Source organism: Triticum aestivum, chromosome 3A (genome assembly GCF_018294505.1).
Source record: "Triticum aestivum cultivar Chinese Spring chromosome 3A, IWGSC CS RefSeq v2.1, whole genome shotgun sequence".
NCBI lineage: Eukaryota > Viridiplantae > Streptophyta > Magnoliopsida > Poales > Poaceae > Triticum > Triticum aestivum.
The window spans coordinates 424,588,009-424,732,187 of NC_057800.1; positions in this window are offsets into that span (position 1 = coordinate 424,588,009).

Here is a 144,179-nt window from a genome sequence, read left to right on the forward strand (position 1 = left end):
CTGCCTCGTGGCCTCCTTGTAGATCCCCTAACATGCACTCCGAGTCTTCTGGGCTTCTTTCCTTCCAAAAATGAGTTCCGTGAAGTTTCAGGTCAATTGGACTCCGTTTGGTTTTCCTTTTCTGTGATATTCTAAAACAAGGTAAAAACATAAACTGGCACTGGGCTCTGGGTTAATCGGTTAGTCCCAAAAGTGATATAAAAGTGTATAATAAAGCCCATAAACATCTGAAACAGTAGATAATATAGCATGGAGCAATAAAAAAATTATAGATACGTTGGAGACGTATCAGCATCCCCAAGCTTAATTCCTTCTCGTCCGCGAGTAGGTAAATGATAAAAACAAAATTTTTGATGCGGAGTGCTACTTGGCATAATTTCAATTTAATTCTTCTTAATTGTGGTATGAATATTCAGATCCGAAAGATTCAAGATAAAATTTCATATTGACAAAAATATAATAATACTTCAAGCATGTTAACTAAGCAATTACGTCCTCTCAAAATAACATGGCTAAAGAAAGTTCATCCCTACAAAATCATATAGTTTAGTCATGCTCCATTTTCATCACACAAGAATGCTCTCATCACGCACAACCCCGATGACAAGCCAAGCAATTGTTTCATACTTTAGTAATCTCAAACCTATAAACTTTCACGCAATATATGAGCGCGAGCCATGGACATAGCACTATGGGAGGAATAGAATATAATGAGGGGGGTTATGTGGAGAAGACAAAAAAGGACAAAGTCTCATATCAACGAGGCTAATCAATGGGCTGTGGAGATGCCCACCGATTGATGTTAATGCAAGGAGTAGGGATTGCCATGCAACGGATGCACTAAAGCTATAAATGTATGAAATCTCAACAAAAGAAACTAAGTGGGTGTGCATCCAACTTGCTTGCTCACGAAGACCTACGGCACTTGAGGAGGCCCATTGTTGGAATATACAAGCCAAGTTCTATAATGAAAATTCCCACTAGTATATGAAAGTGACAAAACAAAACTCTCTATCATGAAGATTATGGTGCTACTTTGAAGCACAAGTGTGGCAAAGGATAGTAGCATTGTCCCTTCTCTCTTTTTCTCTCATTTTTTTGGGCCTTCTCTTTTTTATGGCCTTTCTCCTTTTTTTATTCCTCACTTGGGACAATGCTCTAGAAAATGATGATCATCACACTTCTATTTATTTACAACTCAATGATTACAACTCGATATTAGAACAAAGTATGACTCTATATGAATGCCTCCGGCGGTGTACCGGGATTGCGATGAATCAAGAGTGACATGTATGAAAGAATTATGAATGGTGGCTTTGCCACAAATACTATGTCAACTACAAGATCATGCTAAGCAATATGACAATGATGAATGTGTCATGATAAACGGAATTGTGGAAAGTTGCATGGCAATATATCTCGGAATGGCTATGGAAATGCCATAATAGGTAGGTATGGTGGCAGTTTTGAGGAAGATATAAGGAGGTTTATATGTGGTAGAGCGTATCATATTACGGGGTTTGGATGCACCGGCGAAGTTTGCACCAACTCTCAATGTGAGAAAGGGCAATGCACGATACCGAAGAGGCTAGCAATGATGGAAGGGTAAGAGTGCGTATAATCCATGGACTCAACATTGGTCATAAAGAACTCACATACTTATTGCAAAAATCTACAAGTCATCAAAAACCTCGGCACTACGTGCATGCTCCTAGGGGGATAGATTGGTAGGAAAAGACCATCGCTCGTCCCCGACCGCCACTCATAAGGAGGACATTCAAATAACACCTCATGTTTCAAATTTGTTACACAAAGTTTACCATACGTGCATGCTACAGGACTTGCAAACTTCAACACAAGCATTTCTCAATTTCACAACTACTCAACTAGCACAACTTTGACATTATTACCTCCATATCTCAAAACAATCATCAAGCATGAAAGTTCTCTTAGTATTCAGTACTCTATATGAAAGTTTTTACTATTCTTGGATGCCTAGCATATTAGGATTATTTAAGCAAATTACCATGCTATTTAAGACTCTAAAAATAATATAAGTGAAGCATGAGAGTTCATCTATTTCTATAAAATAAAACCACCACCGTGCTCTAAAAGGATATAAGTGAAGCACTAGAGCAAATGACAAACTACTCTGAAAGATATAAGTGAAGATCAATGAGTAGTCGAATAATTATGCAACTATGTGAAGACTCTCTAACATTTAATAATTTCAGATCTTGGTATTTTAGTCAAACATCAAGAAAAATGAAAGAGAAAATAAAATGACGCTCCAAGGAAAACACATATCATGTGGCGAATAAAAATATTGCTCCAAGTAAAGTTACCGATGGAAGTAGACGAAAGAGGGGATGCCTTCCGGGGCATCACCAAGCTTAGGCTTTTGGTTGTACTTGAATATTAACTTGGGTTTGCTTGGGCATCCCCAATATTAGGCTCTTGCCACTCCTTATTCCATAGTACATCGAATCCTTACCCAAAACTTGAAAACTTCACAACACAAAACTTACAGAAAACTCGTAAGCTCCGTTAGTATAAGAAAATAAATCACCACTTCAAGGTACTGTAATGAACTAATTATTTATTTATATTGGTGTTAAACCTACTGTATTACAACTTCTCTATGGTTTATAAACTCTTTTACTAGCCATAGATTCATCAAAATAAGTAAACAATACATGGAAAACAGAATCTGTCAAAAACAGAACAGTCTGTAGTAATCTGGATCAAACGTATACTTATGCAACTCAAAAAATTCTCAAATAAATTCCTGGACCTGACTAATTTATATATTAATCATCTTCAAAAATAATTAACTAAATATCACTCTCTGAATAAAAATGGCAGCAATTCTCGTGAGCACTAAAGTTTCTGTTTTTTACAGCATGATCAACAAGACTTTCCCAAAGTCTTCCCAAAGGTTCTACTTGGCACAAACACTAATTAAAAGCATAAAACCACATCTAAATAGAGGCTAGATGAATTATTTATTACTAATCAGGAACAAAAAGCAAGGAACAAAAATAAAGTTGGGTTGCCTCCCAACAAGCGCTATCGTTTAACGCCCCTAGCTAGGCATGATGATTTCAATGATGCTCACATAAAAGATAAGAATTGAAACATAAAGAGAGCATCATGAAGAATATGACTAGCACATTTAAGTCTAACCCTCTTCCTATGCATAGGGATTTTGTGAGAAAAAAACTTATGGGAACAATAAACAACTTGCATAGGAAGGTAAAACAAGCATAACTTCAAAACTTTAAGCACATAGAGAGGAAACTTGATATTATTGCAATTCCTACAAGCATATGTTCCTCCCTCATAATAATTTTCAGAAGCATCATGAATGAATTCAACAATATAACTAGCACCTAAAACATTCTTTTCATGATCTATAAGCCTAGAAATTTTATTACTCTCCACACAAGCAAAATTCTTCTCATTAATAGTAGTGGGAGCAAACTCAACAAAGTAACTATCATGTGAGGCATAATCCAATTGAAAACTAAAATCATGATGACAAGTTTCATGGATATCATTATTCTTTATAGCATACAAGTCATCACAGTAATCATCATAGATAGCAACTTTGTTCTCATAATCAATTGGAACCTCTTCTGAAATAGTGGATTCATCACAAAATAAATTCATGACCTCTCCAATTCCACTTTCATCAATATAATTATCATAAATAGGAGGCATGCTTTCATCATAATAAATTTGCTCATCAAAACTTGGGGGACAAAAAATATCATCTTCATCAAACATAGCTTCCCCAAGCTTGTGGCTTTGCATATCATTAGCATCATGGATATTCAAGGAATTCATACTAACAACATTGCAATCATGCTCATCATTCAAAGATTTAGTGCCAAACATTTTAATGCATTCTTCTTCTAACACTTTGGCACAATTTTCCTTTCCATCATACTCACGAAAGATATTAAAAAGATGAAGCGTATGAGACAAACTCAATTCCATTTTTTGTAGTTTTCCTTTATAAACTAAACTAGTGATAAAACAAGAAACTAAAAGACTCGATTGCAAGATCTAAATATATACCTTTAAGCGCTAACTTCCCCAGCAACGGCGCCAGAAAAGAGCTTGATGTCTACTACACAACCTTCTTCTTGTAGACGTTGTTGGGCCTCCAAGTGCAGAGGTTTGTAGGACAGTAGCAAATTTCCCTCAAGTGAATGACCTAAGGTTTATCAATCCATAGGAGGCGTAGGATGAAGATGGTCTCTCTCAAGCAACCCTGCAACCAAATAACAAAGAGTCTCTTGTGTCCCCAACACACCCAATACAATGGTAAATTGTATAGGTGCACTAGTTTGGCGAAGAGATGGTGATACAAGGGGTATATGGATGGTAGATAAAGGTTTTTGTAATCTGAAAATATATAAACAGCAAGGTAACTAGTGATAAAAGTGAGCATAAACGATATTGCAATGCGTTGAAACAAGGCCTAGGGTTCATACTTTCACTAGTGCAAGTCCTCTCAACAATAATAACATCATTGGATCACATAACTATCCCTCAACATGCAACAAAGAGTCACTCCAAAGTCACTAATAGTGGAGAATGAATGAAGAGATTATGGTAGGGTACGAAACCACCTCAAAGTTATTCTTTCCAATCAATCCGTTGGGCTATTCCTATAGGTGTCACAAACAGCCCTAGAGTTCGTACTAGAATAGCACCTTAAGACACAAATCAACCAAAACCCTAATGTCACCTAGATACTCCAATGTCACCTCAAGTATCCGTGGGTATGATTATACGATATGCATCACACAATCTCAGATTCATCTATTCAACCAACACATAGAACCTCAAAGAGTACCCCAAAGTTCCTACCGGAGAATCACGACGAAAACGTGTGCCAACCCCTATGCATAGGTTCATGGGTGGAACCCGCAAGTTGATCACCAAAACATATATCAATTGAATCACGTGGTATCCCATTGTCATCACAGATACGCACGGTAAGACATACATCAAGTGTTCTCAAATCTTTAAAGACTCAGTCTGATAAGATAACTTCAAAGGGGAAACTCAATCCATTACAAAAGAGTAGAGGGGGAAGAAAACATCATAGGATCCAAATATAATATCAAAGCTCACAATACATCAAGATCGTATCACCTCAAGAACACGAGATAGAGAGAGATCAAACACATAGCTACTGGTACATACACTCAGCCCCGAGGGAGAACTACTCCCTCCTCGTCATGGAGAGCACCGGGATGATGAAGATGGCCACCGGAGAGGGATTGCCCCCTCCAGCAGGGTGCCGAAATGGGTCTAGATTGGTTTTCGGTGGCTACGGAGGCTTCTGGCGGCGGAACTCCCGATCTATTGTGCTCCCCAGTAGTTTTAGGGTATATGGAGATATATAGGCGGAAGAAGTACGTCAAGGGGGCCATGAGGGGCCCACGAGGGTGGAGGGCGCACCCAGGGGGGTGGGCGTGCCCGCTGCCTCGTGGCCTCCTCGTAGATCCCCTAACGTGCACTCTAAGTCTTCTGGGCTTCTTTCCTTCCAAAAATGAGTTCCGTGAACTTTCAGGTTAATTGGACTCCGTTTGGTTTTCCTTTTCTGCGATATTCTAAAACAAGGTAAAAACAGAAACTGGCACTGGGCTCTGGGTTAATAAGTTAGTCCCAAAAATGATATAGAAGTGTATAATAAGCCCATAAACATACAAAACAGTAGATAATATAGAATGGAGCAATCAAAAATTATAGATACGTTGGAGACGTATCACCAGGCGGGCGCCAGCGAGCGCATCGTCCTTGTTTCCTCTTTGGTGCTAAGGAGGTCAGTGCAGGCGAAGAGTGCCGAGGCATCAGGCAAAGGTTGCTATATTGGTGCAACGAGACCAAGACCAGTAGGACGGCAGGATGGAGGTCATTGTGGAGCCCAAGACGCCGTCACCACCAGAGCCTTTCGGAGGCGAAGACCACTTTTGTTAGGATAGCTTGTACTAGCTGTCCCCCTTCAAATTTGCCCACCGTTGTTGGCTCCCTTCCCGCTCGATATTTGGGAAGAGGACCAGGGCCTATATAAGTAGAGCTAGCCACCATAGTAGAGGGGAGAGATCATCTCATCTCATCTTAGCTTGATCCAACCCGATCGAGAGGCTACTCACAAGAACACCTCAACCTCAGGAGGCTGTTCTTCCCTTGTACTGTTCATCATTAGCCCTAGAGGCAATCCACCACCACCACACTGGAGTAGGGTATTACACCACAAATGTGGCCCGAACCAGTATAAACCTCGTTTCTTTCTGTGTTGCGCGTTCGTCGAGTTCGTCCGCGAGATCTTAGTGAGCTAGGGCGTAGATTGGTGGGAAGGAAAGACTTCGCACGCACCCTAGTGTTCGAACCTTAAGGGTTTGCCAGAACCCCACATCCGACATTTGGCGCGCCAGGTAGGGGTGCACCGGAGCTCCTCCTCCACCGGCCAGCTCGTCGATGCTCCTCAGCCACGATGTCCGACGACTCAAGGGCCCGCTCCGACCGCTGGGTAGCCTGGCCAGCCCGGGTGGCGCCGCCTGCCCATGAAGGTCTTGACCCCGCACACCAGGCAGCACGGGCGCCGACAAACTCCACCGGGCGCAGGCAGCACGGCCAGGCATCGTCCACCCTCACCCCACAGCAGGTACAGGCCGCCGCAAGAGCGGCGAGCCATGCCACAGCAACGGCACCGCACTCACGACGGGAGCAAGCGAACATGCGGGCAGCGCTCACCGTGGCAAGGGAGCTGCTGCGGTGCAGGCTGATGGAAAGCGGTCGGGACACACTACTGGAGCGTGTTGCCGAGCTGCTGGATGCAGCAGCGTCGGGAGCACCACCCTTCTGCTATCGACTTCCTCCCTAGGCCACTGCAGGTCCGCGTGGCGAACCTCACCACATCCGCGCGCCATCAACTACGCCCGGGGGCTTCCTCAACATCAGCACGGCCAGCGACATAGGGAGCTCCGACTCCCCCATGCCACCTGCGGTGGGCACGGGCACAAGCGTCGCCCCCCACGGTCCCAGCCGGATGCCGTGCTGTCATCCCAGGGCGCCACCATGGGCCGAGCAACATGGAGCGTGGGGCACCACGGCGAGGTGTTCGGGGTGACGGCCCCGGAAGCCTACATGCCCCGCATGATGGACCAAGGGTATGCACTAGAGAACGACCCTGGCTCGTTCATTGGAGAAGATTGGGGAGAGGGGGCGCTAGGAGTCGAAGCCTTTCAAGAACCAACGGAGAACCACAACGATCGCGCCGACAACGGCAACTACAGGGTACCGCTAATCTCTCAGGAACATGCTTATGCTAACCATGGGCTGCAGATGAATCAGGTTGCAGGGTCAATCGACAACCCTGGGATGGCGGCACCCGTTCCAACAAGGGAGACACGATGTGGGGGCGCTGGGAGGGAGCCAGGAGCAGGGCCCCTCCCCAAGGCACGCGAAACCAGGGGACACCCGGAGGTAGGCCCTCTGCCGTGTGGCTTCTACAACCCTTCCCTCGGCAGAGGACCCGTGGTCGCTGAGGGAACCGGTGGTTGGGGAGTCCTGGATTAGGGGGTATCCGGACAGCCGGATTATATCCTTTGGCCCTATTGGACTATGAAGATACAAGATTGAAGACTTCGTCCCGTGTCCGGATGGGACTCTCCTTGGCGTGGAAGGCAATCTTGGCAATACGGATATGTAGATCTCCTTCCTTGTAACTGTCACATCCCTAGTTCTGGTATGACCTAGGCTAGCTAGTCATGTGTGCATCACGTTTAAATTTCATTTAAATTTGAAATGGGGATTTGTAAAACCCTTAGAAATCATTTTTGGAAATGACCCAGATAAAAATTGCTCCAAAAGGGTCAAAGGACATGTTCATGTCTCTCTCTGAAAATATTGGGCAGAGGTAAAATTTCAAACCAATAATTTTAGGAGCTCATAAATATTTATTTTGGCCATTTGGAATTAATCCAGTAATTATTTGCGTTGGATAAATATTTATATATATATAATATTGCCCAATAATTCTGAATATTGGTGAGGGGCTTTGGAATAATCCTTTAGGCCCCTACAAAAAAAATTTAGAAGAAAATAACATGATTTAGTATTTTTATTAAATCAAAACAAAGGTCAGAAAATAGAAAAGAAAACAAAATGGAGAAATCTCACCTGGCCTTACCTGCCTGGCGGCCCAGCTCCTCTAGCACGCGCCGGCCACCTCCTGCTTCCCTGCTCGCTGCTGGAGGCCCCCGACGACGCCACACACTTCCCCCGGACCTCTCGCACTCTCTCTCGCTCTCCCTCCTCCCCTTGATCTCTCCCTTTCCTCGCATCCGAGCGAGCTCATCGCCGCCGATCACTACTGCCGCGGCCACCGTCTCCACCTCGTCCCTCTGACGTGTCTACGAGCTCTGCGACATCGTCTCGTCTTCTCCACCGACCCAGGCAAGCCGGGACGCACCGTAGCGTCTTCATCACGCTCGTCTTCGGCCTCGGCCGCCGTGGATCGCCGCCATCGAATTCGCGGCAACCAATGCTTCCCCGAGCCCGCTTCGACACCCTCTGCGACCGCTCTGAGTTCCATCGTCGTTTGCCCCTCTTCCCCTTGCTTCTCGATCACCGCAGCCGCCGTTTTGACTAAAGCCGTAGCACCTCGCCGCCGGCCATGGCGCCACCGTGGCTAGGGGCCGAGCCAGCCGCAACCGAGCACGTCACCGTGCTCCTGGTGCCACGAGGGTGCCGCAGAGCCCCTCGGGTGGCCTCCCCGTGCCCCACAGCCGCTTCCGCTTGAAGCCCGTGCTCCGGCCGCCGCCCCGAGCTCCGCTCCGGCGAGCTCCGGCCGTCCCCGTCTCTCGCACTTGCTCCAGATGACGCGGACGAGCGCTGGCTCCTTGCCAGTGGTCTCCGCCGTCCAAATGGTCTCTGGAGGGCGAAATCCGAGGCCTCCGCCGCGTCTGGCTTGCCGGCGTCAAGCCGCTGGTGGCTTTGACCACGCTGACCGTTGACTGGGTGGGCCCAGTTTGACCTCCCCCTTGTGTCACTGACGCGTGGGCCACCCCCCTGACATTTAGTTAGTATTAGATTAACACTAATTAACCTAGGTTAGTTACCTAGTTAGTCACTGACCAGTGGGCCCGACGCCCACTAATCCTAATTAGGCTAAATAAACCCCCTGTTACTAACTGAGTCACTGACGTGTGGATCCCACACGTCAGGTTTGACTCGGACAGCTCCTTTGACATGCTGACGCAATGCTGCCGTCATGCTGACACAATATATCATTTTCTGGTATTAAAATAAATCAGGAAATTCCAGAAAATGATATAAACTTCAAAAATTCATAGAAATTCAACCGTAGCTCAGATTGAAATAATTTATATATGAAAAATTATCAGAAAAATTCAATCTATCCATCTGCACCATTTTCATGCTTGACAAACCATCTATACATGCTGTATATATGAAAACACACTTATGGCATATCTAAGAGCTTATGTTAAAGGTGCATTTGAACCTTTAGTTCAAATGGACTTTAACCAAATGAATGCTAGTTGCATTAGCTCAAACAACATCACTTCTTCATGCCATGTGTATGCATCATATTGTTGAATATGCTTGTATTGATTGTTGGCACCATTCCTTCTCGATAGGTCCTGCTCCGGAAAGTGTTCGAGAGTACCTATCAGTGGAGCAGTGCCCCCTATTGATCTACCAGGCAAGCAAACCGCCTTGTTCATTCCGATACAATGCTACTCTCTCGCTCCTGCTCTCATTATTGCATTAGGACAACAACGATTCAACTGCTACTTTATGCTGCGGTAGTTGAACCCATTCCTCTGCATGACCTGTCATTGCCACAGTAAATAGTTAAAACCCACTAGCATGTGTAGGACTTGGTTGAGCCATGTTGTGTTCTTGCCATGCCATGTCTGCTATTGCTTAGAGTTGTGTCAGGTCTGATTCATCGGGAATGAATTGGAGTGGTACGATATGTTCTGGTGCTGAGAGTTAAGTGTGTGAACACGATTTGGTAAAGGTAGCGGTGAGAGGCCATGTAGGAGTACATGGTGGGTTGTCTCACTTGAACCGTCCTTAAGCACTGAGTTCTGTGTATGTTGTCCAATGAGTAGCTACTACCACACATTGGGCTCCGGGAACTCCAAGCTCTCTCGACTTATTGACCAACTTGATCTTTGTCCAGGAGTTGCAACTAGTTTTTGGTGTTTGTAGGTAGTGTTAGTAGTCTACCAAGTGGCACCCGGCCAGGTGGGCTTGGGACAGACTAGGCACAAGTGGCACGGTGTACCAAGCGTAGATCCATCCGGCGAGGTGGGCTTGGGAACCCTGCACACATCGTTTGGGGCCGTGAGCGACACCCCGGCCGGATCTCCTTGCGGATGGAACCCGAATAGGCGATAAACCTGGACTAGAGTCCTGTGTGGTTAGTCAGGTCGTGGCCGACACCCTCGCCAGGCTTCCGCTTGAAGGTTGCCGAGGTACATGACGTGTACATGGTGATAAGTGGTGAGAGCGTGTGTGAAGAAGTACACCCCTGCAGGGTTATCATGATCTATTCGAATAGCCGTGTCCTCGGTTACGGACTTCTTGGATGCTTACGTGGTACATAGACAACTTGAAGTGGATACTCTAAAATGCTCAAGACAAGTGTGAGTGCTATGGATGGCCTTCTCGTAGGAAGACGGGAATGAATCCATAGTAGTGTATTGACGTGGTGATTAGTGGACTCGTGTGCGCCACCTCAAAAGAGTTACCAGCAGTCGTAGTACAGGATAGCCACTGAGTCAAAGCTGGCTTGCTGCAACTAAACTCCACATTACCTTCTTGATACAAGTGCATGTATGATAGGATCTGATGTAAGTCTTGCTGAGTACCTTTGTACTCATGTTGCTTTATTTATGTTTTTGCAGCGGAGACTTCGGTCTTACTAGTTTACGTGGACTTCGACAAGTAGCTTGTACCTCAGCTACGATCTTGATCGGATGTTGTAGATAGTCGGGCTCCTCAGCCTTTTTCATTTGTAGTTGTCTGTACTCAGACATGTAATGCTTCCGCTTGTTGCTTGTATGCTCCGAATGATGGGTCATGTGACCCTTGCTTGTACTTAATGCTATGTGGCTCTTTTGGGCCTTTATCTATATGAGTTTGCGTTATGTTGTGATGCCATGTTGTACAGCACATACTTGCATGTTATGCGTACGTGTAACGTGTATTGCTATGTGTGGGATCCGACAATCTGGTTGTTTATCCTTGGCAGCCTCTCTTATGGGGAAATGTAGTCTAGTGCTTCCTTGAGCCATAGTAGTCCGCTACAGCCCGGTTCACCGGAGTCCTGCTAGCCCAGCACTACTGCTCAGGACACTTGACTGGCCGGCATGTGTTTCACTTCGTTCCTGTGTCTGTCCCTTCGGGGAAATGTCACGCGGTGACTTCCGGAGTCCTGCCTAGCCTGCTACAGCCCGGGTTCCCCGGAGTCCTGTTAGCCCAGTGCTACAGCCCGGATTCATATGCTGTTGACCGACATGCTCGATGTGATTCATGTATGCCTGTCCCCATAGGTTAGCACCGCTTTGGGTTCACGACTAGCCATGTCGGCCCGGGTTCTTTGTCATATGGATGCTAGCGACACTATCATATACGTGAGCCAAAAGGCGCAAACGGTCCCGGGCCAGGTAAGGTGGCACCCGTGGGAATACCGTGCGTGAGGCCGCAAAGTGATATGATGTGTTACATGCTAGATCGGTGTGACTTAGGATCGGGGTCCCGACAGCTTTGGTATCAGAGCCTGACTGCCTGTAGGATTTCCAAGCCAACCTGGTCGAAGTTGAGTCTAGAAATTCTTTAGTTATGTAAGGGAATTGATTGTGGAAGGGAACGTAAGGCTCTTTTTACTCCTTATATCTCATGCCCTTCTGATCTGAGTCATCCTATCTTTCCTACGGGGTTAAGGAACTAGGCTTTCTTTTCTGTCTATCAGGATCACGTGTTACTACTCCATAGTCTCTTAGGATTGGTTGATCAGAGTCATATCCCAGTTCGAGTACCTCTGGTGTAGCCTGTTTAGTAATATCTCAGAACCTTGAGTGATGATGTTGAGTATGGTGCTACCCCGTCTTTCGCAGAATGTCTCATTCTGAGCATTTTACTGCCGTTATGCTGCCGGAATTGTCCTAGGAGTTTGAGAGATACTAAATTTCCTTGTGCTACATGTTGCATCCTATAGTTGTTGTTGACCTCGTCCTTGGTTCCGCTTCTCAGGATGTCGTCAGTTAACCGAAGTTCTGTTGCTCGTTGCCCGAACCACGGAGGTGGTAGGGATGAGGAGGATCCTCCCGACCAACCATCATTGGCAGAGTTCATGATAGAGATGGAGAGGAACAAGCGTGAGTCTAACCGCTTGTTGGCACGTATCGAGGAGAACACCGCACATCGGTGCAAAGAGTCAGCGACCATCCAGGATTTCATTGATCTGAAACCACCCACCTTCCATCATTCCATTGAGCCACTCGATGCAGATGACTGGCTCCATAGTATCACACACAAGCTGCATTCTGCGAACGTAGCTGAAAGTGACAAGGTCACTTATGCTGCATATCACCTGGAAGGTCCTGCTAGTCTCTGGTGGCAGAACTATGAGGCTATGCTTCCAGCTGGTCAAATTCCTACCTGGAGAGATTTCACTGAGGCTTTTCGCGAGCATCACATTCCTGAAGCCCTCATCGATCGCAAGAGAGAAGAGTTCTGTAGTTTCACCCAGGGTAAGATGGCTGTTGATGCTTACAGTAGAGAGTTTGAGAACCTCGCCCGCTATGCTACAGAAGAAGTGTCCACAGATGCCAAGAAGCAGGCTAGGTTCCGGAAGGGTCTCAACCCCAAGTTGCGTCGTGATCTCCACTTGCATCGTTGCAATACATTCCACGCTCTTGTGAACAAGGCCATTAATGCAGAGACAGCTCAACTCACCTACGAGGAATCTCGTAAGCACACCCGTGATTTGGGTTCTTCCTCCGGTTCTAGTTCTCAGAAGCGCCGGATTTGGGTTCCGAACTCCGCTCTTCCACCCGGTTATACACCAAGGCCTTCTTGTGTGGCACCTCACCCAGTTCAACCATATGCTACACCCATGCCTATTGGTAGACCACTTGTCAATGCGGGTCCTTGTCCTACCTCCAAGATTTGTTACAAGTGCGGAGAGCCAGGCCACATTGCCCGTATTTGCACTCAGACCCGTGTTGCTCCACCCCAGCCCGAGAAGTCTGTTGGCCGTGGTAGTAAGCCTTCACACCAGATGATCAGTGCCAAGTCAGCTCCCACTGAACTTGGACGTGTGCATCACGTCTCAGCTAAAGACGCTCATGATGATCCAGATGTCGTTCTTGGTACACTCCTTGTCAACTGTCACCCAGCTTCGGTTCTATTCGATACCGGGGCATCTCACTCCTTCATTTCCGAAAGTTATGCCCGTTTGCACGACATGTCATTTTGTGATATGCCCTCCCCACTACTCATTCAAACTCCTGGATCCAAGTGGCAAACTTCTAGGATAAGTTATGGCAATGAAATACATGTTGACAGACTTGTATTTCTAGCTTCCTTGATATCCCTCAAGTCTTCAGATATTAACATCATTTTGGGTATGGACTGGATGAAAGCTCATTATGCCAAGATTGACTGTTACACCAGGTCTGTTCAGCTCACACACCCCTCTGGCAAGGTAGTCACTGTCTCCACCAAAATTGCAAGGCGTCAACTATATTCTCTAAATGCCAGCCCTCTTCCTGACCTTGAAGATATTCCGGTAGTCCGCGACTTTCCGGATGTCTTTCCAGAAGAACTGCCAGGTATTCCACCTGACAGAGATGTAGAGTTTGTTATAGATCTTATCCCCGGAACCGCCCCAATTTCTAGGAGACCTTACAAGATGGCACCCTTAGAACTAGCCGAGCTTAAGAAACAACTCGATGAATCCTTGCAAAAGGGTTTCATCCGTCCTAGTTCTTCTCCCTGGGCTTGCCCCGTCCTCTTCGTCAAGAAGAAGGATGGTACGGACCGAATGGTTGTAGATTATCGTCCCGTTAATTTGGTCACGATAAAGAACAAGTATCCGCTCCCCAGGATCAACGATCTGTATGATCAGCTCGCTGGATCCTCAGTCTTCTCCAAGATGGATTTGAGGTTAGGCTACCACCAAATCAAGATCAGAAATGGGGATATTCCTAAGACGGCTTTTGTCACTCGTTATGGTCAGTACGAGTACACCGTCATGTCCTTTGGTCTAACCAACGCTCCAGCTACTTTCTCTCGCTTGATGAACTCGATCTTCATGGAGTACTTAGATAAGTTCGTCGTGGTTTACCTCGATGATATCCTTATTTACTCGAAGAACGAGGAAGAGCATGCCGAACATCTTAGACTTGTGTTAGAAAAACTCAGAGAGCACCGCCTTTATGCCAAGTTCTCCAAGTGCGAATTTTGGTTGCCAGAAGTGACCTATCTCGGCCACGTAATCTCTGGTAAGGGCATTGCTGTCAATCCCGAAAGAGTTCAGGCCGTTCTTGATTGGACTCCGCCTGAAACAGTTAAGCAAGTTAGGAGTTTCCTTGGTCTAGCCAGTTATTGTCGCCGATTCGTTGAGAACTTCTCCAAAGTGGCCAAACCTCTCACGGAACTTCTCAAGAAAGATAAAAAGTTTGAGTGGTCCCCACAGTGTGAGCACAGTTTTCAGGAACTGAAAAGACGCCTGACTTCTGCTCCCATACTTGTGCCACCGGACTTCACTAAGGACTTTGTTATCTATTGTGATGCCTCACGACAGGGACTAGGTTGCATTCTTATGCAAGATCGCCATGTGATTGCCTATGCATCTCGACAGTTGCATCCACATGAGGAGAATTATCCTACACATGATCTAGAGCTTGCAGCCGTAGTCTATGCACTTAAGACATGGCGACATTACCTTCTCGGTAAACGTTGCGAGATTTACACCGATCACCAGAGTCTCAAGTATATCTTCACCCAACCAGATTTGAACCTTAGGCAAAGACGTTGGTTGGAGTTGATCTCAGATTATGATTTAGGGATTACCTACACCCCAGGTAAGGGGAATGTCATGGCTGATGCGCTAAGTCGTAAGTCCTATTGCAACAATCTCATGTTGCAGCAGGGCCAACCACTTCTCCATGAGGAATTATGTAAGCTTAACCTCCACCTTGCTCCTCACGGATTCCTTTCTACCTTGGTGGCGAAACCTACTCTTGTGGATCAAATCATCTCTGCTCAGCAGCAGGATACGGGAATTTCCCGGATCAAGAGAAACATTAACAAGGGAGTTGGTGGTAGTTTCTCTATAGATGATCGTGGTGTTGTTTTCTTTGAGAGTCGCTTGGTGGTTCCCAAGAATCAACATCTTCGACAATTAATCCTTAAGGAGGCGCATGAATCTCCTCTCACGATTCATCCCGGTAGTACTAAGATGTATCAGGACCTACGCCAGAGGTTCTGGTGGACTAGGATGAAGAGAGAAATTGCTCAATTTATTGCTAACTGTGACGTTTGTCGTCGCGTGAAGGCAGAGCATCAGAGACCTGCTGGCACTCTTCAACCTTTAGCTATTCCTGAGTGGAAATGGGATAAAGTTGGTATGGACTTCATCACCGGCTTTCCCAGGACCAAGAGAGGGAATAATGCTATCTTCGTAGTCATTGATCGTCTTTCCAAAGTGGCTCACTTCCTACCCGTTCGAGAGAGTATCACTGCTAGTCAGCTCGCTGACTTATATATTTCTCGAATAGTATCACTTCATGGTGTTCCACTAGAGATCAATTCAGACCGTGGTAGTCTTTTCACTTCTCATTTCTGGGAGAGTTTCCAAACTGCCATGGGCACCCATCTTTCCTTCAGTACCGCTTTCCACCCTCAATCAAGTGGTCAGGTGGAAAGGGTCAACCAGATTCTTGAAGACATGCTTAGAGCTTGTGTTATCTCATTCGGTATGGATTGGGAGAAGTGTCTTCCCTTCGCCGAGTTTGCTTATAACAACAGCTACCAAACCAGCCTCAAGAAAGCTCCTTTTGAGATTCTGTATGGACGAAGATGTCGAACACCTTTGAACTGGTCAGAAACCGGTGAAAGACAATTCTTTGGACCGGATATGATCCAGGAGGCAGAAGAGCAAGTTCGCGTCATTCGTGAGAATTTGAAAACAGCCCAATCTCGTCAAAAGAGCCAGTATGACCGTCGTCATAAGGAAGTGGCTTATGAAGTTGGCGACAAGGTTTATCTTCGGGTTACTCCCTTGAAGGGTACCCATCGTTTCGGTATCAAAGGCAAGTTGGCTCCTCGTTACATTGGTCCTTTTCGCATTCTCGCTAAACGAGGAGAGGTTGCCTACCAGTTGGAACTACCCCCACATCTTTCTCGAGTACATGATGTCTTCCACGTCTCTCAACTCAGGCGTTGCTTCTCGGATCCCATCCGCGGAGTGGACCACGAAACGCTTGATCTCCAAGATAACCTCACTTATCGAGAGTACCCTGTTTGCATCCTTGATCAAGCAGAGCGTGTCACCCGACGTCATAACATCAAGTTTCTCAAGGTTCAGTGGTCTCATCATTCCGAGAGAGAAGCTACTTGGGAGCGTGAAGATCGTCTTCGACTTGAGTACCCCGCTTCCTTCCCGCCGACTCCTGAATCTCGGGACGAGATTCTTCCGAGTGGGGGCGAGTTGTCACATCCCTAGTTCTGGTATGACCTAGGCTAGCTAGTCATGTGTGCATCACGTTTAAATTTCATTTAAATTTGAAATGGGGATTTGTAAAACCCTCAGAAATCATTTCTGGAAATGACCCAGATAAAAATTGCTCCAAAAGGGTCCAAGAAAATGTTCATGTCTCTCTCTGAAAATATTGGGCAGAGGTAAAATTTCAAACCAATATTTTTAGGAGCTCATAAATATTTATTTTGGCCATTTGGAATTAATCCAGTAATTATTTGCGTTGGATAAATATTTATATATATATAAATATTGTCCAATAATTCTGAATTTTGGTGAGGGGCTTTGGAATAATCCTTTAGGCCCCTGCAAAAATTTTCAGAAGAAAATAACTTGATTTAGTATTTTTATTAAATCAAAACAAAGGTCAGAAAATAGAAAAGAAAACAAAATGGAGAAAGCTCACCTGGCCTTACCTGCCTGGCAGCCCAGCTGGCGGCCCAGCTCCTCTAGCCGGCCCAGCCGACTGGCGACGCCAGTCGTCACCTACCTCCTGCCAGGGAGGACGGCGCGCGTGTGCCCGACGCGCGGCGAGCACGCGGCCGGCCACCTCCTGCTTCCCGCTCGCTACTGGAGGCCTCCGACGACGCCACGCACTTCCCCCGGACCTCTCGCACTCTCTCTCGCTCTCCCTCCTTCCCTGGATCTCTCCCTTTCCTCACATCCGAGCGAGCTCATCGCCGCTGATCGCTGCTGCCGCGGCCACCGTCTCCGCCTCGTCCCTCTGACGTGTCTACGAGCTCTGCGACGTCGTCCTCGTCTTCTCCACTGACCTAGGCAAGCCGGATGCACCGTAGCGTCCTCATCGCACTCGTCTTCGGCCTCAGCCGCCGTGGATCGCTGCCATCGAATTTGCGGCAACCAACGCTTCCCCGAGCCCGCTTCTACGCCCTCTGCGACCGATGTGAGCTCCATCGTCGTTTGCCCCTCTTCCCCTTGCTTCTCGATCACAGCAGCCGCTGTTTCGACCGAAGCCGTAGCACCTCGCCGCCGGCCATGGCGCCACCGTGGCCAGGGGCCGAGCCAGCCGCAACGAGCACGTCCACCATGCTCCTGTGCCAGAGGTGCCGCAGAGCCCCTCGGGGTGCCTCCCCGTGCCCCACAGCCGCTTCCGCTTGAAGCCCGTGCTTCGGCCCGCCGCCCCGAGCTCCGCTCCGGCGAGCTCCGGTCGTACCCGCCTCTCGCACTTGCTCCAGATGACGCGGACGAGCGCTGGCTCCTCGCCAGTGGTCTCCACCGTCCAAATAGTCGCCGGAGGGCGAAATCCGAGGCCTCCGCCGCGTCTGGCTTGCCGGCGTCAAGCCGCCGGTGGCTTTGACCCCGCTGACCGTTGACTGCGGTGAGCCCAGTTGACCTCCCCCTTGTGTCACTGACGTGGGCCACCCCCCTGACATTTAGTTAGTATTAGATTAACACTAATTAACCTAGGTTAGTTACCTAGTTAGTCACTGACCAGTGGGCCCGGTGCCCACTAATCCTAATTAGGCTAAATAAACCCCCTGTTAACTAACTGAGTCACTGACGTGTGGATCCCACACGTCAGGTTTGACTCGGACAACTCCTTTGACCTGCTGACGCAATCCTGCCGTCATGCTGACGCAATATATCATTTTCTGGTATTAAAATAAATCAGGAAATTCCAGAAAATGATATAAACTTCGAAAATTCATAGAAATTCAACCGTAGCTCAGATTGAAATATATTATATATGAAAAATTATCAGAAAAATTCAATCTATCCATCTGCACCATTGTCATGCATGACAAACCATCTATACATGCTGTATATATGAAAACACACTTATGGCATATCTAAGAGCTTATGTTAAAGGTGCATTTGAATCATTAGTTCAAATGGACTTTAACCAAATTAATGCTAGTTGCATTAGCTCAAACAGCATCACATCTTCATGCCATGTTCATGCATCATAATGTTGCATATGCTTGTGTTTGATTTCCGACACCGTTCCTTCTCGATAGGTCCTGCTCCGGAAAGTGTTCGAGAGTACCTATCAGTGGAGCAGTGCCCCCCTGTTGATCTACTAGGCAAGCAAACCCCCTTGTTCATTCTGATACAATCCTACTCTCTCGCTCCTGCTCTCATTATTGCATTAGGACAACAACGATTCAACTGCTACTTTATGCTGCGGTAGTTGAACCCATTCCTCTGCATGACCTGTCATTGCCACAGTAAATAGTTAAAACCCACTAGCATGTGTAGGAGTTGATTGAGCCATGTTGTGTTCTTGCCATGCCATGCCTGCTATTGCTTAGAGTTGTGTCAGGTCTGATTCATCGGGAATGAATTGGAGTGGTACGATATGTTCTGGTGCTGAGAGTTAAGCGTGTGAACACGATTTGGTAAAGGTAGCGGTGAGAGGCCATGTAGGAGTACATGGTGGGTTGTCTCACTGGAACCGTCCTTAAGCACTGAGTTCTGTGTATGTTGTCCAATGACTAGCTACTACCACACATTGGGCTCCGGGCACTCCAAGCTCTCTCGACTTATTAACCAACTTGATCTTTGTCCAGGAGTTGCAATTAGTTTCTGGTGTTTGTAGGTAGTGTTAGTAGTCTACCAAGTGGCACCCGGCCAGGTGGGCTTGGGACAGACTAGGCACAAGTGGCACGGTGTACCAAGCGTAGATCCATCCGGCGAGGTGGGCTTGGGAACCCTGCACACATCGTTTGGGGCCGTGAGCGACACCCCGGCCGGATCTCCTTGCGGATGGAACCCGAATAGGCGATAAACCTGGACTAGAGTCCTGTGTGGTTAGTCAGGTCGTGGCCGACACCCTCGCCAGGCTTCCGCTTGAAGGTTGCCGAGATACATGACGTGTACATGGTGATAAGTGGTGAGAGCGTGTGTGAAGAAGTACACCCCTGCAGGGTTATCATGATCTATTCGAATAGCCGTGTCCTCGGTTACGGACTTCTTGGATGCTTACGTGGTACATAGACAACTTGAAGTGGATACTCTAAAATGCTCAAGACAAGTGTGAGTGCTATGGATGGCCTTCTCGTAGGAAGACGGGAATGAATCCATAGTAGTGTATTGACGTGGTGATTAGTGGACTCGTGTGCGCCACCTCAAAAGAGTTACCAGCAGTCGTAGTACAGGATAGCCACTGAGTCAAAGCTGGCTTGCTGCAACTAAACTCCACATTACCTTCTTGATACAAGTGCATGTATGATAGGATCTGATGTAAGTCTTGCTGAGTACCTTTGTACTCATGTTGCTTTATTTATGTTTTTGCAGCGGAGACTTCGGTCTTACTAGTTTACGTGGACTTCGACAAGTAGCTTGTACCTCAGCTACGATCTTGATCGGATGTTGTAGATAGTCGGGCTCCTCAGCCTTTTTCATTTGTAGTTGTCTGTACTCAGACATGTAATGCTTCCGCTTGTTGCTTGTATGCTCCGAATGATGGGTCATGTGACCCTTGCTTGTACTTAATGCTATGTGGCTCTTTTGGGCCTTTATCTATATGAGTTTGCGTTATGTTGTGATGCCATGTTGTACAGCACATACTTGCATGTTATGCGTACGTGTAACGTGTATTGCTATGTGTGGGATCCGACAATCTGGTTGTTTATCCTTGGCAGCCTCTCTTATGGGGAAATGTAGTCTAGTGCTTCCTTGAGCCATAGTAGTCCGCTACAGCCCGGTTCACCGGAGTCCTGCTAGCCCAGCACTACTGCTCAGGACACTTGACTGGCCGGCATGTGTTTCACTTCGTTCCTGTGTCTGTCCCTTCGGGGAAATGTCACGCGGTGACTTCCGGAGTCCTGCCTAGCCTGCTACAGCCCGGGTTCCCCGGAGTCCTGTTAGCCCAGTGCTACAGCCCGGATTCATATGCTGTTGACCGACATGCTCGCTGTGATTCATGTATGCCTGTCCCCATAGGTTAGCACCGCTTTGGGTTCACGACTAGCCATGTCGGCCCGGGTTCTTTGTCATATGGATGCTAGCGACACTATCATATACGTGAGCCAAAAGGCGCAAAAGGTCCCGGGCCAGGTAAGGTGGCACCCGTGGGAATACCGTGCGTGAGGCCGCAAAGTGATATGATGTGTTACATGCTAGATCGGTGTGACTTAGGATCGGGGTCCCGACAGTAACCGACTCTGTGTAACCCTAGCCCCCTCCGGTGTATATATAAACCGGAGAGTTTAGTCTGTAGGACGAACAACATACAATCATACCATAGGCTAGCTTCTAGGGTTTAGCCTCTCTGATCTCGTGGTAGATCAACTCTTGTACTACTCATATCATCAAGAACAATCAAGCAGGACGTAGGGTTTTACCTCCATCAAGAGGGCCCGAACCTAGGTAAACAGCGTGTCCCCCGCCTCCTGTTACCATCCGCCTAGACGCACAGTTCGGGACCCCCTACCCGAGATCCGCCGGTTTTGACACCGACATTGGTGCTTTCATTGAGAGTTCCTCTGTGTCGTCATCATTAGGCTTCATGGCTCCCTTCAATCAACGATAGCGATGCAGTCCAGGGTAAGACTTTTCTCCCCGGACAGATCTTTGTATTCGGCGGCTTTGCACTGCGGGCCAACTCGCTTGGCCATCTGGAGCAGATCGAGAGTTACGCCCCTGGCCACCAGGTCAGATTTGGAAGCTTAAACTACACGGCCGATATCCGCGGAGACTTGATCTTCGACTAATTAGAGCCCCTGCCGAATGCGCCACACGGTCACGATGAGCATGATTTAGCTCTACCATCGGACAGTGGTCAGGAGATCGCATCAGCAATTGCTCCGACCCTCAATTCGGGGCCAATCGCGCCATCCATGGACGGGTGCATAGACCCCTCCATGGAGGCCGCATCCTCAGCGGCGATCGAGCCGAGTATCGACCTTACCCTTCACGGGAGCCGTGATGCCGAACTGCTGGATTCTTCCCCAGCCACAGACTCCGAACCGCTTGCGCCTGTGCCTATCGAATCCGACTGGGCGCCGTGTAACGCCCCGAGACCGATGTGCCAAGTGTCCTCCAGTTATTCGCTGTTGTTGCCTTGTCATTGCTTGCGTGTCATGCATGTCATATCATGTCATCATGTGCATTTCATTTGCATACATGTTCGTCTCATGCATCCGAGCATTTTCCCCGTTGTCCGTTTTGCAATCCGGGGCTCCTATGTCATTCGGTGTCCCTTTCTACCTCTTTTCGTGTGCGGGTGTTAAACGTTTTCGGATTGGACGGAGACTTGTCATGCGGCCTTGGTTTACTACCGGTAGACCGCCTGTCAAGTTTCATGTCATTTGGACTTCCTTTGATACTCCAACGGTTAACCGAGGGACCGAAAAGGCCTCGTGTGTGTTGCAGCCCAACACCCCTTCAAAGTGGCCCAAAACCCACCTAAAACTCCTCCAGCATCTAAAGCGTTAGATCACGATCGCGTGGCCGCAAATCGCACCTCATTTGGAGCTTCCTAGCTCCCTCTACCTCTATAAATAGATCCCTCCATTTCATTTTCGGGTCTTTTTCCCCGAAACCCTAGCCTCCCTCTTCCTCGCGCCGCCGGACATGTCCATCCCGCGCCGGACATGTCCGGCCTCCACCTCACCCTGGCCAATCGCATAGCACCATGTCAGCGCCGCCGTCGCCCGGGTCCAACCGCGCCGTGCCACGTGTCCGGCCGCGTCCCTCCGCCACCGCGCGCCGCCGCGGCCCGCGGGGCCCGAGGCCGGCCCGCCCGAGCCGCGTCCAGGCCCGAGCGCCCGAGCCCCCGTGCGTCGCCCGCCTGTGCCTTCGCCGCCCCGCCGCCGTCCACCACTCGTCGCTGGCATTCATCACCGCCGCCTCGCCGGCGTGACCTCGCCGGAGCTGCGCTCCGCTCCGGTCCTCCTCTGCGCGCCGTCCTCTTCCTCATCCCGTGCAACACCGCCGCAGCGCAGCGCCATGCCTGGCTCCGGCCACCGGCCGAGCTCGCCGGAAGGCGCTCGCACCGCCCCGTTTCCCGGTTTCGTCCGCCTCGACGCCGTGCGCCGCCCCGCCGCCCGTCGATGACCATGCGCTGCCGCCCGCCGTTTGCAGCGCCGCCCGACGCCACCGGCCGGAGCGCGCCTCCCCGCCGCCGCCGCGCCCGATCCGGCGAGGTCCGGGCCGGATCCGCTCCTCGCCGACCTCCTCCGAAAGCCTCCCTCGCCAGAGTTGACCTCGGGATGCGTGCCTTCCTTGACCTAGATCCAGATCTGGAGGGTACAATTTCGCCTAAGTCCTTTTTCCCTGTAATATTTTTGAGCATATTCATTGCATCATAGCTTCATCCTCGTGGCTTCGTTTCACGCGTGTAGCATATCAAAATGTTCGCCTCGACGAGTACAATATTTCACCTCATTGCATCATTTTCATTTCATCTCCGCGGATATCTTTCAGCACTCGCCCTTCGGCGACATACTGAACTCATTAAGGTCTCTCTCCTTGTCAGGAGTCAGGAGAGTCCTGGCCGAAGTATATCCGACAGGATTGGGATGCGGATGACGAAGAAATTCGCCGCCCACCCACCACCCACTTAGTAGCCACTGTCGACGATTTGACCGACACGCTCGACTTCGATTCCGAAGACATAGACGGTATGGACGACAATGCAGGAGACGAACAGGAACCACTACCCACAGGGCACTATACATCCACCTCATCATATGATATATACATGGTGGACACACCCAAAGAAGGCAATGGCGACGGGACAGCGGAGGATGACCCCTCCAAGAAGCAACCCAAGTGCCGGCGTCAGCGGCGCCGCTCTAATTCTCACCAAAGCAAAAGCAGTGATACCGGCATAGGAGATAATAGCACTCCGGACAGTGCTGAAGATGACAACAATCCCCTCCAGCAAGATTTAGAGCAAGAGGATGGAGAAGCCATCCCTCCCGAGAGAGCGGCAGATGGAGAGGCGGAGGTTGATAATTACATGCCTCCCTCCGAAGACGAGGCAAGCCTCGACGATGACGAATTTGTCGTGCCTGAGGATCCCGTCGAGCAAGAGCGCTTCAAGCACCGGCTTATAGCCACGGCAAATAGCCTTAAGAAAAAGCAATAGCAGCTTCAAGCTGATCAAGACTTGCTAGCTGACAGATGGACTGAAGTCCTTGGGGCCGAGGAATATGAACTCGAACGCCCCTCCAAGAGTTACCCAAAGCGCAGGTTGCTACCCCGACTGGAGGAGTAAGCATTAAAACCTACATCTCCAGCGTATGACGCGGCTGATCGGCCACCTCGTGGCCGCGACAGAGAGGCATTTCAGCCAAAAGCTCAGCCCACACCCCGACGCCACTCAAATAAAAATGTCAAGGCACGGGGGAACACGCTAGACCCGCGAGACATATTGGAGGACAAAGCAAAAAACGCAAGATCGATCTACAGATGACGAGAGCGCGCTACTACGCGAGACGATAACCGTCATGCCAGATACAGTAAAAGTAAATCCGGCCGGGCCGAACAGAGCGGACAAGACTCATTTGGGCTGCGCCGCGATATAGCCCAGTACAGAGGCGCCGCACACCCCCTATGCTTCACAGATGAAGTAATGGATCACCAAATCCCAGGGGGTTTTCAACCCGTAAATATCGAATCATACGACGGCACAATAGATCCTGCGGTATGGATCGAGGACTTCTTCCTGCACATCCACATGGCCCGCGGTGACGATCTACACGCCATCAAATACCTCCCACTCAAACTCAAAGGACCAGCTCGGCATTGGCTAAACAGCCTGCCAGCAGAATCCATTGGTTGTTGGGAGGATCTGGAAGCCGCATTCCTCGACAACTTCCAGGGCACTTATGTGCGACCACCAGATGCCGATGACTTGAGCCACATAATTCAGCAGCCAGAGAAATTGGCCAGGCAATTCTGGATACGGTTCCTGACAAAGAAAAATCAAATCGTCGACTGTTCGGATGCAGAGGCCCTAGCAGCTTTTAAGCACAACATCCGCAACGAGTGGCTCGCCTGGCACCTTGGCCAGGAAAAGCCGAAATCTATGGCAGCCCTCACGACACTCATGACCCGCTTTTGCGTGAGAGAGGACAGCTAGCTGGCTCGCAGCAATAACATATCAAAGAACCATGGTACTTCAGATACCAAGGATAGCAATGGTAGGTAACGTCGCAACAAACATAAGCGCCACGTCAACAGCGACAATACCGAGGATACGACAGTCAATGCTAGATTCAGAGGCTCTAAACCCGGTCAGCGGAAAAAGCCATTCAAAAGAAGCACTCCGGGCCCGTCCAGTTTGGACCGTATACTCGATCGCCCATGTCAAATACACAGCACCCCCGACAAGCCAGCCAACCACACCAATAGGGAATGTTGGGTGTTCAAGCAGGCCGGCAAGTTAAATGCCGAAAACAAAGATAAGGGGTTACATAGCAATGACGAGGAGGATCCCCGACCGCTGAACATCGGAGGACAAAAGAGGTTCCCCCCACAAGTGCGGATGGTGAACATGATATACGCAACCCACATCCCCAAGAGGGAGTGGAAGCATGCGCTAAGGGACGTATATGCGTTGGAGCCAGTCGCCCCAAAGTTCAACCTGTGGTCCGACTGTTCGATCACCTTCGATCGCAAGGACCACCCCACTAGTATCCGTCATGGCGGATTCGCCGCACTGGTCCTAGACCCAATCATCGACGGATTTCACCTCACTCGAGTCCTTATGGACGGCGGCAGCAGCCTGAACCTGCTTTATCAGGACACAGTGCGCAAAACAGTTATAGAACCCTCAAGGATCAAACCCACAAAAACGACCTTCAAAGGCGTCATATCAGGTGTAGAGGCCCATTGCATAGGCTCAGTCACATTGGAAGTGGTCTTCGGATCCCCGGATAACTTCTGAAGCGATGAGTTAATCTTCGATATAGTCCTGTTCCGCAGTGGCTGTCATCCATTGCTTGGGTGAACCGCATTTGCGAGATTCAATGCGGTACCACATTATGCTTACCTCAAGCTCAAGATGCCAGGACCTCGGGGGGTCATCACAGTCAATGGAAACACAGAGCACTCTCTCCGCACGGAGGAGCACACTGCGGCCCTCGCAGCAGAAGCACAAAGTAGCCTCTTCAGGCAATCCACCAGTTCAGTGATTAAACACCTGGACACCATCATGCGCGCCCGGAGTAATCTACAACAAGACCACTTGGCACGTTCCGAGCTCGCATAGCAATGTGGCCCCCACCCCAGTCCCAGCCAAACGGCAAAATCCGTGCCACACGTACATAATTACGCATTGAAAATACCATGGGCATGGGTGGGGGGGCATGAGTACGCCACGCCCCAAAACGCGGCTCAACCGCACTAGGGGCTTCCCGCCTTGTTATTCTTTTCTCTCTTTCAGGACTTTACTCTCCGGAAACCCCGTCCGGCAGTACGATTGCCGGAAACACGATACAACAACCAAGGAGGCAGAAAGCTACGTCGCACCATGGAACTCCTAGGTGGTCTCTGATAACGAGTGAAATACTTGCTTTAAATACCATTCCTCAGCTTGCCCTTGGAGGGGACATGTCAAATAGTCCTACTTTTTGCTTATCGCACTACTTGTATCATTCTGCTTCGACGCACCTTTTTGAATAAACAATGCATAGCACTAGACTATTACCGCATTCCCTATTCTATTTTATTTATATGTTCATTCATGACATTCAGCACCTGTCGGAGTAATGGGCCACGGGTAGGCTAACCCGAGCCCTGAACCTTTCAAGACATCGGGGCAGGCTACGCCCCTCAAGACCCCAGGACGAAAAGCCGCCTTCTGAGAAGTCGGCGGCAAGGCAACCGACTGCCCACTCGCGGCCGAGTCCCGGGGACGACTTCGGGATGAGACGACTCCTAACTAGCGACCTCCAGAGAAGCCGGCCATGGGAGTCGGCCCGTGACTCCAACAAACCCCATGCCCTCATCAAAGGGGACGGGACGGGGAGTGGCTACAGTAAAGCCCACTCCCACCCCTTTCCAAAGGCAGGCATGGCATAATATGCTGTACCCGGGGAGATCTCCGTCCGGCGCGGCACTGTTGCCATGCCGGCCCTGACATCAGCACCAATGGGCAGAATCCTGCACCCACGACGGCTTGTCTGTACGACCCTGAGGTGGCGGGTCCCACCGGTCAGCGGGAGTCCAGAAGACGGCGAGAGCGTCACCAGTCGGACCCGGTGGGAGTCGACCCCCGAGAGTCGGCCAGCCCCTCCCCCGGGGCCCACGCGCCATTAACCAGATGTGACGGGGTGTGGCAATAGTGATCGCCGGCAGGCAGCGGGGCTGTTGCCACGACCCCATGACCTCTGCGTCATTAGAAGCACGCCTACAGTAATCAGCAGCCGGCAAGACCCGCCAGCGGCGGACATGGCCTGTCGGCGCCGTGCCGGACCAGTCGGCGGGGCCCGCCAGTTGGCGGGCCCCAGCAGTCGGCGGAGAAGACGGAGGCCGGAGAAACTGACGGCCAGGCCCGCGCCTAGCCGGATTACCATTGTACCCCTAAGGGGTAGGCCTATATAAACCCCCAGGGCACCCATGCAAAGTGTTGGAATCCATTAGCACTAGACAGAATCACATAGGGAGGAGAGAGCTAAGCCTTGGCTTCTCCTACATCCAAGAAAGAACTCAAGGAGCAACCGTGTACACACTTTGCCATAGTGACCATGCGGAGACCCCGTGGAGCAGCAGTAGGGGTATTATCTCCGCGGAGAGCCCCGAAGCTGGGTAAGATTCGCCGGCGTGCATGCCTTCGCCTTATCCCGTTTCCAGGCAGCGGCGACGTTCTACTCGCCCCCACCATGATAAGCCATCATTTGGCATATGTCGCACCCAACCCCGGACATTTGGCGCCCAACATGGGACCTGGTGCACCATCGTCCGAAGGCCTTCTTTGGACGGGAACCCTTTTCCTCCCTGGCGAATGCAGCCAGCCCGACACGCCAGACGGAGTTTGCACTAATGCGCTGCACAGCGCTGAGATCGCCTGTGCAGCCAGCTGCCTTGTCGATCTTGTCAGCGAGGTTCGCCTCTTCGACAAGCCTGCATCCGATGCAGGCACGGGCGGCCCCGAGAGCCTCCTCGCGGGCCTCCTTGACCAACTCCACGTTGCCGGCGAGCCTGCCGTGGACCTGGAGTCTGTAGGCTCCACCGATCCGATGTTGGTCAACTCCGACACCGCGTCGCCCGACCCATTCCCCACCAATGTGGTGGTCTACGATGAGCCGCTCCCTCGCGTGGAGAGCAACGGAAGCACTATCACAGAGGTGCTCGCCATCGGTCATGACGAGCCTCCCAGTGGAGGAGCGCATGACCCACTTGGCGCGGCATTACAAGACCTGACTGCGCCCATTCCAGAAGACGCTGACGCGGAGACGATGGAGGCGCGCCGCCTTCAGCTTGTCGAAGGCGCGAAGAAGCTGGCTAGCATGAGACGCTTGTCAGAAGCCTACCAGCATGAAATGGATCGCGCTGTAGGTGGCTCGCCAGCCCTAACAGGGCCCAGCCGCCTAGGCACGTTCCAGCAGCGCGGTGTGGCCATCGCCAACCAATTCAGGGAAAATCGCCCTGTGTACGCCACGCCTGCGGAGAACATTCGAGCCGCCCAGGCGGCGGCGGACGAGCTGGACAACTTCGAGGGCGAAGAGCGTCGCGTGATGATGGAGCGAGTCCAACGGCTCCTCCACGCGGCTGCCGCGCAAAACGAGGCCGGCTGCCGCACAGAGGCGCCGCAGCGACAAAACGACGACCCGCCTCTGCGCCGAGACCAAGGCGCGACGTTTCGGACACCGACTGGCGGCGCCCGAGGAAGGAAAGACAAGGATCCGGCTGTTAGCCACAGCTGGACTCGCATTACCATAGAGAGCAACGAAGACGGCCGCCCGAGAGCAGTGGAACGACGGGACGAGTGTCCACCTCCTCCTCCTCACAAGGTAAGGCGAGTCTCCTCGCCGCTTGTTGACCATCCGACTCTCGGCGACCGCCTTGGCTGCCGAGAGGGAGTCGGAGAAAATGACGCCCGCCACCGGATCGACCAACTTCACCGATCCCTGGCGCTGGAAGAAGAAGACGAGTTGGGTCCGCCTTGTTTCACGCTCCCAAGAGACACGCCCAAGTACACCGGCTCCGTGAAGCCGGAGGACTGGCTTGTTGACTACTCCACGGCCGTCAGCATAGCGAACGGCAACAAGAGTGTTGCCATAAAATACGTTCCGCTCATGCTCCAGGGCACGGCCCGGGCATGGCTGAACAGCCTGAAGCCCCGCAGCATCAACAGCTGGGTCGACTTCACCGATGCATTTCTCTGCAACTTCACAAGCACGTACAAGCGTCCTCCCAAGCCTCGTCAGCTTTCCTTGTGCATGCAAGGCCCCAATGAGTCGACTCGCGACTACCTCACGCGTTGGGCCGAGCTCCGGAACTCTTGTGAGGGCGTGCACGAGGTGCAGGCTATCGAGTAATTCACCGCCGGGTGCAGAGAAGTCACCCTCCTCAAGCACAAGCTCCTCTACGACGAGCCAGAAACCCTCGACGAGCTGCTGATCATAGCAGACAAGTATGCCATGGCCGACTCCTCCATGAAGCCGAAGATTCAAGTTAGTGCGAGTGGCAAAGTGGCCCCTCAGGCTCCTAGAACTCCGGCTGGAGATGCCAGTCGGAGACAACAGCAGAGCGACCACAACCGCAAGGCATCGTAGCTGGCTACCACCAGCCGACAGGTGGCGATAGTCGCAGACCAGCAGCCGGATGGGCAGCCTCCACCCAAGTGACAGAAAGGCGGCAAGCCCAACTGGTTGGCGGCTTTCTCATACGAGCAGACTCTGGATGGTCCTTGCAAGTTCCATAGCGGTGCGAAGCCGTCGAATCACACCACCCGGAAGTGCCACTGGCTCACCAGGATCACCAAAGGAGACGGCCTCCTACCTCCCCCGCCTGCTGGGCAGCAGCCTCCGCCTCCGCCCCAGCAGCCGGCTGTCAGGCCAGTTGGCGCAGTACAAGACGAGTTCCCCGAAGAGCACGGAGCCTACGTGATATTTACCAGCATGGCTGATGATCGACGCAGCAGGCGGCATCAGCAGCAAGAGGTGAATGCAGTAGCATCAGAGACACCAGAATTCATGCACTGGTCCGAGAAGCCTATCAGCTGGAGCACAGCTGATCACCCAGAGTTGATGCCGAGTCCGGGCTCTTATGCCTTGGTCTTGGATGCCACCTTCGCCACGGATAGACGAGCTGCTCGTTTCTCGCGAGTTCTGATATTCAGAGGCAGCGGCATCAACATCCTGTACAAAGACACCATGGAGAAGTTAGGAATCAAGCAAAGACAGCTTCAGAATAGCCGTACTGTGTTCCACAGCATTGTTCCTGGCCTTTCCTGCTCACCAATCGGCAAGATCCTGATGGATGTCCTCTTTGGAGACAAAGATCACTTCCGCCGAGAGTCAGTTTGGTTTGAGGTGGTGGATCTTGAGAGCCCATACCATGCATTACTTGGCCGACCCGCCCTGGCCAAGTTCATGGCGGTCCCCCACTATGCCTACCTCAAGATGGAGATGCCTAGTTCCGAGGGAGTAGCCGGCGACTACCGGAAGTCGTCTGCCTGTGCGGCTGAGAGTAGTCGGTTGGCCGAGTCCCTGGTGATCGCGGTCGAGAAGCGGCTCCTTGACCGGGTTGTGGCGATGGCCGGCAAGCAGCTAGAGGTGTCGCCTAACCCCAAGGAGTCGGAGGCTGAGGGTTCGTTCAAGCCGGCCAAAGAGACAAAGAAGATACCCTTGGATCCGGAGCACCCAGAGAGGTACGCTGTCGTAGGCGCAAACCTCGACAGCAAATAGGAAGGCGAGCTCGTCGATTTCCTCCGTGAGAATCGGGACATCTTCGCATGGTCCCCCAAAGACATGCCAGGTGTACCGACGGAATTCGCCGAGCACAAGTTACATGTCCGATCTGATGCAAAGCCAGTCAGGCAGCCCTTGCGCCGCCTATCAGAAGAAAAGAGAAGAGTTGTCGGAGAAGAGATAGCCCGACTCCTAGCAGCCGGCTTCATTATGGAAGTATTCTTTCCAGAGTGGCTAGCCAACCCGGTCCTGGTACTGAAGAAGAACAAGCAGTGGCAAATGTGTATTGACTACACAAGCCTCAACAAGGCTTGCCCCAAGGACCCGTTTGCTTTGCCAAGAATTGATCAGGTGATAGACTCCACAGCCGGATGCGAGCTGTTGAGCTTCTTGGATGCATATTCAGGATATCACCAGATCAAGCTGAACCCGGCTAACATACTAAAGACCGCCTTCATCACACTGTTTGGAGCCTTTTGCTACCTAACCATGACGTTCGGCATGAGGAATGCCGGCGCCACCTTCTAGCGTTGCATGCAGAAGTCCCTCCTCAAGCAACTCGGCAGAAACGCCCACGTCTACATGGACAATGTGGTGGTGAACACGGAGAAGCGTGGAACACTGCTGGAAGACCTCAAGGAGACCTTTGAGAATCTGCGCCGATTCCAGATCAAGCTCAACCCTGAGAAGTGCGTCTTTGGAGTACCAGCCGGCCAACTCCTTGGTTTCCTGGTCTCTGAACACGGCATAGAGTGCAACCCTGTAAAGATCAAGGCCATTGAGAGGATGAAGGTACCCAGCCGACTGCTGGACGTGCATAAGTTCACTGGTTGCTTGGCGTCCATCAGCTGATTCATCAGTCGGCTGGGCGAGAAAGCTCTCCCCTTATACCAGCTCATGAAGAAGACCACTTTTTTTGAGTGGAACCACAAGGCGGACGAAGCCTTTCTCCAGTTGAAGAAGATGTTGACTACTCCACCCGTTTTGGCGGCTCCAACTCCTAAGGAGCCCATGCTCCTGTACATCGCCGCCACCAGCCGGGTAGTCAGCATAGTCATTGTAGTGGAACGCAAGGAGGAAGGCAAGGCACTACCTGTCCAGAGACCGGTATATTACCTGAGCGAAGTGCTGTCGACCTCCAAGCAGAACTACCCCCACTACCAGAAGATGTGCTATGGCGTGCACTTTGCCGCCAAGAAGTTGAAGCCTTACTTTCAAGAGCATCCAATCACTGTGGTCTGCACGGCCCCACTTGCCGAGATCATCGGAAGCCTAGATGCTTCTGGCCGAGTGGCCAAATGGGCCATAGAGCTGGCTCCCTACACCATCTACTACCAGCCCCACACCGCCATCAAGTCACAAGCACTGGCCGACTTCCTCGTCGACTGGGCCGAGACCCAGTACCTACCACCAGCGCCCGACTCCACCCATTGGCGGATGCATTTCGACGGCTCCAAGATGTGCACCGGCTTGGGAGCCGGCGTTGTCCTCACTTCTCCTAAAGGCGACAAGCTCAAATACGCACTGCAAATCCACTTCGCCGCCTCCAACAACGTCGCCGAATACGAGGCGCTCATTCACGGGCTCCGGCTTGCCAAAGAACTTGGCATTCGCCGGATCCTGTGTTATGGCGACTCGGACTTAGTGGTCCAGCAGTCGTCTGGCGACTGGGACGCCAAAGATGCAAACATGGCTAGTTACCGTTTCCTCGTGCAACAACTCAGTGGATATTTCGAGGGGTGCGAGTTCCTCCATGTGCCAAGAAACGACAACGACCAAGCAGATGCCCTGGCACGAATCGGCTCTACCCGCCAAGCAATACCATCCGGCGTCGCCCTTCAACGCCTCCTCAAGCCGTCTGTCAAGCCTTCACCAGAATCAGACTCCATCTTTGTGCCGGCTCCCCCCGAAGAAGTCGGATCCGACTCCAGAGCCCCGGCAGACGGTACGAGGATTTTGGCAGATGGCTCCAAAGCCGCCACAGTCGAAGCCGGCCCAGGGACTGCAGAACCTGGCCCGGGGACTGCGGCAGCCAGCCCGAAGACTCCAGAACTCGGCCCGAGGGCTGCGCCAGTCGGCCCGGGGACTTCATTAATCCAGCAAGCAGGTTGCTGACTCCAGCCCGCCGCCTCCCAGCCCAGCCGCCCTCGTCCAAGTCGCAGTTCTGGCAGTCGAAGAAATAGCAGCACCCTCATGGGCCCAGCCCATCCTCAAATTCCTGGTGAGCAAAGAGCTGCCGACTGATGAGACCTCAGCTCGGCAAGTACAACGCCGAGCGGCAGCCTACACCATAGTCAACAGAGAGCTGGTCAGGCGCAGCGTCACTGGTGTCTACCAGCGCTGCGTAGAGCCAGAGCAAGGCCAAGCAATTCTCAAAGACATCCATCAAGGCGAGTGCGGCCACCATGCGGCTTCAAGAGCACTCGTCGCCAAAGCCTTTCGACACGGTTTCTTCTGGCCGACTGCCTTAGAAGAGGCCAAGGAATTGGTCCAAAAATGCAAAGGGTGCCAGAAGTTCCGCTCCAAGCCACATCAGCCGGCTTCTGCACTCAAGACCATCCCCATTGCCTGGCCCTTCGCAGTTTGGGGCCTAGACATGGTGGGACCATTCAAGACGGCACGAGGTGGCTTAACTCACTTACTTGTCGCGGTGGACAAGTTCACCAAGTGGATAGAAGCGAAGCCAATCAAGAAACTGAATGGTCCGACTGCCGTGACTTTCATCTCCGACATCACAATTCGGTACGGCGTACCACATAGCATCATCACCGACAACGGCACGAATTTTGCCAAAGGCGCCTTGGCCCGTTTTTGCGCGACACAGGGCATCCGACTGGACTTAGCGTCCGTTGCCCATCCGCAGTCAAACGGCCAGGAGGAGCGAGCAAACGGCCTCATCCTGTCCGGCATCAAGCCTCGACTAGTCGAACCGCTGGAGCGTTCAGCCGGCTATTGGCTTGACAAGTTGCCAACCGTCCTCTGGACTCTGCGCACGACTCCAAACAAGTCAACCGGCTTCACGCCTTTCTTCCTCGTCTACGATGCTGAAGCCGTCATCCCAACGGACATAGAGTTCGACTCCCAGCGAGTCACCATGTACACCAAGAAGGAAGCAGAAGAAGCACGTCAAGACGGCGTCGATCTGCTGGAAGAGGGCCGGCTGTTGGCACTCAGCCGGTCTAGCATCTACCAGCAGAGCCTGCACCGATACTACAATAGGAAGGTCAGGCCGAGATCTTTCCAAGAGGGCGACCTTGTGCTCCGACTGATCCAGCAAACAGCCGGCCAGCACAAGCTGTCGGCGCCTTGGGAAGGCCCCTTCATCATCAGCAAAGTGCTGGGCGATGACTCCTACTACCTGATTGACGCTCAGAAGCCCCGAGCACGCAAGAGGGATGACTCCGGCAAAGAAACGGAGCGGCCATGGAATGCAAATCTCCTCCGAAGATTTTACAATTGATGCAGTATGTACCACACTACCTTTTGTATTAAAATACCAAGACTTCGGGCCACCAGAGACGAGCTCGGGGACTGCCCTCTTTTATCTATATGATAAGAATTATGCTTATGAGTATGTTACTCTTTGTTATGCCGCTTGGCACCGAGTTCGACTAGTCGGCTCGGGGACTTGCCGCCTTGCACTATGAAATGCTTCCTGCAGCCGGACAAGTAGTGTATGGCACCTAAGCCATCTCCTGTCAAGAAGCCGCAGCTCGCAGAGCAACTGTCCGGTGGGCAGGAGTAATGTAGAATGGGCGTTCGCATGAAAAATGGCTAAGGACTCAAAGCATAAAACATAGCTTAAGCCGGCTTCCAGTCCTTTTTCGCAAACCAACTATTGAGCAGTCGGCTCGCCGCCTTCTATTCAACTTGCTAAAAAACTCTAAAATGGCTAAGTACTTGCCTTCCCAAAAGTAGCCAAGCATTTGATCCAGCTGCAGTCCGCGGAGCGGCTGTCCGACTGGCAAGACGGCAACTAAGGGAAGGCGGCAAAGGAAAAAGCCAAATGAGCAATGAGCAAGAAAAGATAGAATTCGGATAAATATTTACATAACATAGGCCCTTGGCCGAATCTTCGAGCAGAAGTTCAAAATACAGCCCGCGGGTGGAATTGTGCGAATTAACAAGTTCTTCAAAGACTACTAAAGCAGATAAAATAAAGATAAGGTGGCAGCCTAGGAAGCAGCACACGGATTCGGAGGGTCAGAGGAGATGGCAGTGTCAGGCATTGGGGCGGCCGGCTAGGCAGTCTCGGCTTGATCGCCTCCGGCGGCAGTCGGCTCGGTCGCACGCGGCTCATTGCTGGAGGCGCGGTCGAGCTGAGGCTGGCCGTCCGCTCCGTCTTCTGGTGCCTCTGTCTCGCCTCCGTCCTCCGCCTCGCCTTCAAAGACTACTAAAGCAGATAAAATAAAGATAAGGTGGCAGCCTACGAAGCGGCAGACGGATTCGGAGGGTCAGAGGAGATGGCAGTGTCAGGCATTGGGGCGGCCGGCTAGGCAGTCTCGGCTTGATCGCCTCCGACGGTAGTCGGCTCGGTCGCACGCGGCTCGTTGCTGGAGGTGTGGTCGAGCTGAGGCTGGCCGTCCGCTCCGTCTTCTGGTGCCTCTGTCTCGCCTTCGTCCTCCGCCTCGCCTTCCTCCTCGATGCTGGAGCCGATCACCTTCGCTGAGTCCTCGCCGTAGTCTGGGTTAATCCCAAACCACTCCAGCGGTGCCTCCTCGCCGTCTTCAGCCCGCTCGGGGACGAAGATGCTGGTGTTGGTGTACTCGGTGATCGCTGCGGTGCGCTTGACGAGGGCTTCTTCCGCGGCTATCAGCTCCGGCTGGGCCTCTGACCGGAGTGTGGCCAGCCGGTCTAGGTCCAGCCCCGGATACCACGCCTTGACGAATTCCAAGGCTCGGCGCGCTCCAGCCCGGGCCGAGGAACCTTTCCAGGCCTCAAGATGGCCAGTCAGCAGTCCGACTAGGGGTGCGTGGAGCCTGCATCTCTGGCCACAAGGCAGCGATCGCCTGGGCAACGATACGTTGAAGCAGGCGCGGCATCCGGTGAGCCAGCCGAAGGTGAGCCTCGATGCTTAGGATCTGCTCGTCAAGGGTTCGGGGGGCGTCGGCGGCGATCTCTGCGCCTTCCGCCCTCCGCCCTTCACGGTCAGCCTCGATGGCTTGGTTGGCGGCCTGTGAGTGGCCAGGGAAGAAGTCTGCCAAGACAAAAAGAATGAAGAAGCAAGTCAAAAATCAGGAGTCGGCTCGACCTATAGTCGGCAGCTCAAAGAAAGAAAGTAAAGAAACTCACCATCAACGACGTCCTTAATCTCGTGGAAGCCGGAGGCCAGCAATGCCTCCTTGTCAGACCAGGAGGAGCGCTCACTTGCGAACTCGGCCAGGAGGGCGGTCTCCGCTTCTTCCGCCTCCTTCTGCGTCTTCTTAAGCAGCTCCTTCTGCTCTACCAATTGTGTGGCCAGCAGATCGCGCTCTGTGGCGAGCTTGCTGCACTCCTCCCCCTTGGCGCGCAACGCGGTGTTAGCTTCGCTCAGCTGCGGTTGAAGAGTGGCGTTGGCCTCTGAAGAGAAAAAAGAAAGAAGGCGTTAAGTTATCAACAAAGAAGGTCGCCGGGGAGATCCGACCCGACTGCTCAGCAGTTGGCCCGAATCTCGGGGACTATAGCCAGCGGGTGCGCCAGCACGCCCCTGCAAAGAAGATAAAGGACTCACTCCTGCTCTCCGACAAGTTGGCGGTCCGCTTGCCCAGCTCTTCAACGTTGCGGTTGAAGGCAGTGACACGGAGGTTGTGATAATCCTGTCACAAGTATTTCAGACAAAAGTTAGTACCTGGAACTCACCAATTGGAGTTCCAGGCCGCCTGCTCAGCAGCCGGCCCGAAACTCAGGGACTACACCCAGTGGGTGCGCTGACGCGCCCCGACAGAGAGGAACAAGAAAACAAGGACAAAAGAGAAAGCTTACCCGGACGGCTGCCCGCGACGCCAGGTGCGCCTTGGTGCAGTTCTGGATAGCGTTGCCCTCAGCTCGCAGCTTTGTCTGGATGTCCATAAGTGCCTGGTTCAGCGGGCCCGTGCCGCCTCCTCACACCCACCCAATGGGCGCGGCGCTCGTCGCTTCGGCGTCTGGCGGTGCCGGTCTCCAAGGGGCGTGGCGCCGAAGTCGCCTTCTCAAGACGGCGGTGCGTTGGCGAGCCAACTTGAAGGAGTAGCTTCGCCACAACCTCATCTTCAGTCGGCGGCACCGGCGGGCCCGCCGGCTGTTTGCCTTGCACGCTCCTAGACGGTGGTGGAGGCGGCGGTGTAACGATCACGTCCGGCATGGAGGCGTCGCCGCCTTCCCTCTCCCTGATGGAGTTCTCGCCGCCGGCTTCCCTAGTCTGCACCGTGAACTCTGGAGGAGGCGGCGCAGAGTTCAGCGGGAAGAGAAACACCACCGATTGGCAGTGCGCGGCTTCCTCAGCCTGCCGCCTCACCGCGACAGCGGCTTCGGCCTCCGCCAGCTTCTTCTCGGCGGAGGCCTTCGCCTTCTCGGCCTCCACCTTCTAAAGGCGGTCGGCTTCTTCCTCGTCGCGCTTCTCCTGCGCATTCCGCTCCATCGCCTCCCGGAGGTCGGCGGCGGGGTCAATCCGCCGAGTGGTGGCGGACATCTCCGCCGACCCCATGACAGAGGCGGCGATGACCCTCTAAAGAGTGAGGGGAGCCCTGAAGCAAGGGAAGAAAGTAAAGACTCAGACAAAAGCCACAAAGAAGGAATAAAGGCGTTAAGATGGAATAGTCACGCGGAGACCAGTGGCAGCTTCTTTACTTCCTTGCGGAAGCGGATGGCCTTCGCGGCCGCCTCGTCCCGCTTGGTCGCCGCAGCCGAACTCTTGGGCTTCTTTGGCCGACTGCTGAACAAGGTCAGCACGGCCCTGCACTTCTTCCCGCCGCCTGGAGCACCCGGCGCGGCAGAAGAGCCCGCGCTGGGATGGCCGACTCCTGGCCGGTGGCGGGGGGCGACCTCCTCATCATCATCAGGCTAGTCCTCTAGACTGGCCCCGAGCTGCGGGCCGCCTCCTCCCCGGTGTCGTCTTCCAAAGCCGCCGGCCCCAGATCGGGGTCGTCGACGTCGCTCTCCGCCCGGTCGGTGAGGAACTCGCGGGCCGGCCCCGCGATGCTGGCTGATGGATGGAGGAGGGGATTCTAACCAAAGCCGACTGGTCAGGTCGGACAAGACAAACTCGGCAAGAAAGAAGACAATTCAAAGAAAGAAGGAAAAAGGCAACTCACTATGGGCGGGGGGTTGGCGCGAGAGTTCGGCTCCTTGCCGAACCGCCAATCCTCCAGGAGCTTGCTGTCCGAGAGGTAGTTCACCATGTAGGCCACCTCCTCATGAGGCATGTCTTGGTGCACATCCGACTCGGGTCACGGTGCCCGCTCATTTGGCATATCATGTGGGGGCGACCTTGGAGCGGGAGAACCCGGCGCGCCACGAAGGCGGCCAGCATATCCGGACCAGTCAAGCCCTCCAACTGCGTCAGCACTCGGAGTCGCGTGACAGCGCCGGCTTCCACAGGCGTCAGCGACTTGGCCCGATACGACTAGTTGGGCAGCCTCCCAGCCGGCGGGCCGGCTTCGAAAGCCGGCAGATTGACCCAATCGCCCTTCGCGAAGACGCTCTTCACGTAGAAGTACGATCGCTGCCACATCTTCACCGACTTTATCAACTTGATGGTGGGGAAGGGGTTGTCACCCCCCGACCTCCGCACGGCAATGAATGCGCCGCATTGAGCCAGCACGCCTGCAGCCTGGGTGCCGAGCTTGGAGTAGAAGAACTCCCCCCAGAGCTCGATGGTGGGGAGGACTCCGAGGAAGCCTTCGCACAGGGCAACGAAGGCGGACAGCAGCACCACCGTGTTGGGCGTGAGGTGGTGCGGCTGGAGGCCGTAGAACCCCAGAAAGGAGTGGAAGAAGCTGCTCACCGGCAGCCCCAGGCCGCGCAGGCAGTGCGAGCGGAAGATAACCCGCTCGCCCTCCTCCGGCGCCGGAGAGATCTCCCCCCTCGGCGCAAGGCGTACCCGCACGTAATCCTCGCCGGGAGCCGACGAGTCTTGCGGAGGAACTCGATGTGGTCGTCATGGACCTCTGAGCCATCCCAGGTGCCGGAATGCACCAAGGGAGGCGCGGCGGCGGAGGAAGAGCTCATCGTGAGCGGATCGCCGCAGCGTTCGGCAAAGCTTGGGCGTGCGGCGGTGCGAGGAAGAATAAGAAGAAGAGCAAGGGGTAGCCTGGAGGAGGGGCGCGCGTGCTCTGCCGCGCCCCCTCCTCCCCCTACTTATAGCCTCATGGGCTGCGAAGCCGAGGGGGCGGTCGTGGGATTTACTGCGCCATGACCCCACGACCCCCACGTTTCCCACGCCAAAGTTACTGCGCGCAGTAACTTCACGGAATCCCAACCGTCCGCTCGGGCCGCAGCGGATCCGCTCGTGCGCCGAGGCGCGGTAATGGCGGGCCCTGCCTGCGGGCCTGTACCGTCATGCACGTGGGCGGGCAGACTTGCCCGGCCGCGTGTTGCCACATGACAGGCCCAGAACGGGCGGCGGCCTGGAAGCTTAGCCAGCACGCCACTTGGATCCCGCCGCGGCGTTCGAAATATTGTACAAATCCGAGTTGAGCGAGTCTGACTCCTTCTAGTCGGCCTGGCAGAAGTCAAGCAAGATCCATGTCTCGGGCACCCGGAAAGAGAAATTGTGGAGGCTCCTCGGCCGATCGTCCGTGGCACCTCATCAGCTTCGGGGATTACTTTCGGAGTAATGGGCCACGGGTAGGCTAACCCGAGTCCCTGAACCTTTCAAGACATCGGGGCAAGCTGCGCCCCTCAAGACACTAGGACGAAAAGCCGCCTTCTGAGAAGTCGGCGGCAAGGCAACCGACTGCCCACTCGCGGCCGAGTCCCGGGGACGACTTCAGGATGAGCCGACTCCTAACTAGCAACCTCCAGAGAAGCCGGCCATGGGAGCCGGCCCGTGACTCCAACAAACCCCATGCCCTCATCAAGGGGGACGGGACGGGGAGTGGCTACAGTAAAGCCCACTCCCACCCCTTTCCAAAGGCAGGCATGGCCACAGTACGCCGTACCCGCGGAGATCTTCGTCCGGCGCGGCACTGTTGCCATGCCGGCCCTGACATCAGCACCAATGGGCAGAATCCTGCACCCACAACGGCTTGTCTATATGACCCTTGGGCGGCGGGTCCCACCAGTCAGCGGGAGTCCAGAAGACGGCGAGAGCGTCACCAGTCGGACCCGGTGGGAGTCGACCCCCGAGAGTTGGCCAGCCCCTCCCCCGGGGCCCACGCGCCATTAACTAGATGTGACGGGGAGTGGCAATAGTGATCGCCCGCCAGGCGGCGGGGCTGTTGCCACGACCCCATGACCAAGCCCGCGTCATTAGAAGCACGGCTACAGTAATCAGCAGCCGGCAAGACCCGCCAGCAGCGAACACGGCCTGTCGGCGCCGTACCGGACCAGTTGGACGGGCCCGCCAGTTGGTGGGCCCCAGCAGTCGGCAGAGAAGACGGAGGCCGGAGAAACTAACAGCTGGGCCCGCGCCCAGCCGGATTACCATTGTACCCCTGGGGGGTAGGCCTATATAAACCCCCAGGGCACCCATGCAAAGGGTTGGAATCCATTAGCACTAGACAGAATCACATAGGGAGGAGAGAGCTAAGCCTTGGCTTCTCCTACATCCAGGAAACAACTCAAGGAGCAACCGTGTACACACTTTGCCATAGTGACCATGCGGTGACCCCGTGGAGCAGCAGTAGAGGTATTATCTCCCCGGAGAGCCCCGAAGCTGGGTAAGATTCGCCGGCGTGCATGCCTTCGCCTTATCCCGTTTCCAGGCACAGGCGACGTTCTACTCGCCCCCACCATGATAAGCCATCCTTTGGCATATGTCGCACCCAACCCCCGACAGCACCCGTACACTCTGGTACGGCCAATACGCCAGGGGCATAAGCGTACCCCATAATACGACGTGAGAAGTCCGAACACTTTCGACAGTGCAGCACCCCGAACTTATAGCATTATATGCATCAGTTCCGAATCATGTCTTGGGTCAATAGTTGGGTTTGCCCGGCTCCCATGTTTTGGTACCTTACGTTCTGCTATATTGGCTAAGGTAGCATTGGGAGAACTACTGCGATTGTGCCCCGGTTCATCTAGGCAAGCACCTTAGTAGAGAAAGCTAAAACTAATCTCATGATAAGGCGAGAGCTGGTCGCTGTTCCAGAGGTCTTGAGTCCCTAAAGACTTATGCCGCTTAGAGCGAGGAGTCGGCTTTGTCCGGCTTAAGGCGTGTATAGCGCCCCGAATTCGGCCTTCCGAATACTAGGGGCTTCGCCAAAATTTAAAATTGTAGACTTCTATGGCTAAGTGAGAGTGATAAAGCATTATAGTCTAATGGCCTTGTTCGTTGTGCTGAGCACCTCCCTCGAAGGAGCCAACAATGGGAAAAAGAGTGCTCAGATTTATCCCGAACACCCCAGCACTCGTGGCATGGGGGCAGAAGCCGACGACTGGCCATCTCCCAGATTTAATAAACAGCCGCACAGAAGGTAATATTTTAAATTCAAACAAGCGTTGCATAGCGCATATGAACAAGTTTTCATAATACAGGACCACACGAGCAAGTTCATTCAAAAATTACATCCTTCGCACACTCATCCGCCACAAGACGGGCACCCTTCAGGACACCCTCATAATACATTTCGGGGTGGCGATGCTCCTTGCCCTGCGGCGGCCCCTCCTTCACCAACTTCTCAGCATCCATCTTGGCCCAGTGCACCTTCGCACGCGCAAAAGCCCGGCGTGCACCCTCGATGCAGACAGACCACTTTATGACTTCCAGCCGTGGGCAGGCATCCACAAGCCGCCTCACTAGGCCGAAGTAGCTATTGGGAAGGGAGTCGCCAGGCCACATCCGGACTATAAGGCCCATCATGGCCTATTTGGCCGCCTTGTGTAGCTTGACCAGTTGCTTCAGCTGGTCGCTCACAGGCATTGGGTGTTTGGTCCCAGTATACTGAGACCAGAACAACTTCTCTGTCGAGCTTCCCTCCTCGGCCTAGTAATACTTTGCGGCATCCGACACACTGCGGGGAAAATCTGCGAATGCTCCTGGAGAGCTCCAGACTTGGGTAAGTAACAAGTAATTTACTTTCACATGCTTGCTTTGCATATTGAATGCCTTACCTACCACTCTCTTCCTCATCGCCTCAATTTCCTCGAGGGCCTTTTGGGCTTCAGCCTTGGCATGCTTTGTGCTCTCGAGGGCCGCGGCAAGCTCGGACTCTCACGTCTTCGAGTCAAGCTCCAAAGTCTCGTGCTTCTTCACGAGAGCCTGGAGCTCTTGCTGCACCTCGCCCACCCGTGCCTCTTGTTTCTCCCGCTCGGTGCACTCCTCGGCCGCTTTGTTTTCGGCCTCGGACAGCGCTCGCTTCAGAGTCGCCACTTCGGTCGTGGCCCCTGGCACATCCATGATGATCCTATCATTTTGCAACCACATCTTTTATATATATAGACAAGGTATTACTTACCTTTGTTCTCCTAGAGCTGCCTCTTGGCAAGGCTGAGTTCTTTCTCGGACCGCTTGAGGTTCTGCTTCAGTGCGGCGACCTCCGCAGTCACTACGGCAGATGTCAACAACGAAGCCTGCATATGCATATAGACATACTTGTATTAGACTCCTGCAGATATTATTTGATCCTCTATTTGGCTTTTCTTTGTGAACACCAAACAGAGCATCAGGGGCTACTGTTTATGCGGTAATATTTTCCTATATTTTAAATACTTACCTCAAAGCCTGTTAGAAGGCTGGCACAGGCTTCAGTCAGTCCACTCTTGGCGGACTGAACCTTCTTGATCACCGCACTCATAATAGTGTGGTGCTCTTCATGATGGAAGCGCTGCGAAGCGCTCCCAGCAAGTTGTCCGGTGCCTCCGGATGGACAGAGGTCACCGGCACGGGCGGCTTGCCCCTCTTGGAAGGGGGCCGCCTGCTGGAGTCCGGAACCACTGCAGGTTCCGGCGCAGTGTTCGGCTGAGGGCCGAACTTGGAGCCCTTGGGAGTCTTGCTCCCTTTGCGCCTGGAGTCTGGAAGGTCGCCTTGAGGTGCCTCCGGGACTATCTCCCCCCGGCTCGGTGCCCCTTGAGACAATACCTCGACATTGTCCGTAGGGCAAGGAGAGGAGGTGGTTGGAAGTGTATCACTGTTCATATCCGATGAGTCCAAGGAACTGTCCGAGGAGGATACGTCGATAAGGGATCGGGGCGGACTTCATAATCATATTCGACGTTAGGAGAAGCAGTGCAACAAAAGTATGCTATGAGTTACTCTGGTATCCAAATACTTACGACTTCGCCAGGGGCTTGGCCCTGAGTAGCCACTCGTCTTCGCCATCGGCGGCGGTGGTGGAATAGTCCGGAAGGAGAGTCCCTACCTTCTTGGACACTAAGGCCTCCCCGGTTGGGGCGGCCTTCCTTTTCTTGTCTCCCCCGGCTGGAGGGGGAGAATCTTCATCTTCCTCCTCCTCGTTTTCACGGGAGGAGTGCGTCTCAGAGTTATTGGACGATGTGTCCAATACCACCTGGCCTTCTTCTTGGTCTTCTCCGGCACCTCATAAGGAGCCAGAGTCCGCATCTCCATCAAGAGAGCGTCTGTAGGTTCTTCGGGCAGAGGGGCCAGACAGTTAATCTGCTCCAATGTCTCCACCCAGTCCTGTCAAAGGCATGGGAGCTTAGACCCTGCACATGGTTAAGCTATGGGAAACAAATACCCTACCAGATGTACAGAACTTACCGGATTCACTGGGTGCTTCGCGCTTAGCCCCCGGTCCTCGGTAAGAGAAGGGGAGACCTCGGCGCCCTTGAACAGCACCTTCTAGACGTCCTTATGCGTTGTGTCGAAGAGCTCGCATAGAGTCTGGTGCTGGGCCGGGTCGAACTCCCATAAGTTGAAAGCCTGTTGTTGACACGGGAGGATCCGGCGAAAGAGCATGACCTGGACTATGTTGAAAAGCTTAAGTTTCTTGCTTATCATGTTCCAGATACACTTCTGGAGTACGTCCAGCTCCACCGATGAGCCCCAGGATAGGCCCTTCTCCTTCCAGGAATTGAGCCGCGTGGGGATTCCGGATCGAAACTCGGGGGCAGCCACCCAGTTGGTGTCACGCGGCTCGGTGATGTAGAACCACCCTGATTGCCACCCCTTTATGGTCTCCACGAAGGAGCCCTCGAGCCATGTAACGTTGGGCATTTTTCCCACCATGGCTCCGTCGCATTCCGCTTGTTGGCCGCCTACTACCTTCGGCTTGATATTGAAGGTCTTCTGTAACACCCTCGATGCGACTATAGCTCCCACCTGTCGAGGCACGACTTAGAGGTATAATCGCATTGAAGGCAATGTCGCAAGTCAGGCAATCTTCACAACATCCATATGTAATATAATTAATAAAAGGGGAGATAACATAGTTGGCTTACACTCGCCATGTCAATCAAGTACATAAAAAACATTACATCATCCAAACACTCATGGCCCGACTACGGCACAAAAATAAAAGACAACCCAACAAGAGACACGGTCCCGATCACCCCCAACTGGGCACCACTATTGATCATCAGGAAAAGAAACATAGTATCGTTGAGAGTCCTCATCGAACTCCCACTTGAGCTTGAGCGCGTCACCTGGAGCAGAATCATCAGGCCCTGCATCTGGTGTAATACTAATATGTGAGCCACAGGGACTCAACAATCTCGCACCCTCGCGATCAAGACTATTTAAGCTTATAGGTAAGTTAAGGTAAATATAAGTGGAGCTGCAGCAAGCGACTAGCATATATGGTGGCTATCCTGTTCGCAAAAGAGAGCAAGAAGAGGAGGCAAAGCGCAAGCGAGAAACTAAAGGGCAACCTGTGCAAGCATTACTCCAACACCGTGTTCACTTCCCGGACTCCGCCGAGAAGAGACCATCATGGCAACTCACACTGTTGGTTCATTTTAATTAAATTAAGATTCAAGTTATCTACAACCGGACATTAACAAATTCCCATCTGCCCATAACCGCGGGCACGGCTTTCGAAAGTTCAAATCCCTGTAGGGGAGTCCCAACTTAGCCCATGACAAGCTCTCACGGTCAACGAAGGAATAGACCTCCTCCCGAGACATTCCGATCAGACTCGGTATCCCGGTTCTTCAAGACAACTCCGACAATGGTAAAACAAGTCCAGCAACACCACCCGCTGTGCCGACAAATCCCGATAGGAGTGCACATATCTCGTTCTCAGGGAACACCGGATAAGCTAAGCGTACGGGAGCCAACGTAACCCAAGTTGCCAAGGTACGGCCCCACACGGTGCTCTAGGTTGGACCAACGCTCAGAGGAGCACTGGCCCGGGGGGTTTAAAATAAGATGACCCTTGAGTTTGTGAAACCCAAGGGAAAAGGCTAGGTGGCAAATGGTAAAACCAAGGTTGGGCATTGCTGGAGGAGTTTCATTCAAGGCGGACTGTCAAGGCGTTCCCATTATAAGCCAACCGCGTAAGGAACGCAAAATCCGGGAACATAACACCGATATGACGGAAACTAGGGCGGCAAGAGTGGAACAAAACACTAGGCGAGAGGCCGAGCCTTCCACCCTTTACCAAGTATATAGATGCATTAAGATAACATGGCAATATAATGATATCCCAACAAGTAAATAATGTTCCAACAAGGAACGATCTCCAATCTTCACCTGCAACTAGCAACGCTATAAGAGGGGCTGAGCAAAGCGGTAACATAGTCAATCAACGGTTTGCTAGGACATGGTGGGTTAGAGGTTTGACATGACAATTTGGGAGGCTTGAAAGCAAGTGGTAGGCAGCATAGCATCGGCATAGCAAAAGAGCGAGCAATCTAGCATAGCAAAGATAGTAGTGATTTCGAGGGTATGATCATCTTGCCTGCAAAGTTGTCAAAGTTGACTGGATCCTCGAAAGCAAACTCAACGGGCTCCTCGTTAGCGAACTCGTCTCCCGGCTCTACCCAAACAAGACAAACAAGCAAACAGAACACAATCAACCACGTGCAAAGCTCAAACAATATGATGCAAAGATGGTATGCTATGCGGGATGCGATGCGGGATGCATATGCAAGATTTGACAAGGGATGCATGAACCTGGCCTCAACTTGGGAATCCAAGTGTGCCACTGGAAAGATGAGATGAAATCGCTTGAAAACAATATAAAGAACGCCGGAATCGGAGTTACGGTTTGGAAATGGCAAGCAAAACAAATATGGCCACGTTCTGTGATTTACAGCAAGTAGCCATCTAAATGCAATGAGATGAACATGCTACAGCACCCAAACATGACAATAAAATACATGGCAGGGATGCATGCATGATTCTTAACAAAAGTCTAGCACTGAGCTACGGCCAGTTCATCCATTAACAGGTTCAAACAAGCATGGCAAAAATGCATATGGTAAACAGATTTCAGACTTAGTGAAATTAACACTTGTCTCGAATTTCAGATTAGGTAGCACTCTTCGGAGCATCAAAACTATATGCTACAGGACCTGAAAATGGCAAACTAAAGCATGGCATGGAGCTACTCAAAGAGCTTAACAAAAGTCCCTTAGTGACCTTGAGCCAAAAGGGATCAGAAAATACAATTGCAAGCATGTGAACATGGCAAAACATAATCAGTTCTCAGACTTGGTGAAAACTGGAGCATGCTGAAAACAGATATCAAGTAGGCATGTTTACGAGCTCGATGCACTCACTACGGAGCAAGTCATGACGAGCTAAGCATACACCCATCAAGAATTCACAAAATGAAAGCTAGACATGGCAAGAACAATATCATAGCATGCACGGATCAACTACAACATCCTCGACAAAATCGCTAACAAGTAGACAATCTGCCAAGATTCACGAAGTAGCAAAAGTAGAGCTCGATTGACTCAAGCTAGGGTGCTCCATAATTGCAAAAAAAGATATGGATGGATAGAGCACTACAAGATTAACAAAACATCCTTACTGATAATCCCCAAAAGAGGCACGGATCACTAGGAAACAACATGAACATATGGCCATATGAGATAAACAGCTCAAGGACTTAGTGGAAATGCTAAGTCCCTGAAATCGGCATTACCAAGTGCCTCACTTTGCAAGCTTGTGCTAGTCACCACACACATCACAAAAATACATGGGTTGCACCTCTGGAAAGATGGCAAAAACCCTTAACAAAACATATGTAGAGCTCCAGGTCATATCATGCACACAATAATCATGGCAAAAATGACAAATATCTAAATGGAGAAACAGATCTGACAAATAACTCAATTAGCACTCTTCTAATAGCATTTCGGGCATCAAGATGAACTCAAATGAAAATGATGCAATGGAATAAATGATGTGCTCTCTGAGGTGAACATTTTGATATGCTATATGCCAAAAACGGAGTTACGAATGAGGAGCTACGATGCGATGAACATGGGCATTTGGACAGCAGACTTACGAAAAAAAAAGCGGAGGCAACCTGGGGTTTACTGTTCACCCCGATCCGGATCCAGATCGGGCGGCGCGCTCTTCGATGTTCGCCGGAGGTTCCTGTTCACCGGAAAAAGGGGAGCAGCCGGAGGGGTCGCCGGGGTAGTCCGCGGGGCTTGCCGGAGCGGAGAGCCAGCGTCTCCGGCAAGGAGGATGGTGCGGGGCGGCGCGGGGACAGGGCCGGCGAGCTCGGGCGGCGGCTAGCTCGCGCCGGCGAGGTGGCGACTGCGCCGGCGATGGAGAAGGGCGGCGGTGGCCGCGGGCGTGGCGGCGCCGATGGATCCCAGGCGCCGGGGCGCGCGATGGGCCGGGAGGGCCCTGCACGGGCCTGCGGGCTGGCGGCACGGTCGGCGATGTGGGGCGGCTTGGCGGGCGAGTGGCGGGGCGCCACGTGGCGGCGGTGGCGGATCCGGACGTGTCCGGCAGCGGCGGAGATCCGATTTTTAGGGTTTGGACGGGGGGAGATCCGGATTTTCGAGGAGGGGTCTTTATATAGAGGTAGAGGGAGCTAGGAGAGTCCAAATGAGGTGCGGTTTTTGGCCACTCGATCGTGATCGAAAGCTCTAGCTGATGGAGAAGGTCTAGGTGGGTTTTGGGACAAAATGGAGGGGTGTTGGGCTGCAACACACACGAGGCCTATTCGGTCCCTCGGTTAACCGTTGGAGTATCAAATGAAGTCCAAATGATACGAAACTTGACAGGCGGTCTACTGGTAGTAAACCAAGGCCGCTTGGCAAGTCTCGGTCCAATCCGGAAATATTTAAACCCCACACACGAAAGAAAGGTAGAAATGACCGCCGGAGGAGAATGAAGCGCCGGAATGCAAAACGGACAACGGGGAAAATGCTCGAATGCATGAGATGAAAATGTATGCAAATGCAATGCACATGATGACATGATAAGAGATGCATGACAACGATAACAACACACGGAGACAAAGACCCGAACCCGAGGAAATAAAATAACTTAAGGCCGGAAACGGCAAGAGTTGGAGTACATATTGGGTAAGTTACTTCCGGGGTGTTACAACACTCCACCACTACGAAAGGATCTCGTCCTGAGATCTAGGACTGAAAGAACACCGGGTACTCAGAACGGAGGTGATCCTCGCGTTCCTAGGTAGCTTCACGGTCGGAATGGTGTGACCACTTGACTTTGAGGAATTTGATTGACTTGTTGCGAGTCTTGCATTCCGTCTCTTCAAGAATAGCAATGGGGTACTCACGATAAGAGAGATCTTCTTGGAGCTCAATGTCCTCGAAGTTGACGGTGCGGTCAGGAGTCTTGAAGCACTTTCAAAGCTGAGAGACATGGAACAGGTCATGAACATTTGCAAAGTTTGAAGGAAGCTCGAGTTGATAGGCGAGATCGCCTCTCTTGCTGACAATCTTGAAAGGTCCCACGTATCTGGGGGCAAGCTTCCCTTTGATACCAAAGCGACGAGTACCTTTCATAGGAGAGACACGGAGGTAAACATGATCTCCGATCTCGAAAGCCAAATCACGGTACTTACTATCATAGTAGCTCTTCTGGCGGGATTGGGCTGCTTTGAGGTTATCTCGAATGACTTTGCACATTTCCTCTGCCTCTGTGATTAAGTCATTACCCAGCAGTTAACGTTCACTGGTTTCAGACCAGTTGAGAGGGGTATGGCACTTCCTGCCATACAGGATTTCAAATGGGGCCTTGCCTGAACTTGCTTGAAAACTGTTGTTGTAGGAGAATTCAGCATATGGAAGAAAATCCTCCCACTTCATGCCGAAGGAGATCACACAAGCCCTGAGCATATCTTCAAGAATCTGGTTGACACGCTCGACTTGACCGCTAGTTTGAGGCTGGAAAGCTGTGCTGAAGCGGATGTTGGTGCCCATGGCCTTCTGAAAAGAATCCCAAAACTTGGATGTAAAGATGCTGCCACGGTCTGAAGAGATAACTTGTGGAATACCGTGCAGAGAGACAATTTGAGAGGTATAGAGTTCCGCCAATTGAGCTGCAGTGATTGACTCTTTGATAGGCAGAAAGTGAGCCACTTTAGTGAGTTTGTCGATGACAACGAATATAGCATCATTGCCACGCTTGGACTTTGGAAACCCAGTCACGAAGTCCATTTCAATGTGGTCAAACTTCCATTCTGGAATGGCGAGAGGTTGGAGGAGACCAGCTGGCCTTTGGTGTTCTGCCTTCACTCTTTTGCAGACATCACACCCATTCACGAATTGAGCAATCTCGCGCTTCATTCGAGTCCACCAATAAGCCTGCTTGAGTTCCTGATACATCTTCGTACTCCCAGGGTGGATGGAGAGGAGAGAATTGTGAGCCTCGTTCATGATCACTTTACGAAGTTCACCTTTGGGTACAACAATACGATCCTCGAAGAAGAGAGTATCCTTGTCATCAAGGCGGTAGCACTTGTACTTGGGTTGACTCTTGGCAATCCCAATCTTCACCTTTTTCACCATAGCATCAAGAAGCTGAGCTTGGCGAATCTGATCTTCCAAGATAGGAGAGACTTGAAGGTTGGCGAGGAAACCTTGAGGAACAACTTGCAGATTAAGTTTGCGGAAAGCTTCACAAAGCTCGGGTTGATATGGCTTGAGAATCAGACTGTAGCAATAAGCCTTCCTGCTCAATGCGTCAGCACTCACATTGGCCTTGCCTGGAGTATACTCGATACTCGGATTATACTCTTGAATCGTTTCGACCTATTGAGTTTGTCTGAGGTTGAGAATAGGCTGAGTGAAGATGTACTTGAGACTCTTGTGATTAGTGAAAATGTCCACTTTTCTTCCCAATAAGAGATGTCTCCAAGTCAAAAGAGCATGCACAACTGCCGCCAACTCGAGATCATGAGTGGGGTAGTTCTTCTCATTGGGCTTCAACTGGCGAGAGGTATAAGCAACAACTTTCTTCTCTTGCATCAACACTGCGCCAAGACCTTGGAGGGAGGCATCACAAAAGACCTCGTACGGCTTGGATTCATCAGGCGGAGTCAGAACTGGAGCAGTGATCAATTTATCTTTCAAAGTGTTGAAAGCAATGTCACACTCTGGAGACCAAACGTACTTTACGTGCTTCTGGAGAAGATTTGAGAGAGGGTTCACGATCTTAGAAAAGTTTTCAACGAATCTTCGACAATAGCTTGCGAGACCGAGGAAGCTACGGAGTTGCTTCACGTTCTGAGGAGGTTCCCAATTCACAATTGCAGACACCTTCTCAGGATTCACGGCAATGCCCTTGGCAGAGATGATATGACCAAGATAAAGAACCTCATCGAGCCAAAATTCGCACTTGGAGAACTTGGCGTAGAACTGGTGTTCCCTCAACTTATCGAGCACCAAACGCAAGTGCTTGGCATGGTCTTCCTTGTTCTTTGAGAAAACCAGAATGTCGTCAAGATAGACCAAAACGAAGTCATTGGTGTAGGCGTTGAAGATGAAGTTCATCATGCGAGACAAAGTCGGAGGAGCATTGACGAGGCCAAAAGACATGACAGTGTATTCATATGAACCATAGCTTGTCCTGAAAGCCGTCTTGGGAATATCCTGCTCATGGATTCGAATCTGATGATAACCCATACGGAGATCAAGCTTGGAGAATACTTGGGCACCTTTGAGTTGCTCGAACAGCTCATTGATGTTGGGAAGTGGGTATTTGTTCTTGATGGTCTTCTTGTTCAATGGACGGTAATCAACACAAAGTCGGTCTGTTCCATCCTTCTTCTTCACAAAAAGAACACCACAACCCCACGGAGAAGAACTAGGCCGGATGAGACCCATTCTCTCTTGAATATCGAGTTTCTTCTTCAGCTCCTTCAAATCTTCAGGTCCGAGCTTGTAAGGACGCTTGCACACAGGTTCCGTGCCAGGCTCAAGATCAATTACGAATTCAACTGGCCGGTGCAGAGGCATTCCTGGAAGCTCTTCTGGAAAGACGTCTTGATATTCGCAAACGACTGGAATTTGCGAGATAGCATCCATTTCATCCTTCTCATTGAGAGAAAACAGACCGATGGTATCGTCATTCGCGGTAAAGACAATTACATCCTTAGACGAATGAGTCAATTGAATCTGCCTGGCTGCACAATCAAGCTGAGCCTTGTCCTTAGAAAGCCAATCCATCCCGAGAATAAGATCAATATCCGAGTTACCAAGAACCATTGGGGAAGCCAGAAACTTGAAATCACCCATCATGATAGAAATATCCGGGACTATTGAAGTAGCCCTCATAGACTTAGCAGGAGAAACCACTCCCATAGGTTTACCCAACATTTGTGAAATGAAGTCATGCTTGGAAACAAATGATCTTGACATGAAACAATGCGATGCACCAGTGTCAAAAAGAACTTTTGCGGGAAAAGAGTTAACTGGAAAGTTACCCATGATGACATATGATGAGTCCTCTGCCTGGGCTGCATTCAGCAAGTTCACCTTGGCGTGCTTGGGGTTATGCTTGACCACAGCTGTACTTGCAGATCTCACAGGAGGAGGGGGAGGGAGACGCCTCTGGTTGAGACACTTGTTGGCATAGTGACCCTTCTGTTGGCACTTGTTGCACGTGACATCTGAAGCGGACGGTGGTACGGAGCACTCGATCTTGGAGCTTGAGACGAAGTCTTGTTCTGAAAACCAGGGTTGGGTGGGTGGGAAGATCCACTGCCACCTTTCCTCTTCTGCTGATACGGCTCACGGAACAGAGGAGGAGGAAGCCAATACTTCTGCTGCTTGGCCACTTGAGTAGAGGAAGAAGGAGTAGTATCTCTGACTCGCTTCTTGGAAGCATCACATCTCAGTTGAGCGGCATCTAGCTTCAATGCCATGTTGTAGAACTCATCATACCTCAAGGGCTCAAAGAGAACAAGAGCTAGCTGGATTTCTTCTCTGAGACCACCCCTGAACTGGTATATCATGCTCTTCTCATCAGGGACGTCCTGCTTGGCAAAGCGGGCGAGCTTCTGAAACAACTTGTTGTAGTCATAGACAGACAAAGAGCCTTGCTTCAGGTTGCGGAATTCCTCACGCTTGCTTTCAACCACGCTCTGAGGAACATGATGAGCTTTGAAGTCTTGACGGAATTCATCCCAAGTGATAACACTTCCACCTCTGGAATCCTTGTACTGCTGGAACCATTCTGCAGCTTGATCTTTGAGTTGGAAGGAAGCGAACTTGACGAAGTCCTCAGGCCTGACGTTACTGCACTCGAAATGCTTGCACAGATCCACGAGCCAATCGTCAGCATCGGTTGCCTCAACACAATTGCTGAAAGTCTTTGGCCCGTTAGCAAGGAACTGGTTGAGTATAGCAAAGTGATTCTGATTGTTGCCTTGGTTCCCTTGGTTGCCTTGATTGCGCTCTTGGAGAATTTGCATGATCAACTGTGTGTTTGCATTGGTTGTGGCCATCACAGCTTGCCATGCCTCCGGAGGAGGGGGAGGTAGTGGCGGATCTTGATTCTGATTCTGATTGGTGCTCTTAGCGGGAGCCATCCTGAAGAGGTTGACCACCGTTACCACATAGATAGATAAATGAAGCTGAATCCAACGGAATGAAAGTTGCAACATATAGTCTTCACATCCGAACAAAATGAACGAATGCATTCCTCTTGAAATGGTCACATATCCATAAATTGAGAAGCCACTTGGAATTAAGGTAGAGAAATAAATCAACAAGGTACGGATCAAGAACGAATAATCGGTAAGAGATCCCAATCTCAAACCAAATATCCGTGGAAGAAGAACTAGAGCTACGAGAATTCCCATCTATGAAACTCCCGAACCTTTCCGGTTATGCAATCAGGTGTTGGGGATACAGGGGAAGCATAATATCTCACCCAAATCTAGCAATTCCTACATCCAGCTGTATCCATCCTTCAACACATAACCGAGAAAACTTCGGAAACCATCTACCTCAACCTTCGAAAAGCATCCGTTATACAAGTTATGGCGATACTCCCGAACTCCCGCCACAGTACTGGGTGGCGTCGAGGTTATCTCACCAACGAACTGCATAAAAGAGATTTTTGATGTCGGCGTACTAAACTCAGGTATTCCAGAACTGCAACGATAAAATTATGATGACAACACCTCAAGCTCAACTCCCCGGGACACTTCCACAAAACCCCTGACAGAAGGCACCAAGACAATGTTCTCGTCATAAAACCATCGGAGGATTCCAAGATACCCGCGTGATCCTAAATTTTTTTGGTGAAATTTGAGAAGAGAAGAGTCAAAACTCTACGTCAGGATGCCTTACCAGAGCGATGAGGAGACTGGGAAGTAAAAAGAATTCCTAAACTCTCCGATATATAATTCTTAAATGACTCAAAACATTTTTCTAGACTCAACAATGGCTGCTAAAAACGATCAAGCAATGGGAGATCCTAAGGTCGGGGAAGGCTCTGATACCAACTTGTAACACCCTCGATGAGACTATAGCTCCCATGTGTCGAGGCACGACTTAGAGGCATAATCGCATTGAAGGCAATGTCGCAAGTCAGGCAATCTTCACAACATCCCATGTAATATAATTAATAAAAGGGGAGATAACATAGTTGGCGTACACTCGCCACGTCAATCAAGTACATAAAAAAACATTAGATCATCCAAACACTCATGGCCCCACTATGGCGCCAAAATAAAAGACAACCCAACAAGCGACACGGTCCTGATCACCCCCAACTGGGCACCACTACTGATCATCAGGAAAAGAAACATAGTATCGTTGAGAGTCCTCGTCGAACTCCCACTTGAGCTCGAGGGCGTCACCTGGAGAGGAATCATCAGGCCCTGCATCTGGTGTAATAGTAATCTGTGAGCCACAGGGACTCAGCAATCTCGCACCGTCGCGATCAAGACTATTTAGGCTTATAGGTATGGCAAGGTAAACATAAGTGGAGCTGCAGCAAGCGACTAGCAAATATGGTGGCTAACTTATTCGCAAAAGAGAGCGAGAAGAGGAGGCAAAGCGCGAGCGAGAAACTAGCAAGCAACCTGCACAAACATTACTCCAACACCGTGTCCACTTCCCGGACTCCGCCGAGAAGAGGCCATCACGGTAACACACTCAGTTGATTCATTTTAATTAGTTAAGGTTCAAGTTATCTACAACCGGACATTAACAAATTCCCATCTGCCCATAACTGCGGGCACGGCTTTCGAAAGTTCAAATCCCTGCAGGGGAGTCCCAACTTAGCCCATGACAAGCTCTCACGGTCAACGAAGGAATAGACCTCCTCCCGAGATATTCCGATCAGACTCGGTATCCCGGTTCTTCAAGACAACTCCGACAATGGTAAAACAAGTCCAGCAACACCACCCGCTGTGCCGACAAATCCCGATAGGAGCTGCACATATCTCGTTCTCAGTGCACATCGGATAAGCTAAGCGTACGTGAGCCAACATAACCCAAGTTGCCAAGGGACGGCCCCGCACGGTGCTCTAGGTTGGACCAATGCTCAGAGGAGCACTGGCCCGGGGGGTTTAAAATAAGATGACCCTTGAGTCCGCGAAACCCAAGGGAAAAGGCTAGGTGGCAAATGGTAAAACCAAGGTTGGGCATTGCTGGAAGAGTTTTATTCAAGGCAGACTCTCAAGGGGTTCCCATTATAACCCAACCGCGTAAGGAACGCAAAATCCGAGAACATAACACCGATATGACGGAAACTAGGGCGGCAAGAGTGGAACAAAACACTAGGCGAGAGGCCGAGCCTTCCACCCTTTACCAAGTATATAGATGCATTAAGATAACATGGCAATATAATGATATCCCAACAAGTAAATAATGTTCCAACAAGGAACGATCTCCAATCTTCACCTGCAACTAGCAACGCTATAAGAGGGGCTGAGCAAAGCGGTAACATAGCCAATCAATGGTTTGCTAGGACATGGTGGGTTAGAGGTTTGACATGACAATTTGGGAGGCTTGAAAGCAAGTGGTAGGCATCGTAGCATCGGCATAGCAAAAGAGCGAGCAATCTAGCATAGCAAAGATAGTAGTGATTTCGAGGGTATGATCATCTTGCCTGCAAAGTTGTTAGAGTTGACTGGATCCTCGAAAGAAAACTCAACGGGCTCCTCGTTAGCTAACTCGTCTCCTGGCTCTACCCAAACAAGACAAACAAGCAAACGGAACACAATCAACCACGTGCAAAGCTCAAACAATATGATGCAAAGATGGTATGCTATGCGGGATGCATATGCAAGATTTGACAAGGGATGCATGAACCTGGCCTCAACTTGGGAATCCAAGTGTGCCACTGGAAAGATGAGATGAAATCGCTTGAAAATGATATTAAGAACGCCGGAATCGGAGTTACGGTTTGGAAATGGCAAGCAAAACAAATATGGCCACGTTCTGTGATTTACAGAAAGTAGCCATCTAAATGCAACGAGATGAACATGCTACAGCACCCAAACATGACAACAAAATACATGGAAGGGATGCATGCATGATGCTTAACAAAAGTCTAGCACTGAGCTACGACCAATTCATCCATTAACAGGTTCAAACAAGCATGGCAAAAATGCATATGGTAAACAAATTTCAGACTTAGTGAAATTAACACTTGTGTGGAATTTCAGATCAGGTAGCACTCTTCGGAGCATCAAAACTATATGCTACAGGACCTGAACATGGCAAAGTAAAGTATGGCATGGAGCTACTCAAAGAGCTTAACAAAAGTCCCTTAGTGACCTTGAGCCAAAAGGGATCAGAAAATACAATTGCAAGCATGTGAAGATGGCAAAACATAATCAGTTCTCAGACTTAGTGAAAACTGGAGCATGCTGAAAACAGATATCAAGTAGGCATGTTTACGAGCTCGATGCACTCACTACGGAGCAAGTCATGACGAGCTAAGCATCCACCCATCAAGAATTCACAAAATGCAAGCTAGACATGGCAACAACAATAGCATAGCATGCACGGATCAACTACAACATCCTCGGCAAAATCGCTAAACAGTAGACAATCTGCCCAGATTCACGAAGTAGCAAAAGTAGAGCTCGATTGACTCAAGATAGGGTGCTCCATAATTGCAAACAAAGACATGGATGGATAGAGCACTACAAGATTAACAAAACATCCTTACTTATCATCCCCAAAAGTGGCACGGATCACTAGAAAACAACATGAACATATGGCCATATGAGATAAACAGCTCAAGGACTTGGTGGAAATGCTAAGTCCCTGAAATCAGCATTACCAAGTGCCTCACTTTGCAAGCTTGTTCTAGTCACCACACACATCACAAAAATACATGGGTTGCACCTCTGGAAAGATGGCAAAACCCTTAACAAAACATATGTAGAGCCCCAGGTCATATCATGCACACAATAATCATGGCGAAAATGACAAATATCTAAATGGAGCAACAGATCTGACAAATAACTCAAGTAGCACTCTTCTAACAGCATTTCGGGCATCAAGATGAACTCAAATGAAAATGATGCAATGGAATGAAGTGATGTGCTCTCTGAGACGAACATTTTGATATGCTATATGCCGAAAACGGAGTTACGGATGAGGAGCTACGATGCGATGAACATGGGCATTTGGACTGCAGACTTGGGGGAAAAAAGAGGAGGCAACCTAGGGTTAACTATTCACCCCGATCCGGATCCAGATCGGGCGGCGCGCTCTTCGATGTTCGTCGGAGGTTCCTGTTAGCCGGAAAAAGGGGAGCAGCCGGAGGGGTCGCTGGGGTAGTCCGTGGGGCTCGCCGGAGCGGAGAGCCGGCGTCTCCGGCGAGGAGGAGGATGGTGCGGGGCGGCGCGGGGACAGGGCCGGCGAGCTCGGGCGGCGGCTAGCTCGCGCCGGCAAGGTGGCGACTACGCCGGCGATGGAGAAGGGCGGCGGTGGCTGCGGGCGTGGCGGCACCGGTGGATCCCACGCGGCGGGGCGCGTGATGGCCGGGAGGGCCCCGCACGGGCCTGCGGGCTGGCGGCGCGGTCGGCGATGTGGGGCGGCTCGGCGGGCGAGTGGCGGGGCACCACGTGGCGGCGGTGGCGAATTCGGACGCGTCCGGCTCTGTCCGGACGTGTCCGGCGGTGGCGGATATCCGATTTTTAGGGTTTGGACGGGGGGAGATCCGGAGTTTCGAGGAGGAGTCTTTATATAGAGGTAGAGGGAGCTAGGAGAGTCCAAATGAGGTGCGGTTTTCGGCCACGAGATCATGATCGAACGCTCTAGATGATGGAGAAGGTTTAGGTGGGTTTTGGGCCAAAATGGAGGGGTGTTGGGCTGCAACACACACGAGGCCTATTCGGTCCCTCGGTTAACCGTTGGAGTACCAAACAAAGTCCAAATGATACGAAACTTGACAGGCGGTCTACCGGTAGTAAACCAAGGCCGCCTAGCAAGTCTCGGTCCAATCCAGAAATGTTTAAACCCCACACACGAAAGAAAGGTAGAAATGACCACCGGAGGAGAACGAAGTGCCGGAATGCAAAACGGACAATGGGGAAAATGCTCGAATGCATGAGATGAACACGTATGCAAATGCAATGCACATGATGACATGATAAGAGATGCATGACAATGATAACAACACACGGAGACAAAGACCCGAACCCAAGGAAATAAAATAACTTAAGGCCGGAAACGGCAAGAGTTGGAGTACATATTGGGTAAGTTACATCCAGGGAGTTACATCTTTAACCACAGGCCGAAGTGGGGCCAGATGCGGAGGAAAGCCTTGCACACGACGATGAATGCTGAGATGTTGAGGATGAAATTCGGGGCCAGATCATGAAAGTCCAGCCCATAATATAACATAAGGCCGCGGACGAATGGATGGAGGGGAAACCCCAGTCCGCGGATGAAGTGGGGGAGGAAAACCACCCTTTCGTAAGGTTCCGGGGTAGGAACGATCTGCCCCGTGGCTGGCAGCCGGTGCGCGATATCCGCGGCTAAGTATCCGGCCCCACGTAGTTTTTTGATGTGTCCCTCCGTGACGGAGGAGACCATCCACTTGCCTCCCGCTCCAGACATGTTTAGAGAGAGTTGAGGAGAAGGATGTGGACTTGGGCGCTGGAGCTCGAGTGCGCGAGAATGGATGAGCAAGGAGGAAGAAGGCATGGGTAGAAAAAGGTGAGACCTTATCCCTTTATAAGGGCGAACGAAACTATGTGCCCCCACCAGCCTGGTAAAACTCGCTTATCCCCCAAGCGTCGTAATTGATGGCGCGGTTGGTTACCCACATCCCTATTGATGGGAATCCAGTAATAAGGGGACACGATCTCTGCTTCGACAAGACATGCCAAGGAAACCGCCTCGCGAAACACGCTGAGATAGGTTATGAAAAATGATTCAAATAAAGACTTGGCTGTGGTGTGATGTCACGCTACGGGGTACGTCAGCGGATTAGATTTGTGGAAATATTATTCTCTCTACGGTGGTATGTGGAACTTGTTTAGCAGAGCCGGACATGATCCTCGTGTTCAAAATCTTCTATGAAGTATTCGGAGGAGGAACCAGCCTTGCAATGCGGAAGACAATCTGCGCGCCGGAGTCATCGTCATTGAAGCCTGGTTCAGGGGCTACTGAGGGAGTCCTGGATTAGGGGGTATCCGGACAGCCGGATTATACCCTTTGGCCGGACTGTTGGACTATGAAGATACAATATTGAAGACTTCGTCCCGTGTCCGGATGGGACTCTCCTTGGCGTGGAAGGCAAGCTTGGCAATACGGATATGTAGATCTCCTTCCTTGTAACCGACTCTGTGTAACCCTAGCCCCCTCTGTGTCTATATAAACCGGAGGGTTTAGTCTATAGGACAAACAACATACAATCATACCATAGGCTAGCTTCTAGGGTTTAGCCTCTCTGATCTCATGGTAGATCAACTCTTGTACTACTCATATCATCAAGAACAATCAAGCAGGACGTAGGGTTTTACCTCCATCAAGAGGGCCCGAACCTGGGTAAACATCGTGTCCCCTGCCTCCTGTTACCTTCCGCCTAGATGCATAGTTCGGGACCCCCTACCCAAGATCCGCCGGTTTTAACACCGACAGCTGGCGTCCCCTTTCCCTCTTTTGAGTCGTCCTGGTGACCGGTCGGCTCAAAGGAGGTCAAGGGTGGCGCAAGGCGTGGCCCTCGTCTGGCGATATGAAGCAAGGCCGGTACCTGTAAAGAAGGCATGGTGCTTGTGAAGCTCGCCGCCCGTGACACTCTCACGTAATAATGAGTTGGGGTTGTACACGCCCCGGAGTCTCAGGAGCGCCGGCTGTCGGTGTCAAAATCGGCGGATCTCGGGTAGGGAGTCCCGAACTGTCCGTCTAGGCCGGATGGTAACAGGAGGCAGGGGACACAATGTTTTACCCAGGTTCGGGCCCTCTTGATGGAGGTAAAACCCTACGTCCTGCTTGATTAATATTGATGATATGGGTAGTACAAGAGTAGATCTACCACGAGATCAGAGAGGCTAAACCCTAGAAGCTAGCCTATGGTATGATTGTTGTTCGTCCTATGGACAAAAGCCCTCCGGTTTATATAGACACTGGAGAGGGCTAGGGTTACACGGAGTCGGTTACAATGGGAGGAGATCTACATATCCGTATTGCCAAGCTTGCCTTCCACGCCAAGGAAAGTCCCATCCGGACACGGGACGAAGTCTTCAATCTTGTATCTTCATAGTCCAAGAGTCCGGCCAAAGGTTATAGTCCGGCTACCCGGACACCCCCTAATCCAAGACTCCCTCAGTAGCCCCTGAACCATGCTTCAATGACGACGAGTCCGGCGTGCAGATTGTCTTAGGCATTGCAAGGCGGGTTCCTCCTCCGAATACTTCATAGAAGATTTTGAACACAAGGATAGTGTCCGGCTCTGCAAAATAAGTTCCACATACTGTCATAGAGAGAATAACATTTACACAAATCTTAATCTGCTGACACGTTTTGGCAACATGACATTATACCATGGCCCGTTGCTTATTCGAGCCGTTTTTCTTCAATCAGCTCCACACATAACGTGAGGCGGTTTCTTGACACGTCTTGTCAAAGTAGAGATCGTGTTCCCCCAATTACGAGATTCTCATTAATACGATCGTGGGTAACCCAACCGTGTCTACGACTCCTAGATTATAGGCAAGTCCCAAACGGCTATGGAGTGGACGCTTGATATCCACCCTCTTTATAAAGGGACAAGGTTTTCGCTTTTTCCCTCTCGTGCTTAATCGAACCCCTCCCCCGCCTCGAGTTCTAACACCCAAAGCCCAGGTCAGGTGCTTCGGATCTTCAAATCATGTCCGGATCCAGCCTTCAAGGACGATGGATGCACTCCTCCGTCACGGAAGAGGATATCAAGAAGTTGAGGGAGGCCAGATACCTGACCGCCGAGGTTTCGCATCGGCTGCCTGCTCGAGGGCAGGTCGTCCCCACTCCCGAACCCAACGAGAACGTCATGTTTGTATCCCACTTCCTCCGAGGCCTAGGCCTCACTCTGGATCCCTTCGTCAGGGGTTTGATGTTGTATTACGGGCTAGATTTCCACGATCTAGCCCCGGACTCCTTTCTCCACATCTCGACATTCATTGTCGTGTGTGAGTCCTTCCTTCGCATAACCCCTCACTTCGGCATGTGGCTCAAGACCTTGGACATGAAGCCGAAGATGGTCGAGGGGCAGTATGCAGCGTGCGGAGGCGCATTAATAAGCAAGATAGTAGGAGCTCCGTGGCCCAAAGGTTCCTTTCGAGAGGTGTCCGGATTATGGCAACATGAGTGGTTTTACATCACATATCCCAGAAGTGCCAAGTGGGTGGATGCCCCTGCTTTCCGCTCAGGCCCTCCACCACAACCGATGTCATGGATTAGCAGAGGGCTGAGCTGGGGCCCTGCCAAGGACGTGCCTATACTGCAAAGCCGCATCCAAAATCTCTTCGAAGGAGATTTCAGTTTGATTATGGCGGCGCAAGTTATGCTGGTTCGTCGAGTCCAGCCTTGCAAACGCCGGCCCCTCCGTATGTGGGAGTTCAACCCAGAAGGGTCGCGCACTATTCAGAATTTCCTCGGCCTGACGCATGAGGAGATGTACAAATCATTCTTCGGACCCCAAATAGAGTGTCCAGATACTCCCGAGGACGTGGGCCTGAGCAGCAACCATACCACCGACCAAGTAAGTAATCCTTTAGCCGACACACCATCTCTTATTTACCACGACGTCATTCTGAGAAATTGCTGTTTGACCAGGACTGGATAACAAAGGCGAAGATGATTCGGTGTTAGGCCCCCCTTCCTGAGGGTTTGGAAAATCCGGTACTGGAAAAGATGCTCAAGCTAGCACCTTGCCCGGAGCCCTCAAAGGAAGACAAAGGGGGGAATAATGAGGGCGAAAGCAGGCCTCCATTGCTACCTATTCCGACCGAGGGAACGAGCGCCTCCGTGAGGGAGGTTAACCGAGGGGAGGAATCGGACATTCTCTCACCCCGGAGAAGGAAGAGGACTACCTCTGAAGATCTGGAAACCAAGGTTTCCAAGCGGGAGATGAAATCTCCACTAGAGGATCCTGCCTTGGAGGGTGCTCTTGCCGCACAAAGTCCTTGCGGGGATCAACCCTCCAACGAGCTATAAGTAATCAAAAAGTACTTTAATAGTGGAGATATACTACCTTACCTCTGAGGACAATAACCGAAGTATTTATTGCAGTTCGGATCTTAGCCCTTCTCAGCAGAGCTCGTCTTCGGGGGATCTTTTTTCGAAGATGATGGAGAGCGAAACGCCTCCCCCGGACTCCTCCGCTCAAGAAGTGGGCGACCTTGAAGTGTTGTCATGGAGGGCCTCTCCGGATCCAGCGAGGCCAGAAGATAATCCTATAGTCACCCAAAGTTCCCAGCGTCCGGCTCTCGAAGAGAGCAAACAAAAGAGTCCGGCACCATCTGGTATGCGGTCGGACGTACTGAGAGAGCTGTTGGAGCGAGTGGCCATCTCAGAAGAACACCGTACATTGATGGGTATAGTGATGGAAAGTATCTCATCTGCTGAAAGCGGGTTGCATGATGCCTTTATGAGTCTACTAACGGCTTTGAGGTACGTAAAATGATATACATTTGTGATGGTACCGCACATTTTTAGGTGTGCCCTGTGTAGATAGTAGCCCCTAAGACTCTGGTTGTCGCCGAAAACGATGGCAAACAGAGGATCGTAGTCCGAGGTAATAACCATACCGCTTTGATGTGCAGGTAGCGGGAGCTCCGGTGGCTAGCCGGACTCATGAATTTGCCGGACTGAAGTGACAACTGGATGCGGCGGATGCCGACATCGAGCTTGTTAACAAGAGGCTTGACGAGGCACATGGTAAGTGTTATTTTCTGGTGAATGCCACATAGTAAGAGCAGCATGATGCCATTATCTTTAATATGTTGTGACTGCAGATGGAGCTTCCACCGTGGAAACCTTGCGGGCAGAACTTGCCCGAGCCAAGGAACAAGCAAGGATTAGTAATGTGGCTGCTTTGAAGGCGGCCGAAGAGTTGAAAGCCGAGAAGGCCTCACATTGCGAGAGCAAAGAGAAGATGGCCAAGATGGTCGTAGAATTAAAAGACACTGCCGACCGTTGCCGGTTCCTTGAAAAAGAAAACCGAGCGAAAGCAATGGACCTTGAAAAGGCCACGATGGCGGACAAAGACACCCACTCTGCTATGAGAGCGAAGAAGGAGGAGCTGCGGGAAGCTAGTGATATTGCGGCTGGGAAGCCCTTCATGCTATAGAGGAAGTTCGGAGATCCACGGTATACCCCTCTGGATCGGCTGTGGACTTCGGCAGATGCATATATGGACTTGGCGGTGAGCGCTGCCGATGTGGCCAAATACTTCCAAGGTCAAACAGATCGTGAAGTGGACAAGCTGTTCTGGTCGCAATTCAACGTTCCAGAGCGTCTGCTTCCATTGACTGATCAGCTAGCCGAATGGGCCGAACTAAATAGGTTTTCCGAACTCGCCATGAGGTCTGTCGTGGATCAGTTATGGCCGGAAAAGCCAAAGTCGAACAGCTATTTCAGCTTAGTGCAGCAGTTCCTTGGTGCGGTGCCGCGCATTAATGCGATGAAGAGGTCGGCGTGCATAGAAGGCTCGCGGAAGGCCCTTGCCCGTGTTAAAGCATACTGGGCGGAGATGGACGCTACCACTGTTGCGGCATAGGGTTCGGCCATAGGCCGAGTGGCTGCCGAGCACTATTTCAAAGAGGTTCTCGAGGGTGCTCGTTTGATAGAGGCCCAATGCTCGAAGAATATTATGTTTGAGTGACATGTATTCCCATTGTAAACACAATGTTTTTATGAAATTTATTAAGGCTGTGTTTATACTTTTGCCTGAAAGTAATATGATGCCTCCTGTGCGGCCGTTTATGTATACATGTGTATAACCTGAAAGATTGCAGTCGTCGGCTTCAACCCTCACGCATATAATGTGGAGGTGCTCGCAAAAAACGCGTGTTCACACTTAACCCAACGTCTTGATCCTATTAAGGAGGTGATAGCGCGGCGAACGAGGCAACCGGACTATAAGCTTTAACACTTTCACTTAGCCATAGGAGTTTGACAGTGGGGCTACTAGATAGCCCCTGGTGGCTCCGCACTCTCCCGATCTCGGGGTGCGTACATGCCTGACCGGAAAACGGCCCTTCGTTAAGGCAGAGGAATTCTAACATTCCGATAGGTTATCAAGTGGTTGACCAGTCTCATGCTATATCATGACAGTCAGATTTCGGCTTTCTCTACTAAGGTGCTCGTCCGGATGAACCAGGGCACAATCGCAGTAGTTCTCCTGGTGCTGCCTTAGCCGATAAAGCGGAACGTAAGGCACCAAAACACAGGAGTCGGGCAAACCCAACATTTGACCAAAGGCAATGATTCGGAGCTGATGCATATAAGGCCAAACTCGCGACGCCGAACACTCCCTAAGGTATTCGGTCTTTATGGTATAAACCGGGCCTAAATAGTGCCCTTTGTAAGAAGCCCCTTGTGTCCAGGTACGTGCATTATTCTGACGTGGCCACATCCCAAGACGTCAGCATCCTTCTCGATTGTGCTGAGAATTCGAGGGATGTGTATCAACAAGACACAGTAAAAAAGGTTTACGCAGGGTCTTAATCTAAAAAGAATCCTTGGAGCGGGTCCCTGCTGCACGTCTGCGCCTGTGTCTCTGTTGTGCCGTATCCTGGATGGGTGTAGCACGATGGTCATCTGTAAAAGAGAGGAACTTAGGTGAAAAGTTGTCGTGCAAAAAGGTGGGTTTTTAAAGAAACCATGTATAAAAAATGAGTAAAAAATCGCCACTTGTCTGCGCGCATTGAGCCCCTTGTATTTGTAATAGGGGTGTGGCCCTCGATCCGGTATGAATTAAATATAGCTGCGCCAGACTCGTCTAACCGTGTCCGTGGTCTTGACGACCTATCGAATGCTTTAGTTGGTGAGGCCATTTTTAGTGTGCGGCTGCTAAGGCAATCGCATTCTTTTCGGCGCGCAAAGATCGGTCAATATTTCCGTTCACTGTAATGATGCCACGTGGACCGGGCATCTTGAGCGTGAGGGAAGCGTAATGCGGTATTGCATTAAAGCGAGCGAAAGCTTCGTGTCCAAGTAGTGCTTGATAACCACTTTGGAACGGAGCAATGTGGAAGGTTAAATGTTCGCTACGGAAGTTATCGGGGAAGCCGAATATAACTTTTAGTAGCAGGGAGCCCGTGCAGTGAGCCCCTGGGCCTAGCGTTACTCCTTTAAAGGTAGTGTTGCTATGTCGGATTTCCGTTGGGTCTATCCCCATTTCGCAGATTGTATCCTGGTATATCAGGTTTAAACTGCTGCCACCATCCATCAGGACTCGTGTAAAGTGGTATCCGTTAATTATTGGTTCTAATACCACAGCAGCCCATCCTACATGCCAGATACTTGCTGGGTAATCACGATGGTCGAAAGTGATCGTTTGAGACGACCAGTGGTAGGACTTCGCTGTGATAGGCCCTTGGGCATGTCTCTCTGGGAGTGCCGCTTTGCTTCCATTTATCACGTGTAACACGTTGACTGTTTTGACTTCTGGTGGAAACTTCTTTTGTTCCCCAGTGTCTTGCTTGAGAGGCTCATCCTCGTCTTCGCTTGGTGTATCCTCCCCCTTGTGTACGGTGTTGAGCTTGCCGGACTGCTTGAAGACCCAACATTCTCTGTGGGTATGATTAGCGGGTTTACCAGGGGTGCTATGGATCTGACATAATTGGTCCAAAATTTTGTTTAGGCTGGACAATTCGTCTCTGGCACCTTTAGAGGGCGGCTTTTGCTGACTTGGCCGAGAGCTTTTGAATCCGGCGTTTATTGCCATGCTCTTCGTGCTGTCTTATTTATTCCGGCGTTTGTTATTGTTGTTGTTTTCCTTTGGTGTGTCCACCATGTATACGTCATGTGATGAGGTGGACGTCCAGTGCCCTATGGGCAGTGGTTCCTCTTTGTCTCTCGCATCGTCGTCCATACCGTTGATGTTTTCGGAGTCGAAGTCGAGCATGTCGGTTAAGTCATCGACAGTGGCTACTAAGTGGGTGGTGGGTGCGTCACGAATTTCTTCGTCGTCCGCATCCCAGTCCTGCCGGACATAGTTTGGACAGGTTCCTCCTGATAAGGAGAGAGACCTTAACGAGTTCAGTATGTCGCCAAAGGGTGAGTGCTGAAAAATATCCACGGAGGCAAATTCCATGATCGGTGCCCAATCAGATTCGATAGGAACGGGCGCAGGCGGTTCGGAGTCCGTGGCCGGAGAAAGATCTGGCAGTTTAACAACACGGCTCTCGTGCAAGGTAAGGTCGATGTTCGGCTCGATCGCCGCTGAGGGTAAGGCCTCCGTGGCGGGTCCATCCACCCGTCCGCGGAAGGCGCAACTGGCTCCGAATTGAGGGTCGGAGCGGCTGCCGGTGCGATCTCCTTAACACTGTCCGACGGGAGAGCTAAGTCATACTCATCGTGACCACGTGGAGCACAAGGCAGAGGCTGGAATCCGTTGAAGTTCAAATCTCCACGGATGTCGGCCGTGTAGTTTAAGATTCCAAACCGGACCTGGTGGCCAGGGGTGTAACTTTCAATCTGCTCCAGATGGCCAAGCGAATTGGCCCGGAGTGCAAAGTCGCCGAATACGAAGATCAGTCCGGGGAGAAAAGTCTCACCCTGGACTGCATCACCATTGATGATAGTAGGAGCCATCAAGCCTAACAACGACGACACAGAGGAACTCTTAATGAAAGCACCAATGTCGGTGTCAAAACCGGCGGATCTCAGGTAGGGGGTCCCGAACTGTGCGTCTAGGCCGGATGGTAACAGGAGGCAGGGGACACAATGTTTTACCCAGGTTCGGACCCTCTTGATGGAGGTAAAACCCTACGTCCTACTTGATTAATATTGATGATATGGGTAGTACAAGAGTAGATCTACCACGAGATCAGAGAGGCTAAACCCTAGAAGCTAGCCTATGGTATGATTATTGTTCGTCCTATGGACTAAAACCCTCCGGTTTATATAGACATCGAAGAGGGCTAGGGTTACACAGAGTCGGTTACAATGGGAGGAGATCTACATATCCGTATTGCCAAGCTTGCCTTCCACACCAAGTAAGTCTCATCCGGACACGGGACAAAGTCTTCAATCTTGTATCTTCATAGTCCAAGAGTCCAGCCAAAGGTTATAGTCCGGCTATCCGGACACCCCCTAATCCAGGACTCCCTCACCGGCCTCAGGCCCTGGGGCTCCCTCCCACGCGTAGTGGCAGCACTTAGCTCTGTGCTGGTGAGAAGAGTTGAAGACCCAAAGACTGGACGAGGTGCCGGATGCGGCCTTTTGCTTTGGATCTGTCTTTCTGTGGTTTTGCCTTCTAGATCTAGACTTAAGTTGAAGCTGAATTTTTATCGATGCACGCGGGGGGTGCCTTTTCTCGTTCGAGTCGTTTCTTTCCTTCTGGATCTCATTTGGTTTGGGACTCATGTCCATCACCTTTCCCTTGCAAAGCTCCTCGTGAGCAGGACCACGCAAAGCGCACGCTCATCAAGCACGCGCTAACACCCCGTCTGGTGCTCACCTCTTACGGGGCCCCCTCAAACGGGGCGATAAGCTCCACAGGATTCTCAGGAACTCGTCGCCTCACGACCCAGCCCTAAGTTGGCGTTGACTAAGGTAAACCATGTCGGGGAGCTCACCCCCAGCTTCATGAGCTCACGAGGACACATACCCACATCACATAGGAAAGTAAAAACTGCAATTTGCTTAGACGAGGGGCTCCCCTCTCAAAATGCACTTACAAAGTCTTCCAAGGCCCACACCCGAGTTTTGTGTGCAGGATGAAACAACCAAACATGGGATCAGCCAGAGATATTACTTGCTACATCACCCGCGGACGCGTCACTCGCGTCGTTGTCATCTTTGCTGCCGCCGTCGGCGACGCCCCCGTCACCGTCGTCGACCACGTCACCTTCATCTGCGACGACCACCACCGCGTCATCCTCCGAGGTGAAGGCCCTGACCAAGGCGTCGACATGGTCCTCTACCCAACGCGCCAGGTCGCCCCGGACAGCCGTGGGTACGGGGGCAATGGCGGCGTCAAAGTCAAAGTTGGGGTCGGCACTCAGAAGGTGGCTGAAGACACATGAGAAGGCGCGCTGAAGTAGGCCACGACCCCTCTCCTCCACAAGCCGTCGAGCTCGGGCAGATTGAGCCTCCAGGCGCGTCACCACCTCGGTGAAGAAAGTTAGGTGGCTGGTGTAGTCATTCGAATGAGGGGTCGGGGCGTTCTCGTCGCAGATGTAACCCAGAGCGGTGTTGGCCCTGTTCCGAAGGTCTTGAAGAATAGGAGCATGCTCGCACTCCAGCGTTCGGTGTTGGAGCTCTTCCTCCTTGTTTTGACGTGCAACGGCCTCGGCGTCGTCAACTCGTCTCCAGAGGGAAAGTAGCTCGGCGCGGGCAGAAGCCAAGTCCGCCTGCACCGTAACCAGTGCGGCGGCTGTGACCTCTGCTCGCCTCTTGGCCGCATCCAACCTGGGCCTGAGGGCGGCGGCCCTACCCGCACCCTCTAGACCGGCGAGCTTCAGCTTCAAGTCGTACCTGCCCTCCAGATCTGCGGGAACCTCGGCCACCAGGCGATTGATCTCCTCCTCGACTCCGGCGTCGCGGGCCCCGACGACATCTTCTGCTTGAGCGACTTGATGCTCCCTTGTCTCCAGTCGCTCGAGCTCGAGGCTGCGCTCCATGGCTTCCAGGGCCAGCGCCTCTTCGCGCTGCCGGACCTCCTCTTCCTCCGTAGGCGTCCCCCTCAACGATGTAAGAGCGGCCCTGCGCGCCTCCACCTGCTGCTCAAGGGACGCGCTCCAGGCCTAAAGCCCCCACGCGCGCTCCTCCGCAGCCTCGCGGCGGTGATCGGCCTCGCGAGCTTCTTCCAAAGCTCGCGAGCAGGCCTCATTGGCAATCTTGAGGGATGATGACCCACAAGTATAGGGGATCTATCGTAGTCCTTTTGATAAGTAAGAGTGTCGAACCCAACGAGGAGCAGAAGGAAATGATAAGCGGTTTTCAGCAAGGTGTTCTCTGCAAGTACTGAAATAAGTGGTAACAGATAGTTTTGTGATAGGATAAATTGTAACGAGCAACAAGTAACAAAAGTAAATAAAGTGCAGCAAGGTGGCCCAATCCTCTTGTTGCAAAGGACAAGCCCGAACAAACTCTTATAATAAGAAAAGCGCTCCCGAGGACACATGGGAATATCGTCAAGCTAGTTTTCATCACGTTCATATGATTCGCGTTCGATACTTTGATAATTTGATATGTGGGTGGACCGGTGCTTGGGTGCTGTTCTTACTTGAACAAGCATCCCACTTATGATTAACCTCTATTGCAAGCATCCGCAACTACAACAAAAGTATTAAGGTAAACCTAACAATAGCATGAAACATATGGATCCAAATTAGCCACTTACGAAGCAACGCATAAACTAGGGTTTAAGCTTCTGTCACTCTAGCAACCCATCATCTACTTATTACTTCCCAATGCCTTCCCCTAGGCACAAATAATGGTGAAGTGTTATGTAGTCGACGTTCACATAACACCACTAGATGCTAGACAACATACATCTTATCAAAATATCAAACGAATACCAAATTCACATGACTACTCATAGCAAGACTTCTCCCTTGTCCTCAGGAACGAACGTAATTACTCACAAAGCATATTCATGTTCATAATCAGAGGGGTAATAATATGCATATAGGATCTGTACATATGATCTTCCACCAATTAAACCAACTAGCATCAACTACAAGAACTAATCAACACTACTAGCAACCTACTAGCACCAATCTCGGACTTTGAGACAAGAATTTGATACAAGAGATGAGCTAGGGTTTGGAGATGAGATGGTGCCGGTGAAGATGTTGATGGAGATTGCCCTCTCCCGATGAGAGGAGCGTTGGTGATGACGATGGTGATGGTTTCCCCCTCCCGGAGGGAAGTTTCTCCGACAGAACAGCTCTGCCGGAGCTCTAGATTGGATCCTCCAAGGTTCCGCCTCGTGGCGGCGGAGTCTCGTCCCGAAAAGTTCCTTCTTATTTTTTTCTCATCGAAACACCTCATATAGGAGAAGATGGGCATCGGAGAGCCACCAGGGGGCCCACGAGGTATGGGAGCGCGCCCTAGGGGTGTGGGCCCCCTGACCTTCATCTTTGGCGAGGATTTTTCTTTATTTATTTTAAGACGTTCCGTGGAGTTTCAGGACTTTTGGAGTTGCGCAGAATAGGTCTCTAATATTTGCTCCTTTTCCAGCCTAGAATTCCAGCTGCCGGCATTCTCCCTCCTTATGTAAACCTTGTAAAATAAGAGAGAATATCCATAAGTATTGTGATATAAAGTGAAATAACAGTCCATAATGCGATAAATATCGATATAAAAGCATGATGCAAAATGGACGTATCAACTCCCCCAAGCTTAGACCTCGCTTGTCCTCAAGCGAAAAGCCGATAACAATAAATATGTCCTCATGTTTAGAGGTAGAGGCGTCGATAAAAATAAAATACGGACATGAAGGCATCATGATTATTCTTATAACAGCAACATATATAGGTTTTGTCATATGATTACTTATGTTCAAGTGATGATCTATTCACAATGCAAAAGTATAAATCATAAACCTTATTGGGTTCCAACAAACTATAATCTTAGTCATTGAAGCAATTGCAATTTATCATAACATCGGAAAGAGTCTATGTCAGAGCTAAAAAGCAAGTCCACATACTCAGCTATCATTTAGTCCTCCATAATTGCTAACACTCACGCAATACTTGTGGTTACAGAGTTTTAATCGTACACAGAGAAACATAGGGGCTTATAGTTTTGCCTCGCAACCTTTTACCTCAAGGGTAATGTCAACAATAATGGTTCATGCTCCCCTACATCCAATTATATATATATCATGTTCTTTCCAACATGCTGAGCTTGCCAAAGGATAAAATGAAAAAGGAAAGGTGAAGATCACCGTGTCTCTTGCATAAGGTAGAAGATAATAATAAAGGATAGGCCCTTCGCAGAGGGAAGCAGAGGTTGCCATGCGCTTTTATGGTTGGATATATAAAATATCAATGCGAAAGAATGTCACTTTATATTGCCACTTGTGATATGAATCTTTATTATGCAGTCTGTCGCTTTTATTACTTCCACATCACAAGATCGTATAAAGCTTATTTCTCCCACACCAATCAATCATACATATTTAGAGCAATTTTTATTGCTTTGCACCGATGACAACTTACTTGAAGGATCTTACTCAATCCATAGGTAGATATGGTGGACTCTCATAGCAAAACTGGTTTAGGGATATTTGGAAGCACAAGTAGTATTTCTACTTGGTGATGAGAATTTGGCTAGCATGAGGGGGAAAGGAAATCTCAACAAGTTAGAGGAACCATGACAACATACTTTATCTCAGATATAAGAAAGACATAACTCCTTACGTTGTCTTCCTTGTCCAACATCAACTCTTTAGCATGTCATATTTTAATGAGTGCTCCCAATCATAAAAGATGTCAATGATAATATATCTATATGTCAAAACCTCTCTTTCCTTATTACTTCCTATTAATTGCAACAATGACCAAGGCTATGTCTGCCAATTCCCAACAACTTTTAATCATCATACTCTTTCTATGTGAAGTCATTACTCTCAATAAGATCAATATGAACTCTTTGTTTCTTTTTATTCTTTTTCTCTTTTCTTTTATTCACCCAAGATCATGGCAAAATAATCAAGCCCTTGACTCAACACTAATCTTTATTATATATAGCTCACCGACTCGATTACATAGAGAGATCATAAAGAAAAACTCAAAACTAGATCATGCCATAAACTTTATTCTACTAGATCAAGATACTACTAATAAAATCGAACTAAGAAAAACGGTAAAAATAAGAGTTGTGATTGTGATATGATACTGGGGCACCTCCCCCAAGCTTTGCAGTTGCCAAGGGGAGTGCCCATACCCATGTGATTATATCTCCTTTGTCGGTGAAGAAGGTGGTGGTGATGTTGGCTTAGTTGATGGCTTAGACTTCTCCCTTAATTTGCGCTTGAGGACGACATTTTGATCCTTCAGATCATCAATCTCCCACTCCAGGGTTAATATCTTTTTGCATAGGTCTTGCTTATTTTCCTGCAAGAGACGAAAAGGGATAAACTCAAACTTGGGTTTCTTTACCCTATTAGGGAGACTTGACTTTTTGAACTCCACGTGCATGTCCCCCGGTTGCGGTAATGGTGCTTCATCTTCGTCTGAGCTCGCCTCCTCCTTCCCCTTGGGTTCATAGTCCAGTTCTTCCTCCGTGGTCCATCCGTCATATTCCACATCCCCATAGACCTTGGGATTTGCTAAGTAATCACCCACATAGGTTTCTCCTTCCGAATCTTGGAAGACATGTTGATTTAATCTGCAACGGGACAGCTCGAAACGAAAACAGAGGATAATTGCGTGATACGGGAGTCAAAACCTTCGGGAGAATATATAATGAATTTTTACCGACCAAAATACGTAATGTGCAAGAAAACGGAGTCCGGAGGGCACACAAGGTGCTCACGAGGTAGGGGGCGCGCCCACCACCCTCGTGGGGCCCTCGTGTCCTTCCCGGACTGCTACTTATTTTTTTATTATTCTAAATATTCTAAAACGGAGAAATATTTCCTTAAAGATTGTTTTGGAGTCGGTTTACTTACCGTAGCACATACCTATTCCTTTTCAGAGTCTGAAACGTTCCGGAAAGTGTCCCTTATGTATTCCTCCAGGGTTATGGTTTCAATAATATTGGTTTCAATAATTCTTTGACCATTTACCACCTTCGGATTTGTGCCCTCGAAGTTGTTCGTTTTTATGGCACCGGAACGATAGACCTCTTCGATGACGTAGGGCCTTCCCATTTAGAGAGAAGTTTTCCTGCAAAAAATCTTAAAGGAGAGTTGTATAGCAATACATAATCACCTACATTAAACTCACGCTTGTGTATCCTTTTGTCATGCCATCTTCTAACTTTTTCTTTAAACAACTTGGCATATTCATAAGCTTGGGTTCTCCATTCATCAAGTGAGCTAATATCAAATAACCTCTTCTCACCGGCAAGTTTAAAATCATAGTTAAGCTCTTTAATAGCCCAATATGCCTTGTGTTCTAGTTCGAGAGGTAAGTGACATGCTTTTCCATAGACCATTTTGTACAGAGACATACCCATAGGATTTTTTATGCAGTTCTATAAGCCCATAACGCATCATCAAGTTTCTTAGACCAATTCTTTCTAGACCTATTAACAGTCTTTTGCAGAATTAATTTGAGCTCTCTATTGCTCAACTCTACTTGACCACTAGACTGTGGGTGATAAGGAGATGCAATTCTATGATTAACATCATATTTAGCAAGCATTTTACGGAAAGCACCATGAATAAAGTGTGAACCACCATCAGTCATTAAATATCTAGGGACTCCAAACCTCGGAAAAATAAGTTCTTTAAGCATTTTAATAGAAGTGTTATGATCAGCACTACTAGTTGAAATAGCTTCTACCCACTTAGTAATGTAATCAACAGCAGCTAGAATATGTGTGTATCCATTAGAGGCAGGAAAAGGTCCCATATAATCAAAGCCCCAAATATCAAACGGTTCAATAACAAGTGAATAATTCATAGGCATTTCTTGACGTCTACTAATATTACCAATTCTTTGACATTCATCACAAGACAGGACAAACTTACGGGCATCCTTGAAGAGAGTAGGCCAATAAAAACCAGACTGCAATACCTTATGTGCAGTTCTATCTCCAGCGTGGTGTCCTCCATAAGACTCGGAATGACACTTGCGTAGGATCTGTTCATGTTCATGCTCAGATACACAACGTCTAATAACACCATCTACTCCTTCTTTATAAAGATGTGGGTCATCCCAAAAGTAATGTCTTAAATCATAGAAAAACTTTTTCTTTTGTTGGTATGTGAAGCTAGGTGGTATAAATTTAGCAACAATATAATTAGCATAATCAGCATACCATGGAGTACTACGAGAAGTACTTATAACATTTAATTGTTCATCAGGAAAGCTATCATTAATAGGTAGTGGGTCATCAAGAATATTTTCTAACCTAGACAGGTTGTCTGCAACGGGGTTCTTCGCTCCCTTTCTATCAACAATATGCAAATCAAATTCTTGTAGCAAGAGAACCCATCTAATAAGTCTAGGTTTAGCATCTTTCTTTTCCATAAGATATTTCATAGCAGCATGATCTGTTTGAATAGTTACTTTAGAATCAACAATATAAGATCTGAACTTATCACAAGCAAATACAACTGCTAAAAGCTCTTTTTCAGTAGTAGCATAATTTCTTTGAGCATTGTCTAGAGTTTACTAGAATAATGAATAACATTTAATTTCTTATCAACTCTTTGCCCAAGAACAACACCTACAGCATAATCACTAGCATCACACATAATTTCAAAGGGTAAATTCCAATCAGGTCGCTGAACAATAGGTGCAGAGACTAATGCTTTCTTAAGTATTTCAAATGCTTCTACACAATCATCATCAAAGACAAATGGTATATCTTTTTGCAATAAATTAGTCAGAGGCCGAGAAATTTTTGAGAAGTCCTTAATGAACCTCCTGTAAAATCCGGCGTGACCAAGGAAACTTCTTATACCTTTGATGTCCTTGGGACATGGCATCTTTTCAATAGCATCAACCTTGGCTTTATGAACTTCAATACCTCTTTCAGAAACTTTATGCCCCAAGACAATACCTTCATTAACCATAAAGTGGCACTTTTCCCAATTCAAGACAAGATTAGTTTCTTCTCATCTCTGCAAAACTCGATCAAGATTTCTCAAGCAATCGTCAAAAGAGGAACCATAGACGGAAAAGTCGTCCATGAAAACCTCACAAATCTTTTCTCAAAAGTCAGAGAATATAGCCATCATGCATCTTTGAAAGGTAGCAGGTGCATTACATAAACCAAAAGGCATACGTCTATAAGCAAAAGTACCAAAAGGGCATGTAAAAGTAGTCTTTGATTGATCTTTAGTCGACACAGGTATTTGAGAGAAACCAGAATAACCATCTAGAAAGAAATAGTGTGTATGTTTGCATAATCTTTCTAGCATTTGATCAATAAAAGGTAAGGGGTAATGATCTTTCTTAGTAGCTTTCTTTAATTTGCGGTCCTATAACCTGTGATAATTCTTTGTGGAATAAATTCATCTTTATCATTAGGAACAACAGTAATACCTCCCTTCTTAGGGACACAAATGACAGGACTTACCCACTCACTATCAGCAATGGGATAAATTATACCTGCCTCTAGAAGCTTGAGTATTTCTTTTCTTACCACTTCTTTCATTTTTGGATTCAGACGTCATTGAGGATCACGAACTAGTTTGGCATCTGCTTCCAAATTTATTTTATGTTGACATAAAGTGGGACTAATGCCCTTAAGATCATCAAGAGTATATCCAATAGCAGCATGATGCTTCTTTAGAGTTTTTAATAATCTTTCTTCTTCATGCTCTGAAAGGTTACCACTAATAATAACATGATATATCTTCTTTTCATCAAGATAAGCATATTTAAGATTATCAGGCAAAGGTTTAAGCTCAAACACAGGATCACCCTTGGGTGGAGGAGGATCCCCTAAAATTTCAACAGGCAAATTGTGTTTCAGAATAGGTTCCTGTTTAAAGAATACTTCATCTATTTCCCTCCTTTCATTCATGAACATATCATTTTCATGGTCTAGAAAATAGTGTTCTAAAGGATCACTAGGAGGTACGGCAATAGAAGAACGACCAATAATTTCATCCTTACTAGGTAATTCTTCCAAACAATGTTGTTTACTAAATTTAGAGAAATTAAACTCATGAACCATATCATCCAAGCCAACAGTAACAACATTCTTTGTGGAATCTATGGTAGCATTGACAGTATTCAAGAAGGGTCTACCAAATATAATGGGACAAAAGCTATCTTGTGGGGAAGTAAGAACAAGAAAATCAGCAGGATATTTAGTTTTCCCACACAAGACTTCAACATCTCTAACAATCCCAATTGGTGAAATAGTGTCTCTATTGGCAAGTTTAATTGTGACATCAATATCTTCTAACTCAACAGGTGCAATTTCATTCTTAATTTCTTCGTATAAGTCATGAGGTATAACACTAGCACTAGCACCCATGTCACATAAGCCATGATAACAATGACCTCCTATTTTAACAGAAATAATAGGCATGCCTACCACAGGTCTATGTTTATCTTTAGCACAAGGTTTAGCAATTCTAGCAGTTTCACCTTCGAACTGAATAACATGCCCATCAATATTATCAGACAAGAGATCTTTAACAATAGCAATATTAGGTTCTACTTTAACTTGCTCAGGAGGTGTATAAGTTTTAATATTGCTTTTACGAACAACAGTTGAAGCTTTAGCATGATCCTTTATTCTAACAGGGAAAGGTGGTTTCTCAACATAAGAAGTAGGAACAATAGGATCATTATAAGTGACAGTCTTTTCTTCAACTTTAATAGGTGCAGCTACTTTTACTTCTATGGGAGGATGATATTTAAACCACTTCTCCTTAGGGAGATCAACATAAGTGGCAAAATATTCACAGAAAGAAGCTACTATCTCGGAGTCAAGTCCATATTTAGTGCTAAACTTACGGAAAATATCAGTATCCATAAAAGATTTAACACAATCAAACTTAGGTGTCATACCTGACTCCTTACCTTCGTCGAGGTCCCAATCTTCAGAGTTGCGTTTAATTCTATCCAATAAATTCCATCTGAATTCAATAGTCTGCATCATAAAAGAGCAAGCACAAGAAGTATCGAGCATGTTGCGATTGTTTCAGAAAGCCGAGCATAAAAACATTGCATAATTATTTCTCTCGGAAGCTCATGATTGGGGCATGAATACAACATTGATTTAAGCCTCCCCCAAGCTTGAGCGATGCTTTCTCCTTCGCGAGGCCAGAAATTGTATATATAATTCCGATCACGATGAACAAGATGCATAGGGTAATACTTTTGATGAAATTCCAGCTTCAATCTTTTATAGTCCCATGATCTCATATCATCACATTGCCTATACCATACCAATGCGTCTCCCTTCAAATATAAAGGGAATACCTTCTTCTTAGCAACATCATCGGGTATACCTGAAAGATTAAATAATCCACAAAATTCATCCACATATATTAAGTGCTCATTAGGATGCTTTGTTCCATCTCCTGTAAAAGGATTAGCTAGCAGTTTTTCCATCATAGCCGCAGGAAATTCAAAAGGAGTTTCATTTTCAATAGGTTCAGTAGGTTGAGGAGAAACTCTTTGCTCTACTGGATAGGGTGAAGATACCCGAAACAAGTCCCTCAGAGAATTACTTTCCATAGTAACAAGTGACAGTAAATTTCAGCACACTATATAAATTTTTCCTTACCAAATTCCACCTACCAAAGGCGCTACACTCCCTGGCAACGGCGCCAGAAAAGAGTCTTGATGACCCACAAGTATAGGGGATCTATCGTAGTCCTTTTGATAAGTAAGAGTGTCGAACCCAACGAGGAGTAGAAGGAAATGATAAGCGGTTTTCAGCAAGGTATTCTCTACAAGTACTGAAATAAGTGGTAACAGATAGTTTTGTGATAGGATAAATTGTAACGAGCAACAAGTAACAAAAGTTAATAAAGTGCAGCAAGGTGGCCCAATCCTCTTGTAGCAAAGGACAAGCCGGAACAAACTCTTATAATAAGAAAAGCGCTCCCGAGGACACATGGGAATATCGCCAAGCTAGTTTTCATCACGGTCGTATGATTCGCGTTCGATACTTTGATAATTTGATATGTGGGTGGACCGGTGCTTGGGTGATGTTCTTACTTGAACAAGCATCCCACTTATGAAACATATGGATCCAAATTAGCCACTTACGAAGCAACGCATAAACTAGGGTTTAAGCTTCTGTCACTCTAGCAACCCATCATCTACTTATTACTTCCCAATGCATTCCTCTAGGCCCAAATAATGGTGAAGTGTTATGTAGTCGACGTTCACATAACACCACTAGAGGCTAGACAACATACATCTTATCAAAATATCAAACGAATACCAAATTCACATGACTACTCATAGGAAGACTTCTCCCTTGTCCTCAGGAACGAACATAATTACTCACAAAGCATATTCATGTTCATAATCAGTGGGGTAATAATATGCATATAGGATCTGAACATATGATCTTCCACCAATTAAACCAACTAGCATCAACTACACGAAGTAATCAACACTACTAGCAACATACTAGCACCAATCCCGGACTTTGAGACAAGAATTGGATACAAGAGATGAGCTAGGGTTTGGAGATGAGATGGTGCTGGTGAATATGTTGATGGAGATTGCCCTCTCCTGATGAGAGGATCGTTGGTGATGACGATGGTGATGATTTCCCCCTCCCGGAGGGAAGTTTCTCCGGCAGAACAGCTTTGCCGGAGCTCTAGATTGGATCCATCCAGGTTCCGCCTCGTGGCGGCGGAGTCTCGTCCCGAAAAGTTCCTTCTTATTTTTTTTTCTCATCGAAACACCTCATATAGGAGAAGATAGGCATCGAAGAGCCACCAGGGAGCCCACGAGGTAGGGGGCGCGCCCCCCACCCTCGCGAGAAGGGTGTGGGCCCACCGTCCTTCATCTTTGGCGAGGATTTTTCTTTATTTATTTTAAGACGTTCCGTGGAGTTTCAGGACTTTTGAAGTTGCGCAGAATAGGTCTCTAATATTTTCTCCTTTTCCAGCCCAGAATTCCAGCTGCCGACATTCTCCCTCCTTATGTAAACCTTGTAAAATAAGAGAGAATAGCCATAAGTATTGTGATATAAAGTGAAATAACAGTCCATAATGCGATAAATATCGATATAAAAGCATGATGCAAAATGGACGTATCAAGGGATGCCTCGGCCTTCACGTCTCATGGTCGCGCTGATAGCAACCAAGGTTGATGGACACTCGCAGCTTGCGCCGCTCCGTCACCAACCGAAGACCTTCAGCCTCAAGACGCGAGTCGACACCAGCAAGCTCTTCACCGAGGCGGCTCATCACACCCATCGCCTCCTGGAAGAGCTCGTGACGAACTATGATGCGCCCGCGCTCGAGCTCGAACGCTCGACCCGCCTCATCCTCCACCTCGGGGGTGGCAGGTGGAGCATCAAGTGGCGCGCCACCTCCCGGTTGGGTGCTGGGGGCTAGCGCCGTGCCTAACGTCAACCCATCCTTGTGAGGACCCAAAGCTGATCGAGGCTCGCTGCTTGAAGAGGAACCGAAGACCGAGGTCAGCCAGCGACTGCTCATGAGCAGGGGAGGAGTCTTGGGCGCGCCCGCCAAGCTCCACGCCAGACCGTGGGAGAGGGGTGGCCAAACCACGGACTCAGCACGTCCCGAAGGCGGGGATGCTCCTCCAACCAACCCTGCACTAGGGGCGGCAAGCAGGCCAGGAACGCTCAATGCCGACGGGGGAGTTGATGAAGGAGGAGGCCGCCTCTCAGAAGATGCAACAGCTTCAGTAGAAGGAGCCCTGGAGGACAGGCGTCAGGATAAGAAGACCACACGCAAAAGGCCACCGCGACAAAATACCTACGCGTCAATAGCGATGTACTTCTGTCGCTTCAACGGCCCGAAGATGTTGCTGCCGCTGGGGGATCCCTTCCTCTTGCGGAGCTCCTGGAAGTCCACACAAAGGCAACCGAAGCGCTGGATGTGATGGCCGGTGCGCAGCGGAGCCGAAGAAGACTCAAGAGGGATGGCCTCAGGGGAGCCCGGCTAAGGCGAACAGCCTGGCTCCTCCCCACTGCGACCTCCCGAGGCTCCTGGAGCCTCAGCCTCGGGAGCCGCATGCCGCATGCCCCACCCGATCTTGGAGCAGAGGGTTGAGCACGCCTGCGTCAACAATCACCCATCGTGTATGGAACTCGCTCGTGGATGAAGGGAGCTCGAAGTCGATCCCCGCGCCTGCCGTCGCAGCCACGGCCTGGAAACCCACGCACCCTGAGCTCTGTCGGGGACCGGTGAGATGCAACAAGAAGAAGTGGCGGAGGAGTGCCACGGAGGGGGCGATGCCCACCATGGCCTCGCACACGAAGGCGAAGACGGCGAGAAGGGTCACAGCCTGAGGATCGAGATGGAGCATGTGGGTCTGATAGTGCTCGAGCACCGCGTTGAAGAAGGTGGAGAAGGGAGGAATCAGGCCAGCCCAGAGGGCATCAATGAAGATCAGAACCTCGGTAACTGCCCGAGCCATGCTGGTGCGAGACGCGGGACAAGCCAGCGTCTCTCCCCACTTGTTGAAATCGGAGGCAAGCATGGGGCGCACCTTGTCCATGGCCTCGTCGTTGAGCACCCGAGGCCAGCCAAGTGCCGGCTCGAAGGATGGAGGCGCAATTGGTGAGGATAGAGGTTTCTTCCCCTTCTTGGCTTGTTTCGGCGCCATGGCGGTGAAGCAGGCGGAGCACGGGATGGATTGAGAAGGCGGAGCTGGGCATCAAGGCAGCGGGGAGATTGGAAGAGCCTGGCGCGGCAAAGGAAGAATAACTGTGTAAACCTTGTAAAATAAGAGAGAATATGCATAAGTATTGTGACATAATGTGTAATAATAGCTCATAATATAATAAATATAGATATAAAAGCATGATGCAAAATGGACGTATCAGTCATATCGTAACGGTGCTTAGGCGAAGCCCTACGTCGGTAGCATCATCATCACCGTCATCACGCCGTCGTGCTGATGGAACTCTCCATCGAAGCTCTACTGGATCGGAGTTCGTGGGACTTCACTGAGCTGAACGTGTGCTAAACTCGAAGGTGTCGTACATTCGGTACTTGGATCGGTCGGATCGTGAATACGTACGACTACATCAACCGCGTTCTCATAACGCTTCCGCTTATGGTCTACAAGGGTACGTAGACGATACTCTCCCCTCTCATTGCTATGCATCACCATGATCTCGCGTGTGTGTAGGAATTTTTTTGAAATTACTGTGTTACCCAACACCACTGAGTATATAGGTCCTGCTCGTCCTCATGCTCGTGATCATCACCGTCCTCATCTCCCCCTTGTTTATTAAATTTTCAAGTATAGGTGCTGGAATGTTCACAGAACCTTGGAAACACAAGAAGGTTAATTAGTAAAGGGAAACTAGCTAACCTGCATGCATGTGGATGAAACAATTATAATTACGGTGGAAGACAAACGTCCCGAAAGCGTCAGGATTCCATGCAAAAACAGTGCCACGAGTGGTGGCAGCAAACACAGCACACTCGTATTGAATTACATCACAGAACTTATCCATGTACAGAAATTGATTTTTGAGCAATATCCATCGAGGTGTGGAAGTAAGGATGGCAACAAGCTTGTCGAAGATAGCAACAACTTCATAGTTCATGTAATCCCAAGAGTAGTTGGGAACTCGACAAATTGCTATCTTCCGGAGACGACAGTCACCATGATTGTATTTGAACGTATGTAGATCATCTGCGTGCTCAACCTCAGGGTACTCTGAGATTTTTGGAAGTGGAGGCCGGTGACGAGTGTACAAATTCACAAGTTCCCACTTGTATTTGTACCCAATATAAATAACTGAATCTCCATTTGCGCCTGCCCAGGCCTTACCCTTAAGCGATGGCATCTTAACATCACACGTATCAATATGAAGCGGCATCAATTTGCACAAGGCGAGGCTTCCATCGTCCGCATGCCAGCGAGCATGGTCATGGCAAAGAAGATAGGGTAGATCAAACCGCTCCTGGACCATTGGGTTCTTTGTAATGATGTTATTAGTTGAGTCAAGAATGGTCTCGAACGAACCTGCCATGCTAGCCGAGGTGATGATGTCACACTGATCAATGAGTTCCTCCACCATGTCATCTTTTAGATCGGGGCAAGAATAACACGGTCGTTTCCGGTGTGTTCCTCTATTGAGAAGACAATCGAACAATGGCAGAAGGAAGGGTGAAGGCAAATGGAGGAGGGATGAAGAGTGTGCGACAGTAGTTCCAAATCGAGAGGGAAAGGCGAAGAGGTGGTGTACGGTTGCCACGGTACACGAAGAGGCTAGTGGGGAGCAGACGGTTGCCACAGAGGTCAGACACTGACAACAAGACCGTCCTGTCAAACCTAGCGCCCACGCAGGATGGCCTCCACCCCCACACGAGTGAAGCCACTTCGCACCCCCACACGTTTGGTCCGCCATGCTGCTAGGGAGACGCGTGTTGTCTTGCATCTTCACTTAGGCCAACTCCAGCGCGTGCAGCTCGGACATGCGCTCGCCTAGCCACCTTTCCCTCAACGCCCCCGAGCTACCCAACCACAGCTACCTGTTTTGCGCACCCAACGACCGGATTTGGAGCGGATCCAGTCAGGCTTGAGCTCGCCCGGTTGTGCGAGGCCGCGCCGCGCCATGGACTGGCCGGGCACCGGGTCGGAAGGCCCCGGCAAGGCTGCAAGGCCGCATGCAGGTACTTACTTCTCCTCTAGCCACTCGAATCTACACCATTGGCGGTCCGCTGACAGATACATGAATGGTAGTCAGTCGGGCTCGGTGCTGGCCGAAAACCTCATTGGTGCATCGTTGCCACTCATTATGTGCGACGACTTCCCAAAGAAGGTCTTGCGCCGCGTGTCTACAACGCTGGAACATCCCGGATGGGTGTTCATCTAGTGCCAACCGATGCGGTATGTGCTACTTTAGCTTCGGTTGTGCTGTCGGATTTGACTAGTTGTGCTAACTTAAAATTTTATTGTGTAGAATGGATGCCAGTTTTGGTATTGGGAAGAAGAGTACATCGATATATTGATAGAGCGCAATTTAGTATATGTTCGTGCACTTTTAGCTAGCATAGAGGCTAGAGATGAGACTAGTGCACTTGTTGATAGAATATAGGCGAGACATGCCACTAGATGCGAGAAAGCAATGTCTACTTCTTTACACTCGAATAGGAAAGAAGCACGTAAGATCGAGCCGCCGCAGATCAACAATGAATGCATCGAGAAGGCACTAATCCAACTTACAAGAGCAGTTATGAAAGTAGGATATCTTCTAAAATGTATTTTTGTGGTTCTTGATTTCTTTGGTCTTGCTTTTCTACTCAAAATTTGGTGATGTATTTCCATGTACCAAAAATCAATGTGAAAAAAATATATGTGTTTGCAAAGAAAAATGTACGTGGATGGGATGCGGCCGGGATGCATCCACGCGTTGGGCGCATGACCACCGCATCCGAGAAATGGCCCGGACACGACCCCATTGTCCTACCCAAACGGACAGAATCCGGGCAAAACGGACATCCATTTGGAGTCGTGCGTTGGAGTTGGCCTTACAAGTGGGACCGCAGTTGAGGAAACCAACTATTGGCGAACCCCCACCTCGCCCGCCGCGCGATGGCCGAGTTAGAGAAACAAGGAGGTTGAAGAGATAGTTGTGGAACAGACTCCAAGAAATATGGTGTCAGATGGAAGTCGTGCTGGTTGCATGTGCCGTACTCCTGGACGTGAATGCTTGTTCTGGCCCATGCCATCCAACAATATATCGAGGATTCGAGGTGCTGGTTACGTACGGCGAACACATTAACATATGGCCCACCTCACACTATGGCCAAATTTACTAGAGTCTGTGCTAGGTTAAAAAGTGTTCTTTGTGAGGGTGGATGGCTAGCCTCAAGTTGAAAACTTCTTGTATTTTGTATACGTAGACGTAGAGATAGTGAAGAACTGTTGAAAGTTTGAACCCAAACATCATAATGAAATTTCTATAGTTTATTGGACTCATCCGAGGACCTAGGATGATGGGATTCGCAGCTACAGTACAAACATCCACCCAGCGTGTGAAGCATGTGAAGCTAGTACAAACAGTAGTACTCCACTATTGTTGATTGGACTCATCCGATAATCTGTTGCAATGCACGTACAATTATGTATTTAGAAAAAAATTGCCTCGTCGCAGCACCCACTCTGAGAAGCGACTCAAAAGCCATTCATAAATTTAGTTAGTTTATCACAGGCATATCATTTAGCATTACATACAATAGGTCATCAACCCACAACGACAACGAGGATACATTATAAATACTAAAGTTTTCATCACACAACAAATAACAAGCAATGAAATGAACTTTAGCTCAACCAATCCTCGGCATTGGAAATGCTTGCTTTGAACCAGAAGTGATTCTCTGGGAAGGGCCAACTATTGTCAATCTCGGGACCAACGCAGGACTAATCATCCAGGCTGAAGCGGCCTATATCATGACGCATATTGTGATAGCCACGGTAGGGAACCATAGCAATGTCTGAGGTATAGATACATTTGCTTCTCGTAAATGGTAGTAAAATTGTGTCAATAGCAGCTGGATCGCCTTTCACCATCATTGGATAGTTTTGTCCAAGGAAGAGCGTGTTTCCTCCAAGACTACCAATACTGAACTAGGGAGAAGGTGTTGGCGCTAGCACACTAGTATCCATGCCGAATACCCTGCAACCGATGTTGGAGTAGGTCTGGAGAGTGCGACCATGCGAGACAACACCTGCCTCCTTAGTAACATCAGCAGTGCCCTGTATACGGACAAGAAGAGGTGATCCATCGAAATAAGTTGCCACGCATCACTGAGTATATAGGCCCTGCTCGTCCTCATGCTCGCGATCATCATCACCATCGTCATCACCCCCTTGGTTATAATTTTTTTCAAGTATAGGTGGTGGAATGTTCACAGGACCTTGGAAACATAAGAAGATTAATTAGTAAAGGGAAACTAGCTAACCTGCATGCATGTGGATGAAACAATTATAATTACGGTGGAATACAAACATACCGAAAGCATCAGGATTCCATGCAAAAATAGTGCCATGAGTGGTGGCAACAAACACAAGACCCTCGTATTGAATTACATCACAGTACACATCCGTGTATAGAAACTGATTTTTGAGCAATATCCATCGAGTCAAAGTATGAAGGATGGCAACAAGCTTGTCGAAGATAGCGATTGTCGGTGTCAAAACCGCCAGATCTCAGGTAGGGGGTTGTCAGGACCCCGACTCAATGCCACATCGATCTAGCATGTAACACCTCATATCACTTTGCGGCCTCACGCACGGTATTCCCACGGGTGTCGCCTTACCTTAGCCCGGGACCGTTTGCGCCTTTTGGCACACGTATATGACAGTGTCGCTAGCATCCATATGATAAGGAGCCCGGGCTGACATGGCTAGTCGTAAACCCAAAGTGGCACAGACTTACAGGGACAGGCATCCATGACCCAGCATCGAACGTGTCGGTCATCAGCGAGTGAATCCAGGCTGTAGCACTGGGCTAGCAGGACTCCGGTGAACCGGGCTGTAGCGGGCTAACAGGACTCCGGTATTCATCGCGTGACATTTCCCCGAAGGGACAGACACAGGAACAAAGAAGGACACATGCCGGCCAGCCTAAGTGTTCCGGAGCAGTAGCAAGCTACCATGGCTCGGTGGAAACACTAGGAGACATTTCCCGATAAGAGAGGCTACTAAAGATAAACAACTAGATAGTCAGATCCCACACATACCAAGCATTTCAATAACATACACACAATATGCTCGATATGTGCAAACACAACATGGCATCACAACATGACTCTACGACTCAAGTAATTTATTCAATAGGCTCCGAGGAGCGAGATATTACAAACAGGGGTCTCATGACCCAACATTCAGAGCATACAAATCAAAGCACAAGCGGAAGCTATCATGTCTGGGTACAGACATCTATAAATTAAAAAGGCTGAGAAGCCTGACTATCTATCAGATCCTGCCGAGGGCACAAGATCGTAGCTGAGGTAACAAGCTAAACGTCAAAGTCCACGTGGAACTACTAGTGAGACTGAAGTCTCTCTGCAAAAACATAAAATAGGCAAACGTGAGTACAAATGTACCCAGCAAGACTTACATCAGAACTAACTACATATGCATCATTTTCAACAAGGGGATGGTGGGGTTTAACTGCAGCAAGCCAGCTTTGACTCGGTGGCTATCCTAAACTACGACTGCAAGCGACTCTTTTGAGGTGGCGCACACGAGTCCACATATTCACCATATCAATACACCACTATGGATTCGCTCCCGTCCCCCTACGAGAACGCCATCCATAGCACTCACGCTTATCTTGCGCATTTTAAAGTATCCATTTTCACTTGTCTATGAACTGATATAAGCAACCCAGAAGTCCTTTTCCGCGGACACGGCTATTCGAATAGATGATGTTAACCCTGCAGGGGTGTACTTCTTCATACATGTTTCCACCACTTAGCGTCTTCACACGACATGTGCTCGGCAGACTTCAAGCGAAAGCCGACGTGGGTGTAGACCACGACCTACCTAAACACTCAAGTCTCTAGTCCAGGTTTATCGCCTATTCGGGTTCCATCCATGAGGAGATCCGGCCGGAGTTTCGCTCACAGCCCCAAACGATGTGAACAGGGTTCCCGAGATACCTAACGGGCATCCGGTACACCGTGCCACGTACCTACCGCATCACAGCCCACCCCTACGGTCAGCGCTGTCCACGGCCTCCAGTAAGCTACAAACACCAGAAACTACTTGCAACTCCTGGACAGAGGACAAGGGTGAATAAGAAGTCGAGCGGGGTCATATTTCAGGGCCCAATGTATGGTAGTAACTGAATCATGGATCACAAACACAGAACTCAGTTCCTGAGGACGGCTACAATGAGACAACCCACCATGTACTCCTACATGGCCTCTCACCGCTACCTTTACCAAATCATGTTCACACACTTAGCTCACACACAGTAGGACATGTTCACACGCCTCTGATTCATCCCCGATGAATCAGACCTGACTCAACTCTAAGCAGTAGCAGGCATGACAAACAAGCATGAATGAGTAGGCACAACAGGGCTCAAACAACTCCTACTCATGCTAGTGGGTTTCATCTATTTACTGTGGCAATGACAGGTCATGCAAAGGATAAAGGGGTTCAACTACCGCAGCATGTAACAGTTGAATCGGTGTTGTCCTAATGCAGTAAAGGAGAGCAGGAGCGAGAGGGTAGGATTGTATCGGAATGAACAAGGGGGTTTTGCTTGCCTGGCACTTCTGAAGATAACATTGAGTCTTCATCAGTGTCAACGATCACATCCTCGGTATCACGTCTATCGAGAGGGGACAAATACCGGCAACACAGAAGGAAACACAATCAATGCAATGCACAATATGATGCATGATCATGACATAGCAAAATGAATGTGTTTTGGGCTAATGCATCTAGCAACAAGTTAAATGAAGTTGGTTTGAATACAAGATTCAAATTCAAACTCCATATGTGATTATTTAAATGCCCTTTAATTGATTTGTGCTAAACAGCAGCTATAAGTTGTTCTAACATGCATGAAAATGGTACAGATGGATTCCTTGAATTTTTCTGATAATTTTTCATATATAATTTATTTCATTTGGAGTTACGGTTAATTTTCTATGATTTATTGAAGTTTTAGCTATTTTCTGAAATTTCCTGAATAATATTAAATCCAGAAAATACTTATTGCGTCAGCATGACGTCAGCACGACGTCAGCGGGTCAACGCGGCTGTCCAGGGTCAAACCTGACGTGTGGGACCCACACGTCAGTGACAGGGGGTTAACCCCGAGTCAAACCTGGGCTGGTTAGCTTTGACTAAGCCCTGGGGCCCACTTGTCAGCGTCAGTAGGTGGGGGGTTAGTGACTAATTAACTAAGCCACGTCAGCCCGCCGGAGTTCTGGCCAGCGGCGACCATTAGCGCGGCGGCGACTCGCCGGACTTGCGTTTCAGACAGCGTTTGATCGCGCGAAGACCACCGGGGCGTAGCCCGTCTTCGTCCGCAACCAGGGGAGCTGATGGGGGGGCTGCGGGGGCGCCGGAGCTCGCCGGAGCAAGCTCGCGGCGGCGGTCGGAGCTCGGCTGTGTTCGGGGACGCGGCTGCAGCATGCAAACGAGCGAACTAAAGCGCTAGCGGGGCACTACGAGGTGCGGCGAGAGTGCTAGGTGCACTGGCGTGGCCAAAAGGTCGCCGGAGCAACGCCGGCGACAAGCTCGAGCGGAGGCGAGCTTCGGCCATGGCGGAGCTAAGGCCTAGACAGCGCAAACGGACACGGGGAGGAGGGGGTTCGGTGCGGGGGCTCACCGCGGAACCAGCGAGCGCGAGGGCGATGTCGGGGATGCCCGGTAGCTCCCGAATCGCCGGCGAGGATCCACGGCGGCCGGAGTCGAATTTGGCGACGGCGACGGCTCCACGGGGTGTCCGGAGGGGCACGGCTTGACGGGGAGCTTCAGGGCGGAGGAGCGGAGCTTCCGCGTGTGTCGGGGAGGCGAGGGGAGGCCGGTGGCTACGGTGATGCCCGTCGGCGGCGGCGGTGGTTCTCGGGTGAGAGGGAGAGAGAGCAGGGGGAGAAGAGGAGGGCGAGGGAGAGTGAGAGCGGTGCGGGGCAGCTGCGTGGCTTCGTCCGGGGCATCGAGGGAGTCCGGGGAAGCAGGAGGTGGCCAGCAGGGGGGGAGGTGGCGCGCGCGCGTGCCGGCGAGCGTCGGGCACACGCCGTTCCCCTGTCGGGGAGGAAGACGACAGAGGGGGGGAGTAGCGGTGGGCTGGGCCAGCGGGAGGAGCTGGCCAGCTGGGCCGGCTACAGGTAAGTGGCCCAGGTAGGCTTCTGTTCTTTTTATTTTTTTCTTCTGTTTTGTTTTATTTAAACTTTTGCCACTGTTTTGAATTAAAAAATAATAATTCAAACAATGCCAAAAACTCCTCTGAATATTTTATATTTCTAGATGGACTTTTCCAAAAGCTTATAAATATTTCGGGGGTATTTGAAATTATATTCTAATTATATGAATATAATTCAAATTCAAATAGCTAATGAATTAAATCCAAAGTCCCAAAAATAAATCCTTAAAAATGTTCAATATTTTGGTTGGGACCAGAACCCTTACCAAAAATTATCAAACATTTAAGAAGAACATTTTGGAGCAATGAATGAGATTTCTAGGGTTTTGCCCCTCTTTTATTTAAGGTTTTTGAGGCTTCCAATATTCCTCAATTCAAGTTTCAGAATTTAAACATGATGCACACATGAAGCTAGCCTAGAGCATTACCAGAAGCTAGGGATGTGACAACTCACCCCCACTAAACAAGAATCTCGTCTCGAGATTCAAGCGTAGGGTAGGGTGAAGGGGTAACGCAAACTAGTACAATCTTCACGATCCAGGTTGCACTTCAAATGAACGTTGATTCGATCACCATTATTGTCTTGTCGTCTTGCTCTGAGAACTCCAGCTAATCATGACAAGAAGAGGAAAGGAAAACTCTAGAAGGATCGGTCTTCTCGAAGATCGAACAACTCACGGAATGAGACATAGGACCATCTCTCGGGTTGAGACACGAGTTACACATCAAGAGGGGTGGAAAGAGACGGATGACGAAGGTTCACTAGGTGGACAACAATTCCACACTTAAGAAGGTGGTAAACGATTATCAACGTAGCGAGGAGTTGAGTTGCCATGATACCACGACGAAACATCCTGGAGGAGGGTGATTCGTAGATTATTATCTTAAGTGGCAAAAAGAATTACTTTTGATTCAGAGATCATTGGAACTCTTTATACTAGCCTAAGGTAATCACAAGCGATCATTTGGAGGGGGTCGGTAGAATGGCATACTCGGACTTGGATGATGTGGATTACCTTGTTGAAAACAACGTAATGAATGAATTTTGCTTATCACCGGAAATGGAAGAGACCCATGGTAGAATGGCACATTGGCGGTGCAAGCTGGGAACAAAATGCAAATGCTGGGAATGATTCTGGTAACTGGGGAAGAACCCAACAATAGAGAGTGAATTCACTGTTGGAGTGGTTATAGCATAACCGAAGAATCTGGGGCAATCCCAGCTAGTGCCGATGATAAGACGTAGCGCTTGTGCGTGCTCTCAAGAACTTAAGCATTTCCACATTCATCAAGGTTTTACCAACATCCGTGTCAAGGGTCCGGTAGCACAACTTACTACCATGATGAATGGTGATGGAGGATGCAGATGCAAAGGAAGATAACACTTTCTCAGATTTCACCTTAGCGAGGCCAAGGAAACAAAATCTGGATGATCGACCGAGAGACATTTAGCACTCCGCTTCTAATGTTCTCCTTGACGTGCTAGTGTATCCCATTTATAGATATGGTTTGATAACTAGAACATCAAGTAAAAGGTCGGACTTCGGGAACACAATAAGCATAACGCACAACTAGGAAGTAAATCCTACGAAGTCCTTATGGGAAGGTGGCCAACTGCTTCAATCAAGATACCACAATAATAGGTCCTTCGGCTGGGTGGTGCTGGCCACGACATCCACTTTACCGGTTATCAAGGGACCAATATTATAGTTCTTGGGAAATGTTCCAAACCATCATATCTGCCTGAGATTCAGATCTGGTTGGTGTCAGGATAATCCAGACTCATCGAGTCTAGGAAGAAAAATGAAAGTTTGCAACACAATTCGACGAGATGACGTTGCGAGATTCTCGGGAAATGAACTACGATAGCAAGCTCCAAAACATGAGCTGGTTCTACTACAAACATGTGAACACGTTGTCCAAGACAAGCATGACCACAAAGTAGTCTTATAATAAAACACTACCGAGTTCAGGAGGGGGAACCATCAGCGAGGATATCGAAGTTTTGTACAAATCCATCTGGTACCTTCGGGACTAGCACTTAAAACTTATTAATCTTGAACAAATCAATCAGTGGCTTGGTGTGCTAGGGACCCATATAGAATGGAGGTTGCAAGTCTCCGAACAACAGAATACTTCGCACGTATGCATGACTGATTTGGGATGATTCCAAAGGAAACAACATTGACTTTCTCGAATCCACGGCGGCAACTTGCATCAAATGCACATGGACTGGAGGAAGTCACTTCTTACATCCGAACATTTGCTCCATGAACTAGCATGAAGAAATGCTTTCAAAAGTTTCCAACACTAGCTTAATGTTCAACAAAATCATGGAGGGAATAAGGATGTTGTCAATGGGCTCAACAACAATTCATCCGGGTTTCCTTTTAAAAGGAATTCCATAGTTAAGTGAACAAGTGATAGCATTGGTCAGACCAAAGATGTAGGGGTGTATGCTCGAGGGATCAACCACGAGTAAGACAACATTACGAGCATCGTTGGTACTGATTTGATTTGACGATAGCCCACACTCAAATCAAAGGATTGATAAGACAATAGGTCCAGCAACTGATCACAGGGACCAATCGATGAAGATATCATCTTTCTTCAACACACACTACACAAGAATATCCCTTTGGAACGAACTAAGTCAGACAAGCTTTTATCTTCCAACTCTCCAAGTTGTTGTCTAGCTTAACCAACTAGCTCAGGGATATCTAACACCGATTCTTGGAGAGAAGGTGGTTCACAAGAAACCAACTTGATCACGGGCTCAACATAACAGTCAGGTGACGACCTGGTAATACTTCCGAGAAGATCTTCGGAAATCACGAACCACCGATATGTTACTAAGCTCGAGAACAATCTTGCTTTTCAGGGCAAGATGATATGATCAAATGAGCGAGGACTTGACAAAATCCTAACTCATCAATCAAAGAGTGCACCAGGAAATAAGGACTAGGTAGCACGATCAATCTTAGAATGATGATTCAATAAACAACACGCTAAGAATGAAATTATTGTCCTTTAGCTACCAAGCAACAAGGTTGCTAGGAGTATTGATTTCACACATCACGATTCACTTGTCGGCATTCCGGTTACAATAATACAGGAACCGAGGAATGAACAATGATGGCAAGAAGTATCACTGTACCAAGAGTGCATAGGATGGTGTGCAATTCCTATAACATCCCGATATAAAGATGGTAATACTCCAAGATAGAGCAGAACAAAAGCTGGATTAGCAATTTGTTCTGTGGAGCACAACTTTTTGACCCAATCCTAGATATGGAAGAGGTACTGGAGTTTGTTTCTCCTAGTCATCCCGGAATGGAATGGCTTGACAGACCACAAGAGTCATAGGCATCGATGAACGAACGCACACATACTCTTGACTATCAATTGATAGACGAGGGTCAGAATGCAACTAAAGAGAGCAACTCAAAGGAACATGCGATTTTCTGAGTTGTGGATGCATGGTTTAGCATGTCGAACAAATTCCACATATTTCTTCCGGATAACCCATGCAGAAAGGTAGAACTGGCAGAGTCACAATGTAGAATCGAGAACCCATCGAGAGCACTCTGATTGTGATCTTTCGATCAGCGAGGAACATCTGCCATAAGCGGTTCATAGTATTTGGAAGAAAGGAATACCACGAACATCGAGGACTAATGCAAAGGTTACTGATAACCTAAAGGAACGAGCAAAACTATCAACATGAAGCAAGTAGGGTGAATCTCGGGTTCAAAACCCAGGGATAGAATACCTACTACTAGATGGCATCACGGGATGCTTTCGATAATGACGGCCAGAGTCATCACACTGGAGCATAAATCATGGCTAGGCTACTAGATGATCCCCTGAGACACCTAAGGTCATTATAGTAACTCCAACATAATGTCAAGGCAATAGAATACCTCAACTCAACAATTAGTGTGATTGAGCTGGCATAAAGGAACATCGAGACCAGAGGGAAAGGATTTTGCAAATGCATCAGACTATTTAGAAACCTGGGATGACTCGGACAGCATAACGGCTGTAAATGCTCAGAAAAGATTTGAGACATTCACAAAATGGTGGCATAACCACTCAGAAGCACGATATCAAGGTTTCGAGATCAACAATTAACATACGGAAGTAGTAGAAACTGAACTCAAGCTTAAATCCAACAATCTTATAAGTCTTCGGATTAGTAACACGTGATCCTGATAGAAAGAAGAGAAAGCCTAGTTCTTAATCCCCGTAGAAGAGAAGATGATGACTCAGATCAGAAGGTCATGAGGTATAAGGAGTAAAAAGAGCCTTACGTTCCATCCCACAATCAATTCCCTTATATAACTAAAGAATTTCTAGACTCAACTTCGACCAGTTTGGCTTGGTAATCCTACAGGCAGTCAAGCTCTGATACCAATGCTGTCAGGACCCCGACTCAATGCCACATAGATCTAGCATGTAACACTTCATATCACTTTGCGGCCTCACGCACGGTATTCCCACGGGTGTCGCCTTACCTTTACCCGGGACCGTTTGCGCCTTTTGGCACACGTATATGACAGTGTCGCTAGCATCCATATGATAAGGAGCCCGGGCTGACATGGCTAGTCGTAAACCCAAAGCGGCACAGACTTACAGGGACAGGCATCCATGACCCAGCTTCGAACGTGTCGGTCATCAGCAAGTGGGTCCGGGCTGTAGCACTGGGCTAGCAGGACTCCGGTAAACCGGGCTGTAGCGGGCTAACAGGACTCCGGTACTCAAAGCGTGACATTTCCCCGAAGGGACAGACACAGGAACGAAGAAGGACACATGCCGGCCAGCCTAAGTGTTCCGGAGCAGTAGCAAGCTACCATGGCTCAGTGAAACACTAGGAGACATTTCCCGGTAAGAGAGGCTACTAAAGATAAACAACTAGATGGTCAGATCCCACACATACCAGGCATTTCAATAACATACACACAATATGCTCGATATGTGCAATACAACATGGCATCACAAAATGACTCTACGACTCAAGTAATTTATTCAATAGGCTCCGAGGAGCGAGATATTACAATCATGGGTCTCATGACCCAACAATCAGAGCATACAAGTCAAAGCACAAGCGGAAGCTATCATGTCTGAGTACAGACATCTATAAATGAAAAAGGCTGAGAAGCCTGACTATCTATCAGATCCTGCCGAGGGCACAAGATCGTAGCTGAGGTATCAAGCTAAACGTCGAAGTCCACGTGGAACTACTAGTGAGACTGAAGTCTCTCTGCAAAAACATAAAATAGGCAAACGTGAGTACAAATGTACCCAGCAAGACTTACATCAGAACTAACTACATATGCATCATTTTCAACAAGGGGATGGTGGGGTTTAACTGCAGCAAGCCAGCTTTGACTCGGTGGCTATCCTAAACTACGACTGCAAGCGACTCTTTTGAGGTGGCGCACACGAGTCCACATATTCACCATATCAATACACCACTATGGATTCGCTCCCGTCCCCCTACGAGAACGCCATCCATAGCACTCACGCTTATCTTGCGCATTTTAAAGTATCCATTTTCACTTGTCTATGAACTGATATAAGCAACCCAGAAGTCCTTTTCCGCGGACACGGCTATTCGAATAGATGATGTTAACCCTGCAGGGGTGTACTTCTTCATACATGTTTCCACCACTTAGCGTCTGCCCACGACATGTGCTCGGCAGACTTCAAGCGAAAGCCGACGTGGGTGTAGACCACGACCTACCTAAACACTCAAGTCTCTAGTCCAGGTTTATCGCCTATTCGGGTTCCATCCATGAGGAGATCCGGCCGGAGTTTCCCTCACAGCCCCAAACGATGTGAACAGGGTTCCCGAGATACCTAACGGGCATCCGGTACACCGTGCCACGTACCTACCGCATCACAGCCCACCCCTACGGTCAGCGCTGTCCACGGCCTCCAGTAAGCTACAAACACCAGAAATTACTTGCAACTCCTGGACAGAGGACAAGGGTGAATAAGAAGTCGAGCGGGGTCATATTTCAGGGCCCAATGTATGGTAGTAACTGAATCATGGATCACAAACACAGAACTCAGTTCCTGATGACGGCTACAATGAGACAACCCACCATGTACTCCTACATGGCCTCTCACCGCTACCTTTACCAAATCGTGTTCACACACTTAGCTCACACACAGTAGGACATGTTCACACGCCTCTGATTCATCCCCGATGAATCAGACCTGACTCAACTCTAAGCAGTAGCAGGCATGACAAACAAGCATGAATGAGTAGGCACAACAGGGCTCAAACAACTCCTACTCATGCTAGTGGGTTTCATCTATTTACTGTGGCAATGACAGGTCATGCAAAGGATAAAGGGGTTCAACTACCGCAGCATGTAACAGTTGAATCGGTGTTGTCCTAATGCAGTAAAAGAGAGCAGGAGCGAGAGGGTAGGATTGTATCGGAATGAACAAGGGGGTTTTGCTTGCCTGGCACTTCTGAAGATAACATTGAGTCTTCATCAGTGTCAACGATCACATCCTCGGTATCACGTCTATCGAGAGGGGACAAATACCGGCAACACAGAAGGAAACACAATCAATGCAATGCACAATATGATGCATGATCATGACATAGCAAAATGAATGTGTTTTGGGCTAATGCATCTAGCAACAAGTTAAATGAAGTTGGTTTGAATACAAGATTCAAATTCAAACTCCATATGTGATTATTTAAATGCCCTTTAATTGATTTGTGCTAAACATCAGCTATAAGTTGTTCTAACATGCATGAAAATGGTACAGATGGATTCCTTGAATTTTTCTGATAATTTTTCATATATAATTTATTTCATTTGGAGTTACGGTTAATTTTCTATGATTTATTGAAGTTTTAGCTATTTTCTGAAATTTCCTGAATAATATTAAATCCAGAAAATACTTATTGCGTCAGCATGACGTCAGCACGACGTCAGCGGGTCAACGCGGCTGTCCAGGGTCAAACCTGACGTGTGGGACCCACACGTCAGTGACAGGGGGTTAACCCCGAGTCAAACCTGGGCTGGTTAGCTTTGACTAAGCCCTGGGGCCCACTTGTCAGCGTCAGTAGGTGGGGGGTTAGTGACTAATTAACTAAGCCACGTCAGCCCGCCGGAGTTCTGGCCGGCGGCGACCATTAGCGCGGCGGCGACTCGCCGGACTTGCGTTTCAGACAGCGTTTGATCGCGCGAAGACCACCGGGGCGTAGCCCGTCTTCGTCCGCAACCAGGGGAGCTGATGGGGGGGCTGCGGGGGCGCCGGAGCTCGCCGGAGCAAGCTTGCGGCGGCGGTCGGAGCTCGGCTGTGTTCGGGGACGCGGCTGCAGCGTGCAAACGAGCGAACTAAAGCGCTAGCGGGGCACTACGAGGTGCGGCGAGAGTGCTAGGTGCACTGGCGTGGCCAAAAGGTCGCCGGAGCAACGCCGGCGACAAGCTCGAGCGGAGGCGAGCTTCGGCCATGGCGGAGCTAAGGCCTAGACGGCGCAAACGGACACGGGGAGGAGGGGGTTCGGTGCGGGGGCTCACCGCGGAACCAGCGAGCGCGAGGGCGAGGTCGGGGATGCCCGGTAGCTCCCAAATCGCCGGCGAGGATCCACGGCGGCCGGAGTCGAATTTGGCGACGGCGACGGCTCCACGGGGTGTCCGGAGGGGCACGGCTTGACGGGGAGTTTCAGGGCGGAGGAGCGGAGCTTCCGCGTGTGTCGGGGAGGCGAGGGGAGGCCGGTGGCTACGGTGATGTCCGTCGGCGGCGGCGGTGGTTCTCGGGTGAGAGGGAGAGAGAGCAGGGGGAGAAGAGGAGGGCGAGGGAGAGTGAGAGCGGTGCGGGGCAGCTGCGTGGCTTCGTCCGGGGCATCGAGGGAGTCCGGGGAAGCAGGAGGTGGCCAGCAGGGGGGGAGGTGGCGCGCGCGCGTGCCGGCGAGCGTCGGGCACACGCCGTTCCCCTGTCGGGGAGGAAGACGACAGAGGGGGGGAGTAGCGGTGGGCTGGGCCAGCGGGAGGAGCTGGCCAGCTGGGCCGGCTACAGGTAAGTGGCCCAGGTAGGCTTCTGTTCTTTTTATTTTTTTCTTCTGTTTTGTTTTATTTAAACTTTTACCACTGTTTTGAATTAAAAAATAATAATTCAAACAATGCGAAAAACTCCTCTGAATATTTTATATTGCTAGATGGACTTTTCCAAAAGCTTATAAATATTTCGGGGGTATTTGAAATTATATTCTAATTATATGAATATAATTCAAATTCAAATAGCTAATGAATTAAATCCAAAGTCCCAAAAATAAATCCTTAAAAATGTTCAATATTTTGGTTGGGACCAGAACCCTTACCAAAAATTATCAAACATTTAAGAAGAACATTTTGGAGCAATGAATGAGATTTCTAGGGTTTTTGCCCCTCTTTTATTTAAGGTTTTTGAGGCTTCCAATATTCCTCAATTCAAGTTTCAGAATTTAAACATGATGCACACATGAAGCTAGCCTAGAGCATTACCAGAAGCTAGGGATGTGACAGGGGTCCCGAACTGTGCGTCTAAGGATCGAAGGTAACAAGAGACAGGGACACAATGTTTACCCAGGTTTGGGCCCTCTTGATGGAGGTAATGCCCTACGTCATGCTTGATTGACTTTGATGAGTATATGGGTTACAAGAGTTGATCTACCATGAGGTCATAATGGCTAAACCCTAGATGTCTAGCATGTACCATTATGATTGCCTCTATGGACTAAACCCTCCGGCTTATATAGGCACTGGAGGGGGCTAGGGTTGTACATAGTCGGTTTACAGAGAAAGGAATATCCATATCCGTATGCCAAGCTTGCCTTCCACACAAAGGAGAGTCCCATCCGGACACAGGGGAAAGTTTTCTATCCTGTATCTTCGCGGCCCATTAGTCCGGCCCATGTTGCATAGCCCGGACGCCAGAGGACCCCGTAATCCAGGACTCCCTTAGTAGCCCCTGAACCAGTCTTCAATGATGATGTGTCCGGCGCGCAAATTGTCTTCGACATTGCAAGGCGGGTTCCTCCTCCGCAGATCTCCAAGCATCTGAACCAAAGGACTGTATTCGGTTTTACATCTTTGGTCTTCGATCTTTGGCTTTACATTAAATGTGATATCCTTTGTCTTCTGCGCCATCGCCGCTCTAGCTCCCACTAGTCAGACGAATACGAAGGATCCAGGCATTTCTACACATCACACCTGGGCCGTGTAGGGAAGGCGTCTATTTAAGGAAATTGAATCTCAGATGCCATTCCATACCAGGCGGAAAATCCTTAGAGCTTGCCACAAGAAAGCACGCAAACTTGGCAACACTCCCAGTTCTTCTTCCTGCCCCCATGGCCCGCAAAAAGGCGATTGGGAGAGCTATTATGTATCCCACGCCCAGCTGACCAAGCTCCAGATGTAGGGATATCTCCCCCTCCTTATCTAGTCCCTGTTCAGACGGGATTAACCTCTTTTACTAGCGAAGCCTTGGCAGAAAATTTCCCTAATCCTTTAGAATGGGAGCAGGTGTGCTTCATTTCCTTTTTATTAAGAGGCGTTGGATTTCCAATCCATCCTTTCCTCCGAGGTCTCCTAGAGTACTATGGCCTCCAACTGCACAACCTTACGCTAGGCTCCATTCTGCACATCACGGGCTTCGTCGCTCTTTGCGAGCTGTTTCTAGGCTATGAGGCCCATTTTGAATTATGGAGGAAGCTTTTCTGCCTCGTCCCTCGCTCCCAAAAGGGATCCATATTCGAGGTGGGCGGCACCGAAGTGTGGTGCATAGCCGGGACAGGATACCTATCTGGCACTCCAAAGAAGGCATCCGAAGAGTGGCCCTCGGAGTGGTTTTATATTGAAGATGTCGTTCTATCCGACCCAATCCGACGAGGCCTACCTGCGTTTTCCAATGCTCCATTAAAGAAGCGCCATAGCTGGCTCCCCCGAAGCCTCGAGGAGGAAGACAATGCGGAGGTTCAGAGGCTAATGGACAAGATAAAGGCACTCTCTCCCAACCCGGGCCGTCCATTATTGAGGTAATGGCAATTTCAATAACGCGGGGCATTCAGCCACTCGAATCTAGACGACTCCCCAAGTGGCATTACAACGGCGAAGAAGACGCAACACGATGCAGACGCAAGGATCCGGAAAACTTCGCCGCCTTGGCTTCCTTGCTGGCTAATCCTTTCAAGGGGGAGAAAGAGGAATTCACTCGCCTTAAGTGCCGATATGGCCTTTCCATGTACAACCCTCCAAGATGGGTAATCCTTCGCTTAGTAATTCTACTTAATACTCCTCCTGAGTCGTACCCAACTTAACCCCACCATTTCTTGACAGGAATTGAGGAAAGTTGTCGCGGAGATCTATTGCCCTGCCCCGCAGCCGGAGGACCATAATCAGGACCTGGATCCCAGATTCGAAGAGGATCTGGATATATCTGTAGAGCTCAATGAGGGGGTTTTCTATCAAGCGAGTTATTGTGGCACGGAAGTGTCCATTATAGCCGATTACCCTGGCCTTCTCCCTTCCTCTCATGTAAGTACCCTGAAGATGTCTCCTCAAAAAGATTTTTCTCACTGCGCTTCACACACTGCATTGTCTTGTGTTTTAAAGGGGCGACGCTCGTCTCGCCACTCTATACCAATGGTATCCCTTAAAAGGGGGGAGCCCGTGCGAGGTGGGTCTTCAAAGAGAAGGGCGGATGACGACACTGTCCAGCCTTTGTCGAAGAGGTATGGTTTTTAATGTGCCCCATGGCAATCGTACCGAATTGTAACGTTCCTTATTGCACCATATTTTAGGAAGAGCGTTCGCCGAACTGTATGTGGAGACGTCGCCAGACATACGTCCACTAATCTGACCCCGGACCCTGCCTCCAGGGCTAGAGTTGATGCGGGTGTAATCCCGGATTGTCCTCTCTCCGAAGATTCAGATAATGTGTCCATCACCAACTCTGAAGTAGAGAGTGTGATAAACCATCGGCGCCGGAGGGCCTCTATGCGCGACCCCAACTTTACGGAAGAGGCATTCAATGCCTTCAGCTCGGCGGATGCATACATCCAGGCTATTCGGGATGGGCTTGCTAGGTCCACTTACCAACTTTCAAAGGACGTGCAGGTAAGATCGTACTGCATAGATTTAATAATCATGTACCAGTAGCCCCCGAGAATTGAAATAGTTGAAGCAACTGATTTTAAGGATCGTTTGTGTAATCAGGTACTCACGGAGAAGAACAACATGCTGTCTCAGGAGCTGGAAAATTGTCTGACCCACTTAACTACTATTACAGCCGAACTGGAGAAGTCCAAGGAGGCACCGACTGGTAATGTCCCCTCCTGCCCGGAAAATATGATCATGTGCCAGTAATGTTTTCTCAAATAAGCACTGTTGTATTTACGATGGCAGGATCACCCGGTCAGCTCCAAGAGAAACTGAAGGCTGTGCAAGTGGCTAAACAACATGCCGAAATGCAAGAGGCCGCTGGTCAGCGTGTACTGACACGGACCAGGAATGAAAAGAATAAGCTGCAGGATGCCAACACCCAACTAGGCGAAGAGCTGAAATACATGCAGGCTCAACTGGTGGATGCCTTGAAGGAGAACCGAAAATTGAGATGCGGCATACTCAGTATGCTTTTTAACTTACTTCCGCACGGCTCGCTAATGCAAATCCTAACAAGTTTATTGTTGCAGGTGTGCTGACTGGGCGGACCGAAGAAGAGGTGTCCGAATTTCAGGGCGACCTGCTACAAGAGCTATCGAAGGTGCACGAATGAGCCTGGAAAGCAATGAGAAACATCGCGAAGGCTTTATGGCCAGCCGATTCTCCTCTAGGAAGTATGAAGGAATTCGTTAATTTGTTCAAGGGAGCTCGGTGCCGTTTTGGGCTATGGAAGATATCAGCCTGCCGAGAAGGTGCGTGGGAAGCCTGGGCCATGGTGAAACAACGGTACACAGGACTTTATCCGAATCATATGGCGCGATTCGGGCCTCGAGGATCCGATGGGCAGGAAATTCTGGTCAGCCTGGTGTACGACCAAATGAAGATAGCCGCCAAGTTTTCTCAGTAGGATTGTAAGCTAGACAACCTGTTAGAGGGTCTAGAGGAAGAAGAAGTTTTTGAGTCCCAGTAGCAATGTACTTCACTGAAAAACTTGTCTCCAGTCGAATTTGTAAAACGATTGTCATGGCAGACTTTCTGCTTCGACCTCCGAAAACCTTAGGTTTCGAGCGTTTACAAATACTATACCGTAGGTAAACACCAAATTATGTTCGAAAACCAGGCAGTCCGATCATAGTTGCTTGAACAGACAAGTTTCGGGGAGTTATGTTATATTATAGTTGATTGTAAGAAACATCTTCCAGAGAGAATAGTTCCGTTAAGGCTTCCTTTCCCTGTGCCAGCATGCATTTTTTGTGTATACCGAAGCTATGATGCTAAAAAATCACATTATGTATTATAATCTAGGGTTTTATATTGGAACGAGGGTAGTTTGCCTTTTACTCACCGACCAATCATTCCCTTAAGAATGCTAGCTTTCGGCTTCACCCGTCTGAGGTACACGTCCAGATAACCCGGCTGTAACAATCGCAGAGGTGCTCCCTTTATGCCCTAGCCGAACAAGCGGGAACATAGGGCATAAGCACAGGAGCCAGGCAACCCAGCATGGCAAAACAAAAGTCATAAAGGTGCATATAATTGTGAAGAAAAGACATATGTGAGTAGACGACACATATATAGGGTGAGCTTGATGCTCGAAAAATAGTAATAATAATAGTAAGCTTCTTGTGAAGAGAAGTCCGAGGTATTGTGGGGTACGTACATTTAAGGATGTACACCCCTCAAGTGTGCGGTTTATCCGAACACGAGCCAAAAAGTCGTATAAAAACAAACAAAAGAAAGAGAAGAATAGAAAAAGGTGATGAATAGTGGGTTCGAACTTAGGCGTAGAATCTTCAGAGTCTGGCAGCATTCCATGGGTTCGGCTCCAAGCAATTGTCCGATGCATTACGAAGGCGATAGGCTCCTCCAGTGAGAACTTTATCTATAATGAAGGGACCCTCCCATTTGGGCTTGAGCTTGTCCTTTTTCTTCTCTGGTAGGCGTAGAATTATTTCACCGACATTGTAAGTCTTGGCCCACACTTCTCTGCTTTGGTATCTTCAAGCCTGTTGTTGGTAGAATGCTGAGCGATCTTTTGTGACATCGTGCTCCTCCTCAAGACCATCTAAGTCATCTTGTCGATCGAGCTCGGCTTCTTTCTCCTCGTACATGTGGACTCGAGGTGAGTCGTGGATAATGTCGCAGGGCAAGACGGCCTCTACGCCATACACCATAAAGAACTATGTGTATCCGGTCATGCGATTGGGCGTGGTCCGCAGCCCCCAGAGTATGGAGTCAAGCTCCTCAATCCAATGTTTATCTGACTCCTGTAAGGATCGCACTAGTCTGGGTTTAATGCCGCTCATTATCAGGCCATTAGCCCGTTCGACTTGACCGTTTGTTTGAGGGTGATGGACGGAGGCGTAATCGAGCTTGATGCCCAGATTAGCGCACCAAGTTTTTACTTCATCAGCTATGAAGTTAGAGCCATTATTGGTGATGATGCTGTGTGGGACACCATAATGGCGTACGACACCGGATATGAAATCTATCACTGGTCCGGCTTCGGCCGTTTTAACCGCCTTGGCCTCTATCCATTTAGTGAATTTATCCACCATGACCAACATATGTTTTTCTTGTGGCTTCCCCTTTAAGGGGTCCGACCATGTCAAGCCCCCGGACCGCGAAGTGCCAATTAATGGGGATTGTTTGTAGGGAAGTAGGCAGCATATGGCTTTGGTTGACGAAAAGCTGGCATCCTACACAACGCTGGACGAGGTCTTGCGCATCTGCTCGGGCGGTAGACCAGAAAAATCCCGTTCAGAAGGCCTTACTTACAAGAGCCCGACCTGCGGCATGATGACCGCCAAGACCTGCATGGATTTCAGCCAAGAGCTACCGCCCCTCTTCTTCGGAGATACACTTTTGAAGGACTCCGGTAGTACTTTTCTTTTAGAGCTCTCCTTCATGAACCTTGTAGGCTTTCGAGCGTCGGACTATGCATCGAGCCTTAGTCTGGTCCTCAGGGAGTTCTCGCCTATCGAGTTAGGCCAGGAAGGGTTCGGTCCATGGAGCGATTATTGCCATGATTTCATGGGCCGATGGTGTTGGTTCGGTGGCCGAGTCCCCGATGATATCGGGATTATGTTCGACATATAGGGGTATGATCGGATCCGGACTGGCATTACTACTCTCGTCCTGCCATAGCACAGATGGCTTGAAGAGCCTCTCCACGAATGTGTTTGGTGGGATGGGGTCACGCTTAGCCCCCATGTAAGCAAGGATGTCTGCTGCCTGATTGCTCTCTCGGGCCACGTGATGAAACTCAAGCCCCTCGAACCGAGCTAATTGAGTATAGCATTGTGGTAAGCCGCCATCTTCGAATCTTTGGCATAAAAATCTCCATTTATTTGGGATATTGCGAGGTTTGAATCCCCGCGCACCTCAAGGCGTTGTATGCCCATAGAGACAGCAATCCGAAGACCATGCAATAAGGCCTCGTATTCGGCTACGTTATTAGAGTCCGTATACAGTATTTGGAGCACGTAACGAACTATATCTCCTGTGGGGGATGTCAGGACGACGCCAGCCCCAAGTCTGGCTAGCATTTTAGACCCATCAAAGTGCATCACCTAGTTGGAGTACGTGTAATACTCTTTAGGGATAGGGAGTTCGGCCTCTGTCCGTTCAGCGATGAAGTCAGCCAACACCTGAGATTTAATTGCTCGGTGTGGTTTCTTCATTATTTCAAATGGTTAGAGCTCAATGGCCCATTTGGCAATCCGGTCAGTGGCATACCGGTTGCGTATAATATCATTGAGTGGTACTTCTGAAGCTACCATGATCGAGCACTCTTGAAAGTAGTGTCGCAGCTTGCGGGATGCCATAAAGACCGCATATGCTATCTTTGATAATGTGGGTATCGGATTTGCATGGCGTAAGGACCATCGGTACGTAGTATACTGGTTTTTGGGTTGGGAATTTATGCCCCTCCTCTTTTCGTTCGACGACGAGAACTGCACTCACCACCTGGTGAGTTGCCGATATGTAGAGCAACATTGGTTCGCCGACGTTTGGTGCGTCCAGGATGGGGTTGCTTGCTAGCAAAGTTTTTGTTTCCTCCAGTCCGGCTGTTGCAGCATCCGTCCACAGAACGTGGTAGGTGCGTCGGAGCAGGCGATACAATGGCAATGCCTTTTCTCCAAGTCTGGAGATAAAACAACTCAAGGCAACCACACACCCGGCTAGTTTTTGGACCTGCTTGAGTTCAGTTGGTGTTGCCAATTGTGACAGGGCCCGGATTTTGGCTGGGTTTGCTTCAATTCCTCTATTGGAGACAATAAACCCGAGCAGTTTGCCGGCGGGAATGCCGAAAACGCACTTTTCCGGATTGAGCCTTATGTCACATGTTCGGAGGTTATCGAATGTGAGGCGTAACTCGTCCACCAATGATTCAACATGCTTTGTTTTGATGACTATGTCATCTACATATGCCTCCATAGTCTTGCCGATTTGCTTTTCTGGGCATGTTTGAATCATGCGTTGGTAAGTAGCGCCGGCGTTCTTGAGCCCAAAGGGCATAGTGTTGAAACAGAAAGGCCCATACGGGGTAATGAATGTCGTTGCGGCTTGGTCGGATTCCTTCATCTTAATTTGATGGTATCCGGACTATGCGTCGACGAAACGCAGTGAATCATGTCCCGCGGTTGCATCAATAATCTGGTCGATGCGAGGTAGTGGGAAGGGGTCCTTAGTGAAGGCCTTGTTAAGGTCTTTTAAATCGACACACATGCGCCAGGATTTGTCCTTCTTTGGTACCATGACCAGGTTCGCTAGCCAGTCCGTATGTTTGATCTCTCTGATAAGCCCGGCTTTGAGTAGCTTGGCTAGCTCCTCCCCCATAGCCCGTCGCTTGGGTTCGGAAAATCGTCGGAGCGTTTTCTTGACTGGCTTGTATCCCTTCAGTATGTTGAGGCTATGTTCAGCCAGTGCGCGTGGGATTCCTGACATATCGAGGGGTGCCAGGCGAAGATGTCCCAGTTCTCACACAAGAACGCACGAATGTGGCATCGACCGTTGGGTCCAGCTGTGCCCCAATAGAAGTTGTTTTCTTGGGGTCCAATGGGTGGACTTGAAATTTCACTATTTCGTCAGCTGGCTTGAAAGAGGTGGATTTAGGCCTTTTATCAAGAATTACGTCGTCCCTATCCACTGTAGAATCAGAGCAGTGAGATCCTCGGCCGCTAGGGCTTCGGACAGTGCCTCAAGGACCAGGGATGCGATTTTATTTTCAGCACGGAGTGCTATGTCTGGATCACTGGAAATAGTGATAACAACATTGGGCCTGGGCATTTTGAGCTTCACATACCCGTAATAAGGTATAGCTTGAAAGCACGTGAATGCATCTCGTCCTAACAGGGCATGATATCAACTGTTGAAAGGAGCCACCTAGAAGATTATCTCTTCGGACCTATAGTGTTCTGGTGTGCCGAATACCACATCTAGTTTAATTTTCCCTGAGCATCTTGCTTCCCGACTGGGGATGACTCCCCTAAAGGATGTATTGCTCTACTCAATGTGACTCCTGTCCATTTCCATTTTATTGAGCGTGTCCTCATAGATGAGGTTCAACCTGCTGCCATCGTCCATTAGCACTTTAGTGAGCCAAAAGCCATCCACGATTGGATTTAGGACCAAAGAGGCTAGTGCCCAGACTAAGCGGGACCTTGGTTCGTCCTCAACATTGAAAGTGATAGCCGTATCGTTCCAAGGGTTTATTGCTGCTATTTGGAAAACTTCGGCGAGGTCACGGAGCGCCCTTTTGCGCCAATTATTTGATGAGAAGGTCTCGAATACCATGAATACTTTGATATCGGTGTCCTACGAAGAGTAATTCTCTAGGGTATTGTTGGTGAGGATACCCTCCCCGCTCGTGGCCACCTGCCGGAGTATCCAACATGCCCGTAGGCTGTATGTTGGTTTAGTATTCAGCGTCATGTGTATTTGATAGGGCCTATCGAGCCATTCCTCAAATATAGTTCTATGTCCTATAAAGGGCTTGGTTTTCTTGTCCACGGGATGATGATCAGGTGCCCCACGAGGGTGCATTCTTTTTGCCTGCGCGGGATATGGCTTAAAGGCCTGCGGTTCCCAGCGGGTTGTCTGATTTTTCCAGGCGCTTTCCATTGCGCGGTACTTCTGTACTATGTGTGCCAAATCTATGAAGTGTAGTACATGACGGCGATTGAGGGGATTATGGATTCCCTCGTCCGTATAGTTGTTGCGAAATACTGAAATTGCGTCATCGTTGCAACAGTCTTTTATCTTGTTTTTAAGAAGAAGGAATCTGGCCCAAAAGTGATGGACTGTCTCCTGAGGCCGCTGTCGCGCATACATTAGGTCTCATATGTCCGGAGGGCCGGAATTGCTTGGAGAATATTGCTTGGGGTGGGTGGGCGGGCTTAAATTCGCACCCTGACCCACTGTGGAATCCGGAGTTCGAAGAATTTCCGAGGTTACCAGCCCAGGTTCCAGAGTGTCCGGTGAATTCTCAGGCTTAATGTCCGATTTTGTTTCCGGAGCGGCTCAGCAATACCCATCCTTTTCCTCAACGATTGACTGCCCAGGAGAGAAGCAAATATGCTCCCCAGCTGTCAAAGCTCAGAGCCTTTATGGCCAACGGTTTAACAGGGGTTGACCTTGCTCGCTGTTGGATATCATGGAGCATACTGCCCCTTAGTCAGCGCTCCGGTTTGATGTGCGAATATACTGATAGTGTGGATGACCCATTGCGACATTCAAGACTCCAGCTGTCCGGTGAAGAAATCACGGAGGCTGGCACTATGAGCTGCTCATTACAAAGGTACATGGTTTGCTACTATCTTGCTACTCTTTTTGTACTAACATTAGATAGTAATATTACGGTTTGCATGTGAATTTATTGGCAGGGTGGACGTACATTGGAGCTGCAGGACATGATTCAATGATTGGATGCTCAATTTCGGTTGTATGGATTTCACCTCTTCCATCACTGTGAACATGGATATCCTTGGTCTGATGAAGAATAGGCGCTATATTTCTGCTCTATACTAGCAAATCAATTCAGTACAAAATTGTCCAGGGCAAAACATGATAGTATCAAATTGTCCAGTGCAAAACATGATAGATGCTAAGCGGAAGAGATGTGTTTAAACCGAAAATACAAGGTGGGGTATATGTTTAGTAGCTACTTGATATTTTTGTAGACAGATGTCTTCTTGTTGCTATTTGGCAAACAAACAAAGTGACACTTCACGGACTGCACAAAAGTAGTACTGTACTATTTATTGGCTGACACTAGGTGCTTCATTGCTTTGGTCTGATTATACAATGGGCATCATTTTGCCTAAGTTATAGTTTATATTTCAAAAATAGTCTCGCCATGTGATCAAGAGAAGACCAAATCATATTGCAGTGGATGTTCCTCCATCATGTGTGGCTCATTATGATGGTTCCAGCTGTTGGTGAAACCACTTATGTTTGCAAGAGGAATTGTAGACTTCACAAACAAAATTGTCTTTCACTCTGTACTGAATGTTGGCCCAGAGAAGCATCCATGTTTGTAGGAAGAACAGACGTTTTTTCTAGATCTTTGCTTTTGGAGCTACATATTTGTATATGATCTGTGATTCATTGAGATGCATTAACATGTTACTTAGTTGGTTGTGAATTTGGGCTACTAATGTGAACATATTACAACGCCAGGCATGTGAGTCTCGTGTGAACATTTCGAATGGATCGGTTCTTACTACTATGCATAGCATGATCCTTATTTTTCTATTCTCAGTGTTTACACGATACTAGCAGTTCCTTATTTCGGTTTACTCAGTGTTTACATGTTACTGATCGATCACTACCTAGCCTACTAATACGCTCCTGGCAGTTTTAGTTGCGACGCAAGATCCAAAGGTGGCAGTCTTCTGAATAAAAATGCCTACCTCTGAAGAAACTGACAAGCTGTTCTGAAGAAAATGCCATGCGAATCTGAAGAAACTGCCAGCAAAAACATTCGCAAATGCCTTATCTCCGAGCGAACGTTCATCAGGTAATGTGATCCTACATGTACACCATCCGACCTACTCGATCCTACACGAATAAATAGTGGATCACGCACGTACTACCTCCTTTCCGGTTTGCAGGGCTCAATTCAAAAATCTCACCAACCAAGGTAGATGATGAGTGGTGGAATAATTTTTGACAAGGAGGGAGTACCTCATCTGGATGATTCGAGTGCACTCGTTTGACCGTCATGCCGATCTGTGACCCAACATGGACGGGATGAACCACTTACGGGATGGGACGACACATCAGTTTTTCCCGTTTTCCGCGATAAGCTGGCGTGCTAAGCCATGCCTGCTTATGCATTGAATTCCAATGCTCATCACGTTTCCCTTGACACGCTGCTTCACCTACCTTCCACCAATAATTACTGGTTCCCGGCGTTCTCCGGTAGCACCATCACGCAACTCGCCCTATTGGCTCCCCTCACAACCACCACCAGCCCGATGTTGCTCGCTACTTGCACTCGCTCTCGCCACGTCCATCATGCCCCCGACCATCCGCAGCAGGTGACGCCAGAGGCGTTCATCGCCGGAGCTAGTGTTCGGTTATTCACGGGAAGGAAGACGGAGGGAGGAGATATTCTACTGGTGTTTAGATGACAATGCAGAGTACGAGGACTTCTTGGAGCATGGTGCGTATCACTGATTTGCGCCGCTGGCGGGGCATGGAGCAATAGCGCACCACTGCTTTGAGTCACAAGTAGAGCTCCCACGACTGGGCCGACTACGTGGAGGACGGCTCCTAGCAGATAGCCCTAGAGGGTGTCGGGCACGCACGCGTGCACGATGCCGAATTTTACTACCAGCTCGTCAAGTGGGTTTCCCACTTAGAAGCGAAAGCTTCGGTGGACCATGCCAGCATGGAAAGGGCTAACGCGCGTGAGCAACACGCCCTATCGCACCTCCGGCAAGTTCGAGGTGAGGCGGAGGTTGCCGGTGCCCATGTTTAGCGTGTACCGCAGATGGTGGCCGGCATTGTCTTGTTAGCTAAGAGTAAGTTAGTACGTGTACACTACTAGAGTATTAGTGCGAGTAGATAGTTAACCTAGCTATGATGGTTGTCAACATGGAAGTTCAATACTCTATATCTTGATCAGACATGTTACTTTGCTTTGAATGTTGAACTTTCCGTTTGAATGTATGGAATGGGCTGTTATTTTTTAATGGGTTGTATTTGTCCTCCATGGGTTTAGAGACTGACTTGTGGGCCTACTAGGTTGACGCGTACACAATCAGGAGATGATTGTATGTGGAGTGGAGAGGGTGACAACAGGGACCCAACAAGGTCATGGTAGTACGCAAGCAAGTGCCTCCTTATTTTATGCCCAAAAATGGTTCCTCCTAATGGATTTCTGGCATCTGGGTCCCATGTCATTGTCAACGCAGTTAATAAATGAGAGAATTGCACAACGAGCAGCTAACACCAGGGACCCAGCAGCTCGGCCAGTTATTTTTGTTTCTGAGATGGAAGCAGGGTGTCAACTGGGCTGTGCAGGGCACTCTAGCATGTCTAGCCAGCCTTTTCTTTTATGTTTACAACAAGACCAGCCCAATAGTTCTTTTTCTTTTTGAAAATGGCTAGCCCAGTTTTTTTGTTCTTTCGCAGAATACCCAACCGAGGCCTACTTGCTTTGTCAGCCCTGCTGGGCTGCAAATCTTTCAAGACGAGGAGAGCTTCATTCGGCTTGCCCAGAAAATGGGCTATCAGTAATGAGAAATGGGCTATACATTTTGAAAACACATCAAACCAACAATAAGATCCATTTTTTTTCATTTCGAGATTTAAAATTCCATTGACTTTTATGCATGACAATTTGTTGGATTTTATATTGATATAAAATTATTTTTAAAATTAGTTTGAATGTGACTCGAAATTTCGGGATTAAAATCAGTTCGGACCACACCGTAATATGCAAAATTTTGTATAATTTTTTAACCGTGGCCACAATATGGCTTGTAATGCTAAAAAAAGAATATGGGCTCCAAAAAAACCTTAAGAATTAGCAAATGGGTTGTAAATTATCAGAAATAATGGCAGATGGGTTGTATGCTGTTTTCCACAAATTTGAGGATGACTTGTGTGCCTACTATAGGTTGACGCGTACGCTTTCCTTAAAAAGGGTTGAAGCACATGCAATGTCGTGTCAACTTAGTCAGCACACGAGAGCAGTGACTGTTGCATGTCCATCCAGTGGCCACCGTGCTTCTTCAATCTCTGCTCTTCCTGCTCCAGCCGCTCAAACAAGCGCCAGCGGGACTGCTTGCTCCCTCCTCCCATGGCCGATTGTTCTACTGCGTAGGCCTCACCGCCCCACCCTACTCCCATCACTGGCCTGGCCATCCCTCAACTCACCCACACCTACTGTTATTCTCTAGCGACGGTAGACGAACCAGTAAACCCATGTACTCCCCTCCGCGTGGGAAACAACTGCGGAGTCTTCCCTGGGTCCATGTCTTCCCTTCCTAGGCCTCGCTGTCGCCCACCGCCCTAGTGCTCTTGGCATGGCGTGGTCTACATGGTCAACGAACGACATCCATTGGAAGAGGACTCTACGTGGAGAGGCTGACAGCTGGGTCCACGGCCGCATGCAAGGAAATGCCTCCTTATTAACCGCAAAATAATGATTCCTCCACCTGACAGCTGGGACCCACCAGAAGGGCCTTTATATTTCGTGAAAAAAATGTTCCCCCTGCTGACAGCTCGGACCCACCAGCTATATATTTGCACGCAAGGAAGTGCCTCCTTATTACGCACAAAAAAATGAATACTCCCCCTGCAAGCTGGGACCCACCATAGTTGGAGGCTGACTTGTGGGCCTACGAAGTTGATGCTGACAGAGGGCTTTGTCAATTTAGTCAATATGAACAATTCTAGCTCCAGTGACCGTATGATGTCCATCCAACGGCCGTAGTGCTTCTTCAACCTCTGGTCTTCTTGCTCCAGCCACCCAAACTAGCGCCGGTCATGCCGCCTGCTCCTGCCTCCTGTGGCCGGCTGTGCTGCCGCGGAGGCCTGACCGCCCCACCCTACTCTAACCTCTCACCAGGCCATCCCTCTACTCACCCACACCCCCTGTTATTCTATGGCGACGACAGCCTCACACCACAACCGAACTAGTCAACCCTCGTAACCCTCTCCTCGTGGGCATCCAGTGCTACGTCTTCCCCAACTCCGTGTCATCCCCTTCCGACCCCTCGATGTCGTCCACCACCTTGGTGATCCTGGCGCGACGTGGTCAATGTGGTCAAGGAACGACTTCCATCAGAAGAGTACTGTGCGTGGAGAGGCTGACAGCTGGGTCCACGGCCACAGCAAGGAAGTGCAACCTTATTACGCTTAAAATAATTATTCCTCCACCTGACAGCAGGGACCCACCGGACGGGACACCATATTTTGCAAAAAAACATTTCCCCCTTGACTATTGGGACCCACCAGCTACATCTTTGCACACAAGGAAGTGCCTCCTTATCCTCCCTGATAGTCAGGACCCACCTGGTCGAAGCCTACATAGCGTTGTCATTCTGGTCGCGGAATGTGTACGTACATACTGGTCGATCGGTCTGTCTGTAGGGTGGAGCGATGAACCGTGGCCGGGTAAGGAAGGGAATGTGTAGTAGTAGAGGCATGTGTCGAATTACGGGTTCCGGCAAACCCTTGAGGTTCGAACACTGGGGTGCGCATGAAGATATCTCTCCCCCGCGAGCCCAGTCTCACAACGATCTCTAAGCCTAGCTCGCCGAACCCGAAGAACAAGGGACACAAGGGTTTATACTGGTTCAGGCCACCATTGTGGTGTAATACCCTACTCCAGTGTGGTGTGGTGGATTGCCTTGTAGGCTGAGGATGAACAAGTACAAGGGATGAACAGCCTCCCGAGGATAGGTGTTCTTGAACTCAATGAGCTCGTGTGTGTGTGTGAGGGTGGTGTGGATCATCCCCCTGCTAAGGTGGTGGCTAGTCCTATTTATAGAGGCTCTGGTCCTCTTCCCAAATATTAGGCGGGAAGGGATCGCACAATGGCCAATTTGAAGGGGGAAAACTAGTACAAGTTATCCTGACAAAAGGTGGTCTTCACCTGCCAAAGGCTCTGGTGGTGACGCCGTCATGGGATCCGCGGTGACCTCCGTCCTGTCGTCCTACCGGTCTTGGTCTTGTTGCGCCAATATGGAAACCTTTGCCTGATGCCTCGGGACTCCTCGCCTGTGCTTGCCCCTTTAGCACCAAAGAGGCAACGAGTACTCTACGCCCGCTGGCGCCCGCCTGGCCTTGGTCGTCATGGCTCACGTCACGCGCTCCTCGCGAGGTGCCCCTTGCATAGATATCTCCGCTCCTCAGGAGCCAGCCTAGGGAGGTTATCCCTGAGGAGGTCTTGCGTCCTCCGCCTCGTGAGGCTTGGCCCCTCGCAAGGGTCTTGAGTGGTTGTTGATGAAGATGGGATGTACCAGGCCATTGGTGGAGCCACGCCCTAGGCCGCAGGCAGGCAAGTCTGGGTACCTCCATTCCCAAGACGCCAACAGTAGCCCCCGGGCCCAAGGCATGCTCGTACTTGGCTTTGTGGTGAAGCCAAGGGTCAAGTGCGGAGCGCCATAGGCCCCAATAGCCTGCGGCCTTGATTGACGTGTGGCGATTGATGGGTCGTGGGTGCCTCCGCTTCCCCATGCTGCCTCGGCAACTGCCCGACTTGATGAGACCCTATTGCATGCAGAAGAAGGTCATCATTACCTTAGATTGTGGAGGCCGGCGGTTGGCCTCCCTCTGGCTATAAATGAGGATAGGGGCAGAGCCCCCTTCGCTCATCTCTTCCTCCGTTCCGCTTGCTTCTTCTTCTTCTTCCTCGCGGCAACACCCATGGTGCCGATACGGAGGTTCTCCACCGCTGAGAAGGGGAAAAAACCCCGCGAAGAGCCAGAGCTAATCCCATCGAAGAAGAGGCCGGTCCGCTCCCACGACATCGTCGCGAGACCGGAGGTGACAAGGCCCTGGCACGAGTGGCCTCCCCCGGGCTACCCGCTGCCCTTGTATACTCAGGCGGATGGCTCCGGAGGAGGAGGCGGGGGCCGATGCCCCTCACGCCATGGCCGTAGTGGCCGTGCAGTGGTGGCGTGCGCCGCCGCCCCACGAACCCACGCCGGGGGCTCCTCGCGAAAATTCATGGTGTGGGCTATGATGCCGCCGTGCACATGGATCCGGTTCCCGTCGTTCTTCGCTGAAGAGTTGTCACCGAGGGGGACACTAGAATTGTGGCTGCACCACGCCGGGTGCGATACCTCGACGATGGGAGCGGAGGTCGAGTTCGTCTCCCGAGGCAAGATCTTCATGACCCGCGGATAGGGTGAGGTCGCTCACATCTGCCGCGTGGAGGGGGCGCTCGCCATCCATTTCGAGTACGACGGCGCCTCTACGCTGTTCTTCAAGGTCTTTGACGAGGTGGGCGATCGCCTGGAATGCTGCCCTGGTGGGGGCCGTTAGGATGGTGCGGAGGCAGGTGCTTAGCCCGCCCTTGGACCTGCCGACAGCTCCTCCAGCAGCAGCGGTGGCTCCTGGGAGTCCAGCGACTCTCCTAAGCCTAACGAGACTCCGGAGACGAGCGACGACAGCTACGTCCCGCCAAGCTCTCGTCGCGCCCGGAGCGCCGCGGCAGCATCCGCTCATTGCCGCTGTCGATCTGGATGAGGTTGGCGTCGGCCTCTCGCGGCTCACTGTTGATGATGGCGTCGGCGGCGACGCTGGTAGAAAGGGCTCCTAGAAACCTTATTTTTTTTTGTTCCCTACGAGGAATCAAGATGAACCTGCGGGGGCATGTAAAGACTCTGTAGTGCTTTTTGCAGCAATATTACTCCCATTATGAAATTCGTGATTGCGCGTCTTGCTCCGGCTCGGTCCCCCTTTCCAGCCCAGCGGTATCTTAGTGTTGTACGCTGACAGGTCTCAGTCCCCAGGCAGGCTACAGCCGTCATTAGTATGCCAGGTCACGATGCCGTGGTCAAGGCCAGGAGGTGAGCGGCCCGAGGTCCAGTAAGAGCTCCTGAGGCACGATGCTCAAGAGGTCCCCTTTAGCATACAAGCAACTACCTGAAGGTGGGAAAGGAAGGCGGCGTCGCCGCAGCAAGGCTGCTGGAGGTGGGAATCCTGTCTCACAGTGCCGAGATGATTCAAGCATGAAACTTATCTTAGTGGTCCGGAGCCGATTCCTTGCGCAGCGCCAATTCCATGTGTCAGCTGGGTCAGGCTCGCACGAGCTTTTCCCTCCTTTCACGCTCGTCTATGTGCTCTACATCCTCGGGTCCCGTCCCTCGAATGAGCTCAGCTGCCGCTGGTATGCCAGGTCACGATGCCATGGTCAAGGCCAGGGGGTGAGGGCTGGAGAGCCAGTAAGAGCTCCTGAGTGGTGATGCTCAAGAGCCCCCCTTTAACGCGCAAGGGAATTGTGTGAAAAAAGAAGGATCCCGCGGTGCCGCCCGCCATCAGCCTCCGGAGATTCCTACAGGTTAGCGTGAGGGAGGAATACAAGTTGCAACAGCACATGCCGGTCTGCCACTAGTCGTTCTTCAAGAAGATGAAGGCACTGAGGGCCTGATGAGGTGACGTGTGCGGGGCGTGCTGCGAGCCAGAGCTCGACCGCTCAGATTTGTCAGAGCTGCAGGGACGGACCCAAGCACAAGCATCGTGCCAGCATGAGTAGCCCCCGTTGCGAGATGAGCAGGGGACCGATTGGCGATGCGGGTGGCCACGAAGGGCAACAAGTAAGCAGGTGATAATCATGAAATGGCTCAAGCAAAGAGGTAGGTTAGCTTAGATAGATGCACGAACGATACATGCCACAGGGATAGACCCATGCGGCATGGGGATGATGCAGCCCGAGGGGTGCCCCCATCAAAGTAAGTTAGAGATGCAAAAGGATACACGTCACATAGACAAGCCCGTACAATTTGGGGATGATGCTTCCCAAGGGGCGCCCCCAACTGAATGAACTGGAAAGAGTCACCTGATACTGTAGCTGGAGCGGTGTTGGAGTAGCTGAAGATGTGTGACGAAGGGTTGTCCCTCATGAGGCGCTAGGGTCCTGAGCCTTAGGAGGACCCGCAGGCCCAGGTGGCTCCTGAAGAACCATAGCGACCTCCTCCAGGACAGCATGATGCGTGGGCCTCCTGAGCCGCCAGGATGCTCCGCGGATGGCACTGGAAGCTGACAGTCGTGCTCGGCAAGCCGAACGGCATACGAACGTAGCTGTGAGGTGGACCCTCGCACCGTCCAACGCACGAAGGCCAGAAACGTCCCTGAGATGTGGCCCTGTTGAGCCCTGGAATGTCGATGCAGACGCGCAGCCCACCATCCTCGCCAGAATGGGGAGCTGCGCCGGATGGTGGGTGGAGTACGCCGCGTATGGTCCTTGCCTCTTGAAGCTCCCGGATCGCCTTGGTGATGAACTCCTGAGCACAAGGCGCTCTGCGCCTTGTGCCATCTTCAGGGTAACATGCAGTGAAGCACACCTCCATGTGGTGCCGAAGCACCTCCCTCGTGACGTTGGCTAGGTCTGAGGCCCTCCAGAAGAGAGCTCCCGAGCCTAGCCTGAGGAGGGCGCCGGGCACGCCTTCCTATGCGAGGGAGGGAGGCGCCCCATCTGCGGGCACAGGTCCTTAGGTGGTACCACTGGAAATGCCGCTCTCCTAAGGCCCTGGGTGGAGTAGCTGCTTCTTCTTCTTGGGGATGGCCTCAGGAGGGTACATGGTGCCTTCGTTGTTGGGGTTTTCGACTGCTGCAGCTTGGTAGGCACGATCGAGGGAGCACACCGCATCTCTTTCTTCACACGGAACTATGATGACGCCGCCGCTCCCTGGCATCTTGAGTCCTGTTCATCGGCAGCCAACCGGCTGGGTCGGAACGGAGAAACTACGTCGTCGTGTTCATCAGGAGGCAACGGAATGCGTCATGTTCATCGTGATCCAACCGGCTTGAACGGAACAGCCGAAATGTGGCCTGGCGTACCGCGGAACGGAAGAAAGGGCCATGTATTCGACAGCCTGCGGTCGAAATGGGATCTTATTCACCGGGAGGGGTGTGGCGTATCGCAAAATAGAGGAAACAGACTTCTCTTGGACCTCCTATAGTCGAAACGGGGTCCTATCGATTGGGAGGGGTGTGGCGTACCGCAAAACGGAGGAAACAGACTTGTGTTGGAGCGCTATGGTCGAAATGGGGGTCTTGTTCATCGGGAGGGGAGGGGCGTACCGCAAAACGAGACTCCATGGGCTACTGTTCATCCACCATCTAGTGCCTCGCTCCAGTCTCCACGGGCTACTATTCATCCACCGTCGACCTCCTCCAGCCTCCACCTGCGAGTGTTCATCCAGCCTCCACCGCTCCTCCACCGGCTACTGTTCAACCAGCCCTCTCCACAGGGTCCTGTTCAACCACCCCTCCACGGGCTATTGTTCATCCAGCCCTCCACCAGCTATTGTTCAACCAGCCCTCCACAGGGGCATGTTCATCCAGCCCTCCACGGGGTCCTATTCATCCACCCCAACCGGCTCGATCAATCAGGGTCATGTTCATCCAGCGGCAATGGCCTCTACTACCACGGGGTCCTATTCATCCAACCCCCACCGGGAACTATTCATCCAACCCCCAACAACAATCACTGTTCATCAAGAGGTAGTAGGTTCGATCGGCTTCAGTTAGCAGCAGTAGCGAAGGAATTGCTCGATCGGGTTCATTTAACAACCAGATCGATCGATCGCTCGGGTTCAGTAACGCGTAGCCTGCACTGCAATCGCTCGGGTTCAGTAGGCGAACGCCTCTTTCTCGGGTTCAGTTAGAGCCCAACGCCTCGCACCCACGCGCATATGTGTACGAGAGAAACGCGCATCACTCGGCCCCGACCACCCATCGTAACCGGGAACTCCCTGATATTTTCCGTGCCCTCGCTTCTACCATGGTTTTTTCCATCATGGATGGCCCAAAGAATGTCATGCAGCTGCGTCTCTGGCCCGCCCAGGATGAAAAGCCCATTTTCTATTATGATTTTTTGTCATAGAAGTAGGAGACCACCACATCTATGATGATACCAGGTTTTGTCACAATTATCATCATAGAAGTGTCATAAGCATGATAGGAAAAAAATTCGTTCGGCCCAAAATGTCACGGATGTGTCTTTTTTTGTACTGTTGGTGATATTGCTCCAATATCCCCAGCCACTTTCTCATTTCCAAATATGTCCAAAACCAAAAGTCAAATTCGGCCCCATCGATTTGATCTATCCAGCGCCACCGAGTTCAGTTGACATAGCCACTGCCAGAAACCCTAGACAATTCGGTCACACCGATACGGATCTCGGCCTCACTGAGATGGCACTACAAACTCTCTGTCGCCTGTTGCCATTATTTTGGACTCACCGAAATGTGCAATCGGTCCCATCGAGTTTGCTTGACAAACTCTCTGTTTGCTCATTGCTTTAATCGGTCTCACTGAGTTCAAGCAATCGGTCTCACCAAGATGAGGTTTCGCCCTAGCCCTAGCACATCGGTCCCACCGAGTTGTTCGAGTCGGTCCCACCGAGATTCCTAACGTTCACATTTTGAACTGAATCGGTTTCAGGGAGTTCATCTATGTGGTCTGATCGAGTTGGGTCAAATGTGTGTAATGGTTGGATTTTGTGTGGAGGCTATAAATACCCCTCGACCCCCCTTCTCCATTTGAGAGAGAGCCATCAGAACGTGCCTACACTTCCACTACACATTTTTTGAGAAAGAACCACCTACTCATGTGTTGAGACCAAGACATTCCAATCCAACCACAAGAATGTTGATCTCTAGCCTTCCCCAAGTTACTTTCCACTCAAATCATCTTTCCACATAGCCAAATCTGAGAGAGAGAGTTGAGTGTTGGGGAGACTATCATTTGAAGTACAAGAGCAAGGAGTTCATCATCAACACACCATCTATAACCTTTTGGAGAGTGGTGTCTCCTAGATTGGTTAGGTGTTGCTTGGCAGCCTCCGACAAGATTGTGAAGTTGAACCAAGAAGGTTGTAAGGGCAAGGAGATTGCCTACTTCGTGAAGATCCACCCGAGTGAGGCATGTCCTTCGTGGGTGATGGCCATGGTGGGATAGACAAGGTTGCTTCTTCATGGACCCTTCATGGGTGGAGCCCTCCGTGAACTCACACAACCGTTACCCTTCATGGTTTGAAGTCTCCATCAACGTGGACGTACGACAGCACCACCTATCGAAACCATGCCAAAACTCTCCATGTCTACATTGTGTTTGCCTTCTGCAAGCCCTTCCCTTTACCTTCATATGCAATATTTTACTTTCCACTGCCACACTCTTAGAATTGGATGTGTAGGTTCATTGCTTGACTTGGTGATAAGTTGCTAAAATCTACCAACACTTAAAATTGGGAAAATGTTAGATTTTTATTTGGTCAAGTAGTCTAATCACCCCCCTCTAGACCTACTCTCGATCCTACAAGTGGTATCAGAGCTTTCTTCTTCATTTACCTTTATTTCCATAGCTTTGGCAATCATAACTTGCGTTTCACAACCTAGGAGAGTATGGCATCTAGGGAGGGAAATTACCACAGTAGAGGTCCTTACTTTGATGGTACTAATTTTGCTAGTTGAAAGCATAATATGAAAATGCATATTCTTGGTCATAACCTTGCCATTTGGGCTATTGTGCACATTGGCTTGCAAGGTGAATACTTCGAGGATGGAAGAGAACCGGATCGTGAAGCGTCCGCAGAAGAATTGAAGATGTTGCAATACAACGCTCAAGCTTGCGATGTCCTCTTCAACGGATTGTGCCCCGAAGAATTCAACAAAATTAGCCGCCTTGAGAATGCAAAGGAAATTTGGGATACTTTGGTTGATATGCTCAAAGGTACCGAGTCCATCAAGGAATCCAAATTGGATGTCCTTCAAAGTCAACTTGACAAGTTCAAAATGAAGGATGGTGAAGGAGTAGCTAAGACGTACTCTAAGCTTGCTCTCATCACAAATGTGATTGCCGTCTTAGGAAGCGAAGAGATGACCGACAGATTCACTGTCAAGAACATCGTAAGAGCCTTCGATGAAAAGTATGATACCGTGTGCACCTTGATCCAAATGATGCCCAATTACAAAGATCTCGAGCCAACGGAAGTCACTGGTAGAATTGTTGCTCATGAGATGTCACTCAAGGATAAGAGCTCCACAACATGTCGAGTGGTGCTTATAAAGCTTCATGTCATGCTGCTACAAAATCAAGTGAGAAACAAGTCTTCGATGAAGAATTGAGCTTAATGGTGAAGAACTTCAACAAGTTCTACAAGAATAGAAGCAAAGAGAGAAGTTCCAAGTTAAGGTCCTACAATAATAAAAGATCTTCCAGTCGTGATCGTAATTGCTACAATTGTGGAAGACCCGGACACTACTCAAATGAGTGTAAGGCTCCCTACAAAAGAAGAGAAGATTCACCTAAGAGGAGAAGTAAAAGAGATGAATCACCACCAAGAGAGAGAAGGAGTAGAGATGATCGTTATGAACGCAGACCCTCTCGTAGAAGCAAGGATTCGAAAAGGAAGGACAAGTCATCAAAGAGCTACAAAAAACGAAGACATCAAGCTCACATTGGTGAATGGGTAACTGGTTCCGACTCCGACAACTACTCTGAGAGAAGTTATCACTCAGACTCCGAATATACTCAAGATTAAGGTGTTGTCAGTATTGCACCTGTGTCATCCAACTCCTACGACATATTTCACTCACCAAATGAAGGAATTGGAAGATTCTTCATGGATAAAGGCATTAAGGTATTACACCTCGAGTATATTGATTTCAATAGTGATGAAGATGATTTGCTAGGTGATGATGATTTACTTGTTGACAACACTAGTGATGAAACTATGATGAAATTGCTATTAATCATGCTAATCAAGATCAAACGAATGAAAATGATAAGAAGGAAATTGAGCGTCTAACTAAAGAACTAAGCACTCTTAAGTTAGCTCATGAAACAACTCTAGAGGATCATCGAGAGCTTCTAAGAACTCATGATAAGCTACGCTTCGAGAAGCTAAATTTAGAGCAAGAGCATGGGTTCTTAAAAGCAATCCATGATGACCTTTGAAAGAAAAGTTCTTCTTACATTGCCAAGTGTTTACTCTTGTCTACTTACATGCCACAAGTAAAATCTAGCAACAAGAGCAAGAAAGATTCTTCTTCTAGTAGTAACAATAATCATGTTAAATCCAATATTGTTGCTTCTAGTAGTTCTCTTGATTCCACTAATGATTCTCTTAGCCAAGTTACACTTGAGCAAGAAAATAGGTTATTGAAGGGAATTATAGAGAAAGGTGTTTACAAGAGTCTTGCCGGAAGTAAGCAATTTGAGTAAATTGTACGCAAGCAAGGAAGGCACCGGAAGAATCAAGGTGTTGGTTTTGAACAAAAGTTCAACACCAATGGAATTGAGTGGGAAGAAGATCAATACCCCAAGATAAACTTTGTTCCTCAACAAGATAAGTATGAACCAACTTCTTTCAAGGGAACACAAGCTCAAAATGATCTTCCACCACAAGACCACAAGCTAAAAGGCAAGGACAAGCTTCAAGAGGAGATTCATTCATTTGAAGAAGCTCCTAAGGCCTTGGTCAAATGGGTTCCCAAGACTACATCAAGTTCTACTTCATCAAGTACGACTACAACTAAGGATTCCCATCAAGTTGATCTGGGTCCCAAAGAAGAAGAACTAGAGAGTTCTTGAGGGTGACTCGGCCAACATACTTCACTCATATTAATTTTTGGCAAGGACAAGTGTAATCAACTTCCATATCTTGCACTAGTTCATGGAGTTACAAACCCTCTTGTTGGTAAGACAAGGGACAAGGTAACCTAATGCCTTCATGGACAACATCATATGTGTGTTTCACTCTATGTCTTTGGATATCCTTGTGTGTTCCTTGTGGGACTAACCCGTGTAGGTATTGGAAGTGCAACTCACTCCAATGGATTGCTTCAAATGATCTACATCAATATTGAGAATACACATCTTCAACACCTACATGAAGTCATCATCGACAAAACCCAAGGTTAGTTCATCCCTCTAAGGGGGATATCACATCTAGGGTGAGCTTTGCTCTAAGAATTGAGCTAAGGCGACTCTAATGGTGTGAACACAACAATGCTTTATGTAAAAGTGGTAACCCCACTTGTGCTTAAACGATGAGTATGACCTACGATCAAATGTTTGCATTTGACTCCTAAGTCAATATACTCATATATAGATGACCTAGTCATCGCCAATTGCTTGATGGATGCTAGAGTGTTTGTGCATGCTTTGCCACATGCTTTATTTGCCATCTTATTGTGTGAGCATGTTGGTTGCATAATTTTATCCATTCAAGGACATCCATTTGTTGCTTTGATTATTTGGCTTTTCTTTTTGCCAAATGGATGGACAAGAATGCCCAACTAATCCCTCTAGCTATCTATGATTTTCTCGTTTCAAACTATATTCATGTTACATCACAAAGTTTGAACAAGTCAAATTTGGACCCTCCGGGTGATCAGCACTCGGAGCCACCAATCCATGAAGGGCTTAATTTGCAAAACCTCTTAATGCCTTTCGGTCAGACCAACTCACTCCTACTCGGTCTCACTGAACTCATTAAGTTGATCTAGGTTTTTATCTCGATGCAAGCAATTTGAACAATTTGGTCACACCGAGTTGGAGCAACTGCTAGTAGTTTTGCATCTTGGTGCCACCGAGTCGTTCCACTCGGTCACACCGACTGGGTATATATACCGCGGGTTCAAATTTTGAAAATTCCTCCAAACCACTCAACCGCGCCTCCTAGCACTGCCGCCCCCTTGGTCTCCTCATCATCGCCGTCATCGCCAGTGACCTCCTGTCGTTGGTCTCTGCCGCCATCGACGGAATCCTCACCGCCGTTGCCGCTGTAGCAAGTCCGTCGCCAAGTTAGGGTACGGATTTGACCCCTTTGTGTTTTCCATAACTCTAATTCTTGCACAAAGTATAGTGCATATGTTCTTCCCATGTATGAGATTAATCTATCCACCAAAATAATTCCTTAGAATAGATTTGATGCAAAAACTTAGGGTTAGGTTCCAAAAAACTCATCTCAGACCAACCGATCCGAGGATCTCGGTCACACTGATTGGACCTACCATTGCACAAGTACAACCCGATCTGACCGAAGTGTACTAATCGGTGCGACCGAAATCACTTTCTCTGTGAAACCCTAGCATCTCAAAGTCACCGAACTGCATTTCGGTCTGACTGAAACTATGTGTTTAGACTCTGTTAGTGCTTCAGTGTCACTGAATTTGTCAAATTGGTAGCTCCGAAATGCTTTCTGCGGAAAATTAAAATTAAATTTTTTTCGCAATATTTTTTGATAAATAAGTTGCACTTTGTGATGCTCATCCACTCTATCTCTACCCATCTATTCACAGGATCAGTTTCAGCTATGTCAGAGGGCATTGATAGTCAGAACAAGATTGAAGAGCAACTCAACCTCAGTGAGAGCACGGGTCCCTCTAGTAGCTCTGATGATGGGAGTAGGAGCACTCCCAACAATTTTCCTAAGGCAGCTACCAGGACAAGGAAGAAGAGTACTTCTGAATCTGAGGATAAGGACTTTGTTATTGAGGAGGAAGTGACCTTCAAGAAAAAGGTACTTAAGAAGGAGTATGCTGTTGCTGCAACAAAGCCTGGAATGCCCAAGAAAGCTCCACCTAAGAGAGCTCCAATGTCAAAAGCCAGAGCCTCAACTCAGAAAACCATGGAATTCACTCTTGAACCAAGAGAGGAAGTGGCTGCTGGAGGAAAGAAGAGGAAGGAGAGAGTCGTAAAGACTATTGCCAAAGTCATTGGAAAACCTTCTATGATGAGATAATCTGATGAATATGAGGAGGAGGAAGAGACTATTGCACCTCCTGCCAAGACCCAAAAGCTTATGGGGGATGCCATAAGGACTGGGGCTGCTCCATCTAAGCCCAAGTCTGCCCCAAGACTTCAGCTCAAGCTCAAGCCCCCAAACCATCTGCACCCAAGAGATCAACAAGAAACATCCCTGCTGCTGAGAATAATAAGGCCCTAGTGCCTGAAGCTCAAGAAGAAGAAGAGTCACAAGTGCTCAGAAAGTTAAAGCCCAAGATTCCAGATCATAGTGACGATCATCCTATGGCGGAAAATGAAGCTAAGAAAGTATGCATGTCTGAGATTATGGAGACAAACAGATCCCTATGCCACTAGGAGGAGAACTGTTGTGGACTACCACTTTCACACCAAGGAACAAAAAGATTTCTATGAGATAGTCTTGTTGGACAAGAAGCCCATAGTGTGCGATATGAAATGGGTTGGATGGGAATACATTGATGACAATGAGGAATATTTCCCAGTTGTGCATGAGAGCTTCAGAATGAATGAAGTCGGAAAATTTGTTGGTCAGAAGTTAACTAAGTGGAACAATGAGATGATCATGCAATTCTATTCCACTTCTCACTTCTATCTCGATGGAAGGATTGTCTGGACGACTGAAGGTACAAGGTATCAATCTACCATCTCAGAATGGGCCAAGTTGATCAATGCCCCGAAGGAAGAGGAAAATGGCATTGATGTATATGCCAAGCCTAGAAAGGATCACCACTCCATGGCTAACATGTACAAGACTATTCCTGATGAAGCCTTGGAGACTCACAAGCTTGGATCAATATACTATCTGCTATCTGGCTTGACCACCATGAACACTATATTGAGGCACACTCTTTTTCCCAAGTCAGGAGATCATAGAATGATCTGTGGTCACTCAGTCAACTTGCTTCACATGTTTGATGTACCTCAGAAGTCCAAGGTAATGAGCTTGATTGTTGAGACAGTGAAGGGAACAGTTGCTGATCAGAAGAGATCTTGTGGATATGCCCCTCACATTCAAATGTTGATCAATTTCAAGATGGGAACCGAGACATATCTTCTTGACATAGATCATCTTCACCTGACGCAAGATTTTGAGGACAACGAGGTTGTCATTGATGCATTCCATCCTACTTGTGCAGAAGCCCAGGAGAAGAGAGAGAAAGCAAAGGCTGCAAAATGAGCAAAGGTAGCAAGTGCACTTGATGCCTTCATAGTGATGCTCAAGACTAAGCAAGATCAACTCAGTTATCTGCTTGAGGCTACAGTGAGAATTGAGAAGGGCTTGGCCATCCTGACTCAAAATCAAGAAAGTCATGAGAGGATCATTGAGACTAAATTTCATGACCTAGATGTGAAGGTCACTGAGAGACAGACCATTGTGGAAAATCTCCAAGAAGATGCTGAGGATAGGGATGATAGACGTGCCGCAGACACATTCCAGAGAGTGCGAAGGGCACAAAGGTCAACAACTAGGTCAGTTGTCGGAGACTCCATGACTGCCTCGGTTGTACCTTCAGTGTCAACCCCTCCAGCTCCATAGACATCTTCTGAAGCATTTGAAGATGCCTTCATCTCCACGCCATCTACGCACACCAGGGCGACAAGCCAAAAGACCACCTCAGGAGCTCCCGGAGATCATGCCTAGAGTGTCGCATATCACTATACGTTTTCAAACTTTTTGGTAACTTGTTGCCAATGGGGGAGAAAGTGTATAGATCATAGGCTTTGAGAGAGTGTGTCTTGCTCTTTTGTTGGTTTTATTTGCTTCTCTTACTACTTTGGTTGTTTGATTCGTATGCTACAAATTGTGTTATGATCATCAGATACTTATGTGATCATGTGTTTGATCATATTATGTTTAATGTGTGCTTGCATGATTATATCCATGAATTTGTGTATGATCAATCACTTTTACCCGTGGTGATGAGTGCATGTTGTTTAACTCTTATCATTTTGAGCGGTCCACCAAGATGTATGTGCCATGAAAGAGTGAACCAGGATCCTAATCGACTGTGCATTTGCATTCAAAAGCAAAGCCTAAATAATGCACAAATTTAGGGGGAGCTCTTTCTTATCACATACTTCTCAAAGCGATGATGTATTTCATTCATATTATCATTTGTCGAAGCTTTGATCCATATGTTGTCATCAATTACCAAAAAGGGGGAGATTGAAAGTGCAACTAATACCTGGATGGTTTTGGTAATTCATAACAAGATATAGCTCATTGAACTAATATCCATTCAAGTTAAATATTTTGGTAAGTTCAATGATTGGCATGGCATGGACTAGAGATGTGGACCCCTCAAAATGCTAAGGACAAAGATTGGCAGAAGCTCCAGACTTTTCATTTCTATTTTAGTGATCCAATATCTCATTGAGTCCATAGGAAAGCCAATACTATTAAAAGGGGGTGAGTTGTTGATTAATGATCTACTTGCTCAAAGTGCTTAGTGATATTGCTCCAAAACCCTCAGCCACTTTATCATTTTCAAATATATCCAAAACCCAAAGTCAAACTCGGCCCCACCGATTTGATCTATCTGGCGCCACTGAGTTCAGTTGACGTAGCCACTGCCAGAAACCCTAGACAACTCGGTCACACAGATACGGATCTCGGTCTCACCGAGATGGCCCTGCAAAATCTTTGTTGCCTATTGCAAGTATTTCGGTCTCACTGAAATGTGCAATCAGTCCCATTGAGTTTTCTTGACCAACTCTCTGTTTGCTCGTTACTGAAATCGGTCTCACCAAGTTCAAGCAATCGGTCTCACCGAGATGAGGTTTTGGCCTAGCCCTAGCACATCGGTCCCACTGAGTTGTTCCAGTCGGTCCCACCGAGATTCCAAATGTTCACATTTTGAACTAAATCGATCTCACCGAGTTCATCTATTCGTTCTGTCCGAGTTGGATCAAATGTGTGTAACGGTTGGATTTTGTGTGGAGGTGATTGCGGCTTGAACTACATCGGTATTTCCCCAAAGAGGAAGGGATGATGCAGCACAACGATGGTAGGTATTTCCCTCAGTGATGGAACCAAGCTAATCGAACCAGTAGGAGAATCATGCAACACTACATAAAGAGTACCTGCACATAAAGAGCAAATACTTGCAACCCGACGTGTTAAAGGGGTTGGGCAATTGATAGAACTTCAAATAATCATGACGATATCCATGAAATGATCATTATATAGGCATCACGTCCAAGATTAGTAGACCGACTCCTGCCTGCATCTACTACTATTACTCCACACATCGACCGCTATCCAGCATGCATCTAGTGTATTAAGTTCATGGAGAAATGGAGTAATGCAATAAGAACGATGACATGATGTAGAAAAGATCTATTTGTGTATAAATAGACCCCATCTTGTTATCCTTAATAGCAACGATACATATGTGTCGTTTCCCCTTCTGTCACTGGGATCAAGTACCGTAAGATCGAACCCATGGCAAGAAAAATCGATCTAGTCGGCCTAACTAAACCAAAGATTCGAAGAAGAAATATGAGGCCATAAGTAGTCATGCATATAAGAGATTGAAAGACTCAAATAACTTTCATGGATAAAAACATAGATCTGATCATAAACTCAAAGTTCATCGCATCCCAACAAACACACCGCAAAAAGAGTTACATCAAATATATCTCCAAGAGACCATTGTGTTTTTGAATCAAGAGAGAGAGAGAGAGAGAGGAAGCCATCTAGCTACTAACTACGGACCCGTAGGTCTACAATGAACTACTCACGCATCATCAGAGAGGCACCAATGAGGAAGATGAACCCCTCTGTGATGGTGTCTAGATTGGATCCATGGTTTCTGGAACTCTCGGCGGCTGGAATTGATTTTCGTCGACTCCCATAGGGTTTCTCGAATATTGGGGTATTTATAGAGAAAAGAGGAGGTGCAGGAGGCCACCGAGGTGGGCACAACCCACCTGGGCCCCCAGGCGCACCCTGGTGGGTTGTGCTCCCCTCGGAGCCCCCTCTGGTACTTATTTGGCCCAACAGGTGTCTTCTGGTCTAGAAAAGTCTCCAAAAAGTTCCTCTGCGTTTGGACTCCGTTTGGTATTGATTTTCTGCGAAGCAAAAAACAACAACTGGCACTGGGCACTATGTCAACAGGTTAGTCCCAAAAAATGATATAAAGTTGCTATAAAATGAATGTAAAACATCCAAGAATGACAATATAACAGCATGGAGCAATAAAAAATTATAGATATGCTGGAGATGTATCAGGAGGCTATAAATACCCCTCCACCCCCTTATCCAATTGAGAGAGAGCCATCAGAACGTGCCTACACTTCCACTACACATTTTCTGAGAAAGAACCACCTACCTATCGTTGAGACCAAGACATTCCAATCCAACGACAAGAATCTTGATCTCTAGCCTTCCCCAAGTTGCTTTCCACTCAAGTCATCTTTCCACCATAGCAAAATCTATGAGAAAGAGTTGAGTGTTGGGGAGACTATCATTCGAAGCACAAGAGCAAGGATTTCATCATCAACACACCATCTATTACCTTTTGGAGAGTGGTGTCTCCTAGATTGGTTAGGTGTCGCTTGGGTGCCTCCGACAAGATTTGTGGAGCTAAACTAAGAAGTTTGCAAGGGCAAGGAGAACGCCTACTTCGTGAAGATCTACCCAACTGAGGCAAGTACTTCATGGGAGATGGCCATGGTGGGATAGACAAGGTTACTTCTTCATGGACCCTTCGTGGGTGGATCCCTCCGTGAACTCGCGCAACCATTACCCTTCGTGGGTTGAAGTCTCCATCAACGTGGACGTACGACAGCACCACCTATTGGAACCACACCAGAAATCTCTGTGTCTACATTGCGTTTGCCTTCTGCAAACCCTTCTCTTTACCTTCATATGCAATGTTTTACTTTCCATTGCTACACTCTTAGAATTGCATGTGTAGGTTGATTGCTTGACTTGTGCTAAGTTGCTAAAATCTGCTAACACTTAAAATTGGGAAAAGGTTAGATTTTTATTTGGTCAAGTAGTCTAATCACCCCCCTCTAGACCTACTTTCGATCTTACACTGGTGAGACGCACTCTCAAGTAGAATCCCAAATTCTTTCCATCGAGGAAAGCGCTCCCACATCTGAAGAAATGCCTTTGGTCCTCGTCGTCGAGCCCTAGGCTCCGGCATGGGCACAACACATAGTCCAATTCTTGCAAACTAGAGAACTTCCCGATGATCCAAAGGAATCTGAGAAAGTAGCCCGCCAATCAAGTATGTACCAGTCTGTGGACAACATTCTGTACAGAAATAGGCCAAACGGCATAAAGATGAAGTGTATCAGTCAAGAAGAAAGACTAGTGTTGTTGGCGGAGATGCATGGAGGAGTGTGTGGCTCACATTTGGGATCAAGAGCACTTGTAAGGAAAGCTTTCTAGCAAGGATTCTACTGGCCCACTGCCCTCAAAGATGCTACTGAGCTCACCACCAAGTGTGAAGCATGACAGTTTCATTCCAAGAATATTCATCAGCCAGCTCAAGCTTTGCAGACCATCCCCATATCCTGGCCTTTCGCGGTTTGGGGGCTCGACATCTTGGGCCCCTTCCCCGTGCTACCGGGGGCTTTGAAATCTTGTACGTTGCTATCGGAAAGTTTACAAAGTAGCCCGAAGTAGAGCCAGTGAGAAAGGTGACGATGCAATTAGCTATCAAGTTCTTCAAGGGACCGGTGTGTCATTTTGGGGTACCCAATAGAGTAATTACCTACAACGGCACCCAGTTCACGAGCCGCGCCTTCATGCAGTACATCCAAAGCCTTGGAAGCAAGGTCTCTTTCACCTCTGTTGCTCACCCTAGGAGCAATGGATAGGGAGAAAGGATGAACACAGAAGTGGGCTGAAAACAAGAAATTTTGATAGATTGTGAAAATGCGGCAAGCATTGGATTGATGAGTTGCCGGTGGTTCTTTGGTCAACCAGGACGACCCCAAATCAAGCCACTAGCCAGACCCCTTCTCCTTGATATATGGTGAAGAAGCGGTGCTCCCCACGGAACTCATATACGGGTCGCCTCGGGTACTTGCTATGATGAATAGCGCAAAAGCAGCTACGGCATGACAATGCCATGATCCTTGAGGAAGACCATCTCTGGCAGCTGTACGTGCTGCACGATACCAGCAAGCCCTGCGCTGCTACCATAGCCATAGGGTTCACACCCAGAGCCTTGGGGAAGGTGACCTTGTTGTCGGCGTTCTGGGAACGGGGGTACCCATGTCGGATGTGGGGTTTCGGCAAACCCTTATGTTTCAAACACTGGGGTGCGCGCGAAGTCTTTCCCTCCTACCGTTCTACGCTCTAGCTCGCTAGATCTCGCGGACGAACTCGACGAACTCACAACACAGAAACACATGGGGTTTATACTGGTTCGGGCCACCGTTGTGGTGTAATACCCTACTCCAGTGTGGTGGTGGTGGATTGCCTCTTGGACTGATGATGAACAATACAAGGGAAGAACAGCCTCCTGAGGTTGAGGTGTTCTTGTGCTTTCGGACTTGTGTCTATCTCTGGGTCTGATGAGATCTCTGGGTCTCATCCCCTACTATGGTGGTGGCTAGTCCTATTTATAGAGGCCCTGGTCCTCTTACCAAATATCGAGCGGGAAGGGAGCCAACAATGGCGGGCTAATTTGAAGGGGGACAGCTAGTATGAGCCATCCTGACAAAAGTAGTCTTCGCCTGCCCAAAGCTCTGGTGGTGATGCCGTCTTGGGCTCCACGATGACCTCCGTCTTGCAGTCCACGGTCTTGGTCTTGTTGCACTGAAATGGCAACCTTTGCCTGAGGCCTCGGTACTCTGCGGCTGCGCTTGCCTCCTTTGCACCAAAGGGGAAACAAGGACGCTGCGCACGCTGGCGCCCGCCTAGCGCCCACCTGGTGTCGATCATCATGGCTCACGACACGAGAGCCTCGTGAGCTTCGCCTCGCCTTGATATCTCCCCCCCCCCTCGCGAGCCTGCCTGACTAGGCCGCTCGGGAGGAGGTCTTGCATCATTCGCATCGTGAGGCTTGGACCCACGCGAGGGTCTTGGATGCTTTGTTGACGAAGATGGGTCATACGGCCTGCTGGCTCCGCCACGCCGCGGGCCGCGGGCAGGCAAGTCTGGGGACCCCCATTCCCAGAACGCCGACAACCCAGACTTGCTTGCCTGCGGCCCACCGCGTGGCTCCATCGATGGCCTGGTATGGCCCGGTTTCATCATGAGCAACTCAAGACCCTCGCGAGGGGCCAAGCCTCGCGAGGCGGATGACACCAAGACATCCACAAGGAGTGGCATCCTCAGGTTGGTTCCCGAGGAGCGGATATTTCTATGCAAGGATCACCTCGCTAGGCTCGGATGACGTGAGCCATTACGACCAAGGCTAGGCGGGCGCTAGCGGGCACAGTGTACCAGTTTCCTCTTTGGTGATAAGGAGGCAGGCGCAGACGCAGAGTCCCGAGGAATCAGGCAAAGGTTTCCATTCTGGTGCAACAAGACCAAGACCACCAGGACGGTGGGATGGAAGTCATCGCCGAGCCCACCATGGCGTCACGACCAGAGGCTTTCGCAGGCGAAGACTACTTTTTTCAGGATAGCATGTACTAGTTGCCGCCCTTTAAATTTGGACGTTGTGGGATACCTTCCCGCCTTCATTTGGGACGAGGACCAAGGCCACTATAAATAGGACTTAGCCACCACCATAGAAGGGGGTCACTCAGACCACCCTCACACCCGCTAGCTCATCGAGCACAATAACACTCCTCCTCCCGAGGTTGTTCCCTCACTATACTAGTTCATCCTCAGCCCCTCGAGGCCAATCCACCACAAAGCAGGAGTAGGGTTTTACACCGCAAGGTGGCCCGAACCTGGGTAAACCGCTGTGTCTCTTTTCGATTCAGTTCGTCGAGCTAGGCCATGAGATTAGCGAGTAGGCAGACTGGGGAGGATGAGTTCTTCGCATGCACCCCATAGTTTGAACCTCTCAAGGGTCTATGGAACCCGAAATCTGACATTTGGCGTGCCATGTAGGGGTGCGTCGGAGCCTCTCTTCCGCTGGTCGACCTGCCACCGCTTCCACGGCTGAAGCCCATCGAGCTCGTGCAGAGCGTCAGGCCGCCCTCATCGCTCACGTTTCCTAGATGGCGCCTGCTGGCAGGCCTCCCCGTTATTCCTGGTCGCTTGCCGCCAACGCTGCTACTGGCCTAGCGGGGCACGAGCAGCAAGCTTCGTCGTTGCACCCCTCCATGCGGCGTGATGAGCGCACTGCCACCCCGTCATTGACTCCAGCTGGTTTGTCGTCCCATGCTCGTCGCGGGCCGGCTGATGCACATGCCACATTGCTAATGGCATACAAGCTCATGTGCTATCGCCCCGTCGACGACCTCTATGAAGACTGGTTGTACCGCATCGCCGAGTTTGTCAGCGCCGCTGGGGGCTTGCTTGCACCGTCTCTCTCGTTGCCTCACCCGCCTCCAGCTTAGGGTGACGTAGCCCAGGAGCACCTCTATCGACGTCCTGGGAATGGGGGTACCCAGATTTGCCTGCCTGCGTCCCATGGCATGGCTCCATTAACGGCCTGGTACGGCCTAGCTTCAACAGCAACAATCCAAGACCCTCGCGAGGGGCCAAGCCTCGCGATGCGGATGACATCCAGGGCCTCCCTAGGGGGTTATCCTCACCAGGATGGCTCCCGAGAAGAAGAGATATCAATGCTAGGTGCACCTCGCGAGGTTCACATGACATGAGCCATGACGACCAAGGCCAGGCGGGCGCCAACGGGCGCGGTGTACCAGCTTCCTCTTTTGTGCTAAGGAGGCAAGAACAGGCGCAGAGTCCTGAGGCGTCAAGCAAAGGTTTCCATTTCGGTGCAACAAGACCAAGACCGCCAGGATGGCAGGACGGAGGTCATCGCGGAGCTCACCGTGGCGTCACCACCAGGGGCTTTTGCAGGCAAAGACTACTTTTGTCAGGATAACTTGTACTAGTTGTCCCCCTTTGAATTTGGCCATTGTGGGATACCTTCCCACCTATATTTGGGAAGAGGACCAAGGCCACAATAAATAGGACTTAGCCACCACCATAGAAGGGGATGGATCTCTCACATCATCCTCTCAGCCACTAGCTCATCGAGCTCAAGAACACCTCACCTCCTGAGGCTGTTCGACTACTATCCTATTTTATCCTCAGCCCCTCGAGGCAATCCACCACAAAGCTGGCGTAGGGTATTACACCACAAGGTGGCTCGAACTAGGATAAACTGTTGTGTCCCTTGTCCCTTGGGTTCATCTAGCCAGGCTATGGATTGGATGAGTGGGAAGACTAGGGAGGACGAGATCTTCTCACGCACCATAGAGTTCAAACCTCTCAAGGGTTTGCTTAACCCCGAATCTGACATTTGGCGTGCCGAGTAGGGGTGCGTCGAAGCTCCGCCTCTCCGTCCTCTCCATCTCTTCGTCTGCTTCATCCCTTCGTTCGGCTCTCATGGCAGGCACCGCCCCTCCAGGTGGATCGACAGGCGCGCACGGAGGCGCCGAGGGCCTCTGGGCCTTCACCCTTGCCTTACGACAAGTGCAGTGGCCACCCAAGTTCAGGCCGGACCTGCCATCCTGATACGACAACGTGGCGGACCCGGAAGGCTTCCTCCAGGCGTATGAGGAGGTTGTCTGGTGGCAGGCGGTGACGACAAGGTCATGGCAAACTGGCTTCCGATGGCCCTCGAGGGCGCGCCGCGTGCCTGGCTTCTCAACCTGCCATGATCTTTGGTGGCCTCCTGGGAGGAGTTGTGCAGCCTCCTCATTGCACGCTTTGTGGCACTGGTGCCTCACACTATCGCAGCACTCCTTGGTGGATCACAGGCGCCGCCCTCGGACCGCCATGTCAAGCGGTTCTCTCGCAAAGTGGGTGCCGCATGCGTGCAGTAGGGAGCTCCTCTAGGATGGGTGGCACCCAAGGACGACCTCACCTTCGACTCAAGGGACCATCCTGCGACCACCGCGGGCGCAGGCACGCTCCCAATGCTCTGCACCTCCACCATCTGCAACATAGCGGTAACCAAGACCCTCATCGACGACGGGGCTGGCCTCAATGTGCTCTCCGTGGAAGCTTTTGGCTTGCTTCACGTGTCACATGGCCGGCTCCGCCCCTGGGGCAGATCTGCCTCCCCATCACTTTAGGCACCCACGACAACTACTACACCGAGCTCATTGACTTCGACATCGCCCGCATCAGTCTCCCGTACAACTCCATCCTCGGGTACCCAGCCTTGGCCAAGTTCATGGAGGCAACTCAACCTGCCTACAACCTCATGAAGATGCCAGGAAGCAGCGGTGTCCTCATCGTGGCCGGAGACACCAAGGAGGCGCTGGCAGCTCTCAAACTCACCTTCAGAGCCGCGACTGCCATGCGGCCAAAAGCGGAAGGGGCCCCTGAGGTCCCGGGGGCTGCGCCGGCAAAAAAGAAGCAGTTTCTCTCAAGATCGGGCAGAGATGAAAAAGGTGTCGATTGACGAGAATAGGGCATCAGGAGCCACTTTCACCATAGGTGCCAACCTGGCCCCAGACCAAGAGAAGGCATTGGTCGATTTCTTGCACGCGAACAAGGAGGTGTTTGCATGGGAGCCCAAGGACCTGGTTGGAGTCCCAAGGGGGGTGATCGAGCACCACCTGAGGGTGTGCCCTAATGTGCGCCTAGTGAAGCAGAGGGCGTGGAGGCAGTCCACAGAGAAGTAGTCGTTCATTGTCCAAGAAACCCGCAAGCTGCAAGATGCTGGTGTCATTCGGGAGGTGCGATACCCAGAATGGTTGGCAAACCCGGTCATCGTCCCCAAGAAAGGCGGGAAGGAACGCATGTGCATCGATTTCACCAACCTCAACAAGGATTACCCTCAAGACCCCTTTCCGCTACCGCGCATCAACCAGATTGTCGACTCCACCACCGAGTGCGACCTGCTGTGCTTCCTGGACGCATTCTTAGGGTATCACCAAATCAAGATGGCGGTGCAGAATGTCGAGAAGACGGCCTTCCTGACCCCGTGCGGAGTCTACTGCTACACCTTCATGCCTTTAAGGCTGCATAACACTGGAGCAACCTTCCAGCAGCTGATGCACATCGCTCTAGGCCAACTGCTCGGGATGAGCACTGAGGCCTACGTCAACGACATAGTGTTGAAGTTTCGGGAGGCAAGGACCCTCATCAAGGACCTGGAAGAGACTTTCGTCAGCTTGTGCAAGGTGGACCTGCGGCTCAACCCAAAGAAATGTGTGTTTGGCGTCCCCTCTGGCAAGCGGTTGGGCTTTCTAGTGTCACATAGGGGGATCGAGGCAAACCCAAAGAAGGTCAAGGCAGTAGAAAGGATGAGTCCGCCACAGACTCTCAAGGAGATGCAAAAGCTGGCGGGATGTGTGATCTCGCTGGGGTGCTTCATCTCCTAGCTGGGGGAGCATGCCCTCCTGTTCTTCAAGCTGATGAAAAAGAAGGTCCCATTCGAGTGGACTCTAGAGGTTGACGCAGCATTCCAAGACCTCAAAAGATATCTCACTAGCCCGACGGTGATGGTGGCGCTGCGTCCTCTCAAGCCCTTGGTGCTTTACCTAGACGCCATGCCTCACTCGGCCAGCGCAGCGCTGGTGGCCATCTGGGAGGAGCGCCAGGCCAAGGGCCTACCAACGACACCACATGCTCGGTTGAGATGATGCAGCCCCAAGATGGGGCCCTGGAAGCCACGGCGGCGCCAACAGATGACCAAGTTCCACAAGACGACGCTCATGGTGCCGCAGTTGCCCCAATAAGCGACCAAGCTCCCGAGGTCACCAACCTTAGGAGGTTTCGGACTCCACCAATACTTCCGCCCTTGTCGAGCACCCAGTGTACATTGTCATCATGGTACTGTGGGACATGCGGGCACACTACCCCATGCTGTAGAAGCTCTTGCTCGCACTCCTCGTCACCTCGCGCAAGCTGTGCCACTACTTCCAAGCCCACCCCATCAAGGTCGTCTTGGCTTACCCACTAGAGAGGGTGCTCTGGATCCCCAATTTTGCGGGTAGAGTCGCCGAGTGGAACATCGAATTACAGTCATTTCAGTTGGAGTTCAACACCACCGGGGTCATCAAGGGCACTGCAATCGCCGACTTTATGGCGGAATGGACTGACGCTCCCAGGTCAGAAGCGGGCGCGGAACACCACCGGAAGCACCAGATGGCTGGGTCTTGTACTTCGATGGCGCCTTTGCATGATAGGGTGCGGGGGCTGGAGTCGTGCTCATTTCGCCCACTCAGGACAAGCTCTACTACTCCGTGCAGCTCTACTTCCAACATGGCAAAAAGGTCTCCAACAACATCGCGGAGTACGGAGGCTTGATTGCTAGCCTCAAGGCCGCGGCCGCGTTGGGTGTGAAGCACCTCACCATAAAGGGCGACTCTTAGCTCCTCATCAACTTCTCCAACAAGGTGTACGAGCCGAAGGATGAAAACATGGAGGCATACCTGGCGGAGGTACGCAAAATTGAGAAGAAATTCTTAGGCCTGGAGCTACAGCACGTGCCTCATGGCACGAACTAGTAAGCCGACTATATCGCTAAGAGTGCATCCAAGCGCCAGCCTCAGGAGCCCAGTGTCTTCGAGGAGCGGTTCTTAAAGCTTTCAGCAGCCCCTCCGGCTGCGGAGCCAACACTACCCCAGGAGGAGCTCCCCCCAGCACCACCCTCGGGAGCCCCCGCCTGCGGCCCGACCTCGGGAGCACGCCTGCTCCTCGCGCTCGAGCCTCAGGTGGGGTGCTGGACCAAAGAATTCAAGGCGTACCTACTGCAGGGAACCTTGCCAGAGAAGAAGGAAGACGTGGAGCGCATGGCTCGGTAGGCCACAACCTAATGCATTCAGGACGGTGAGCTCTACTGAAAATGACCGAACGATGTTTCCTTGTGATGCATCTCTAGGGAGCAGGGGTATGAGTTGTAAGCTGACATACACAGCGGAGACTGCGAGCATCACTCGCCATCGCGCACCTTGGTGGGCAAGGCGTTCCGCAGCGGGTTCTACTGGCCCATGGCGCTCAACGACGCGACCGAGCTGGTGAAATCATGTGAAGCTTGCCAGTTCCATGCCAAGCAAATCCACCTACCTACTCAGGGCCTCCAGACCATTCCTCTCACATGGCCGTTCGTGGTCTGGGGGCTGGACATCTTGGGACCATTCCCACGAGCGCCCGGGGGCTACCGCTACCTCTACATCGCCATCGACAAGTGCACCAAGTGGGTGGAGGTGGAAGCCGTCCGCACCATCCTGGCCGGCTCAGCTATCAAGTTCATCAAGGGCCTCGTGAGCCGCTTCAGGATCCCTAACCGTATCATCAGTGACAACGGCTCACAGTTCACTAGCAACCTCTTCCAAACGTATTGTGCTAACCTTTGAACGCATATATGCTACACCTCAGTGGCACACTCCAGAAGCAACAGCCAAGCTAAGTGCGCCAACGCGGATGTCCTAAGAGGCCTCAAGATAAGAACCTTCAAGAAGAAGCTCAAGTCCTGCGGCAGGGGCTGGCTCGATGAGCTCCAGTCCGTGTTGTGGTGCATCCGCACCACCGCCACCAAGCCGATGGGCGAGACCCTGTTCTTCCTCCTCTACGGAGTCAAAGCGGTTCTCCCTCACAAGGTCAAGCATCGCTCCACGCGGGTCTTGGAGTTTGACGAGGCAAGCCAGGATGGCACGCGGGTGAAGGAAATATGCCCTAGAGGCAATAATAAAGTTGTTATTTATATTTCCTTATATCATGATAAATGTTTATTATTCATGCTAGAATTGTATTAACCGGAATCTTAGTACATGTGTGAATACATAGACAAATAGAGTGTCCCTAGTATGCCTCTACTTGACTAGCTCGTTAATCAAAGATGGTTAAGTTTCCTAGCCACGGACATGTGTTGTCGTTTGATGAACGGGATCACATCATTAGAGAATGATGTGATGGACTAGACCCATCCATTAGCTTAGCACTATGATCATTTAGTTTATTGTATTTCTTTCTTCATGACTTATACATGTTCCTATGACTGTGAGATTATGCAACTCCCGAATACCGGAGGAACACTTTGTGTGCTATCAAACGTCAGAACGTAACTGGGTGATTATGAAGATGCTCTACAGGTGTCTCCGATGGTGTTTGTTAAGTTGGCATAGATCGATATTAGGATTTGTCACTCCGATTATCGGAGAAGTATCTCTGGGCCCTCTCGGTAATGCACATCACTATAAGCCTTGCAAGCAATGTGACTAATGAGTTAGTTGCGGGATGATGCATTACGGAATGAGTAAAGAGACTTGCCGGTGACAAGATTGAACTAGGTATGATGATACCGATGATCGAATCTCGGGCAAGTAACATACCGATGACAAAGGGAACAACGTATGTTGTTGTGCGATTTGACCGATAAAGATCTTCGTAGAATATGTAGGAACCAATATGAGCATCCAGGTTCCTCTATTGGTTATTGACAGGAGATGTGTCTCGGTCATGTCTACATAGTTCTCGAACCCGTAGGGTCCGCACGCTTAATGCTTGATGACGATATGTATTATGAGTTATGTGATTTGATGTACCGAAGGTTGCTCGGAGTCCTGGATGAGATCACGGACAAGACGAGGAGTCTCTAAATGGTCGAGACATCAAGATTCATATATTGGAAGGTTACATTCAGATATCGGAATGGTTCGGGTCGTTTCGGATAAGTTTCAGAGTACCAGGGGTTACCGGAACCCCCTCCGAGAAGTTATTGAGCCTTCTCGGCCTAGTGGTGGAAGAGAGGAGGCAGGCCAAGTGGAGGCGCCCCCCTAGCCCAAAACAAATTGTACTAGGGCTAGGGGTTCGTACCCCCCTTTCCTTCTCTTCTTCCTCTCCTTCTTTCTTCTCCTACTTAGACTAGGAAAGTGGGAAACCTACTCCTACTCCCCTTGGGGTACCCCCTTGGGCGCGCCCCTTGAGGCCGGCCCTCCTCCTCCTCCCCTCCTTTATATATGGGGGAGGGGGGAACCCCATAGACACACAAGTTGATCTTTAGCCGTGTGCGGTGCCCCCCTCCATAGTTTTCCACCTCGGTCATATTGTCGTAGTGCTTAGGCGAAGCCCTGCGTTGGTAACTTCATCATCACCGTCACCATGCCGTTGTGCTGACAGAAATCACCCTTGGCCTCAGCTAGATCAAGAGTATGAGGGACGTCACGGAGCTGAACATGTGCAGATCATGGAGGTGTCGTGCATTCGGTACTTGATCGGTTGGATCGCGAAGACGTTCGACTACATCAACCGCGTTACTCAACGCTTCCGCTTTTGGTATACGAGGGTACGTAGACACACTCTCCCCTGTCCTTGCTATGCATATCCTAGATAGATCTTGCGTGATCGTAGGAAATTTTTTGATATACCACGTTCCCAACAGCGGGGGATGGACCTCGTGCTAGGGGAGGAACGTCGCCATCAAGCATCGCTCCGAGCAGCAAGGTGCTAGCAGGCGCTGCAGCGGTACCACTGCCGCAGTGTCTTCTCCTGGACGCTCGAGGTGGGTGATCTCGTCCTGAGGCGGGCGCTCTCCAGGGAAGGGTTGCATAAGCTCTCACCCATGTGGGAGGTCCCGTTTAGGATTGCCCGCGTCTCCAGGCTTGGTGTCGCGCGCTTGGAGACGCAGGACGGGATCCTCATCCAGAACGCCTAGAACATCCAGCACCTCCGGAAGTTCTACCCATGAAGCAAGGCCCAATGCCTATGACGGTTTCCGCTCGTGACACTCTCGCATAATAATGAGTGGGGTTGTACACTCCCTAGAGTCTTCGGAGAGCCGCCCTCGGGCCTCGGGGGCTCCCTCCCATGTCCTAGTGGCAGCACTTAGCTCCGCGCTGGTGAGAAGACTAGTCTAGGTGCCGGACGCGGCTCTTCATTTGCTTGCTTTCTGTAGTTGGTTGCCCCCCTTTCTTTTAATGGAATTTGGAGTTCTTGCATTTTGGATTGCCAAGTTGGATTGCCCCCTCATCTTTTCTCTTGGTCGTCGGTCTCGGCCCAGGAGGGGCCGTAGTTGCCCATAACTGTTCATCCCGCGTCTGACGCGCGGGGGCAGGGCTGGTGTGTGCGTCGGGCCTGCCCCGTGCCGCGAACACACTTCGCCACAGCCTTGCCCCCCCAGGGCCATGGCTTTTTCTATCCTTGCGAGACACTCCTGAACGAGCTTGTGATTTGCGCATCTTCTTAAGTCCATGCCCCCCCGGTACCGCGATGCAATGCACTAAGCCACGACTAGCTCATGTGTGAGGGATCGCGCAAGGAAGAATAGGACACCCAGCAAATTTTATAACTATTCTTCAGCTTCACGATGTCTCCCGAGGCAAGCGACCCCTGAGTCAGCAGCGAGGGGGCCTCACGAGGTGCTACAGGGCGTGCCTCGTGAGGTGCGAGACTATCGCAAGCATATCAAGCTAAGTTATCCTACCGCACTACCCGAAACGTGAACATCACGGCATACATTAGAGCAACAAGCATAGCATAGTGATATAAGTACCATGGTTCATTACATGCCCCATCAAGGCCCCCTACTTTTTTCAATGCAGGAAAAAGGAAAAGGCAAAACAAAAGTGGCCCACGCAACCATGGCAGCCCCTGAGGCCGGGCATCGGAGGCCCCCCGAGCTCAGCCCGAGCCTTCCTCCCGTTTCACCGGAGCGGAGCAATGAGATGATCCGCCACCGTCCTTGAAGCGAGCCCAGCGACGCAGCGGCTGGTCGTAGCTTCCACTGCTTGAGCTCTCGCTAGAGGAGCCGACGCCGCTGAACGAGCTGTGGCCGTCGCCTGTCAGCATTCTGGGACCAGGGGTGCCCAGACTTGCCTGCCTGCGGCCCGTGGCGTTGCCCCACCAGAGGCCCTGTATGGCCCAGTTCCAGTGGTAATGACTCAAGACCCTCGCGAGGGGCCAAGCCTCGCAAGGCGAACGACACCAAGACCTCCCTGGGGCGGCCTCACTAGGCTGGTCCCCGGGAAATGGAGATATCAAGGCAAGGTGCACCTCGCGAGGTTCACATGACGTGAGCCATGACGACCAAGGCCAAGCAGGCACAAGCGGGCGCAGTGTACCAGTTTCCTCTTTGGTGCTAAGGAGGCAAGCGTAGGTGCTGAGTCCTGAGGAATCAAGTAAAGGTTTCCATATCGATGCAAGAAGACCAAGACCGCCAGGACGGAGGTCATTACGGAGCCCACTACAGCATCACCACCAAAGCCTTTGCAGGCGAAGACTACTTTTGTTAGGATAGCTGGTACTAGTTGTCTCCCTTCGAATTTGGCCATTGTGGGATCCCTTCCCGCCTAACATTTGGGAAGAGGACCAAGGCCACTATAAATAGGACTTAGCCTCCATCGTAGAGGGGAGTCGGATCCATTCCACCCTAACCAGCTCACCAGCTCATCGAGCCCAAGAACACCTCACCTCCTGAGGTTGTTCGTCCATTGTACTAGTTCACCCTTAGCCTCTCGAGGTAATCCACCACAAAGCTGCAGTAGGGTATTACACCGCAAGGTGGCCTGAACCAGGATAAATCTCTTTGTCTCTTGTTCTTTGGGTCCGTCGAGGCAGGCCTTAGCGAGCGATCTAGGGATAGAGTGTTCTTCATGCGCACCACAGTGTTCGAACCTCTAAAGGGTCTGCGGAGCCCTAAATCTGACATTTGGCGCGCCAAGTAAGGGTGCGCTGAAACCTCTCTTCTGTCGATTGACATACCGCCGCTCCACCGCTTCCATGGCTGACGCTCGTCAGGCTCGCGCTGGGCGCCGAGCCGCTCTCAACGCTCGCGTCGCCCAGACGGCGCCTGTCGGCGGGCCTCCCCGTCGCTATGCATCACCCGCTGGCAACGCCGCCAGGGGCCCGGCGGGGAACAAGAAGCAAGCTTCATCACTGCACCCCTCCGTGCGAAGGCATGGACGCACCGCCACCCCGTCGCTGACTCTGGCTGGCTCGTCGTCCCACACTCGCCACAGGCCCTCGGAAGCGCAGGCTGCGCTGCTCATGGCATGCGAGCTCCTGCGCTACCGCCCCATCGACAACCTCTACAAAGTTTGGCTAGACCGCATCACCGAGCTCGTCAGTGCTGCCGGGGGCTCTCCTGCACCGCCCCTCTCGCTGCCTCGCCTGCCCCCTGTTGCGGGCGATATAGCCCATGGAGCGCCTCCACCACCTCCCCGTCAAGACGTCGTCCTCGGACCAAGGCACGTGGCCCCTCGGCACGACCCGCCGCGCCAGGCGCCTACCCATGAGGAAGAAAGCTGCCGTGAAGTCCAACGGCCGCAAGAAGGCGCTCCAGCACTCCCTCCACCGCCATGTCAAGACCGCACGCTGCCTGCAGCGGTGGTGCGCGATCACCAAGATCAGGCTCCACCTCCATGACGGGCCCCCGTGACCACAGCGGGCTGTCGCGCCTTCACCCCCGAGCTGCGCAGCGTTGTCTGGCCTGGCAAGTTCAAGCCCGACCTGCCTCCACACTACGACGGCACCCGCGACCCTGCGGAGTTCCTGTAGCTCTACAAGCTGAGAATCAAGGTGGCCAGTGGCGAAGAGAAGGCCAGGGCGAACTGGTTCCCCATGGCCCTCAAGGATGGAGCACGCTCGTGGCTCCTGAACCTGCCCGCGGGATCAATCTCCTCCTGGGGCGAGATGCACAAGCGTTTCGTCACCAACTTTCAATGCACTCGTGACCGCCCGCCTGCTGCGGGTGACCTGTGGTGCATCAAGCAACAGCCTGGGGAGAACCTGCAGAAGTACATCCAACGCTTCAACAATGTTCGCCTCAAGATCCCCAAGGTTTCTAACGAAGCCATCATCTCGGAGTTCTCCGATGGCGTCTGCGACGTCAAGATGAAGGAGGAGCTCGCCATCCACAAGGGCCTATGCACAGCTCTAGAGATGTTCAACATGGCAACCAAGTGCACGAGAGCTGAGGAGGGATGCCTCTCCCTCCTCGAGCTTCCAGCTGCCGACCCAGAAGACAAGAAGGCCAAGACCAAGGACGTGAACCGCAAGGGGGCGGCCGTGCTCACGGCTGAACCAGAGACGAAGCACGGTTGCGACCACCCCGGGTCATCCAACAACAGCCGCCCGTTCTGTGCCTTCCACAACGTACATAGCCACGACACCAACGACTATCAGGAGCTCAGGGCCATCCGTGATGGGCGCTTCGGTCGACGCCCCGAGCCCAGCGACTGAGGCTATGGACGCAGAGGAGGAAGAAGCGGAGGTCGCTGGGATGACCGCGGCCCTCGCCAGGAGTGGCGCAACCAGCCTCGTGAGGGCCGCTCGCAGGATCAGCCACGCGAGGGCGTCTGGAGAGACCAGCCTTGTGAGGAGCGCCTCCACTAAGAAGGAACGACGACCACCACCAAGACGAGGGGGTTGGGGGCTTCCAGGAGCCTCACGCCATCGCCTGCATCTTGGGTGGTGCTCAGGCCCCAGCGTCTCACCGCATCTTCAAGAAGTTTGCTCGCGAGGTAAACACAGCCCTTCCGAGGCTCGAGCCCACGCGTCCACTCAGGTGGTCCACGTGCACCATCACCTTCAGCTCGTCCGACCAGCTCAAGTGCGCGGCAACCTCTGGCACTCTCCCAATGCCCTGCTCGCCCGTCATCAGCAATGTCCTTGCCACCAAGACCCTCATTGATGGTGGCACATGACTCAATGTTCTTTCCATCGAGACATTAGACTGCCTCCAAGTGCCATACGATCAGCTGCAGCCAACCAAGCCCTTCTCAGGAGTGACCGATGGCTCCACCACCCCGATAGGGCAGGTCCGCCTCCCTGTCACCTTCGACCAACATGACAACTACCGCACCGAGCTCATCGACTTTGATGTCGCCCACATCTGTCTGCTGTACAATGCCATCCATGGATATCCGGCCCTGGCCAAGTTCATGGCGGTGACCTACCACGGCTACAACGTCCTCAAGATGCTAGGAAGCTGCAGCGTCATCATGGTCGCCTGCGAGGAGAAGGACGCGGTGTGCTCCCTTGAGCGCGCCTACCAGGCTATGGCGGTTAGAGACCCAGACAACGAAGGCGCCATCTACCCTCCTGAGGCAGTCCCCAAGAAGAAGAAGAAGCAACTGCTCCGCCAAGGGCCTCAGGAGAGCGGTGTCTCCAGCGACACCACCTCAGGACCAGTGTTGACGGATGGGGCGCGTCCCTCCCTCATATAGGAAGGTGTGCCCGGCGCCCTCCTCGGGCTGGGCTCGGGGGCTCTCTTCTGGAGGGCGTCTGACCTAGCCAATGTCACGAGGGAGGCACTCGGGCACCACATGGAGGCATGCTTCACCGCACGCTTCCCCCATGAGGGCACTAGGCACAAGGTGCCAAGTGCTCAAGAGTTCATCACCCAGACGACCGAGGAGCTTCAAGAGGCGAGAGCCATGCACGTCCACCATCGCCCATCACCTGGCGCGGCTCCTTGTCCTGGCGAGGACAACAAGCTGCGCGTCTGCGTCAACATCCTCGGGCTCAAAAGAGCCACAGCCCAGCAACGCTTCCGGCCATCGCATGCTGGCCGGTGTGAAGGCCCACCTCACAGCTACCTTCGCATGCCTTTTGGCTTGCCGAACACGGCTGTCGCCTTCCAGCGTCGCCTGCGAAGCATCGTGCCTGCTCAGGAGGCCAGGTACCACGCGGTCCTGGCGGAGGCAGCGACGGTCCTTCGAGAACCTTCCGAGCCTCCAGAGCATCCCGAGGTTCGAGGCCAAGGCGGCTCGTGAGGAGCGACCTCTTCAGGGCGCATCTTCAGCTACTCCAACATCTCTCTAGCAACGCCAGGTGACATTTTTCATTTTATTCAGTTGGGGATGCCCCCCGGGAAGCATCATCCCCATGTCGCATAGGCATGTTCCTGCGACGCCAACCCCTTTTTGCATCTTTAGTTTACCTTGTTAGGGGCGCCCCTCAGACTGCATCATCGCCAAGTCGCGTGGGTCCATCCCTGCGGCATGTATCGTTCTTCCATCTATATGGACTAGCTTTATCTCCTTCCATGAGTTACTTTAAGATTATTATATGCTTGTCCGGTACTTCGATACCATGAACGTCGTACGCCCTTGCAAACCCACCCACGACCACCTCATGACTAAGGACTTGCACGACGTTTGTGCTCGGGTCCATCCCTGTAGCTTCACTAAACCCAAGGGATGAGCTCTGGCACGCGGGCTAGCTCTCGTGTACCTCACCTCCTATGGCCATTGGTGCCTTGTTCTTGCATGAGCTAATCGCGGGCAGACGAGCTAGGGCGCACGACCCGGTGCCTCGCCACCACGGGAGCCGCGCACCGGTTGTCTTTCTTCAGGATCTTCACACGAGAAGACTGGTCACGGCGTCTTTGCTAGGGTCCGTCCCTGCAGCATCGATAAACCCAACGACTGAGCTCTGTCTGGCGGGCCGGCCTCGTTCACGTCACCTCCTGGGGTCGTTGGTGTCTGGCCTTCTCATGTGATCACCTTAGGAGATTCATTCGGTGTAGGTTGCCTAACCATCTCCCAGAACCATCATAATTACCAAGAATAAAACTCAGGCGCAACCCGCCTTGAGGTAGGGCC